The sequence below is a fragment of the Wyeomyia smithii genome, chromosome 3, assembly GCF_029784165.1.
Source record: "Wyeomyia smithii strain HCP4-BCI-WySm-NY-G18 chromosome 3, ASM2978416v1, whole genome shotgun sequence".
NCBI classification, from domain to species: domain Eukaryota; kingdom Metazoa; phylum Arthropoda; class Insecta; order Diptera; family Culicidae; genus Wyeomyia; species Wyeomyia smithii.
In genome coordinates this window covers 132,877,361-133,021,539 of record NC_073696.1, presented here as the reverse complement: position 1 = coordinate 133,021,539, position 144,179 = coordinate 132,877,361, and the positions used below count along the sequence as shown (strand labels likewise).

The following is a 144,179-nucleotide window of genomic DNA, read 5'->3' as shown; positions in this document are numbered from 1 at the left end:
TTTCCCCACAGTGAATACATTTTTCAGCATTAACACTGCAAGAATCTTCCGCATGAGTCTCCCCACACTTGCTACATCGTGCCTTACTGCAGCAGTAGGCGGCTGTGTGGCCTAACTGCTTGCAATTGGTGCAATTCACAACACGGGGTACATACAATCGCACAGGCAGACGAACCCGGTCGATCGAGACGTGGCTAGGGAGTGCAGATCCGGCAAACGTAACGCGAAACGAGTCTGACGGAGTGTAAACTTTTTTACCGCCGACGAGAGACATGGACCGCAATTGCTTACAATCCAAAATCTTCGCCTGTGTTTCGGTATTTTTGAAGCAACCGGTTGCGCTTTTTAGGATACACTCGACAGACAGACTCGAATCGGTTATGACACCGTCGATCTCCACGTCTCGTGCGGGTATGTAAACGCGATACTCGCGTGTGAAGAGCTCAGAGCAAGCGATAGCATTGGCCTGTGCCAGATCACTGACCACGACACGGAGCTTGTTAGGTCGGACCTTGGAAATTTCGGTCACGGCCTTGTACCCCTTCGTCAGGTCTTTAGAAATTTGCAGTATGTTTAATCGCTTTGAACTCACTACTGCCTTTGGACGAAAATAAACAGTATAGCTGCCCTGTTGAGATCCGCCCGGGTAAAGCCTGGGGCGAGGGGGGACTGGAGAATGAACAGAGGAGGGGGTAACAGAAGGGTCAGGGTCAGGGGGGTTCGGGGATGGTGGCACGGGAGGCGAGAAATCTATATTCATCGCGCTAAATGTAGCGCACTAGCGCACTAGCGCCGACAAGAACACGTACCTATTTACTTCTTCCTTCCAGCAGTGGTTGTCCGATCGTTCGAAGCTGCACCCAAAGTAGCCAGCAGCACCAGTACAGCAGCACCCATACAGCCACCAGCAGTGAGCCGGGTGTGAGATCACTCAGCACAGCGACACGACTCGACTGTAAACTGATGGCCTTGAATTAGAAAGATCTATTCACTGTGCACAGATCAAAACTGCAGCTGGTATTTTGCACCAATACAGCCAAAGTTGCGAGCCGGGTACAGAACGTAGTGACACAACTCACAATCTAGTTGGCCTTTAGCGCGAATAATACACTCTTTTGTTTGGCTATTCGTACACACGGACCGGATTGTAATTGAACGACCACTTTGCACGTCCGTTTCTGTCGAGTGTTCGACGCGGAATGAGAATGTTTGTTTTGAACGTCGTTGGTCGTTGAACGCTAATGTTCTGATACACAAAGTTTTAGTTTGGCGCAATATGGATTTTTTTTTGGGAAAAAACGGTCCCGTTTGCAGTGGTGGGCACTATTCCGCTAATTCGCTAATCGCTAATAACCGACGCTAATATTCAGCTAGCGATTTCGCCAATTTTTAAGCTGGTTAGCGGACTGTTAGCGTCGCTAAATTGTAGGCCTTGGGAACGCTAATCGCTAGTTTTGTAGAGAAGCGACATAAAATACGTTTTTCAAAAAGTGTAAGTCGGTGATGGCGTACATAAATTGCTTCGAATGATGAACATACCTTACTGCAAAAGTTACTTTTGGAACATATGTTTCATTCAAACAACGTTCAATGGTCTCAAATGTCTAGAATTCCTTTGTTTACGACACAAGTGCAAGTCAGTCTTTTTACTCTAGAACAGGAGCATTCTGGAGAACAGAGAACCTTGAGGGTGATCTAGATTAAATGTTTGGAACAATAAAAAAAATCTGCATATTGCAATGTGCTAGAAGTTGCGGCAACCTCGGTTCTACTTTTTCGATTCTGATAATATTCGAGTTTTTAAAAACATTCCCAAGAGCTTTTATATAACGCGGATTTTTGAATTAGCACGGTTTTTTTACGCGGATTTTCGAATTAACGCGGTTTTTTTACGAGGTACGTATCCCCCGCGTAAAAAAAACCTGACTGTAATTCAAAATAAGTTATGCTGTAATATTTTAAAATTGTTTATATTTTTATTGTGGATTTTTCCCCAGCTTTCATAGAGATTTAGGCAAAGTTGCATAAGAAACTGGAATCAGCTGATCGCAACTGTCTCGAGGATTGCCTTATGATGTAACAAAAATTGACTTTGCCTTGTTTACAATTTCCGAAGCTACTCAACCGATTCGCTTCATATTTTTTTAGAATGTTTGTTTTGAACGTCGTTGGTCGTTGAACGCTAATGTTCTGATACAATTTTAAAATATTACAGCATAACTTATTTTGAATTAGCACGGTTTTTTTACGCGGATTTTCGAATTAACGCGGTTTTTTTACGAGGTACGTATCCCCCGCGTAAAAAAAACCTGACTGTAATTCAAAATAAGTTATGCTGTAATATTTTAAAATTGTTTATATTTTTATTGTGGATTTTTCCCCAGCTTTCATAGAGATTTAGGCAAAGTTGCATAAGAAACTGGAATCAGCTGATCGCAACTGTCTCGAGGATTGCCTTATGATGTAACAAAAATTGACTTTGCCTTGTTTACAATTTCCGAAGCTACTCAACCGATTCGCTTCATATTTTTTTAGAATGTTTGTTTTGAACGTCGTTGGTCGTTGAACGCTAATGTTCTGATACACAAAGTTTTAGTTTGGCGCAATATGGATTTTTTTTTGGGAAAAAACGGTCCCGTTTGCAGTGGTGGGCACTATTCCGCTAATTCGCTAATCGCTAATAACCGACGCTAATATTCAGTTAGCGATTTCGCCAATTTTTAAGCTGGTTAGCGGACAGTTAGCGTCGCTAAATTGTAGGCCTTGGGAACGCTAATCGCTAGTTTTGTAGAGAAGCGACATAAAATACGTTTTTCAAAAAGTGTAAGTCGGTGATGGCGTACATAAATTGCTTCGAATGATGAACATACCTTACTGCAAAAGTTACTTTTGGAACATATGTTTCATTCAAACAACGTTCAATGGTCTCAAATGTCTAGAATTCTTTTGTTAACGACACAAGTGCAAGTCAGTCTTTTTACTCTAGAACAGGCGCATTCTGGAGAACAGAGAACCTTGAGGGTGATCTAGATTAAATGTTTGGAACAATAAAAAAAATCTGCATATTGCAATGTGTTAGAAGTTGCGGCAACCTCGGTTCTACTTTTTCGATTCTGATAATATTCGAGTTTTTAAAAACATTCCTAAGAGCTTTTATATAACATCCAAGTAGAATCACTTTTGTTGCTTCTTACAAAATCCTTAGGTATGACTGTTTTGTAAATTTTAAGTCTTCAATTGTAAATAACACTCGAAAGTAATCATTTTCGTTTGTTTTTATGAGAATGAATTCATGTAATAATAAGTTAGCGATTAGCGAAAGTTCCGCTAATGTGGGTTTAGCGTTTAGCGATTATCGAGCTAAATTTTCCAGTTAGCGGATTAGCAATTAGCGTCGCTAAATTTTCAGTTAACGGTGCCCACCACTGCCCATTTGCAATAAAGAGATATGGTCGGGTTTGATATTTTTCAAATCCGTAGCTTTCCCGAACCCGAATCTTTTTCCAATTAAATCTGAATTTGCATATTTTCTTTTAGTGGAACCTAAACCAAAACTGATTTTTACAGTTGAATAATATTAGACGTCATGATCTTGTTATTATGTTTATTTGTCGGGTTGCGCATTCAAGAATAATTTATATGTGATGAAATAACACAAAAATGGGATATCGCATGGTGAGCAGTTTACCTAACAAATTGCACGCTGGTAGTATTGTGCTTAGTACTTAGTTAAACATCAGTCATTTTCAATTCATCAATTACGCGATGAAGATAAGATTTTTAAAATGTATCTTGTAGTAAGTTCAATAGGGCGCTGTATGTCTCCATATTTTCTATGTTTGTAAACTTATAAATTATAATCTATAAATTACAAATTTATTTTATTGTGATATTCAGATTCGTAAATATGTAAATAGCAACCGGTTAAAAGCATTCATTTTCATATAAAAGTGGCTGCAGAATTAAATGATATTTCTGAATGTTTTTCGACATTTTTATCGTGCATATAACCAAAACTTTGATATCACAAATTTGGGTTTTGGATGCGTGGAGCTTTGTCAGTTTTGACATTTAACAGGTAATGAAAAGCAGTCGAGACAAAATTATATAAATCATACTTTCATCAATTATATAGGCTTTTTGTGGTTGACGAAATGAACACTTTCAAGAGGTGTGAACTGTTGCGGAATCAATACTTTCTGCAAGGATATGTGCAATAATCCTCACTCACTAGAACACTGGTGAACTGATCCGAAATCTTTCACGACGAAAAGCGGGAAAGGGTACAAGATGGCCCGGTAGAATTCAATTGCACCACCACAATATTTTACGTATTACGCATTTTAAACAAAATTAAAACTCAAATGCACCATTTGATGGCATTTGTTTGGTCCCCGTGGTTCTGTGATTACCGACGTCGGTCGACTAGCTTTCCCATGTCGGGTTCGATTCCCGATCAGGTCAAGGATCTTTTCGAACTGGAAATTTTCTCGACTCAGCACTGGGGCACGGTGTATCGTTGTACCATGGAACGGGGTGAAATTGATCAATTTTTATAACAATTTCCAATTAACTAGCTTCATGTACATTTTTCCCGAAATAGTATAATTTTAAAATAAGTACTGATATGTGCTCCAGTAAACCTTTACGGCTATTGGTGAAATTTCTACCGTCTACTTCATGAAATAAATTCGATAATTCTACAAGGTACTATGAGGTAAATTGGGGTGAAATTGATCACCATTGAAATCCATACATTCTTTTGGCTATGTGCTTTTTTTCGATATGCTAAAGATAAATGATGATTTCTGTACTGAAAAGTATCATTTACAGCTTGTTTGCAAACGAAAATAACGATATTTTAGGTTAAAATTTGTTTATTTTGGTTCATGAGCTGCTTGTTGCTAAATTTGGTCTTATTTGATCGTCGTTAGACCGATTTCAATTCGGTTTGTTGCAAAAGCTCAAAAACTAGCTCTGAAATTAAAATCTTTGTGGTTTCCTGCGAATTCATCAGTATTTCTTCAATGGTATGGAATGATCATTGTTGAAAATTACATTTTTTGAGCTTTTATCAAACTTTACTCACTTCTCCAAATTTAACGTAATTAATCCTCAACTAAGATTACTTCAAGTAAATTCAATACTTTTTTTCATTATTTGGAAACTTGTTTGATCAAATTTGATTGAGTTTTGACTGAGTTAAAAGAATTTTTCGAAAATATGAAAAATTGCATCGGGCATGCAAGGGTTAACTTTGACAGGTATGTGAATCATGCAAAAGTTGCGTTTAAGGACACGTTAACATTGCCTAGTATTGTAAGAGCAATATCTTTTGATTAGTATTTTTTATCACGAATTTTCAGGTGATCAATTTCACCCCACTGATCAATTTCACCCCATTCCACGGTACTTATCCTACAACATGCGAAATGTGCCAAAAACAATATTGATAACGAATTCTCTCAACTAATCTAGTTGGACGAGACCGCTATTAGCCCTCCAGGCCATGCTTATGAAAATGACTGTATATCCATTGAGTGGGACAAAAAATAAATGTTAGCTCCCATGCACTTTTCGTGTTCCTTATGGGTCCCATAACAACTGTGTAACTTTTCAGATCGATCGGTGAAACGCCCGATTTGCGCCCGATTTTTAAAGTTTCCATACGATTTTACATGGGAAAATCTACTTTTTCGATACTTATTCTCTAGAGATGTCAAGTTGGCTCTTGCGAAAATATCAATATATGATATTTGTAGGAAATTTTCCTGGAAAAAATTCTTCTGAAGACCGTAAGGCGCTACGATGCTTGTAGAAACAGCTATTCACCCCAAACTGATTGAATGTCTGACGGGCGGCTCACCATTGAAATTTTCCGGCAACACTGCTACAGCATGCTGCTATTGCAAACTAACTTAAGTTTGAGAAATAATTTCACGTGGAATTTTCAAAGTGTAATTTTTGCTCATAGTATCTTCGGGGAAGCCTCCAAGATAAATTTAAGCGATATAATGATATTCATCACATGGTTGAATTTGCAACAGCAGCATGCTGCAGCAGTATTGCTAGTAAAACTCAATGGTGAGCCGTTTGTCAGATATTCAATCAGTCTTGGGTGAGTATCTTTTTTTCACAAGCAAGGTAGCGCCTTGCGGTCTTCAGAAGAGTGTTTCCCAGGAAAATCTAAACATATAAAAATGCAGCTCTGTCTGTCTGATTCATATAGGCTTGGAAACTACCGAACCGATCGGCGTGAAATTTTGTATATAGGGGTTTAAGGGGTCGGGAAAGGTGACTAAGATAGTTCGAGACCCCTCCCTCTTCTGCAAGGGAGGGGTCCCATACAAATGTAACACAAATTTCTGCACATCTCGAAAACTAACCAAGAAAATGGAACCAAATTTGGCATGTGGATGTTTCTAGGAGTAACAAATATGTCCATATTGATTCGACACCCTTCCCTCTTCTGGAAGGGAGGGGTCCCATACAAATGAAACACAAATTTCTGCACATCTCGAAAACTAACCAAGCAAATGGAACCAAATTTGGCAAGTGGATGTTTTAGGAGTAACAAATATGTCCATGTTGGTTCGACACCCTTCCCTCCTCTGGAAGGAAGGGGTCCCATACAAATGAAACACAAATTTCTGCACATCTCGAGAACTAACCAAGCAAATAGAACCAAATTTGGTAGGTGGATGTTTTTAGGGGTAACAAATATATCCATAATGGTTTGACATCCCTCCCTCTTCTACGAGGGAAGGGTCCCATACAAATAAAACACGAATTTTGCACAGCTCGAGAACCAATCAACCAAATTTGGTATGTGAATGTTTTTAGAGGTAACAAGTATGTCCATAGTGGTTCGATTCCCCTCCCTCTTCTGTGAGGGAGGGGTTCATAACAAATGAAACACAAATTTCTGCACATCTCAAAACTAACCAACTAAATGGAACCAAATTTGGGAGGTGATTGTTTTGAGGGGTAACAAATATATCCATAATGGTTTGACACCCCTTTCTCTTCTATAAGGGAGGGGTCCCATACAAATGAAACTCAAATTACGCACAGCTCTTGAACCAATCAAGCAAATATAACCAAATTAGGCAGGGGAATGTATTTAGGTGTAACAAACATGTCAATAATGTTTCGACACCATTCCTTCCAATGGCATGTCTCCAAATACCATTTAGAATTCCAAGATGGCGACTTCCAGTTTCTGAGAAACAGCGGCAAATGACCGAACATGGGTGTTACCGGAATTGTTATGATGCACTGAAGCCACAAATCGACTTCAGACAACATTTTGAATTGTTGATTGATGGCGACTTCCGGTGTCTGGAAAACAGCCGAAAATGACCAAATAACACCCAATATGAGTGTTTCCTGAACCAGATTGACGCTCAGAGGCCAAAAATTGTCTCCTAATGCCATTTTGAAATCCAGAATGGCGACTTCCGGTTTCTGAAAAACACCGGCATATGACTAAATACCACCCAATATGGGTATTTCCGGGATTGTTATGATGCACTGAAGCCACAAATCGACCGCAAACAACATTTTGAATTGTAAGATGGCGACTTTCGGTGTCTGGGAAACAGCCGAAAATGACCAAATACAACCCAATATGAGTGTTTCTTCAACCAGATTGACGCTCAGAGGCCAGAAATTGTTTACAAATGCCATTTTGAAATCCAAGATGGCGACTTCCGGTTTCTGAAAAACAGCGGCAAATGACTAAATACCACCCAATATGGGTATTTCCGGGATTGTTATGACGCACTGAAGCCACAAATAGACCGCAAACAACATTTTGAATTGTAAGATGGCGACTTCCGGTGTCTGGAAAACAGCCGAAAATGACCAAATAACACCCAATATGGGTGTTTCTTGAACCAGAATAACGCACAGGGGCCAGAAATTGTTTACAAATGCTATTTTGAAATCCGAGATGGCGAGTTCCGGTTTCCGAAAAACAGCGGCAAATGACCAGATACCACCCAGTATGGGTATCAAATCGGCCTATTAACCTCAGACAAGTGTCTGGAAAAAAGCCGAAAATGACCAAATACCACCCAATATGAGTGTTTCATGAACCAGATTGACGCTCAGAGGCCAAAAATTGTTTCCTAATACCATTTTGAAATCCAAGATGGCGACTTCCGGTTTCTGAAAAACAGCGGCAAACGACCAAATACCACCCAATATGGGTATTTCCGGAATTGTTATGATGCACCTAAGCCACAAATCGACCTATCGACCTCAGGCAACATTTTAAATTGTAAGATGGCGATTTCCGGTGTCCGGAAAACAGCCTAAAGTGACCAAATACCACCCAATATAAATTGACTTTAGACAACCGTTTGAATTAAAAAATGGTAACTTCTGGGAAACAGCCGAAAAGAACCGAATACTACTACATATGGATTTGTCCGTAATCGAAATGATGTAGAGAAGCCAAGCATTGACCCTGGACACCATATTGAATTAAAAGATGATCACTTTCAGATTCTGGAAAACAACGAAAATAATTGAAATGCACCCAATATATATCCGGAATAGAGGTCATGTACAAAAGCCAAAAGTCGAGGATGTTGTCATTCCGATGAACCCAATCATTTTTAAACGATTAAATCGAATCGCAAGGAATCAATGAATTTGAAAAGTTTAAAATTATTAAATGAAACACTAAAATAGGCGAGACGAAGTTTGCCGGGTCAGCTAGATTCCTATAAATATCATGTATTGATATATTTTTAGGAGCCAACTGGACATCTCTATAGGAAAAGTTTTGAAAAAGTGGTTTTTCCCATATAAAATCGTATGAAAGCTTTAAAAATCGGGCGTTTCACCGATCGATCTGAAAAGTTACACAGTTGTTATAGGACCCATAAAGAACACGAGCTTTTATTTTTCATCTCCTTATGTCTGTTGGTTCTTCCAAGCTGTCGCCAACGACACCAATCCGAGCGGGATGTTAGGTAATTATGATTCACGAAAGTAAAAGCGAATTTCTTTATTCGCAGAGCCCACTTATCTGGCATCTCTTTCTTGCATCGTAAATCGCAAAATCGCTTCTCTATTCCTGCGTAGATTTCCACTGAGTCCGTGGAATAAAGAAAGCGAGATGGCGCGGAATACGTTTTTTTCTTACGTGGGGAATAATATCAACAATAGAACGATTTGCGAACCAATGACAGCCGCAGCCGATCAGCAGCGCAAGGACATCCTCAAAATGAACAAAACTAAGCTGTCATGTCTGAACGAACAAAATACATGCGCAAGAATGAGCTGTCGTGTACAACACAAGACAGTTTCGTTGCCATGTGTGAGCTTTAGCTGTATGTGAGCTCCAGTGGTGGGCACCACTAACTGAAAATTTAACGACGCTAATCGCTAATCCGCTTACTGGAAAATTTAGCTCGATAATCGCAAAACGCTATACGCTAAATCCATATTAGCGAAGTTTTCGCTAATCGCTTACTTATTAATACGTAAATTGTTATATGGTTATGTTTATTGCTGATAAGAAACGAAAATACTTACTTTTGAGTGCTATTTACAATAAGAGGTTCAAAATTCAAGAAACGCTGTTCGTACTTGAGAATTTTATAAAAACAAGAATGAATTTCATGAAAACAAGAAGAATGAATGAATACTTTAAGTTTTTATAAAAACTCCAATATTATTTAAATTGAAAAAGTAGAACCGAAGTAGTTATAATTTCAAGCGCATTGCAATTTACAGAAGTTTTTATTTAAATCTAGATCACCTTGAGTTTGTTTTTTAGAATGCTCCTATGACTTGTGCGATAAATGAAACCCCATTCCAGGGTTAAAAGACTGACATGCACTTGTATCGTGAAGAGAGGAATTCTAGACATATAAGACAATTGACCGTTGTTTGATTAAAACATATGTTCCAAAAGTAACTTTCGCAGTAAAGTATGTGCATCATTTGGAGCAATTTATGTACGCCATCAGCGACTCACAGTTTTTGAGTTTATTTGTCGCTTCACTTTAACTTTCTGGCAGCCTGGCACGAATTCACGACAACTGTACTATGATAAGTTTGGCGGTTTGAGAGCGAATTTATGAATATGTTTTGGCTCAGGTGCATGGATGCATTTTCATGAATTCTCAAGGTCTTGAATGCATGGAATTTTGCCAGTTTTCAATTTTAATAGATAATTTTTACGTCAAGTTCCTGCTTTACTTGTAACTGTACTTACGGGAGTGTCACTGAGTCGGCCTCTCACTAAGTTAAATTCTTGCATGATGGTTGATTTCTTGCATGATGGTTCTTTATGATGCAGGGCAATTTTTCGCAAAGGATTAGTTCTCTATAACTTTATTAGCCTCCACTGACGATAATAGAGCCGATACCCTATGTGTTTTTAGAAAATTTATTCTGACCAAAGAGCATGTTTTCATCTGCTGTTCAGTAAAACACATACAAAAACTCTTCCAAGTACTAAATGCTTTGAAAAAGAAGGAGCATATTTCATCAATTAGAGAGAAAATCGAACAAATGCATAAGGATGCATTTTACCCTACACTACCATACTTGCTACTTGCAACGACGAAACACTTAGAGTGTAAAACATGAGCAAACGAGGCGTACACGCTACTTTCTCACTAAACTACGCATTTTGTAATATAAGCAATTGCCGCTATTATTGCTAACACGTATAGGTAAGTATACTAGGACAACAACTGAATCGATTAGAATTTAATAATGCTATTTCACAAACTTTGATCTAGTTTTCCGTAGAAAAAAACATTTTTTTGTTTGTTTTTGCTATGCAGGAAAAAATCACAGGAGAGTTGTGTGCAAAGCCACGACCGCAAGGCTGAAGCAGAATACTTATACTCAGTTCTACTTACGGCTGTACATTAACCTACGGCCGGGCGAATCAGTTCGCGCCGCTTTCCGCGTTTAGCCTGGCAGAGACCTAATGCGCACGGCCAACACAATGGAAAGGTGTTTTTACATTGAAAATTAGACACGGCTCTACTGAACTAAGTGTTGGCAAATGCATCTACCGCTAGTACCGCCGCTATCGTACGAAAGCGCGTCGGTCATGTGGGGAATAATATCATCAACGAAAAATGACACGCGTCTAAGCACACCCGAACTGTTTCGCCGTGCCGCTTTCATTTGCTTCCTTATAACATCGGCCTCAGGAAAGTACCGGCTGCACCTATCGCTGAGGCTGTTACCATAATGCTACTGGTACCTAAAGCTAGTAACTCTTCAAATCAAAGGTTTTATTTGTCCTCAAAAGAACAATTGTTCAATTCCATATCGGATATAATGCAATCGCATCTCTGTAATATTACCGACACTGCTGCTACTGCTGCCAACGTTGTGGACGGTTCATCCAGCTCACCTTCCGGCTAATGTATGAAGCTAGTTTTCCCAGAAACACTCTTTTATAGCCGAAGGGTGCTGCGAAATAGGCCACGCCTTTCAGTTCAGTTTTTTTCCATTTCCTAATCTTCTTCAGACGAATTATTCCACAATTCGCATATGATTTTGTATCCAGCGAATAAACAGCGATGGTGCTCTCACACACGCACACACACTCACAACGGTTTTAACCCGTATCTTATTGCGGTTTGTAACATCAGGCGATTTCGTTTGCTCGCTGTTGCGTGTTGCATCATGTTGCAACTTGGCAGCTGGGAGGCGACGAAATTCTGTTCATGCTGATTGATTGAATCGACTACATATTAGCTCTGAATAGTCGAACTAACTGTCTTTGTGAATGCGTTCTAACAGGGCAGTTTGTTATTCAAAGTCGGTTATGCGCGTTTGCGCTGCCCCTACAGGGGTTTACTAGAACAGAATTTGATTGCATCCCGCACAGAATGTCTGCTTATGTTGATGCCAGAAAATTATTAACCTTCAATTATTTGTTTATTTGCCTTGAAAAGGCATTTTGCGGTTCAAAATCGGTTGCTGATTGCAACCTTTGAGCTGTCCTAACAGTGGGGGAATTATGATACACGGACAACATGCACTGTGGAAGCTATTTCACATTCAGTAAATTATACGGGTGCGACAGATTTAAATTGCTAGGATTTAACACAAAATGCTTGCTTGCGTTGTCAAAAATTATTAACTTTCGATGACTTGTTTATTTGCCTTGAAAAAGGCATTTTGATGTTCAAAATTGGATTTCCTGATGGCAATCTTCATGCTGCCCCAACACGGGGGGAAAAATGGAAGTCTGACGACACACGCTGAGAAGAACCGCGCTGGTCCTGAGACGTGGTGACCAACCACAGGACTAGTGGTACTGCTAAGGAAGGACGACTGCTGCTGTCGCTGTCTAGAACTATTATGAGCGCCTTCGGCTGAAACAGGCTCTTATATAGGCCAAATAGCATGTTTTCAATTGCAAGCAGCGTTGCCAGGTCATTTTTTCAAAAATCTGCAAAAGGCAAAATAAAAATCTGGAAAAAATCTGGCAGTCATTTCGTGGGGTGAAAGGTTAATTTTTCGAATAAAAGTCTTGGAGTACGCAAAGTTTGAGGTGACAAAATTGCAAAATTTCGCGCCAAAATTGAAGTGATGACCTTTTTGCGGAACAGAGAAAATAAAATCTGGATAAAATCTGGATCATCCATGAAAAATCTGGATAATTGGACATCAAAGCTGTCTACCTGGATACATGTTCAAAAATCTGGATAATCCAGCTAAATCTGGATACCTGGCAACGCTGATTGCAAGGTATACGATTCTGTCGACCGTGCTTGGGAAGCAATCATAGAACGACCAATCAGAGGTCGAATTTTTCGTTTTGACAAGGCTTGACTATTTTTAATAGTACAATAGTGTGAAAAATAAAATTACAATTATCTTCTTTCGGGAAGAATCTTAGAAGATTTTCCAATCTGTTGCTACAAGAACGAAGGAAATCCATCGAATACTAACCGATTTATTAGCATTTGAAATTGGACATATTTTTCACTTTTTTCGGTTTTAGATTTTCATTTCACATCCCTATGTAGCCGAACTTCCTGAGAGAAGTATTCTACTTCAAAAAAACTTATTGCTTACCTTACTTCCTTCTACACTTATGATGCGATACAGATTTCTTGAGGAATCAAAGAAAAAACTAACAGATATCGCTTTAGAGCTTGCTGTAATCCACGTTCTTTTTGTTTTTGGATCAATGTGAAACACATGAGCATTGCAGGAGAAGATTGGCTGTTCCCTGGAAAATAATAACATTCCTTAGTATAATTATGTAGCTCCTATTACTTTACATTTAGGAAATCTAAGCAATGCAATTTTTTCACTTTATAACGAATTATAGGTCAATATATTTCATTTTCCTTTAAATAAAGCTACTTACCCCATATTAAACGTTTCGTTAGGAAGGTTTAGTTGAACATAAGTCTTAACATACGAGTTTTTTCTAGCAGCTTGCGAATGAAGCAATATTTAACTTAAAAAAGGGCGTTATTGACACACTCTTAGTCGACGATCGATTATGATATACTTTACACATATATTGAAGAGCAACATTCAGATCTTTTCTTCATTGCAGTATAAATTAACATCAATTTACTGGGCTACTTCATTTTCATGAGGTAAATATATGTAACGATATTGAACTATATTAAAAAAAAATTATTATTATTTATCCGGACACAGCGTTTCTAGAGCAGACTGATTTATGTTGGAGACTAGCATACACGCTCGTCAAATTTAACTCTAAACTGAGTGAGATGTCACTCACTTTCGTGAAAAGTGAACCTACTCTAAACAGAGTTTTTATGATATTACTCATTTATGGGTAGAGTCACCATGTGTCAGAAATTGAGTAGGAATTACCCTCTTCTTATAAAACCGCTTGCAATGAAACTGAGTAAAAGCTACTCAGTCTGCTCGTTTTGACTTTTGATCCTTTTGATGAATGAAACTGCTAGAGGATTGTTGCATACAATTATAACAAAATCACAAGTTTTTTTCAAATATTTGTATTTTGCATATACATATATGTAATAAAAAAACAAACCTTATTAAATCATTAGTGTATCTTCTGCCTTAGCAGCTTCATTAAAAACCGCAGCAATACGGTTCACTGTTACCCGGGAACTGTGACTCGAGGTTTTAAAATAGTACACATGCCAAAAAATCCATAACCATTCTTATAACTGGAAGAAATCTAATACACGAATAAAAAACACTTTTTTCAAACAACAATACAGCACGTTTTTCCAAACAACAACTTATTTTTAGCGAAATACCACTCGAGAAAAAAGAGAAAAAATACCACTCAAGAAAAAAGAGTAAAGCAGAAAATTATGACAATCTGAGTAACTGTTCCTCAGTTCGGTAAACGAAAATTACTCAATTTTTGACGTTTTAATAGACAATGTAAAACTGAGTCAAAGTTGCTCAATTTAGAGTAAAATTAAAGGAGCGTGTAGGGCGAAGCTGTATCGATACATATACGACATCTGGAAATCTTCAATAAGTTGGGGGTTGTAGGGTTGTATTGTATCGTTTCATGAATTAACTGTACTAACTGTGCTACTGAGAAAAGTGATGTCCGATATTTCAAGACATTTCTCGCCAAACATTGAAAAGGGCCCAAGTGACATTTGTAAACAAGCCAAGTTTTCTCGTTTTTTGATTATTACAAGTGTAATCTACCCTTACAAATAAGATTTCCGGACTACTCCGTGATTAGGGCGAATCTTACAATGACTACAAAACTCAAAAAAGACAAACAAAGTTTTCACTTACAAATTTAAATTCTAAATAACAGTGGAACAATATATTTGTCATCCAAATACTCTTATAAGAGCAAAATTGTTCTAGCTCTGTACATGGTAAACCTAAAACTTGAATTTCAGTCGCTTAACATTGTATATTCGAGAATTTATAGTTCCGCCTTTTACTATGTAACTTTTTCGATCTGCTCGCAAGTTTCGCCCTTTACTTTGCGCCTTATTTAGATCTGCTCGACATTATCGCCCTTCACTATGCGCCTTATTTTGATTTGCTCGACAGTATCGCCCTTTACTGTGCGCCTAATTTTCATTTGCTCGACAGTATCGCCCTTTACTATACGCCGTGTTTACGTTATTGTATTGGAATACGCCTTTGCTTTCAATGTTTATTTTGTTGACAACTTTGATTCCGCCCATTCAAAGTCAAGTTTCGCCCTTTACTATTGTAAATAACAAAAAGGGCGTATTCCTCATTCTACTTCGTTTTGATATAAAGTAGATTTCGCCCTTAACAAACATCGTACTTTTTAATAGTTAGAAAAGAGATACATTATTTTTTCGAAGTTTCAAGGTAGATAGTAGCTCACTTCATACGTTTTCGTAAAATCTCTATTTGTTTACAGTTTGTTAGATTCGCCCTTATCACGAAATACTCCGGATTTGTTGATTGAAGGAAAAATCATACTATCTTATTTGTACGGGTAGATTAGGCCTGTGTCTATTGAAAGATGTAAAATTGTGGCTTGTTTACATATAGCACATGGGCAATCATGTACGTAGTGGAAATGATGCTCAATTTATAATTGCTTTTATTGTGCATTTAAATAAAAATGATCAAATCGTCGCTGATGATCTGGCAGTCAGCCTCACTTCCGATGTTTATTTTTGTTGTTCTCGCAACACTGCAACCATCTCAGCCGCCACTGCGCTGTCACTACGGCTTACAAAAACAAATACATTGAAATCATTCCCGCAGTTCATGTTGTGTGAACACCGTGAACACGCATTTATTCTATGTGTTTGTAAAGTCGGAAGAAAGTTCGGAAGTCGGAAGTCCGACTTCCGAACTTTAATTTAGTGCTGGCGCCACAATAGTGTACTGGCACTTCACGCACAACATTTAAAGAGCATTTTAATCACAGTTGAAATGTTCTGCTATAATTGAGAACGAAACTGCATCGCCCGAAGGTAAACAAAGTTACCAGTAGCTGTCAAACTTAGATGCGTGACGTCATCGTGCGATGGTCTATAATCCGATGGAACACAGAAAATAATATCGTTTTAGGGTTGACAGTAGTCTGGTAGTTAAATTTACTATATGTACAGTGCCTCCACAATCATGAGTCAGCTACAATTATGGATCACTTTTACGCAAATACGTTTATTCTCACGAAACTGAACAATTTTCATTGTCAGTGGTATTCTTTTATAAATCAATTGTAACCCTATTCATACGATTGAAATGATTTAAAGTTGAAAATGTTACTAAAAACAATAATAGACGTTTCCCGTCGAACCTTACCCCCTATTTTATATTTTTTTTCGAAGTACTTTGCATTCAAAGATTAATAGCGCTAAAATCAATTTTTTTTCATAAGTATTTTATTTACTATTATTTTTTGAAAAGTTGAAAATGCATGAATGTTGAATATATTTTTCACTTTGCATGAATGTTGAGTTTGGAAATTTACGTTCTTGCAGCACTGCAAAATAATATTCACCCCAACCTTTTGGCAACATTGTCATTTTTGACATGTTCTTGTTGCTGGAATTGTTGACAAAACCAAGCAAAGTTTTATTTACTATGAAAGAAACTTCTGCACGCAGATTTAAATAACACATTACCTGACAAAACTCTTTCGGAACTGCACCGAAAAAGTCTCTCTGCAACTTGTAAAATAACGAGACTAAAACTTAACTCTCGATTCGTAAGTGTCCAGCAACCGTTCAGAAAGACTGATTCGTTGCTGCTGCGACTGTATTTCTTTTTTCAGAAAATGTTTCAGAAATAGTGGCAAACTATCCTTGTATTCTTTCAGATTGAAACTAGGACGAATTTAATGAAAACCTCGAGACATTAAATCTACTCCTCCATCAGTAGAATTCCTAATATAATTTGCCCTGCCAATCAAATCGTAACTTTGTCGTTTTCCATCAACTACCATTCTATTTATTACCTTTGAACTGATAACACTAAATCCACCTTCGGCAATCAAATGTGCAAGAAGTTTGGCAAGTTTCCTTATCTATGCTTGCTTCAATGTATGTATGCTCTTCAACCGGTCGACGATCATATTCGCAAAACTTTTGCGAAAACGCACTATAATCTGGATTGTACCCTATTCGGACAAACAGTAAATTATGATCGTGACCATCACTCGCTGATTTTTGATGATCAATCCAAGAATCCTATCTAACACTCATCTGTATCATTTTATCACCCGTACTCATTCGTTGTTCCCGGGCCAGATAATGCAACTGCTACTAAAAAGCTTTTTCGTTGCCTTTTTATGCAGATCCTTCTGTACCAATTCCTCTAAATCATCAAAATCGAGGCGCATGTGTTGTTAAGTTAGTTCTGTTAAGTAACATTGTACTCACTAATGTACCTCTTTACGTCTATAACCACCAAATTGAACAAACGTAAGGGCGGTATAAAACTATTGAATGAAAAAACGAACTTCTGAAATTATGTTCACCGTTAAATGCTTCTGCCTCAGATTTCTCCGGTTGCATAAGCGTTCACAGTTCTTGCTTCGAATCTCTAAAACGAGCCTGATCCTGGAATAGAGGTTTCCCATCAAAATTTTTTATTCGCTCAAACGTCGTCTTTTAATTTTTAAAACCGATCCTCATTTGAATTTTTTTTGGGGGTTGTAACTATTGAAAAAAAAAACCGAAAAAAGCACATTTTACCCCATCCTGCCGAACACACTTTTTTGCGTTTTACCCTTTTTCCTCTGAGATTAGTGGTGAATTTCATTCAATGAGGCAAATAAAAATGGGGAGATAGCGGTAGAAGAATGCTTTTGCTACAAGTATACCATTATAGTGTTTATGAAGACAATAGTAAACTAAACTTAATTAGACGAGATCTCACACTCGAAACACGAACCGTGTTGTTTGATTCACGTTTTATTTCAACCATGACGTTGTTTAGGATTTACAGTTTTATGCTGACTAACTTTTTTTCCACACCTTCATGTATCTCATTGAATAATGTTTACATCGATTTTCTGGCAGCTGTTTTCGATGTAAATAATCTGAACTAGGTAAAATAAACAGATACCTTGAAAAAGCTGTGCGATAAACCTCAATCCCACCCACGGCAGGAAATGCAGCCGCAAGGGTAAAGAAATTCGAAAACATTGTAAGTATTTTACTATTATCCAAAACTCTCAAGTTAATAAAATGTAAATGTTGTGATTTTAGCCAACAAAGTAATCGGACATCTCTGGCGAGTGCAATTCCCACTGTCGGAACCGCTGCAACGGCAACCTTCAACAGCAGCAGCAGTACCTAACAATTTAACTACGTGAGTTAGTAGTTATAGTGTTCTGCTAGTTATATATATTTATATTGTGTTGCTGCAATAAATCAACCAGCTTCGACGATTACATCGCGGTTAAATGCGCAAGGACAAATTGCGCAAGGACTTGCATACTAATCAGTCAAACTTGTATGCAAGTTAAATATTTTCAGCAGAAAAAACGTGTAAAAAATTTGAATATCCTAATTAATTCATAAATCATACTAAAAACTTCAATTATACTTTCGTCCAATGATGTTGCCTGAAGCAGCAGCAACAGGGAAAATACACATCAGAATTTATTTTGTATGACGAAAACACAAAAAAGCTCGCATTTTCTCACAACGGCCGGCCTAGCGGAAAATTGTGAGTATGAGCGAATGTTGGTCTACTAGTACAGCGGTTCTCAACCTGGGGTACGCGTACCCCTGGGGGTACTCGAAAGCCTTCAGGGGGTACGCGAAAGAAAAATCAGTAATGGCGGACAAAGCAATGTTTCTCTAAAATACTTCATTTGTTTTTCAATCTTGCTTTTAAAACATTACTGTAGCAATCAACCAAACCATAGTTTAATTTAAAACCTAAACAAGACTAACGCAACATGATCTATCACTACTGTCTCCCACTCTGCGAAAACATTCCAAGCCAATACAATACAATACAATCGATATGAAAAGAAACCCTGTATGTCAGTATACCAGCGGTTCATGACCATGGAGATAAACCCTTCGGTTGTTGCTCCATCCCGTGAGATTTCAACATCGCTCAACAATTCTTCTGTTGTATTTGATTTGACGATGAAACAAGAAATCCATGGAATTCCCGAACACCTTAAACCAACAGTTGTGCCATCAATATTTTCGGCAAAATTCGGCCACCTCCCAGTACAGAACTCCTTTTTCACGGACGGATCTGTGATGGATGGACAATCCGGATATGGCGTTTTTAACACAGATCATCACATATCCCGCAAACTGGCACAGCCTTGCTCCATATATGTAGCTGAATTAGCTGCCATACACAATTCGCTGCGAATTATCGAGCTCAAGACACCAGGCAATTATTTCATCTTCTCGGACAGCCTCAGTTCTATCGAAGCTCTCCGATCGATTAAACCGGTCAAGCACCCGTCCTATTTCCTTCCGGAAATTAGACGGATATTAGAAGTGCTGGTTGATCGGTCTTTCATTATCTGCTTTGTGTGGGTCCCCTCTCATTGCTCAATCCCAGGCAATGAAGAAGCTGATTTATTAGCGAAAAGGGGTGCCATAGAAGGAGATATATTTGATAGACCGATCATCTATACCGAGTATTTTCACCTGCCTCGACAACTGGCCCTGGCAAACTGGCAGGAAAAATGGGATAAAGACGATCTTGGGCGATGGATGCACTCGATTTCGCCCAAAGTGTCTACAAAAGCTTGGTTCAAAGGGTTAGATTTAACTCGAGATTTCATTCGAGTTATTTCGCGCCTAATGTCCAATCACTATGTTGCAAACGCACACCTTTATCGAATAAACTTAGTCGATAGTAATCTGTGCGAATGTGGAGGGTACGAAGATATAGATCATAAAGTCTTCGTATGCCCTAAGTACCACAGAGCAAGGACCAAGCTTATTGATTCTCTCCGAAAACAGAAAGTGACATTTACAATGCAAGTACGGGATGCGCTTGCTAGCCGCAACCCAGCGCTTGTAATACCTATTTATGACTTTTTAAGAGATATCAAGTATCGAATTTGATTATCTCCTTGCTTCTTCTTCTTATTTTTCCAACACAACCTCCATCAAAAAGTTTCACACTAATTCTGTTCCTTTTTTTTTCTTTTATTGATCTTTTTAGAGACACATGAATCATCGCTTCTTTCTGAGAGACATGATCCACCAAACATAGATATAAGTATTGATTTCTAAAGATATAAGGAGCCATCACACCTTAACGAATAGTATTAAGAATTGATATTTACTCATACAGAGAAGAACTTTATTTATTATTGGTATTGTTAGCCGTAGGTTTAAATGATATGTATTTTTGAATTGTATTTAAAAAAGAGAAAAGATGAGAGGGTTTTTATGCCTGTTTGAGGAGGAGCAGTCGGGATACAGGCTCTACTCAAGCTGGCTTTTCCCTACTCCAATAGATATTCGGCCCCGTTATGCTTTGCGGTTGGGCCTAAATAAATATTAGAGTTAAAAAAAAAAAATCGATATGAAAAATATCGCCAAGGGGTACGCAAACAAAAAAAGGTTGAGAGTCGCTGCGTTAAAACATTTATTTAAGTCTTCGTAATCACCGAAGCTGGCTGATTTATTGCAGCAGAACACTATAACTATTTCCACTATTTCCGAAAGTACCATAACGCAAGGAGCGATTCTTTAAGTCCGCCACCGTTGTTACGGTTGAATCGCTTCCAAAAGCGACCAGCGGAATACATTGCGAAAACACTGATTGCCTCTTATGTTCCAGTTCCCGTTGTTAAATTCTTAGGTACTGCTGCTGCGGTTGAAGGTTGCCGTTGCAGCGGTTCCGAAAGTGGAAATTGCATCGCCAGAGATGTCCCGTTACTTTGTTGGCTGAAATCACAACATCTACATTTTACTAACTTGAGAGTTTTAGATAATCGTAAAATACTTACAATGTTTTCCAATTTCTTTATCCTGCGGCTGCATTTCCTGCCGCGGGTGGGATCGAGGTTTATCACACAGCTTTTTCAAGGTATTTGTTTTTTTCCTAGTTGAGATTATTTACATTGAAAACAGCTGCCAGAAAATCGATGTCAATATTATTCAATGAATATACATGAAGGTGCGGAAAAAAAGTTAGCCAACATAAGACAGTAAATCCTAAACAACGTCATGGTTGAAAAACAACGTGAATCGAACAACACGGTTCTGGTTTCGAGTGTGAGATTTCGCCTAATTAAGTTAGGTTTATTATTGTCTTCATAAACACTATAATTGTACACTTGTAGTAGAGATGGTCGGGTATGGGAAATTTGTTACCCGTATCCGACCCGTACCCGACTTATCGAGAATTTTCAAACCCGTACCCGACCCGAACCCGAAGTCGGGTTTCTTTAAAATACCCGTACCCGACCCGAACCCGAAAATTTTGTTGTCCAACTACCCGTACCCGACCCGTACCCTATAGAAAAATACCCCGAAATTGCCGGTACCCGACTCGTACCCGACCCGTCCTGGATTTTTAAAAATTTTTTTTTTAAATTCCTGGTTACCTCGCACATTTTATGCACTGATTGTTATATGTGGTTTCTCGAGATGATGGCCGGAGTTAGGCTAGAACCGATTGTTCATGTGAACGAATGTTAATGAACCCAGAGTTCCAGGCGACATATTGGTTGAATCTCCTTGAATCCAGCGTAGCACCTGTCACTGAGAACGTCCGCTCGTCTGATGTTAAAAAATTTGACCATATTTATCACGCAGCAAAATATCTATTTATAACTGTGTGCGGAAAATTTGGGTTCCATTTTTCGTGTTAGTTACCTCATATTAAAATTCATCGAGGATTTCAATTATTTACTTTGTATGTCTACGTATGATTCATATAAAATGCTGGAAATTTTTGATTTTGTTTTCGAGAGATCAATGAAAATTCAATAGATTTTTTTTAACGATTCATAATAACTTTATAATGAACCAGATAGAAACAACTAAAAGATCAGGATTTATTAACCTATAGTGGACCCCTTTATTTTACTAATTTGTGTTTGTGATGCAGACTGGCTGGACAAGATGTTTCCATATGGAAGTTTTCTGAAAATCACTCGAGTTTTCACATACAATGAATTAATCTGGCGGGTGGTCCACTATAGGAAAGGGATCCACCATATGTTAGTTTACTAGAACAACACGGAGAATGACGAGGAATGCATGTCTGGTAGAGTTTGAAATAAACGACGAGTTTTATGTGCACATCGTAGCAACCTGGAATCTAAAATTGGGTATAACACAGATATTTCTGTACATGCGGCACTTCCTGATCATAGTGCAAACCAAGACCTGGGAGGAAGAAACGAATACTACACTAAAAATCGGTCGAAACAGATGAAACCGACATTTGTCGTTTTTTGACAGCGATTATCTTCCTGCTGTAACCCGAGCATGACTCGAACTAAGTTTTTAGTAACATCACGAATACTAAATGTGCAAATTTGTCTGTAAAACACAGATTTTTCTAGTCAGTTTCTTCAGATTTGTTTATATAAATTCCCGCAGACTTTTTTTTTGTTCACACATTTCTTTGACACGATTTCGCAGACTTGCGCAGAGTTGCAATAGTTTTACAATTTTATGCCTCACTATTTTGTGAAACGAAAATCAACATTCAACCGTGATGAAGTGTATAGTTCGAAATTGTTGCCAAACGACAGTTTCATTGATACCCGAGTAATAATTACGGAGGAGGTATTCCACATATTACACGCTTTAACCACAACAATGCCTTGAAAAAATCGGCAAACTTTTCAAACTCGTAGCTTACCAAAAGACAGAAATATTACGTTTCAGAAAATATTATTAATTTTATTGTGTGTATGGATGTTATCATGATAAGTATTTTTCGAATAAGCCCACGGTCAAGTAAAATGCAATCATCCTTCCACAGTGATGACGTTGTCGGTGCAACTGCAAAATTGTCGTTGCATAAAACAGAAGTTGGTTAAGTAAATCCAGAAAGCGCAAGTTTAATAATCGAAACACGCTGGCAGGATTATTACTGAAAGTTTATGAAATTTATTATTTTACGTAAAAATAAACCAAAATATTCTGGGTAACCACACTGAAAACAAAACTATGCTTGCGTTGAATATTTTATCAAGTAAGGCGATACCTTCAAGTAATTACAATACCTGCTACTAAAAGGTGCTTTTTTCTCCTGGTTCAAATTTATAACTCATTCTGATTCATTTGACTTTCCCACAGATTTGTATCCGTTTCTCCCTCCCAGACCAAGCGAAAACACCTAAGCTTGAAAAGTTAATAATTAAATTCTCATAATGCACGAAAATCGAACTACCCGTACCCGACCCGAACCCGACCAGTTGAGAATTTTTCAAACCCGTACCCGAACCGAACCCGAAGCCTTGGTTTTTAAATTACCCGTACCCGACCCGAACCCGAAAAATATTTTTTGGCGTTACCCGAAACCCGACCCGAACCCGTCGGGTACGGGTTTCGGGTAAAAATACCCGTACCCGACCATCTCTAACTTGTAGCATAAGCATTCTTCTACCGCTATCTCCCCACCTCTATTTGCCTCATTGAATGAAATTCAACACTAATCGCAGAACAAAAAATAAAAATGTGCTTTTTTCGGTTTTTTTTTCAATAGTTACAACCCCCAAAGAAAAAAAAATTTTAATGATCGGTTTTAAAAATTAAAAGATATCGTTTAAGCGAATTAAAATTTTTGACGGGAAACCTCTAGTGCATTTCTCTTGTTGTCTTGTTTTTGCTTTGACCTGTTTTTGTTTTTTTCTCTTTTCAATTGCCAAATCAAATGTCAAATCATATCAGCTTGCTGTTGTGTGAACACCCGAGGTGATATTCGATATCATCTGGCGATATCAAATGATACTACGCCGCAAGTCTGAACAAGGCATTAATGCCTTGTTTAGACTACGGCAATAATAACCACATTTCCAGCAGTTGGCAACGCGGCCAACAGGCATTTGACGCAACCCTACAAATTTCGCAATTTGCGTTGCATGCGAGAAAAAAGGAAGGAAATATTTTTGCTATTTTCATCCCACACATGTTGACAATTGCATATGAGAGTTCGCGTTGGTGCGAGCCAACTAACTGACATCTCTATCCTAATCCCATTGCTCTTGTTGTCTTGTTTTAGCTTTGACCTGTTTTTGTTTTCTTCTCTTTTCAATTACCAAAGCAAATGTCAAATCATATCAGCTCACTGTAGCGTGAACTAGGGATGGGCGATACTTGTATCGATGCCAACGGTATCGATACATAGAATCGAAGTATCGGGTATTTTGGCATCGATACTCGTTGCTGGCGATGAGTAGCGGTATCGATACTTTGCCAACGATACTTTGAAACGATACCGATACCACCGATGCCTTCTATTGGGAATAGGCGATACCAGTATCAATGCCAACGGTATCGATACTTTGACCGAGAGCATCGAGTATTTTGGCATCGATACTTTCTGTACCGATACCACGATACTCGGTATCGTTTTGTGCAAAAGTATTAGAGTACTCAGGTATCGATACCTCAGACAGTATCGCCCATCCCTAGTGTGATTGCTCGCGGTGATATCCGATACCCTCTGGCGATATCAGGTTGAGTATTTAAGTAATTTAAGCAAAGTGAAGAAATAAATGTTATTGTTTGTTGTTTTCTAACATAACTTGTTTTCATTCTGGGCTGGTTTTTCCACTTTCGCTGATGCATTAAGCAAACCCCAAGTAACAATTATTGTTGCCTAAACATTTACTCGATCATTTTTATTAGGCTACAATAACCGAAATGGAAAATAAAAAACTTCTGTTAAATGGTTGTTCAGTTGAATTTGGGGAATTATCCGACACACAGTTGTTCAGGAACGGCGAAGAGGGTTTTGAGCAACAACAGCAGAATATTGTATTGGACACTTGTTGAACCAGCGTTCTGTATGTGGTCGACCTTCGTTCGAATAAAATATTTATTAAACATTTGTTAAACCTGTCGAGCAAAGGTTGAAATGCTCTTGTTGAATGCGTGTTTAATAATAATGTTTGAAAACGTTTGTTTCGCGTATTAGAATATACTTATGCAGCTCACGCTGAATAGTAGCGTGGAAAAAACGTTTAGTCGATATTTATTGAGCAATTTTAGCACAAACAAAATGTAAAAATAAAGTTCGAAGAAATTAGTTGAACCATATTTATTTGTGGTAATTTTTATTATAATTTTCATTATTAACTTCATTAGTTATTTTACTTGGATATACTACGGGTAAATTTTAATTTATATCGGAAGGCCGTCATACGCCACCGTTTTTGTTTAAACTATCTTTTTTGTTGGGTCCTTGATGAGATTCGAACTTGCGATCCATTGCTTGGCTGCCATCGATGAACGCATGTGAGCTAATATGTAATATGACGTGTGCTGTGTTTAAAGTCAATATGCTTCTGTGGCATCAAAGATAACCTGAACAAGATACCTAACTTCCATATTTTTCATACATTTTGAACACGACCGATTTCCGACGGTTAGTGCTGCCATCTGATGACTTAAATTCTCATAAAATTGTCACTATGAGCAAAACCGATTTATCGTGCATAGTCCGTCATCGATCGTTGAGCTGTTCAAGATTGTATATGAAAAAGGTGTAGCAGTTTGGTCAGCTTGACGCTTAAGATAAAATGCAGATTAATGATATTGTCATTTTTTGCGCTTAATGCTATTGCCATATTTTTGCACTTCAAAGTACGAAAAGAAAAGTGTGAAATTGACTGTCAATTGAGGAGTTATATTTATTTTCAGGTCCCATTCTACCAGAACTTAAAGTTTGATATGTTGCAAGCCAGGTTTCAGAACCATTGTGCATATAGTCAGGTTCACCGGGGCACCCGATTTTTGCTTTATTAACATCGGCAAGAGTGAAAAACTTGGCTGTAGAGCGTGCTCATAGCGGTTATCAGAAAATTTCTGATGGTACGCTTAATTCTAAATGATGCGCCGATAATTCTTGATTCTTCCGGAAAGCTTCATGTTTGAGAACTAAGCATTCGTACCCATTATCATCATTTTTCGTATGGGAGTACCGTACAGTCGTCCACATGAATACTGAAAAAATTGTTTCACCTTTCAGCAGTCATGTCTTGGCATTGTAGTCATTTGATTTTGACGTTAAGTATACATCATATTAACAGTGTATAAATTAGTTCGACTTTTGCTTACGCGCAGCGACAATCATGTCCGATGAATTCTGCAAGAGTCAGGTATCTTGTTCTAGTCATCTTTGGTGGCATGCAAGAAGCTTTTATACCAGTACACGCTGCTTTATTTTAACTCTAATTTGATTATGATCTACTCAGTTTGGTATTCTTATGCAAAATGTCAAAAAGTGAGTTATCGGGTACTGGATAATTGAGTAACATTTACCCAAATTTTCATAATTACCATGTTTACTCAGTTTTGAGTTACTATCCATGATGTTTACTCACCCCTGAGTATATGTATATGTCAAAAGTTTTCAATAGCGATATTATCTGTTTCCGAAGAACAATTGGTGTCGCTTTTTATTCGTTTGCTAGCAGTAAGTATTTGATCTTTCATCAAATCAATAATTTCCTAATCAATTACATTACAAACAACATGTAACAATATTCTATAACAATTTCAGCCCAACATCATTATTGCAGAGGATTTGAAAACAAAAAAAAACATCTCTTCAAAATGAACAACCGCACGTTGTGTGTCCTGCGATGCCGTTTTAAGTCGGGCTTTTATTCGTGATAATGAACGGAAATCGATGTACAGTGCCCAATACATGCTGTGGTGACGAACCCCCCGTTGCAGCAGCGCTGTCCAAACGCAACGCTTCTACTGACCATCGCTGACCACTTCAGCTCGCTGACCGACAGAACGGATCAAGAACTGTCATAAAACCGAGATAAAAGAAAAAACGAGGAGAGCAAAAACGTGCAAAGAAAGCGGACTCGTGCAGTGCCTCATCATAATAATCATATTCATTTAAATTAATACTTATTAAATATTATTCCATACCGTAATTGATTTACCTACATTAAACTTACCGCTAAACTTATCCTACGAGAGTAAAAGTAAGTGGAATTTACCTAAAATTAATCTAAAACTAAGCAAACAATCTATCTTAACCTAACTTAGCCTAAAATCATCCAGGATCAATTAGAGAATCCGACGACTCACCGCGTTAACCCGTATATAGTCGGTTTACCAAAATTGTAAGTGAATTAAAATTAGGAATGATTAACGTGCAAATAAAATTATTTAATTTTAGCTTAAAGCTAATCGCAGACAACATTTCGCGTTTGCTGTCGAGATTTGGAGAAATCCGTCAAACCCCACAACTTCACCCGTACATTCTTTAAGAATTTTGTACCATGTTGTGTCGGAGTAACGATATGGTGAAAGACCGTCGAGTAAGTCCACTCAACTGCCAGTCCTGCGATGCCCCGGATGGCGCGGAGGCTGAGATGATAGAATGCAGTGTCTGCAAGCGCTGGGAACACCTCGAATGTGCAGGTGTCGACGATAAGGATGAACTCCAAGATAACCAATACATTTGTAAAACGTGTATCAGTAAGCAAGGAACAAGTTCCAAATCACGTCCACTTTCCGCTGTTAACATACAGCCTGCTCGTGTTACAAGGGCGAGTTCGAAGAAAAGTAAGCAACAAGCAACGTCGGTTGCTAGTGTCTCGTCGAGCGTGCGAGCGACTATGATGGAAGCCCAGTTGAAGATTGCAGAAGAGCAACTTCGTCATCAGGAGCAAGAGCTGCTTGAGCAGGCAGAGATGAAAAAGAAGGAACTAGAAGAATCTGAACGTCAATTCGAAGAGAAAAAGAAGCTGGCAATAGAAGAAAAAATCCTACGCGAACGCAAGTTGAAGGAGGAGAAGGAACTTAAAGTGATGCAGTCTCAACTGAGGAGAGAGTCGATGCAAAAGCGGCAGGAAATTATTCGGCAAGCAGCAGAAGGTAGTAAAAGTCGATCGATTCCGGATTCCAGTCAAATTGTGTCTGATTGGCTCGACCATCAAACTGGTGCGGAACATTTAGATGGGAGTGAACATTCTTTGAAAAGTAACCACTCACCTCGGCAGCAGTCAGAATTTTCTGGTGAATTTGGTAATAGGGCCAAATCAACTCCACAAATCCACACGAAACCTAATCGGGATAATCAACATGCATCCAGACATGAACCCGGCGGTAGACAGGCGACGGATTCGGTTCCTGCTATGCTTACACAGCAACACCTCGCTGCGCGCCAAGTACTGGGCAAAGAGTTACCAATATTCAGTGGAAATCCTGAAGACTGGCCCATCTTTATCAGCAGCTTCCAGCAGTCTACAATCGCCTGCGGGTACACGGATGCAGAAAACCTCATCCGCCTTCAGAAGTGTTTACGTGGCCGAGCTTTGGATACGGTTAAGAGCCGATTGCTTTCACCGTCAGGGGTGTCACATGTCATAAAGACTCTGCGCACGCTCTACGGGCGACCCGAACTTTTGATCCATTCACTAATCGACAAGATTCATCACGTGTCGGCGCCTAGGCATGACCGACTAGATACCTTGATTGATTTTGGCATTTCGGTGCAGAACCTTGTGGACCACCTCGTCGCAGCCGATCAGAGTGATCATCTTTCAAATCCGGTCTTGATGCGAGAATTAGTGGAAAAGTTACCGGGCTCGATACGACTGGACTGGGTCACCTACAAAAGCCACTTTCGGACAGTAAACCTGGAAACGTTCGGTAATTTCATGTCGGGACTAGTAGACGCAGCAAGTGAAGTTACTTTCGACCTACCAGGTTTCGCTAGCATTCCTAGGTTGGACAAGCGGAAGCAAAAAGATACAGGGTCCATTCATACCCACACTCCTGATTCATCAAACCCTTCAACTTCGGGCGGATCACATGTAAGCTCAAGCAAACCAGCCAAGCCTTGCGCATCCTGTGGGCGAGACGGGCACCGGGTAGCAGATTGTCGGCAGTTCAAGTCGGCCAACTTGGATGAGCGCTGGAAGCTCGTGCAACAGAAAAACCTGTGCAGAACGTGCCTCAACAGCCACGGCAAATGGCCCTGTAGGTCATGGCAAGGTTGCGGAATAGAAGGGTGTCGGCAAAAACACCACACACTACTTCACTCTTTCCCTGCTTCTGCTGATGTCAACATATCAGCAAGCCATGTAACATTTTGTGAGCTCTCGTGGCCGCTCTTCCGCATCTTACCGGTCACTCTCTTTGGAAATGGGAAATCACTAACTGTGTTTGCTTTTATCGATGAGGGTTCATCGTACACACTGATAGAGGATTCCGTCGCGGACAAACTTGGTGTTTCGGGTCCGACGAAAGCACTCACTCTTCAATGGACAGGAAATGTCAAGCGAATCGAAACAAAGTCGCGCGTCATTGAGGCTGAAATCTCGGGAAAAAATAATTCTTCCAGGTACAAACTGGTCCATGCCCGGACAGTTAGTAGCTTGGTACTGCCATCTCAGACTCTAAACTACCGTGAACTCTCTCAACGATTTCCTCACTTGCGCGGCCTCCCAGTAAATGATTACGAACTTGTTCAACCAAAGCTTCTGATCGGGCTTGACAATCTCAGGCTATGTGTTCCACTTAAGCTTCGCGAAGGGGGTAAAGATGATCCTATTGGGGCCAAGTGCCGCTTAGGATGGAGTATCTACGGGTGTATTCCAGGTCAATCAGCCCCCCAAGTTTTCGTCAACTTCCACGTGGCGGCGGCGCCCAGTCATGATCAGGAAATAAACGAGCAAATGCGCGATTATTTCACACTTGAGAGTGCAGGAGTGACCGTTTCAAATGAAAAGCTAGAGTCTGAAGAAGACAAACGCGCGAATAGAATCCTACGTGAGACGACACGACGAACGATGGATGGTTCCCGCTTCGAAACGGGATTGCTCTGGAAGGCGGACGACCCGGCTTTCCCCGACAGCTATCCAATGGCTGTTCGGCGGCTGGAAGCTTTGGAACGAAAACTCCAAAAAGACCCACTGCTGGCTAGACGTGTGCGGGACCAGATAGCTGACTATCAGCGCAAAGGCTATGCGCACAAAGCTTCCCTCGCCGAATTGACTTCCGTTGACGCTAGTCGCGTCTGGTACCTTCCACTAGGTGTCGTGACCAGTCTAAAAAAGCCGGACAAGGTTAGGCTAATTTGGGACGCGGCGGCTAAAGTAGGAGAAACCTCCTTCAACTCCAAGCTCCTTAAAGGACCGGATCTACTGACTCCGCTGCCGGAAGTCCTCTGTCAATTTCGACAATTTCCCGTCGCCATTTGCGGAGATTTGATGGAGATGTTTCACCAGATAAGAATACCGTTTCCTGACTGCCAGTCTCAACGGTTTATATTCCGTGATAAGCCCACCGATTATCCGCAAGTCTACGTCATGGACGTGGCCACTTTTGGGTCGACCTGTTCTCCAACCTCGGCCCAATACGTGAAAAATCGAAACGCCCAAGAATTTTCCACGGAATTCCCTCGAGCTGCTGCGGCAATTGTCGATAAGCATTACGTGGACGACTATTTGGATAGCTTCAGAACAATCGACGAAGCGATAGAGGTGGTGAATGAGGTAAAGATGCTGCACACTAAAGGCGGTTTCACTTTGCGGCACTTCCTGTCCAACAAAGTGGAGGTTCTGCGAGGAATTGGTGAAGTTGCCGAAGGAGGTAGCAAACACTTGTCGTTAGAAAGAGGAGGAATATTTGAGTCGGTACTGGGGATGAAGTGGCTGCCCAGAGAGGACGTATTCACTTATTCTTTCGCGCTGAGAGATGATCTTCGATCGGTACTGGAACAAGGACACATTCCATCGAAGCACGAGGTCGTCAAAGTGGTTATGACGCTCTTCGATCCACTAGGGCTGATCTCGTTCTTTCTCGTTCACGGCAAAATCCTTATTCAGGACATCTGGGCCAGAGGTACAGAATGGGACGAGACTATATCCGAAGATTTATACGAACGGTGGCAGCAGTGGACGAGTCTTTTTCCAAAACTGGATAAACTGCGCATTCCTAGATGCTACTTTCGATCTGCAATCCCAAAAAACACTAACTGTTTGCAGATGCACATTTTCTGTGACTCCAGTGAAGCAGCATACGCTTGCGCAACATACTTGCGCTTGGAGACAAGCAGTGCGGTAGAAGTGGCACTCATCGGCTCGAAAACGAAGGTTGCCCCACTTAAGACCCTCTCCATCCCGCGACTCGAATTGAAAGCCGCGGTTCTGGGGATTCGAATGTTGGAAACTCTTCAAAGCTACCACTCCCAGCTGCCGATTTCTCAAAGAATCCTATGGAGTGATTCAAGTACCGTGTTATCCTGGATTCGGTCCGATCACCGACGGTACAATAAGTTCGTTGCCTGTCGAATAGGGGAAATCCTAACAGCCACCGATCCGACGGAGTGGAGGTGGGTCCCCACTAAACTAAACGTCGCCGACCAAGCAACCAAGTGGAATAGTGGGCCACAACTTTCAACGGATAATCCGTGGTTCCGGGGACCAAGTTTCCTCTTCGATTCTGAAGAAATGTGGCCAGTCCAACGCCCGATTACGCCGACAAAAGTAGAACTCCGCTCAGAAAGCAACTTGATGTGTCACTTCACAACACGTGTGAACGTTCCGATTAAGATTTCCCGTTTCAACTCGTGGACGAAGCTACAACGAACGGTCGCATTCGTATTCCGCTACGTGGACAACTACTGCCGGAGCAAGAAACAGAAACCATTGCAGCGAGGAGCCCTCACCCAAGATGAACTGAAACGTGCCGAAGAGCTTCTGTGGAAGATCGCTCAGAAAGAAGCCTATCCAGAAGAACTGTCTATCCTTGTTGAGTCGCAGGGACCACCGGAAAAACGCCACCGCAGCGTTCACAAATCCAGCCCGATCTACAAAACATGGCCCTTTCTAGACGACCGTGGGATCCTGAGAATGCGCGGCAGAATCGGTGCTGCCCCTTACATACCAACCGAAGCTAAGTTTCCTGCAATCCTTCCAAAAGCTCATCCAATAACGTTTCTCATCGTAGATTGGTTCCATCGCCGCTTCCGCCACGCCAACCGCGAGACTGTCGTCAACGAAATTCGCCAGAAATTCGAGGTCCCTAAACTTAGATCGTTGGTTGAAAAAGTCATGAAAAGCTGCATTTGGTGCCGGGTAGTTAAAGCTGCTCCAAGGCCTCCTGTCATGGCCCCGTTACCCAAGATGCGTCTAACCCCTTTTCTGCGTGCCTTCACATATGTTGGACTAGATTATTTTGGACCAGTTTACGCCAAAGTCGGTAGGAGCCTCGCCAAGCGTTGGGTCGCCCTATTCACCTGCCTCACGATTAGGGCAGTTCATATGGAAGTGGTACACTCCCTTAGCACGGAATCGTGCATAATGGCCGTGCGCCGCTTTGTGTCTCGCCGTGGACCTCCGAGAGAATTTTACACGGACAACGGCACATGTTTCCAAGGCGCAAGTCGGGAGCTCAAAGAGGAAATCGATCGGAGAAATCATGCCTTAGCCGGGACATTCACAAGTGCAGAAACAAGTTGGAAATTCATCCCACCGGCTGCGCCCCATATGGGGGGCGCATGGGAGAGGCTTGTCCGATCGGTCAAAGTTGCAACTGGGGCAGTTTTGGAATCAGCTCGCAAACCAGATGACGAAACACTGGAAACTGTCATTCTTGAAGCAGAGGCTATGATCAATTGCAGGCCACTCACATTCATACCGCTTGAGTCGGCCGATCAAGAGGCACTAACGCCAAATCATTTTTTGCTGGGCAGTTCCTCCGGGGTCAAATTACTTCCTATGACCCCAGTGGATAATCGATCCACGCTCAGAAGCAACTGGAAACTGGCTCAGTGCATCTGTGATGAGTTCTGGCGACGATGGGTGAAGGAATACTTACCAGTCATCACCCGTAGGTGTAAGTGGTTCGAGGAGTCCGAGAATCTGGCAGTTGGTGATCTAGTGTTTGTGGTTGGTGGGTCGGCGAGGAACCAATGGCTACGAGGGCGGATCGAGAAAGTGTTCCCGGGGAAGGACGGAAGAGTTCGTCAAGCGTTGGTGAGGACTTCAACGGGGGTTATTCGACGACCAGCTGTAAAGTTAGCTGTTTTGGACGTCACCGATGGTGGCAAACCTAGTCTAGTAGATTCCGGATATCCAGAAGGTAACCAAGGTTTGCGGGCGGGGGTATGTGGTGACGAACCCCCCGTTGCAGCAGCGCTGTCCAAACGCAACGCTTCTACTGACCATCGCTGACCACTTCAGCTCGCTGACCGACAGAACGGATCAAGAACTGTCATAAAACCGAGATAAAAGAAAAAAACGAGGAGAGCAAAAACGTGCAAAGAAAGCGGACTCGTGCAGTGCCTCATCATAATAATCATATTCATTTAAATTAATACTTATTAAATATTATTCCATACCGTAATTGATTTACCTACATTAAACTTACCGCTAAACTTATCCTACGAGAGTAAAAGTAAGTGGAATTTACCTAAAATTAATCTAAAACTAAGCAAACAATCTATCTTAACCTAACTTAGCCTAAAATCATCCAGGATCAATTAGAGAATCCGACGACTCACCGCGTTAACCCGTATATAGTCGGTTTACCAAAATTGTAAGTGAATTAAAATTAGGAATGATTAACGTGCAAATAAAATTATTTAATTTTAGCTTAAAGCTAATCGCAGACAACATTTCGCGTTTGCTGTCGAGATTTGGAGAAATCCGTCAAACCCCACAACTTCACCCGTACACATGCAATCGATACACTTTAAATCCTTCGCAGTGTTTGGTGACGGAAGATGACGGATTTTCTGGTGTGCGTACTGTACAAAAACATGAGCCACAGTTCACGGGCAACTGTGAACCGGTTGGTTGCCGCATTATATAAAGACACGTGAATGATTTAAAACTTTTATAATGTTTCGATGAAAAATAAATCTATGATTTTGATTGTTCTGAATTTATTTTATTTATTGAGTCAGATTTACAAAAACCAGAAATCATCAAATTTCCAAATTTAGGCAAACTGGGTAACTTGTACTCATTTTCGTTAATTCCTGGTTTGCATAAACAGAGTAGATTCTAATCAGTTTTTGACGTATGACGCCCTTACTCAGAAGTGAGTAACCGTAAAAGTACTCAAATTAGGGTACCTCCACTTTTTTCAAAAATGGGTCATATCTAACTCACTTTAGAGTAACAAATAATGAGCGTGCTTGTGACAGATATTTTGATATTTATCGTTTATCTGTCACCTTGACATCAATTCGACCGCCAAGGAGTTTTAGTCTGGGTAAGATAGCAATACTCAGAGGGAGAGATATGCGAAGAGAATGTTGAGAGCCAAACGAACATGTCAAAATCCGAGCCAAACGAACAAGAAAGGTAACAGATTGAGAGGTATTGCAATCAGGTACAACAAATAATATCTTTATTTTCACTCGTTTTATGTGTTCTATTACTAAACAATGAATTGAGAATGCTCAAAAATTGCTTTATCATAGTGATTTTTAACTTTAACAACAAAATAATGATCAATTATGGTACAAGTATATGAAATTAAACCTAAATAAAAAATTTAACAACTTCACGGTTTTTGTGATGCACTTTATTATACCCCAGGACTTCCACCGTCAAAATTAGATCGCGTTTTGTATGGAATTCGGAATATTTTTGAAAATTTCTCGTTTTATATTGTTTTGTATTTGTTTTTTTTTTTTTTCTATTGAGAGTGAGAGAAGTGCAAAAAGGTTACCGGCAAAATGATGAAAAACTGCATATTTTACCTAAACCCCAGCATGTTTATGTATTCCTCACAAATAAAACATGTTTCAGCATCATTTCTATAACTTTTCAGGAAAGTATGTTTTATAAGTTTAGTTTAAAATGCATATTCATTTTAAATTTCATACAAAATTGGAAAAAGTTCATAACGCTCACTAATACTAATGCATCGACGTGAATAACATACCTTGTAGAACTGTCATTAATACCTGGGTCGGAGTCTGTCAGAGTGTTATGAATGTGGCAGATAAACGATATTTATCAAAATATATCTACCAATATCGGATAGAATTACTGAAATATTTTTCTTAAAAATAAAATTCTCTAGCCCCTAGGTTTTAGCATAGATCGAGGGGTGCCCACAAATGAAACTTAGTAATATTGAATACAGTCCCTATATTTACAGTCTGGCGGAGTAGGTTCGGGAACCAATTTAAGGTGGAAGTGTGTTGAAGCCATAAATGGCCGACTTTGAGCCACCACTTGGTCGACGTCGAATTTTCAAACGCTTACCACTCGGTAATAGCTAATGTTATATGGTGACGAAAACATAAGATAGTATTTTCATAGATAACGCATTAACTATTTCCGAGTTTTGTTTGTTTGTTTGAGTTTTGTTGTTTGTTTTTGTTTTTTGAAAGTTCGTAGTTGACCACGTGGTGGCTTCTACACACTACCACCTTAAACGTATATAACGGGAACTAGTCGTATACCCAAGTAACAATTATTGTTGCCTAAACATTTACTCGATCACTTTTATTAGGCTACAGTTGAACAATAACCGAAATGGAAAATAAAAAACTTCTGTTAAATGGTTGTTCAGTTGAATTTGGAGTAGCAATGAGCGATATTGTATCGGTATCGGAAGTATCGATACTTTTGAGACGATATTTAGATTTTTTGGATCGATACACAAGCGTCCGATACTCGACCGTATCGATACTGAAAACCGCGATATTTGTATCGATATTCTTTTATGCACACGGACCAGCTAGGTGACATGTTACAAGGGCTAACATCCCAATGTGTACACGAGATCACCACTTCTTTTGATACGCTATGTTATGCTGTCTAGTGATGGGAAATATCGCCCAAAACGTACATCGATAACAATCGATAATTCCGGGGGTTTTATCGATATTATCGATAAGTATCGATAATTTGACAGCTAACGTTTGCGGTAAAAAATTTTTTTTTCAGATGATGAAAAAAAAAACTATTTCAGATGGTGATGAAAAAAAAAACTATGACAGATAATTGAGTTGGATGAATTTCCCATGCAAGGTTATCATGTTAACTTCCTCGCAAAAAATATTACGTCCTTGCGTGCGGCCTTCCGGCAGTTAACCGTAGCATTTGCCATGGCGGACAAAAACATGCGTGTAGCCATGTTTTTAAGCTCTTTCTTCGTTTTTTTTTTTATTAATTCCTCCTCCGTTTTCACGACAAAATTGTTGGAATAGATCTTGCGCTTCAAGTTTGCCCAGAAATTCTCGATGGGAAGCAGGTGGGGGACATTGGGCGGATTCACCGACTTCGGTACCACATCGATATTCAGCCGCTCCATCTCCTCCTACGATCGCTTCGAGTAGTTGACCGACGTCAAATCTGGCCAGAACACCGTGTCTTCGCACTTATAGTATTTCTTGATGAACGACGCAACGTCTGTCAGGCACTTCGTACTATAAATTTCCCCGTTCACGGCCAGCCCGGAGCGAAAGAAGAGTAACTTTGACAACCCTTTCTCGCTGATTGTCAGCCACAGCCGCACCTTCTTGGGGAACTTGGTCTGTGAAATAAACTTTACCTCGGTGCTCACTTCCTTCGTGGGGGAGGTAAAATACGAAGAACCCTGCTAGTCGTTGCCATCCAGGGTGAGACAGGTCTAGTCGTCCATCACCACTGCCACGTCGCGATTCGCCGGGAAAATCGACTTGACCATCTTATTCAACCGCTGTCGCTGCGTCATTGCCTGCAGCTCCGAGACCAGTGGTCGGGACTGCAGCTTCTTGTATGCATGTCCATGTTCTCCAGATACTTTTTCACTGTTTTAGAGCATGCACCAACCTCTCGGCCAAGTGCACGCAGCGATTTAGCCACTTTTCCCTCGGTCTTCCTCTTCAGCATCCTTTTGGTTATCAGCAAGCTTCTTGTCACTCAGGGTCGTTGGCCGACCAGAACCGGGTTTTCTTTCGATGCTCTGATCATTGTCCAATAGTGTCAAAATGTTTTAGATGCCAGAACCGGCATACCCGGCGTCCACAAAGTGCCGCACGATGTCTGTTTTTGACGCCATTTTGAAACCCATGAAATCGGGAATTTTTTGTCCATTCTTTTACCGCAAACGTCATTGCGGTTATAGTAACGGCCCAAACAGAATGGATACGTTTGCGTTGCGTTGGCGTCAATTTGACAGTAAATGTATGGGCTAACTGTCAAATTGCCGCAAACGCAGCCGCAACGTATCCATTGTGTTAAGGCCTTGAACGACAAATCTTACGATACTGCGAATGATAATTCAAACTACCGGACGAGTTAAACAGTTTGTTTTAGAAAGTCTTTGAGTTTTACACCGGGAGTACTTTCTACGGAGTAGTTTCAAGCCGAAGTTCATTTTGAAGGTTGTGTAATAAGGGAAATAATTGAAGCAGGCAAAATTCTGTCAATTTTTAAATGGCCAAAACTTCATGAAAAATGAATCAATTCAGACAAAACAGGTTTCATTTTACTGGAAAACTGTCTTAGATTCTTAGTATAACTTGAGAACTGGACATGACCAAGGGTCACTGGAAATGTTTCAGATTTCCGGAGTGTGTGCCAAAGTGTACATTTTTGTAACGCGTAGAACTTTTTCTGACATTCTGTTTCACATAGGTTTATATGTTGTCAATAAATCAGAATTTATTTCAGTTTCATTAGTAGCCAAAGATTGAAAATTCGCCAAAATCTGGTCAGCCTACTTCAAAAATATAAAAAAATGAATTTAAGATCCTACTCTGAAAAAAATATAATTTTAAAAACAAAAAATGATTTTAGAAAATATCGGTGATCTCAGATTTTTTTAAATGAAGTATTTTAGATAGACAATTTAGTTGCCAAAAACGTTCTATGCGTTGCAAAAATGTACACTTTGACACACACTCTTGAAATCCGAAACATTTTCGGTGTAGGATGGTCACACCAAGTTCCCAAGTAATACTAATATAATACTGTTTGCCAGTGGAATGAAACTGGTTATCAAAATTGATTCATTTTTCGTAAAGTTCTGGCCATTTAAAATTCGAGAGAATTTTTTTTATCTCAATTATTTTTTCCACCCCCTGTATAAATCAGGATACTTTTTTTGGCGCAACAATTTCGTTGATTTGGATTTTAGTTGAACTAAAAATTGTTTGTTGGCTAACAGATACTTTAAACTTAAACAGTTCCAAGTTATACTAAACAATTACCAGAGAATTACCAATAGACTGCCGCTATGCATGTCCATCATATTATAAGAGTTGGCAAGCCAAAGAAAATGCATTTTATTACAATTTCGTGTCATTGCTTTTTATGAGATGGTGCGAAAATTTGGATATTTTTTTAAAGTTCTCCAGTACTGAGTTGTCGAATTCATCTGTTCATAGGAAACTAAAACCTATAAATACCTTTTTAGTTACCATTATTTCTCAGAAACTCAGTGACATCCGGGAGGGAACCTTTACACCACCCCCAACAATGCTAAATCTTGTCGAATAGCAACAAATACCCAGCAGCAAAAGCAACTCCTGGGGAAGGGTAGGTGAGGTCTCCTTCATTTGGGTCTCCTCCAGTAATCAGCCGCACTGACTTGTGCTCACCCTTATAATATCGATAATTATCGTTAACGTCAAAAAATTAACGATAATATCGATGTCAAGCACTTATCGATATTATCGATAAGTATCGATAAGTTTCCCATCACTAATGCTGTCTGTCAGCGTCAGTGGAGCCCACACATCGTAGAACCGCTGCGATGTTGGCTGCGATAAAGCAAAGCAAATCGGATGGAGATGCCAGCTAGTTGATACGAGCTGGAACCACTGAAAAGCTGCCACTGTCAGTATAAGTATCGCACAAGTCTAGTTGCACTAGCAAAACTTAAGCCTGTATTACACTCTTTGACCAAGCGTCAAATATTTGGCACTTTTTGACAGATAAAAATTTGGTCGAAGATAATTATTTGTCACTCTCCAATTTTAATATGAGGCAAACACGGGCAAACAACAACCATGAAACACGGGCAACCAACAAAGAGTGTACTACAGGCTTTAGATGGAGAAATAGATAGAGAGAATGTTGTGAGCCAAACGAACTGTCAAAATCTGAGCCAAACGCAGCATAGGGCCAAATTCGAAATTTGTTTTACTTAGGCCACACATTTAAAGCCAAAAAGGAGTGCTCAATAATAACGTGTTCTCAAATACTTTCAAAAATAGGCATAGCTCTACGTTGCATTATTAAGGCACAAAACTTATATTGTTTCTCTGACAATTGATTAAAATATTGTTTGTTTACATCTATACTCAGCTTCATTTGTTTTTATTTCAATTAATTCTACTTTCTGCGTTAAAATGCATCCACAAACCCCTCAAACGAAATTCAACGTTATCAGAAATGATGTTTGGCTTTGATTTAGTTGGGCTATAACCCAACGAGCGGGAGCCCAACTAAAACGTAGCCCAACTAAACATAGCCCAACGAGCGAAATTTGACTGTATTTTAAAAACAAATATAAGTTTTCTGGTTACACTGTTCAGATCGAATATTTGCAAGCGGAAACTAACTCATGCTTTCCGTCGACACAAGTTAGAGTACAAGTGAAAAAAAAAATTGCAATATTTATTAGTTAGAAAAATTCAGCGGTAGACTTCACTATCTTATTTTCGCTGACATATCTAACTTTTCTATGTCATCAACTTTCTCATCAATTAATATGGAAGTGTGTCAATAATTTATACAAATAAGACGGGAGCTTCACAGCCCATTGGGCCAGTGAATACAAATCTTGAAGATATAAGTTGTTTAATTCATTTGTTTGCCAAAGCTCAGAATTTCTGCATTACCTGTATGTATTTGTTTGTGAAGTCATTTGATTCATGCCGCTCTAGAGAATGCGGATAGATACCAGAAAAACAACAAAAAGTCGGCACATCAAACTTTCATTGCCGGAAACCACCAAAATTTTGCTGATTTTTGGTGTGCTGTGCTTCCAGCAATCTGTTCAGCAAAATGAAATTTGCTAATTATTCAGTAATGCTCAATTGCATAAAAGTGACAGGTCGTTTGCTGCATGTTCGGTAAACAAAATACAACTTGCTGGTTGTCAGCTATGACAATTTGCTGTTCATTCAGCAAAGCATAAATCAATTTGCTGGTTAACCAGTTAATTCAAGGGAACCATGTTTCCGTCAGGCACCAGATTCCATCCGCCCATCGGATCATAGGCAAATTACTATTGAACTAGAGATGTATGATTATCATTTCAACTTTTAAGTTCATCTAGCCCAACAAGGACTTAGCTATGGTCCCATATTCGCTATCAGGAGCTTAGCGATTATCCCGTACCAGCTGCACAGCGATTTGGCGCGTTTTACTAATGACAGCTTGACGTAATTTTTTGACATATCAATTCTTTTGCTGGATTCCAGCAACCATTCATTTACTGTTTTCTGTTCAGCAAATAGTTTTGCTGTATTTTCGCGAATCACTGAATCGAATACTGGTTTTCAGTAAATGCAGGGTGGCCACTCAATATCAACTTTCAATTTCCCGGCTTTTTCCCGGTTTTCCCGATGATATTTAGTGAAATTTCCCGGTGTTTTATTTTTAAAACATATGAGAAAAAAATCAATTTTCACATGCTTATTTGTGCCTTGCAAAAATAGTGTTACATAACTATGAAAAACATTCCTCCTTCATCGTGTTTAGCTGTTTGTCGACTTTAGCAAGTACCTTCATGGTGATCTGCTGCACAATTTTCGCCCTCTTTATCTCCAAATCGTTGACAATCTTTGCCTTCTCGCGCTTTTTTGCTCCTTCTGCATCTTTCTCTGTCAACCTTCTCTCGAGCTTGCAGTGCTTCTGTATCAGGATGCCAATGAAATGCGTGGGATAAATTCAAAGGTTGGGGCATAGAGTTTTTGTCTTCTAGAAAAATGTCCTCAGGCAAAACTTCAAGCGGACTTTGGGAAGAAGAGCCTCAGAGTGACCAATGAAAAAAATGCACATGAAACTGTCTAGATGCATTATGCAAAATGCATGAATCGTTGAGATCTGTTATTTCAAAACAATTTTTTTTTCGAAAAACTTCGATCCTGGGACTTTAAAATTTTCGAGCTGGGGTCAATGTAATGTATAAGAAATTTTCTCATGGTCCGTAAAATAAATTCAACTGACACTCTGAATAAACAATTTGAAAAAAAAAAAAATTAGCTACTGTTTGTTTTTGATATAGAAAAAATCTGAGAAATCTTTAACAAATAGCCTTCAAGGTGGCGTCTTTCCCCAACAAAATCAAGTAGTCAAAAGGTCCAACACAATGTAAAAATTTTTTTTGCTGCTTGTGGTTAAAATCATACCAAAAATCGGGAAGTACAAACCGGGTAGCTCCGTTCCGGTCCGGTTCGAAATAAAATCGAGACTCGAAGTTTCCGGTCCTATTTGACTTTTGACCGGATTTTCCCCGATGCGATGTCGAACACTATTCACAAGAAGTTTCAATACGCCTCCCGCGACGCTGATAACTTTTTGACTTCTTTAAAATCTGACAATATATGTTACGGAACAGTAAATTTATCCACCTGATCAAGCCTGATTTTATTTGACGCAGATCTTGCTGCGAAGCCGCTGTCGACTTTAACTGAAACCAACAACCAGCTTTCCCCTATCCGGCAGAATCATGCCAGTTAGGTAAACATAAAAAAACAGGGTCTCATGTTGACATTTCCTCAGAAACTGTTGAACAAATAAAGCGGCAGACATGAAGGAGGATGATTTTCCCGGCGTGAAGCCTAATTTCCCGGTTTTCCCGTATTTTTTTCCCGGTGATTTAAAATTCCCGGCTTTTTCCCGCTTTTCCCGTTTTTCCGGTAAAGTGGCCACCCTGAGTAAATGTATTTATCAAAAATTCAAAAAATGATCTCAGCTATAGTATCGATACTTCTGGTATCGATACTTTTTGACCGATGTTTTGAGTATCTCGATACTTTTGGTTCTTCGGGTATCGATACTGAAGTATCGATACTCTCCGTCGTATCGCCCAATGCTAATTTGGAGAAGTTTCCGACACACAGTTGTTTAGGAACGGCGAAGAGGGTTTTGAGCAACAACAGCAGAATATTGTATTTAACACTTGTTAAACCAGCGTTGAGTAGATGCACCAGAAAACATTTATTAGCCTACTGTTCTGTATGTGTTCGACCTGTATTCGAATAAAATATTTATTAAACATTTGTTAAACCTTTGCTCGACTGTTGAAATGCTCTTGTTGAATGCGTGTTTAATAATAATGTTTGAAAACGTTTGTTTCGTGTATTAGAATATACTTATGCAGCTCACGCTGAATAGTAGCGTGGAAAAAACGTTTAGTCGATATTTATTCAGCTAATTTAGCACAAACAAAATGTAAAAATAAAATTCGAAGATATTAGTTGAACCATATTTATTTGTTGTAATATTTTTTATTATAATTCTCATTATTAACTTCATTTGTTTTTTTACTTGGAAATACAACGGGTAAATTTTAATTTATATCGGAAGGCAACATTCGTCACACGCCACCCTTTTTTTAAACCATCTTTTCTGTTGGGTCCCTGATGAGATTCGAACTTGCGATTCATTGCTTGGCTGCCATCGATAAATGCATGTGAGCTAATCTTTAATTTGACGTATGCTGTGTTAAAAGTGAATATACTTCTAAACGTTCTAATGTTAAACAGGCATTGTATAACTGCTGGAATATAAGCTTCTTGCACGCACCTCATAACCGTTGTTTGCAAGCAGCAACTGCAGCGTGCAAGAAGCTTATATTCCAGTAGTTATATGATGGCTGTTCAACATTTATTAGACCAAAACGTTTAGAAGCATATTCACTTTACACACTGCACACGTCATATTAAAGATTAGCTCACATGCATACATCGATGTCAGCCAAGCAATGGATCGCAAGTTCGAATCTCAACAGAAGCCCAGCAAAAGATAGTTTTTGTTGCCTTTTAATACAAATTAAAAAATCACCCATATCATTTCCGCAAGTAAAAAACAAAAATAAAGCTAATAAAAATAATTTCAACAAAAAAATCGAGCTCCATTTTTGCATTTTTTTGTGCTAAAAGAGCTGAATTGATGTCGATTAAACCTTTTTTTACGCAACTATTCAGCGTGAGCTGCATAAGTATGTTATAATGCGCGAAACAAAGGTTAGTAAACACTATTATTAAACAAGGCTAAACAAGCATTTAACAATTTACCAAGCATTTCAACAGTCGAACAACGGCTTAGCAAATGTTTCATTGTTGTTTTATTCGACCTAATAAATTTTTACGGTGCATCTATTCAACGCTGGTTTAACAAGTGTTGAATGAAATATTCTGATGTTGTTGTTTAAAACCCTCTTCGCCGTTTCTAGACAACTCACAGTGGAGCACTTAGAACACCAAACCTGATCAAAATTATTTTAAGGTATTTTTGGCCCTGAAACGATACGTGGATCGCAAATATAATATAATAAATAGTTTTGACTAAAATTTCATGAAATAACCCACCTTTGAGTGACTTGTTACTTTTCTGATGATGTAGTTCGGATTCAATGGTAGTTTTTTTCTACCATAAATGACTGAGCCTTTATGAATAAAACATAACTATTTTTTTAGATCAGTGAGGTTCGGGGTTGACACTGTTTCGTTTATCAATCAATCTGAGCCCTCAGAAGAGTCTGAATAGTCACTAGTATTATTATCATTGTCCGTGTACTGGAACGTGTAGTTTCACTCGCAACATTTGCATTGCTTCGGACGAAAAAACTTGAGCGTTATTCTTGGATTTTGGCCTAGAGCTCGTAATCAAAGGATCCGAATTCAATAGCAACCTGTTGAGAATGTTTCAGAACACCCATCCGTTACATGGCAGAGCTATGTTTGTTCTTGATACTAAGGCAACAACACTGCCGGAAGCTGAAAAGTTGAAATTTTTCGATGATTTTCACAATGATGTAACTTATGAGTTCGGATTGATTCGGATGATCTAAAACCACCAGTTTGACCAGAAACATGCAGGCTTTGATTTGCAATTGACTGTTTACGTTAAAACTCATTGATACTTAACTTACTCCATATAATATGACATACAAAAAATCTCATTTACAGAATTTTTGTGTTTATTGGAATGTTCCCTGGCAATATTGAGACTATTTATAAAACTTTCAAGTTTACAGATTGATTGAACTAACCTTCTTTGACAATCTCCATAGTTGGTTTTATGATAAATCACTACGTTGCACTTGACTGTTTTGAAAACAAGTGAACGGTACGGAAGCATCGAATGCAACAACAGAAAGCTAAAATTTTATCGATCTCAACCAGCTGTAACAAAGGTCAACAATACTTCTGGATGCTCATGAGCTGTCAAAAAATTCAGTGGGCATCACCTTACAAAATGAGACTATGCAAAGCGAGTGAGTGGGTATTGAAAATTGTCGAATTCCGCGTTATGTAATATTTGAATGGTTCCTTATTAGTGCTGCTGGTAATCATTTGCAAACGTTTGAACAACTTCTGTTAAGCTAGAGTTCCACTGTTGTATAAGTACATGAACAAAGAATGCTGCAACGTTTGTTCAAAAAATAGTTCAACGTGTTGTTTATTCAGCATCGATTGCTTCAACCAAAGATAACCTGAACAAGATACCTAACTTCCATATTTTTCATACATTTTGAACACGACCGATTTCCGACGGTAAGTGCTGCCATCTGATGACTTAAATTCTCATAAAATTGTCACTACACATTGTCACAGTCATGTCTTGGCGTTGTAGTCATTTGATTTTGACGTTAAGTATACATCATATTAACAGTGTATAAATTAGTTCGACTTTTGCTCACGCGCAGCGACAATCATGTCCGATGAATTCTGCAAGAGTCAGGTATCTTGTTCTAGTCATCTTTGCTTCAACGCTGCTTTTGTTCCACATTTGCTCTCATAACATCTTCCAAATTGTTTCTTGGGAGAGTCTTCATTGACTGGTTCACGTTAGTTTAAATTGGTAGTGATGGGCGACACTGACGAAAGTATCGATACTTTGGGATCGCGATACTTCAATGAATTTCGATACCAGGTATCGAAGTATCGGCTAAAGGAGCATCGATTATCGATGTTTCAATAGTATCGGTATCAGACTTGCGATTCTTTTTTTGCAAAAATCATTATTTAGAAAGTATCGATATCGGCACTCATCTCTCGCGGTGAGTTTCGATGCCAAAATACTCGATACCGCTACTACTAGTATCGATACCGTTGGTATCGATGCTAGTATCGCCCATCTCTATTAATTGGTTCCCGAATCCACTCGGCCAGACTAGTGAAATATATACAGTGACTAAAATATTGAATATTGTCAATATAACAATATAGCAACCCTGTTGTGCCCTTAAGGTTTGACTGCAAATGCATTAGGAGTAGAGCTAAAGTTAATTAAATAACTTTAAAAACCGTTTATATTCAAAAGTTAAGCCACAGTGTAAAACCGCAGACCGACGTCCAAGCTGAGTTCCAATCTTGTGTGAAGATTTCAGTATTAGCAATTCATAGCGCTACCAATGACGCCAGCCTCGTACATCAGCGAAAAAAAAATTTAATAAGGTCGCCATGCGGCGCTAGTGTACAAGTGATTTATAACGTAATCCTTGTGGAAAATTTACACGAAATTTTCGATCAATGTTGTTCTTGCATGGACACAAAAACATCATATTGCCTGTGCAGAAAAGATTAGTGGGGTAAACAGGCGCTTCAAAATCTTGTATTCAGAAACTGCTCAAATCGTAAAATATTTATTCTCGCCCAAGTAACAATTTGGAAGCCTTTATAGAAGCAAATGTGGAATAAAAGCAGTGTAGGAGCAGCCGGCGCTGAATAAACAACTCGTTGAATTATTTGTTGTACAAACGTTGCAGCATTTTTTGTTGACGCATTTATAGGCTGACCAGATTTTCTCAGGATAAAAACGGGACAATTGGGTTCAAAAAATGGCACACATGATAAAATTGATTTTTGAAAATGTTTACCAACCAAAGCATACAAACAATAATTCATTGCTTTGATAAACTTGCCCGATTCTAAAGAGTGTGATTTTTTGCAATGAGTCCCTAAAATTCGTCACATGATGATCGAGATTTTGACCAACAAATCAACTTTCAATCGCGACTTTTTCATCAATTCACGGAAGAAGATGTCCTTCAAGTGGTGCGGTACTGTCAGGAAAGCACAAAACGTACTCGATAATATTAGAAAATCCTGACTGCTTGGAAACTTATTTTCCATTTGGGGAAATTTCAATGCAAAGCTCTATTTAAGATTTTTCAAGAAGTATTCGAAAACGGTACGAAATGGCAAAAAGACGGGACGGTTAAAAACAGTCGAAAAAACGGTACTGTCCCGTTCAAAACGGTACGTCTGGTCAGCCTACGCATTTATCCAATGGTGGAACTCTAGCTTAACAGAAATTGTTCAAAAGTTCGCAAGTGATTACCAGTAACACTAATAAACAAGTGCTGCGTTGAAGCGCTTTAAAGGTTAGTGGCGTTCTCGTCTAATAAAAGCTATTGGATTGGAATGTTTCAAACGGCAACCAAGCAACTATTATTCTGCACGAGTTGTTTAAATGCTGCATACATGCGTTTGAAGTATTTCAATGAGCAATTTATTAGCTCTTATAGACGTGAACGCAAGATCACCGGTTTTATGAAGCATCATTCTGAACGCGTTTGTATGATTGTTTTATTGCAATATAAACCTTTTTTTAAACCACTAACAGATTCAGCAACTATGTACTTTCAAATCATTTACAGCATTTCACAATTATTGGATCCCTTTTATTAGGATACAGTTGAACAAAAACCGAAATGGAAAATAAAAAACTTCTGGTTGTTCAGTTAAATTTGGAGAAATTATCCGACACACAGTTGCTTAGAAATGGCGAAGAGAGTTTTGTACAACAACAGCAGAATATTTCATTCAACACTTGTTAAACGACCTGTCGAATAAAATAGTTTTTAAACATCTGTTAAATCGTTGCTCGACAGTTGAAATGCCCTTGTTAAATGATTTTTTATTAACAATAATGTTCGCAAGAATTTGTTTCGCGCGAATCTGTAATACGACGATTGGTGCGTTTAAAGTTAATATGCTTCTAAACATTCTGATCTAATAAATGTTGAACAGGCATCGTATACCTACACGCTCATTATTTGTTACTCTAAAGTGAGTTAGATATGACCCATTTTTGAAAAAAGTGGAGGTACCCTAATTTGAGTACTTTTACGGTTACTCACTTCTGAGTAAGGACGTCATACGTCAAAAACTGATTAGAATCTACTCTGTTTATGCAAACCAAGATTTAACGAAAATGAGTACAAGTTACCCAGTTTGCCTAAATTTGGAAATTTGATGATTTCTGGTTATTGTAAATCTGACTCAATAAATAAAATAAATTCAGAACAATCAAAATCATAGATTTATTTTTCATCGAAACATTATAAAAGTTTTGAATCATCCACGTGTCTTCATATAATGCGGCAACCAACCGGTTCACAGTTGCCCGTGAACTGTGGCTCTTGTTTTTGTACAGTACGCACACCAGAAAATCCGTCATCATCCGTCACCAAACACTGCGAAGGATTCAAATTGTATCGATTGCATGTATTGGGCACTGTACATCGATACAAATGTTTCCGTTCATTATCACGAATAAAAGCCCGACTTAAAACGGCATCGCAGGACACACAACATGCGGTTGTTCATTTTGAAGAGATGTTTTTTATGTTTTCAAATCCTCTGCAATAATAATGTTGGGCTGAAATTGTTATGGAATATTGTTACATGTTGTTTGTAATGTAATTGATTAGGAAATTATTGATTTGATGAAAGATCAAATACTTACTGCTAGCAAACGAATAAAAAGCGACACCAATTGTTTTTCGGAAACAGATAATATCGCTGTTAAAAACTGTAATAATAATATCGCTGTTTGACATATACATATACTCAGGGGTGAGTAAACATCATGGATAATAACTCAAAACTGAGTAAACATGGTAATTATGAAAATTTGGGTAAATGTTACTCAATTATCCAGTACCCGATAACTCACTTTTTGACATTTTGCATAAGAATACCAAACTGAGTAGATCCTAATCAAATTAGAGTTAAAATAAAGCAGCGTGATGATAATCTCACAATCCAAAATGGTCCAGCAATCAAATTTAGGGGAAAATCTGGGTCTAGAGCTCTACACGCTCATTATTTGTTACTCTAAAGTGAGTTAGATATAACCCTTTTTTGAAAAAAGTGGAGGTACCCTAATTTGAGTACTTTTACGGTTACTCACTTCTGAGTAAGGGCGTCATACGTCAAAAACTGATTAGAATCTACTCTGTTTATGCAAACCAGGAATTAACGAAAATGAGTACAAGTTACCCAGTTTGCCTAAATTTGGAAATTTGATGATTTCTGGTTTTTGTAAATCTGACTCAATAAATAAAATTAATTCAGAACAATCAAAATCATAGATTTATTTTTCATCGAAACATTATGAAAGTTTTAAATCATTCACGTGTCTTTATATAATGCGGCAACCAACCGGTTCACAGTTGCCCGTGAACTGTGGCTCATGTTTTTGTACAGTACGCACACCAGAAAATCCGTCATCATCCGTCACCAAACACTGCGAAGGATTTAAATTGTATCGATTGCATGTATTGGGCACTGTACATCGATACAAATGTTTCCGTTCATTATCACGAATAAAAGCCCGACTTAATACGGCATCGCAGGACACACAACATGCGGTTGTTCATTTTGAAGAGATTTTTTTTGTGTTTTCAAATCGTCTGCAATAATGATGTTGGGCTGAAATTTTAATGGAATATTGTTACATGTTGTTTGTCATGTAATTGATTAGGAAATTATTGATTTGATGAAAGATCAAATACTTACTGCTAGCAAACGAATAAAAAGCGACAACAATTGTTCTTCGGAAACAGATAATATCGCTGTTGAAAACTTTTGACATATACATATACTCAGGGGTGAGTAAACATCATGGATAATAACTCAAAACTGAGTAAACATGGTAATTATGAAAATTTGGGTAAATGTTACTCAATTATCCAGTACCCGAAAACTCACTTTTTGACATTTTGCATAAGAATACCAAACTGAGTAGATACTAATCAAATTAGAGTTAAAATAAAGCAGCGTGTATAGCAATATTTTAGAGAAAAAAAATTATCAAAAATTAGGGTGACCAAAATTTTCGATGCAATCAAGTATCTAACTTTTTTATTTTTGTAGAAAGAAGAAAAACTTGTTCTACAATGTTATAGCTACATTAATTTTAAGTATCTTTGTAAAAAAAGTTTTTCTCTATCTTTGAAAACTACCGATTTATATTAAAAACAAAAACACATTTTGCACTTTAGCTTTTTTTATTTCAAATTTCACCTTAAAACTGTCTTTTAGAGCTTCTTAAGGGAAACAATTTGCAATGCCGATATCGTAAATATCTCAATTCTACTCAAAGTTGTTAATGTTTTTCATAAAAATAGCGTTTTTCATTTGTTTGTCATTCTTTTTTTTTTTGGCAAACATAAAAAATATCTCTTGGTCTCATTTTGAAGGGCGTGCTTGACTCTATGAATAGAGGAACTTTAAAAAATATGTTATTTTTTTAAATTTGAGTAATTTCAATTTTAAAACATGACAAAAATTTCAATAATTTCATCCATTATGCATATAAAAGCACTCAGATTAATTTTTTTGGTATTTTTTCTTATAACTAGAAGTAATAACAGCGTGTCAAATAAACCAAACCTAAACCTAGAAGTAATTACCTATAATTTGATCCAAAAAGATCGAAAATCGATCAACTTGTTCAAAAGTTATGATTTTTTCTCAAATTAAATACATCGAAAACAGTCGTTTTTTATGGTCACCCTATTTCGAAGTTGGTCACGCAAAGTGTGCCCAAAATCGCAGGAATGGATCTATGTTGAAAATAATCAGACCGATGTCATGGCAACAGTTTCCTGAAGCCGCCGCCGATGATGATGGCGCTACTGTTGGAAATATGGTCATAAGCTCCGTTCATTGTGCCGCATGTGTTACTGTACAGATTTTTTGCGTGCTTCTAACTATATTGAATGTAGGGCTATCCGGAACATGTTGAAACATGTTTGAACGTGACAATTTATGTCCTGCACAAAATCCATGAAACGTTTAACACAAAAAAATCGTTTTTCGCTTTCTGCAGTTCTTTACACCACTTGCAGCAACAGTTGATCTGGCATGGACGGTGCTTAATCGGCTGTTTCGCAAGCACTGACAGCCTTTTGACGTATAATCGAGCCAGAGAGCCAGAGAAAAACGGCTTCAAGCGAAATGTATGGGGATGACGTTCATGACAGGGATGTGAAAATAATCAAACCCGTATTTTTTCGTTGGGTTGTTAGGGGGACTAGCTCCAAAATTTTCTCACATTTGCTGCCTTCCCAAGAAGGAGTACGGGAAACATATGCTATCGAGAAGCTTGAAGGAAAGAAGTATGCGGACTAACGAAACGAAGACACGCCAAGCCATCTGGAATAAATGAAGGATATACAGTTTTTCATAAGAACAATGAACATGGCAAGCTTGAACCAAAATTTAAGTTGGATATGTTCATTAGTACGACTTGAACTGCCTTGACGAATGGTCGCATTTTACCAACAGCTCGAGGCTCAGTCTTAGACTACCGAGAGATATTGGAAATTTTTCGCTTTCAACATGTAAAAAACTCGCTTTGACGCGGCTACAAGAAAACGTGAGGCTTCTCCTCCGAGTGATTCAGAACGCAATAGGTATGAAATTCTTGCTTCTATAGGTGATCAAGAATTTGAAGCTTTTCATTCTGAGCAAAATGCCGGTATGAAGAAAGTTAAATAGTTGCAAATTTTAAAGCTTTTCGTTTAGAACTTTCATCATTTCTTTCTGATGTGAAAGTAATTTTCATATTGGCCGCCAAGGCGAAATTCGTATTTTACATCTATTACAGTTTTTGACTGAGAAGATGTACAAATTTTATACTTATGATGCCAAAAACGAGAAACCGTTAAAGGCTGTTTTAAAAGGTCTTTAAAATGATCAGACTGTTGATGAAATTTAAGATTGTTTGACAATTAATAATACTTGAATACACCAGGAAAATTAGTTGGTGTCGACGGAGTACAGGATACGCAACGAAGCACCCGCAAGGAATTTCGGATAGGGGAGAAAGCAATCACACGCGAGAACTTACAGAAAATACGGAGTGTATTTAACGAGTTATAGAACACGTCACGACGCGTTAGCAAGTTTTAGGATTATGATGCTTTCTCTATTTCGGCGCGCACACCAGCAAAACAAGGTGTGCATACATAGTAGGTATGAATGACAGGGTTGTGAAAAAGTGGACAAGGTGTATTTATGAAGAGGTGAACAATGTACCTTTCGACAGTTAGTACATTTTGATCGTACCAAAGTAAGCAATTTAAAATTTTTAAAAAGCTCGTGTTTTATTCAATGTGCGAATAAAATGAGAAAACTCCAAGAGGCATGGAAGTATCCATAATCCCAAGCAATGCCGGAATTGTCAAGCCTATGACCATGAAACTCGCACTCTGAGCGGTTGGTTTGTCTTTACAATAAATATCCTGTTTTGACGTGGAGTGAGTGTTTTATTGACGCGGCACAAATAAACCCATTAGGTAAGATGTTTCACCTACCACTTTAGTAACGAAGAATTTTTACTTCTTTAAAATAGAGAGAGATAACATGCTGCTGCTGTAGCCTTACTAGGTACAAGGACCTCGAATCCTAGAAATGACTGGTTTGACGGCGAATGCAAACGATTAAACGAGGGGAAGAATGCAGCACGGGCGAGAATGCTGCAACACTCTTTCGTTAAGTGTATAGTGAACTGCTTTTCGATTTTCTCAATCTAGTTTACATTTCGTAGTGATTAAGCTATTCTTTTGTGATATTCACCTGCGTATAGTGAAGTGTACCTGTTAAATTACCCGAACGTTGTGAAATATCGTTGAATCACTAGTTTGCTGCCGCCAACGATCAATTTTATTGTGTGGATTCTTCAGCCAAGTTGTACAGGCTACCATTTTTTGTTTTGATAGTAAAACACATCCTTCGTCGAATTTGGCCGCTTTTGGCGCCACGAACTGAATCAAAACAGAATGGAGAAGAAACTGTGTGGAGAATGTAAACAAGCTGTCAATGATATCGAACCAATCCGATGTGGCTTCTGTTAAAACTGTTATCACATAAACCAACAATGCTGCGGTTTTAAGAGTAGAGTGTGCAAGGATCTTTTCGCACTTGGCAAAATCATGTTCATTTGCCCGGAATGCAGAGAATTGCTGAACGGTCGTTTTATTCGCTCATATATAGAAGATATGCAACTACCACAGTTAGAGCAACCCGCACAAACTTCACATCTCACTGAACTGCCGGCTTAGGCTCAAAAACTCTGCGAGGTTGGTGACGGTTTAAGCAAAAAAATCGACAATTTCTATCGAATATCGATGAACGGGGCAATTCTCGCTGAAACCAGGCCACTAGTGACACGAGGTCTTTGAAAAATGATTTTTTTATTTTAGTTCGATTAAACGCAGTGAAAAATTAATAACTGCACATAAATTTGTTCCATTTGGTGGACCCCTTGTTTGCCAAGGGGTGAACAAATTTTTAGAAAAGTGAAAATCGAATATTTTTATCGAGATATATTTCAAATATTTGTCCCAAAACCCTCTACAAACAGCATTTCATTATACAAAAGACATCTAGGGCTTTCATGTGAAGTAATCAAAAGTTTGACCGCCATCTTGGATTAGTCGCCATTTTGAATTTTATCATTAAAACGCGTTTTTGAACAGGTTGGCAACCACCGATTTTAATTCTGAGACAACTATTGGAAAACTGAGAAAAAATCCTACAAGATACATTTGAAAAATCAGGTGTGTCGCGAAAGAAACATGGCCGTCGAGCCAATTTACTATACCGAGTTTTAATATTTCCAACGCGCACCGCGCGATCGATATAGCAGCAAGCGCTGCTTGCCACGCAGCGCACACTGAACGCAGATCGTTTAGTATGCGCGAAGTACATGTTTTGAATAGGTCTTTATAAACATTTTATTTGGATAGGGTAGAACTGCCATAGATGGACTACTTTCTTAAGTGGACAAGATACAAGTGAAATAATGAAAACACGAAGAAAATACTCAATTGTTACCAATACATTAATCAACGTCTTAAGCTTTGCATTTGAGGTTTTTGACTTTACTCTCAGAACTATTGGAATATTATTTAGCAAACAAATTATATTGCTCTTGAGGTGAAATATAGTGATAATTCTGCGTTACTTTGATAGTTTTGACATTTTCCATCCGATGTTGAAGTTTAGTTTGAGCCGCTTCGTAATCCGCTTGCTCGACGTAAGTGAATGCCATTGTTTTGCTTTGGTTTTCCACAGCCCATTCGTAGAACGATACCGCATCTGTAATCAGCCTGTCTCTGTTGGGAGATAAGCTATATTTACAGGCAGCTCGCTGGATGGTTCCACCAACTCCGTCACTTGGGCATTTCCCGTGCGAGCTTGCGTAAAAATTCCACTCCGCGTCCATTTGGAAATCATCTTTCATAAACGTAATGTTTGTAACATTATACTTATTCTTGTATTGACTTTCAGCGCCGTTAGAGAAAATATGCGTTTTTGATACGTGTGGCAGATTTCTCTTCATGTAACTAAACAATTCATTGAAGCAACAGTGAACAAACACATAGTTGTGGTCGAGAACAGGTGTTATTATGATTAAACTTTTATGCTCTAACCTCCCATTTAACAAGTAGTAAACTACAAATGGGTGAATGGTCACCATTTGTCTGGCGAAGTATCTTGTCCACTAAAGAAAGTAGTCCATCTATGGCAGTTCAACCCTATCCAAATAAGTTGTTTATAAAGACCTATTCAAAACATGTACTTCGTGCATACTAAACTATGTACGTTCAGTGTGCGCTGCGTGGCAAGCAGCGCTTGCTGCTATATCGATCGCGCGGCGCGCGTAGGAAATGTTAAAACTCGGTATAGGAAATTGGCTCGACGGCCACGTTTCTTTCGCGACACACCTGATTTTTTAAATGTATCTTGTAGGATTTTTTCTCAGCTTTCCAATGGTAGTCTCAGAATTAAAATCGGTGGTTGCCAACCTGTTCCAAAACGCGTTTTAATGATAAAATTCAAAATGGCGGCGAATCCAAGATGGCGGTCAAACATTTGATTACTTCACATGTAAGTCCTAGATCTTTTCCGTATAATGAAATGCTGTTTGTAGAGGGTTTTGGGACAAATATTTGAAATATAGCTCGATAAAAATATGCGATTTTCACTTTTCTAAAAATTTGTTCACCCCTTGGCGAACAAGGGGTCCACCAAATGGAACAAATTTATGTGCAGTTATTAATTTTTCACTGCGTTCAATCGAACTAAAATCAATTTGCAAAGACCTCGTGTCGCTAGTGGCCTGGTTTCAGCGAGAATTGCCCAATGGGAGTTCTGCTCTTGGCACCCCATCTACCTCGTTTGCCACTCCAGTATGACCCAACAAAAATATAAAGCGTCGCCGAACAGAGCGGGTTGCCATCCCGGTTCAACCTGATCGTGGTGAAAACAATATCGATTCAAGCGATCTTTCAGTGCCATCCATCACTTCAATTGCAGTACAGAAACGCGTTTGGCTATATCTGTCGGGTTTGAATGCGCAACTTACCGATAATGATATTCAAAACCTAAATTAATCCACCTAGCGGTCAGACCCAGCCTTTCTCATTCAAACTTTTATTTGTAAAAATAGATTTTCATGAACGCTTCAATCCAATAAATGTATATTCACTCTTTAGGTTCTAAAATATTGATGTTGTAATCTATACATATAAAAATGTAGTCCGGTCTGTCTGTCTGTCTGATACATATAGGCTCGAAAACTACCGAACCGATCGACGTGAAAATTTGTATGTATGGGTTTTTGGTCCCACGAAAGGTTCCTATGATAGTTTGAGACCCCTCCCTCTTTCGGAAAGGAAGGGTCCAATACAAATGAAACATAAATTTCTGCAGAACTCAAGAACAAACCAAGCAAAAGAAACCGAATTCGGCATGTGGATGTTTTAAAGGGTAGCAAATATGTTCATAATGGTTCGACGCCCCTCCCTCTTCTGGAAGCACATATTTCTGCACAATTTTCTGCACAATTTTCTGCACATCTCGCGAACTAATCAACTAAATGAACCATATTTGGCAGGCGAATGTTTTCAGTGGTAACAAATATGTTCCATAATCAACCTCAGGCAACATTTTGGACTGTAAGATGGCAACTTCCGGTTTCTGGAAAACAGTCAAAAATGGCCGATTTCCACCCAATATAAAAATATCCGGATAAAGAATGATACACAGGAGCTAAAATCGACCACAGATACCATTTTGAATTCTAAGATGGCGACTTCCGGTTTCTGAAAAACAGCGGCAAACGACCAAATACCACCCAATATGGGTATTTCCGGAATCGTAATGATGCACTGGAGCCACAAATCGACTTCAGACACCATTATGAATTGTAGGAAGGCAACTTGTGGCCAAAAATTGCTGATTTCCGTCTAACATGAGTATTTTTTTTTGTTATAATCTTGTTTATTAGTCTGAGTTTTTAATGCAAAATTTGTCAATTGTCTAAATCTAGGTAAAAATTCAATTCGGCTAAGTCTATTCTAGCGGCATTACATGCATTAACAAAACAAATATATTTTATAAAAATTTTTAGGATTTCTATTCTCCGCCTTTCGTTTATTCCTGGTAAAGCAGGCCTTACTAAATCATCGAAATCGAACCGTCTCCATCCTCCCATGATTTCTGTAGTCCTCCGCCGAAGAACCGTCCAAGCTGGACCGACTCGTGCACATGTGCAGAATTTGTGATGGAGTCCTTCAGCTGTGTTGTCGTCACAGTATATGCAATTTTCATTTTCCACACGTTGCATTGTGAAAAGCAGTTTGCGATGCTCTATCTTTTCATTCACTAGTAAGTAGAGTTGTGATCGCTGCGCCGAGTTTAGCTTTCTTGTTGAAATATTCCGCCACGTGCGGGGCCAGTTGTTTGCTGAATGATTGCGTTCCACTCTTGGTACCTCAGTCTGTTGGATGAAGTACTGATGGATTTGATCGGTGGATGGGTCCTGTTGGATTTGATGGGGAAGTTGGGACAAGTTTGAAAGGATTATTTTGAGATCAGGGAAATCAATCGAGATTGCAGGGCGAGGATTTGCATGAAAAAGAAGGGATCTATAAAAAGGGAGGGAGTCGATCTCTTGTAAGTGACGGTTTAATGCGAGCGACTTACATTTTAGCGCCGGTAATTGCAGTTTCAGTCCACCGTTTTCTTTGCTACGCGCCAGTTGCGTCATGGGTACGCGTGCGACCATGCCTCTCCATAAAAACATACCCATTGTTGATGTTAGTTTTGCAATGTGCACACATAAGGGAGGCAATACGGATGTAAGGTACCATATCCTGGAGGTACCGAATGTGTTGAGTATTATGACCTTCTGGTGCAGCGTCAGCATACGCAGCGACTGCAACCACATTAGTTGCTTGAACTTCCTTACTGCAGTGTCCCAGTTCAACGTCGTCATCAGCCGTATAGAATTTGCAAATACCACACCCAGAATTTTGACTGTGTCGACTGTTTGCAGCCAGTGGGTGTCAATTTGGTTTCCTTCATAAAATCCCACATTAATGGCATCCGTCTTGGAAAGATTCAATTTTGCACCAGCAGCATTCGCAAAGCGAGTAAACAACCCATTCATCTCGTCGATCTGATTGATCGATGTGACGATCACACTTATGTCGTCTGCATAGGCCACTAGTAAATCATCTCCACACACACGTTCCAGTCTGCACACTAGTGGATGTAGGTAGAGGACGAAGAGGTGCATGGACAACGGGTCTCCCTGTCGTACCGAGCGCTGGATTTCGAACGAACGAGAGAGATGTCCGTTGATCAGCAGCCGAGAGGTGGATCGGCTAGCGATGAGCGAGAGTAAAGCGATGAGATCCCGATTGAAACCCAGCGAGCGCATGGTCTCGAAAAGGAATGAGTGTCGGACCCGATCAAATGCGTGATCGAAATCAAAACTGATTAGTTTCCCAGCGCGACGGCGATGTCGCAGGCTCGCAATACGATCCTTCAGAGCGAGAGTGGCTTGAAATATGTTACGCTCTGAGTTCGAGCATTTCTGCCCGTCACTCAAGATCCGATGTTCTTCCATCACTCGCTCCAGCCTAGTTTTAATTATTCTGTTTTTTATCGAGTTCAACGGGCTTGAGCCCTAGGCAGTTTCACGTACTTTTTGACTCTCTATTCAGAGTGCTTTTCAACTTTCCCTCACGGTACTTGTTCGCTATCGGTCTCGTGGTGATATTTAGCTTTAGAAGGATCATCATCATCATCATCACTCACGTACGTGCGTGCGTGCGTGCGTGCGGGTGTGTGCTCACAAATGTGCGGCCCACCCCCGGTCGATTGCGCGGCGTCCGGCTTCGCGGAAACGCGCGCGCTCTCTCTGGATCTAGAATGATACACAGCAGCTGAAATCGACCACAGACCTCATTTTGGATTCTAGGTTGGCGACTTCCGGTTCCTGGGAAACAGTCGAAAATGATCGAATGACACCCAATATGGGTGTTTCTTCAACCAGAATGACGCTCAGAGGCCAGAAATGATCCTCAATACCATTTTGAAATCCAAGATGGCGACTTCCGGTTTGTGAAAAACAGCCTAAAATAACCAAATACTTTCCAATATGAGTATCTCTGAAACCAGAATGATGCAATGAGCTAACAATTGACCTCAGGCACCATTTTAAATTGCTAAATGGCAACTTCTAGGAAACAGTCGAAAATGACCGGATAATACTCAATATGGATATTTCCGTAATCGAGATGATGCATGGAAACCATACATTGACCCTTGACACCATTTTGAATTTTAAGACGACCACTTTTAGTTTCTGGAAAACAACCAAAATAACTAAATACCTCCCAATATGAGTATTTCCGGTGTCATATTGATGCCAGAAAATCTGCTGAAAATGACCGAATACCACCCAATATGGATATATTCAGAATTAAGGTGATGAACAGAAGCCAAAGGTCGAGGATGTTGTCATTTCGATAAAACCAATCATTTCAAACGATTTGTTATTTGAATTTGATCATATCCTATGGCCGATTCATCGTGCATTTGCAGACTTTAAACACATCGCAAGAAATCAATGAATTTGGAACGTTCAAATAGTACGATACCACATTTAATTTATGTTGAGGCCACATATATCGATCAAAGCAGGTTTTTGAGTTTCTTTTCTTTCCATAACTTTTGAGCCACATATCAAATTGTTATGAAGTTTGTTATTCGTAAGTTTGAGAGCTTGCAGTTATTAATTTTTCACTGCGTTCAATCGAACTAAAATCAATTTGCAAAGACCTCGTGTCACTAGTGGCCTGGTTTTTGCGAGAATTGCCCAATGGGAGTTCTGCTCTTGGCACCCCATCTACCTCGTTTGCCACTCCAGTATGACCCAACAAAAATATAAAGCGTCGCCGAACAGAGCGGGTTGCCATCCCGGTTCAACCTGATCGTGGTGAAAACAATATCGATTCAAGCGATCTTTCAGTGCCATCCATCACTTCAATTGCAGTACAGAAACGCGTTTGGCTATATCTGTCGGGTTTGAATGCGCAACTTACCGATAATGATATTCAAAACCTAAATTAATCCACCTAGCGGTCAGACCCAGCCTTTCTCATTCAAACTTTTATTTGTAAAAATAGATTTTCATGAACGCTTCAATCCAATAAATGTATATTCACTCTTTAGGTTCTAAAATATTGATGTTGTAATCTATACATATAAAAATGTAGTCCGGTCTGTCTGTCTGTCTGATACATATAGGCTCGAAAACTACCGAACCGATCGACGTGAAAATTTGTATGTATGGGTTTTTGGTCCCACGAAAGGTTCCTATGATAGTTTGAGACCCCTCCCTCTTTCGGAAAGGAAGGGTCCAATACAAATGAAACATAAATTTCTGCAGAACTCAAGAACAAACCAAGCAAAAGAAACCGAATTCGGCATGTGGATGTTTTAAAGGGTAGCAAATATGTTCATAATGGTTCGACGCCCCTCCCTCTTCTGGAAGCACATATTTCTGCACAATTTTCTGCACATCTCGCGAACTAATCAACTAAATGGAACCATATTTGGCAGGCGAATGTTTTCAGTGGTAACAAATATGTTCCATAATCAACCTCAGGCAACATTTTGGACTGTAAGATGGCAACTTCCGGTTTCTGGAAAACAGTCAAAAATGGCCGATTTCCACCCAATATAAAAATATCCGGATAAAGAATGATACACAGGAGCTAAAATCGACCACAGATACCATTTTGAATTCTAAGATGGCGACTTCCAGTTTCTGAAAAACAGCGGCAAACGACCAAATACCACCCAATATGGGTATTTCCGGAATCGTAATGATGCACTGGAGCCACAAATCGACTTCAGACACCATTATGAATTGTAGGAAGGCAACTTGTGGCCAAAAATTGCTGATTTCCGTCTAACATGAGTATTTTTTTTTGTTATAATCTTGTTTATTAGTCTGAGTTTTTAATGCAAAATTTGTCAATTGTCTAAATCTAGGTAAAAATTCAATTCGGCTAAGTCTATTCTAGCGGCATTACATGCATTAACAAAACAAATATATTTTATAAAAATTTTTAGGATTTCTATTCTCCGCCTTTCGTTTATTCCTGGTAAAGCAGGCCTTACTAAATCATCGAAATCGAACCGTCTCCATCCTCCCATGATTTCTGTAGTCCTCCGCCGAAGAACCGTCCAAGCTGGACCGACTCGTGCACATGTGCAGAATTTGTGATGGAGTCCTTCAGCTGTGTTGTCGTCACAGTATATGCAATTTTCATTTTCCACACGTTGCATTGTGAAAAGCAGTTTGCGATGCTCTATCTTTTCATTCACTAGTAAGTAGAGTTGTGATCGCTGCGCCGAGTTTAGCTTTCTTGTTGAAATATTCCGCCACGTGCGGGGCCAGTTGTTTGCTGAATGATTGCGTTCCACTCTTGGTACCTCAGTCTGTTGGATGAAGTACTGATGGATTTGATCGGTGGATGGGTCCTGTTGGATTTGATGGGGAAGTTGGGACAAGTTTGAAAGGATTATTTTGAGATCAGGGAAATCAATCGAGATTGCAGGGCGAGGATTTGCATGAAAAAGAAGGGATCTATAAAAAGGGAGGGAGTCGATCTCTTGTAAGTGACGGTTTAATGCGAGCGACTTACATTTTAGCGCCGGTAATTGCAGTTTCAGTCCACCGTTTTCTTTGCTACGCGCCAGTTGCGTCATGGGTACGCGTGCGACCATGCCTCTCCATAAAAACATACCCATTGTTGATGTTAGTTTTGCAATGTGCACACATAAGGGAGGCAATACGGATGTAAGGTACCATATCCTGGAGGTACCGAATGTGTTGAGTATTATGACCTTCTGGTGCAGCGTCAGCATACGCAGCGACTGCAACCACATTAGTTGCTTGAACTTCCTTACTGCAGTGTCCCAGTTCAACGTCGTCATCAGCCGTATAGAATTTGCAAATACCACACCCAGAATTTTGACTGTGTCGACTGTTTGCAGCCAGTGGGTGTCAATTTGGTTTCCTTCATAAAATCCCACATTAATGGCATCCGTCTTGGAAAGATTCAATTTTGCACCAGCAGCATTCGCAAAGCGAGTAAACAACCCATTCATCTCGTCGATCTGATTGATCGATGTGACGATCACACTTATGTCGTCTGCATAGGCCACTAGTAAATCATCTCCACACACACGTTCCAGTCTGCACACTAGTGGATGTAGGTAGAGGACGAAGAGGTGCATGGACAACGGGTCTCCCTGTCGTACCGAGCGCTGGATTTCGAACGAACGAGAGAGATGTCCGTTGATCAGCAGCCGAGAGGTGGATCGGCTAGCGATGAGCGAGAGTAAAGCGATGAGATCCCGATTGAAACCCAGCGAGCGCATGGTCTCGAAAAGGAATGAGTGTCGGACCCGATCAAATGCGTGATCGAAATCAAAACTGATTAGTTTCCCAGCGCGACGGCGATGTCGCAGGCTCGCAATACGATCCTTCAGAGCGAGAGTGGCTTGAAATATGCTACGCTCTGAGTTCGAGCATTTCTGCCCGTCACTCAAGATCCGATGTTCTTCCATCACTCGCTCCAGCCTAGTTTTAATTATTCTGTTTTTTATCGAGTTCAACGGGCTTGAGCCCTAGGCAGTTTCACGTACTTTTTGACTCTCTATTCAGAGTGCTTTTCAACTTTCCCTCACGGTACTTGTTCGCTATCGGTCTCGTGGTGATATTTAGCTTTAGAAGGATCATCATCATCATCATCACTCACGTACGTGCGTGCGTGCGTGCGTGCGGGTGTGTGCTCACAAATGTGCGGCCCACCCCCGGTCGATTGCGCGGCGTCCGGCTTCGCGGAAACGCGCGCGCTCTCTCTGGATCTAGAATGATACACATCAGCTGAAATCGACCACAGACCTCATTTTGGATTCTAGGTTGGCGACTTCCGGTTCCTGGGAAACAGTCGAAAATGATCGAATGACACCCAATATGGGTGTTTCTTCAACCAGAATGACGCTCAGAGGCCAGAAATGATCCTCAATACCATTTTGAAATCCAAGATGGCGACTTCCGGTTTGTGAAAAACAGCCTAAAATAACCAAATACTTTCCAATATGAGTATCTCTGAAACCAGAATGATGCAATGAGCTAACAATTGACCTCAGGCACCATTTTAAATTGCTTAATGGCAACTTCTAGGAAACAGTCGAAAATGACCGGATAATACTCAATATGGATATTTCCGTAATCGAGATGATGCATGGAAACCATACATTGACCCTTGACACCATTTTGAATTTTAAGACGACCACTTTTAGTTTCTGGAAAACAACCAAAATAACTAAATACCTCCCAATATGAGTATTTCCGGTGTCATATTGATGCCAGAAAATCTGCTGAAAATGACCGAATACCACCCAATATGGATATATTCAGAATTAAGGTGATGAACAGAAGCCAAAGGTCGAGGATGTTGTCATTTCGATAAAACCAATCATTTCAAACGATTTGTTATTTGAATTTGATCATATCCTATGGCCGATTCATCGTGCATTTGCAGACTTTAAACACATCGCAAGAAATCAATGAATTTGGAACGTTCAAATAGTACGATACCACATTTAATTTATGTTGAGGCCACATATATCGATCAAAGCAGGTTTTTGAGTTTCTTTTCTTTCCATAACTTTTGAGCCACATATCAAATTGTTATGAAGTTTGTTATTCGTAAGTTTGAGAGATGACTCGTTCGTATGACACTAGTTATGTTCAAATAAGTCATGTAATCTTTGAGATAATAGACTTTCTTTGTTTTATAAACAATTTAATACATAACGGTTGCTTAAGTTCGATTATAATCAAATAAAATGGGAACGTAAAGGGGAACCAAACTTTGAAACCACGTGTTCAATCATAATTCATCAGTTAACCCTTAACTAGCCCGCCCATTTGATAATAATATTGATCAAATCGGTTGTGTAGTTTCTGAGATAATGAGTTTCGTGATTTTCACATTTTGGTACTTTACAGTCGAGGTTACAGTCCGATCACAGTAAAATTCAATAGGGTATTACGAGGCAGCTAGACTTATTAGTTGACACTAATTTTGTTGAAATCGGGTCAGCCATCTCTGAGAAAAGTGAGTGAGTTCAAGTAGTCTTCGGAATATTTTCCTTTTCATAGCTGGATTTCACATTTTTAAACATAACAGGCAAAGTAATAGTCTGATTGCAAAACAAATCAATAGGGTCTTATGGGGCAACTAGACCTTCCATTTGACACTAAATTTATGAAAATCGGTTCAGCCATCTCTGAGAAACATGAGTGAGATTAAGTAGTCTTCAAAACACGTTTCTTGTCATAACTTTTGAACCACAAGTTCAATCTTCATGAAATTCAAAAGTTAAGGGTATTTCAGGTAGCCCGTTCATTTCAAATCAATTTTGTTCAAATCGGTTGTGTAGTTTTTGAGATAATGATGTTTCATGATTTTTACATTTTGATATATAACCTCTAAACTAAAAATCCGATTACAATGAAATTGAATAGGGTCTTATGGGACAACGAGACCTTTCGTTTGCAAATAATTTCATGAAAATAGGTCCAGCTATTTCTGAGAAAAGTGAGTGAGAATAAAAATCTGCACATACACACACACACACACACACACACATACACACACACACACATACAGAAAATGCTCAGCTCGTCGAGCTGAGTCGAGTGATATATGCCATTCGGCCCTTTGGAGCACTTTTATACTTTCGGTTTTGCAAGTGATTGCTATACCTTTCTAGGAGAAAGGCAAAAATCATCTCACGCTGCTTGAATACAACCGAACCTGCTGCTGTTGTTCGGCTCGTTCGGAAAGGAACGGATACATCCAACTACTCGTATGTGTCCTATAAAATCGGCCTGGATCCGGACTTGAAGAACGTCGCTTTGCATTCTGCCTCGTGGTCTACTAGATTGCTTTTTCGTGAGTTTGTCGACATACCAAAAAACTAATATGCGATGCCGACTACACTGCTAGCAACGAACATGAGCCTGTTGGTAACGAATTTTTGCGATTTACTGTGGACGGTGGGAATCTTCGGGTTTCCACCAAAGGCGAGTATTCTGATGATTTTTCCCGGCAACATGTACTGAGTAGTTGTGTTTTTCAGCACACTGCTCAACATACGAATGCTGTTTGGTTGTTCTACCAAAACGTTCGAGGTCTACGCACAAAAATCGACGAGTTTTACCTTGTGACTACCGACTGCAATTTCGACGTGATCGTGTTGACTGAAACTGGACTGGACAGCCGCATCAACTCACAGCAACGGTTTGGCGACACGTTTAATATTTTCCGGTGCGATAGAAGCTCTATTAACAGTGACAAACGTTCTTTTGGTGGAGTTTTGGTCGCCGTCAATAAACGATACCCGAGCGCTCTGGTAAATACTTTACATGGCAACCATCTGGAACAGATATGCGTTGTGCTTTGTGCAGTGTACATCCCGCCAGACAAAAGCAACGATCCAGCCATAATTGACGCACATATTGCCTCGGTCAGCGAGCTGTGCAATAAAAGATCAGCTGGTGATAACGTTCTAATCTGTGGTGATTCAAATCAGCCTCACATCGTTTGGACACAGGAGAGTGAAACGCACACCAATTCTTCTCAATTGTCTGCTGCAAATGCTGCGCTGATTGATGGCATGAACTTTTTAAATTGGCGCCAAGTGAACCAGCAATTAAACCATCTCGACCGCATGCACGATCTTATTTTTTGTTCTTCCGAGCAAACTTGTGTTGTCGATGTTTGTGTTGCCTCACTTGTTCCCGTTGACCTACATCATCCTCCGCTAGTTATATCGTTGCCAATTGTATTCAAAATGACGCCACCGGAATCGTCAGCGGACAGCACTAGAGCTTTGAATTACCGCAAAATTGACTTTACGGCTCTTACAGAGTACTTACAAAGTTTCGACTGGGAGAATCTTTACGGAGTAATTGATGTTGGCGATCTAGCTAACTCGTTTAGTAAAACATTATGTCAGTGGCTGAGGCAAAATTTACCGACAGTTAATAAGCCCGCTTCCCCTCCATGGGCTACATCGCGGCTACGTGCACTGAAGCGTATACGTAATGCTTGGCAGCGTAAATACCGAAACATTAAACAAATGAGACAAAAAGTAATTTTAAACGAGCAAGTACAGATTTTCGTCGATTGAACGCCAGCTTATACAAAAGCTATGTGATGCGGGTACAAACTGATCTCCGTCGAAAGCCTAAACAGTTTTGGATCTTCGTAAATTCGAAGCGAAAGTGTTCGTTAATTCCTTCTAATGTTTACCTCGATGAAACTGAAGCAGCAGCATGTTCCCTGGATTCATGTGAGTTGTTTGCTAAATTATTCGCTTCTGTTTTTGTCGACAGCACTGCTTCCGAATCGGATGCAGAGATTGCTTCGGCAAATTTACCGCTAAACTTAGTTGATCTAAGTACTTTTGAAATTACTGCGGATATGATACTGGGAGCTGCGAAAAGACTGGAGCCCGATGGAATCCCAGCAGTAGTCCCGCTGTGCAACCGTTTTAGCTGAACCCTTATCTCGCATTTTTAACCGATCATTTGAGCAAGGAAAATTTTTGCAGATTTGGAAGCAGTCGTACATGTTTCCTGTATTTGAAAGTGGGGATCGGCGTAACATTAGGAATTATCGGGGCATTACCAGTCTTTCTGCCTCGTCTGAATTGTTTGAAATTGTGGTTACCTCGAGAATCTTATCTTTTACGAAAAACTACATTGCTAGCGACCAACACGGGTTCATGCCAGGACGTTCTGTTACCACAAATCTTTTGGACTTCACAACGACTTGCATATCGCATATGGAGCAGAAGGCCCAGATCGACGTCATATACACTGATTTAAAGGCAGCTTTGACCGAATTGATTATCGCATACTTTTACGAAGGCTTTTGAGACTTGGTGCATCGCAACAGTTTGTTGGTTGGCTAAGATCCTACTTATGTGGTCGGACACTACGCGTGATGTTGAGCTCCTGCTTATCCTCCACGTTCTCCAATACATCTGGAATACCACAAGGTAGTAATATGGGGCCGCTCCTTTTCTTACTTTATTTCAACGATGTGACATTGCTATTAAGTGCTGGATGTAAGCTGGTGTATGCTGATGATCTGAAGCTGTATTTAGCTGTGCGGACCATTGATGATTGTCGTGAGTTTTAAAGGTTGCTGGATATTTTTATAAGTTGGTGCCGCAGAAACTGGCTCATAGCCAGTATTGCGAAATGCCAGATCATGACATTCCATCGCATTGCGAATCCTGTCCTGTTTGACTATAAGATTATAAGATTGAGTGATTTTAATGATCCATACTGTTTAAAGGCTTTATACTGTTCACTCGTGAGACCATTGAGAAATTTTCCCTGGCGTGATCCCGCTAACCTACCACCGTATTCCGAGCTATATTGGCCATGACACGCTTGAACGACGCAGGAAAATCCAGCAAGCCGGATTTGTGGCCAAGTTATTGAATGGCGAAATTGACTCACCGAGGACCCTATCTTTGCTGAATTTTCGCGCTCTGCAACGCCCACTAAGGTCCGCTGGATTGCTACAACCCAGAGTGCATCGCACAATGTTCGGTTACAATGAACCTGTCACTGCATTTGTTCGAGCATTCACTTCAGTTGAAGAGATCTTCGAATTCGGTGAACCGTCGACCAAATTCCTCCGGAAGGTGACTATGTCTAATATTTTTTAATTGACCATATAGAATAAAATTGGGACCTATGTTTTATATGCTGACTCGGGGCAATACAATGTAATATTTGTTGAATTTAATGTTAGTTCGTAATGTTTGTAGTTTTATTATTGACAAATTGTAAATGTGTAAAATTGTAAATATATTCTTAACAAAAGATGATGGGGTTTTTATGCCTTCATGAGGATGGCCTCAAAAGGCTTTTCCCCATCCACTAACTTTCATGGAAACCAATATGGTCAGATGAAAATAGATAATAAATAAATAAATAAATAAATAAACACCGTACGAGAGCGGACGTGGAACGATACCGACAGGCATGGAACAGCCAAAACTCGGTTCTCCGAAGGAAGAAGTGCCGGCTAGAGGACCGAGATCGCGTAGCGATGGAAGAGCTATACCAAGCTAACGACACTCGGAAGTTCTACGAGAAGCTGAACAGCCCCCGCAAAGGCTTCGTGCCGCAAGCCGATATGTGCAGGAGCTTGGACGGCAACCGCCTTACAGACGAGTGTGAGGTGATCGAAAGGTGGAAGCAGCACTTCGACGAGCATCTTAACGGCGATGCAGTAGAGCGCGAGGACGGTATGGCAACTGACCTTGGTGCACGAGCAGAAGACATCTGGATTCCAGCCCCCGATCTCCTGAAGGTGGAGGAGGAGATTGGCCGACTGAAAAACAATAAAGCTGCTGGAGTGGACCAACTTCTCAGCGAGCTATTGAAATACGGGGGAGGAGCACTGGCTAGAGCCGTGCACTGAGTCATTGTCAAGGTTTGGGAGGAAGAACGAGAACCGGAGGAGTGGATGGAGGGTATTGTGTGCCCCAGCTATAAAAAGGGCGATAAGCTGGAGTGCTGCAACTATTGGGCAATCACTCTGCTGAACGCCGCCTACAAGGTACTCTCCCAAATACTCTGCCGTCGACTATCACCATTTGCGAAGCAGTTCGTGGGGCACTACCAGGCGGGATTCATGGGTGTACGAGCCACCACGATTCAGATATTCGCGGTTCGGCAGGTTATGCAGAAATGCCGCGAATATAACGTGCCCACACATCATTTGTTCATCGATTTCAAATCGGCGTACGACACAATCGATCGGGACCAGCTATGGCAAATTATGCACGACTACGGATTCCGTACAAACTGACGCGGTTGGTCAAAGCGACGATGGATGGAGTGATGTGTGTAGTTCGAGTATCGGGGGCACTCTCGAGCCCCTTCGAAACCCGAAGAGGTTTAAGGCAAGGTGATGATCTCTCGTGCCTACTGTTTAACATTGCCCTGGAAGGTGGCATTAGAGAGCGGGGATTAACACGAAAGGCACGATATTCCAAAAGTCAGTTCAATTGTTTGGTTTCACCGATGATATCGACATTGTGGCTCGGACCTTTGTGAAGATAAAGGCTGAAGCCAAACGGATTGGACTGGTCATCAATGCATCGAAGACGAAGTACATGAAAGGAAGGGGTTCACGAGAAGACAGTGCTAACCTTCCACCTCGAGTTCAAGTTGGTGGTGATGAAATCGAGGTGGTCGACGAGTTCGTGTATCTGGGCTCACTGGTAACTGCCGACAACGATACCAGCAGAGAAATTCAACGGCGCATTATGGCAGGAAATCGTGCATACTTTGGTATCCGGAGGACGCTCCGATCGAGAATTCGTCGCCGCACCAAGTTCACCATCTATAAGACGCTGATCAGACCGGTAGTCCTCTACGGGCATGAGACATGGACTATGCTTGTGGAGGACCAACGCGCCCTTGCGGTCTTTGAGCGGAAAGTGTTGCGTACCATCTTCGGTGGACTGCAACGGAGTGTAGAGAAGGCGAGTGAACCACGAATTGCAGGAACTGCTTGGGGAGCCATCTATCGTGCACACTGCTACGATAGGCAGGTTTCGGTGGGCTGGGCATGTTGTAAGGATATCGGACGACAGCCCGGTAAAGATGGTTCTTGAAACCAATCCGTCAGGGACGAGACGGAGAGGTGCACAGCGGGCAAGTTGGATCGATCAGGTGGAAGACGACCGAGTGGAATGGAGACGACTCTTACGTACAGCAAAGGCCACAACACGGCTTGGGACTGTTTGGTAAGGTATGGTAACATGCTGCAACAGACAAACAGACGTACCACGAAATTTATTTTCGTGGATCAAAACAGCGGTCAATTCAAATGAGTTTCAGTTTTGCGGAATATTCCCGTCGCAGCGGTGGTGGTGCTGAAGTGCTTTTTTTCTTTGAACTCAGTTGACAGTTGTCGCGCGTCATGCTGCCAAAACAGCAGGAAGGGTGAAAATTTATCTTTTGCGGAACATGTCCAATAGGTGTCGCACAAGTTAGCAGGAACAGGAAATTTTGTATGTAGTGGTACGTCTGTTTGTTTGTGATGCTGCCGTCCCCCTGATCTGTCACCCAGACATCATCTGTTCGACTGACAGCTGGCGTTGCAGTAAAAAGGGTGATGAGCAGCGATGCCAGATTGGAAAACATGTCCTCAAATCGAAGACATTTGCCCCACTATGAAGACATCCTTGGTTGTGAAGACAAATGGAAGACATTGAAATATATGTGAAGACATTACAAAACACGTGATTATTAGAGGTGGGTAATCCGCTCGCGAACTGATCCAAAGAGACGGTTCTTCAGGGTGAGTGAGCTATCTACCGCTCTTTTTTGGAAAGTTAAAAGCTCTCTCCAGTGGCGTAGCGTGACCGGGTGACACCCGGGGCGAAAAATTTGGGTGTCACCCCTTTCCCCCTGGGTGTCACCCCCACCAGGTTGCAGTGAAATCACTTTGTTATCAAATTGTGAGAGTTAGCACATTCATTTAGAAATGCACCAAATCTACCCTTTTTTTAAAATTGGTTAAGATTAGGAACAAATTTATACAATTTTTGAGGGTTAAATCGTGACCCCCACCTACCTAATTGATATTTAATCTTACGGATATTACCCTGTTGAAGGTTTGAAAGTGACACGTATGAAAATTTTTCTCATGGGTGTCACCCCCCAGAGGGTGACACCCTGGGCGGACCACCCCACCGCCCCCACTACGCTAGGCCAATGGCTTTCTCATAGCTCTCGCAAACGCTTTGTAATCAACATACTATATTGATCGAAATTTAAAAAGCAACTGGATCGAAAAGCACGAGTGAGCGTGCTACGCTGTCGTCATGTAGAATAATCACGATGCTCCCTCAGACCGTTATTATTAAAAAATACTATCAAAACGGTAAACGCCAGTTTGTTTGTTAGGATGTTCTTTATCTCTGGGTAAACTTAATACAAATCGTTGGTAGCATATCTGAGTTATATCCATTCTATGAAACTTTTGGTTCATGAAACGACTCTTCAAACATAATTAAATTTTTGAAAGCTACTAACCCATAAATAAAAGCAAAAATCTATCTAATATCTGCTAGTCACACCCATATAAATGCATTTTAAATTTTTTGTAAGGCTTTTATTATATAAATAATAATAATAAAAACAAATATTTATTTGGAATGTACAATCACGATGTTTACTGAATTGAATTATATAATTGATCGATGTTTTTTGTAACAGTTAACTAATTCTCAAAAATTTTCAGTACTTGAAGAACATTGTTGCTAAAACATCCAGGAAAGATTCGATTTAGTACGCCAATGTGAAGTTTCACTTAGCGGAAAATTTCCAATGCTGTGATTCAAGCGCAGAGTTGCATCTCTCTGCTGTAATGCCTTTCTCTTTGACGTAACGAGAATCCAAGCAAACATTAATTTTACTATGTTGTATCAGCCCACCTTCTCTTTTGTGCCATTGTTGGTTTTCTGATTCGTCACAGTACTTCAGTATTACAACGTTAAAACGTGATCGTACTGAAAAGTTTAGTAACGTTATACACAAGTCGAGATGTTTTATTTGTCCTTTTTTAGTCATGATCCAATCCTGGTTACCTCCGCTATCATGGCAGTGATAGAGGCCAACTATACTATCAACTAGATGACCAAGTGTGTCTATGCAGTATGGCCCTTGTCGTAGACTGCCTTTGCTCTGTTGTTCAGGTATAGTCAGTTGAGGATAAACATTATCTAGGTACCATTTGAAAGGTTTACAGTGCAGGCGTTCCTTAAGTTCCAGTCGCTCGTCAATGTTACCAAAAGGTATATTTTTCGCCAATGGCACAGCCGCATAGTAGTACTGTTTAAAGTCATCCATCCATACTTCCGCAGCACGGCGAGTGTTTTTTGCGAAAATGTTTCCACTTCCACCACCCGGGAATGTATATGGATGGCGCTTCCGGAATACGTGACCTACTCTGCTGCATGGTATTATTTCCAAACTACCACCACACTGCCACACACGAAAGCTGATTTCTAAGTTTTCGCCGCCCCAGATATCCATTTGTGTGTCATATTTCCCTAATGTTTCAAAATATTTTTTATCTATCACAAACAAGCCGCCGGCAATCATAGGCGTTCTAATTGGAATTGTAGGATCTTTTTGACGATCGTGTCTTTCTGCATTGCTTAAATATTCCCATTTAAACACCAAATTCCAGTCAAAACCACCACGTAAATCTGCTGAAGCACCAATGTATTGAAACGTGTCCATACTAATAACATCGATCACAGGACATACTACACGAGTAGTATCTTCCTTTACTCTGATTAATAAAGGCTCTAACCACCCGACATTGCATTCGCAATGACTGTCTAAAAAGGTTAATACCGTTGCTTCGGCTGCATCCGCACCTCGAACACGTGACCTTACCAAACCTTCCCGTTTATCGTTTCTGATCACCTTGACTTTGTGAATCTTAGCTAATTCCTGACCGTCCTCTGCAAAATCCGAGTGATCATCCACTAGAATAATCTCATGTATCAAATGTTCAGGTGATCTGTTCAACACGCTAACTATGGTGCGTAGAAGTGTGCTGCGAGCTTCATTGTGAAACGTTATGATTACACTTGTGGGTGGAAGATGAGTTGTCCATTTTTTTCGACACATTGGATTTCGAGTATCAGGAAGCTCACGATTGCTTTTTAAATTGTCACTTGCTTGCTGATTGAATCGATTTCGCAGGTAAGGGTCTTCGCCCTGCTGTAAACTACCTTTCTGTATGTATCCTATCTCGTCAAAATAATCCCATGTGTGTCGCGGCGAAGACAAATGCATCAAAGAATTATGTACTACATGCTGTTTAGGTGATGTGGATGGATTGTACTGGATCTGTTGCCAATTGTGAACTAGTTGTTGTGGGGTTGCTACAACCATTTGTTTATCGCGCAACCGCAGTGCACGGTTTCGGTTTTTGTAGCTTCCTTCAAAATAATATACGGCAACCAAAATCCACGATACGACTAATATCAAAAATATTTTCAAATTTCTCCGCATGTTACAGGCAACAATTGAATCGTTGCATAAACACAGCTGCTAATGATTTTTCAATAATATTGCTCCTTTGACTAGATTTATAAGCACTGCAATATAGTAATGTTATGTTTCTGTTATCTATTCGAAGTAACGTGGAATCAACTTGTACTATATACTTTATGAACATCTGCCCCCATGGTTGATTTTTGGCAGCCAAAATTGCTGAAAGAAAAGAAAAAGACATATATGAAAAAAAAAAGAAAATACTTTTTTATGTTCTTTGGATTTTGTTAACAATTCGGTTAAGCTTCTCTTGGTTAAATGGATTTATTTGAAATTGAACATGAACATAAACATAAGCTTCGCCGTCCGCACACAGTTACACCTCTGGGATTGACCAGAGCTAGTGAGGTTCCAAAGAGAGCATGAGTGACATGAATAGTTCATTGGAATTTTACACCATCTTCAATGTGCAACAATTCATCAACTCTTACTTTATAAATATCAATAACGGCGTTGGACACGTCCTTAAGGCCTAGTTACACACACGGCGTAATGACGCCTTCTCCATACAAAATAGACGGCGTGATGGAATATTCGATGAATAAATTTCAGCTAATTCGCAAGTACTAAATATTCCTTTTATGAGAGATAGCAACTTGTGAGAGAGAAAACTAGTAGGTACAATTCACCTAATTGATTATAAGTTCTAATAATTAATAATTCTAATAAAATCTAGAAGTTCGCTATAGAATATTCCAGTTAACCAACTACCGTAAAGCCGTAAACCGAACTCGAAAAGCATAGCAGTTTGGTCATAGAACGTCGATTTGAAAGTAGTAGTTCCACTGTTTCACATAAACAAGCATTAGTCTCTCTCATTTATGCTAGAATAGGTAGAATAAAATCAAATTAGGGGCCGTTCCTAAACCACGTGGTCATATTTTCATCACTTTGTGTACCCCTCGTACCCACCCTCTTTCAACTTTAACCACGTGGTCTTTTCATTTGTCAAGTACCAAAAATTCGCTTAAATTTTCTACATTTTTATTGTTAAATTTTCAGTACATTTTATATTTCTAAAATGCAAAAGCATCATTCTTGACTTGGTGGTAACAATAAGTTATAAGGCAGGAAAAAAGACCACGTGGCCATTTCGGTAAATAAGTCCTAGAACGTCGATTTGAAAGTAGTAGTTCCACTGTTTCACATAAACAAGCATTAGTCTCTCTCATTTATGCTAGAATAGGTAGAATAAAATCAAATTAGGGGCCGTTCCTAAACCACGTGGTCATATTTTCATCACTTTGTGTACCCCTCGTACCCACCCTCTTTCAACTTTAACCACGTGGTCTTTTCATTTGTCAAGTACCAAAAATTCGCTTAAATTTTCTACATTTTTATTGTTGAATTTTCAGTACATTCTATATTTCTAAAATGCAAAAGCATCATTCTTGTTTTGGTGGTAACAATAAGTTATAAGGCAGGAAAAAAGACCACGTGGCCATTTCGGTAAATAAGTCATAGAACGTCGATTTGAAAGTAGTAGTTCCACTGTTTCACATAAACAAGCATTAGTCTCTCTCATTTATGCTAGAATAGGTAGAATAAAATCAAATTAGGGGCCGTTCCTAAACCACGTGGTCATATTTTCATCACTTTGTGTACCCCTCGTACCCACCCTCTTTCAACTTTAACCACGTGGTCTTTTCATTTGTCAAGAACCAAAAATTCGCTTAAACTTTCTACATTTTTATTGTTAAATTTTCAGTACATTCTATATTTCTAAAATGCAAAAGCATCATTCTTGACTTGGTGGTAACAATAAGTTATAAGGCAGGAAAAAAGACCACGTGGCCATTTCGGTAAATAAGTCATAGAACGTCGATTTGAAAGTAGTAGTTCCACTGTTTCACATAAACAAGCATTAGTCTCTCTCATTTATGCTAGAATAGGTAGAATAAAATCAAATTAGGGGCCGTTCCTAAACCACGTGGTCATATTTTCATCACTTTTTGTACCCCTCGTACCCACCCTCTTTCAACTTTAATCACGTGGTCTTTTCATTTGTCAAGTACCAAAAATTCGCTTAAAATTTCTACATTTTTATTGTTAAATTTTCAGTACATTCTATATTTCTAAAATGCAAAAGCATCATTCTTGACTTGGCGGTAACAATAAGTTATAAGGCAGGATAAAAGACCACGTGGCCATTTCGGTAACCCCTCCCCCCGGGCGTGGTCTTTTGACAAACACCCCCCGTCCCCATCTTCATGACGACGTGGTTTAGGAACGGCCCCTCAGTAGTGCATACATAGGTATTTGATTTGAGGGAATTCGAGAAATTGCTAGGAAGGAAAATACAATAAAAAACTTTTTTTTGTTTATTCGTTTGAATCTAGTTCTTACCTTCACTATTAAAGTGCATTATTCTACTCAAAATATCATTAATTACAATTGTATCCAAGAAAAAAAAAACAATTTTTATCATTTCGCCAAATCCACGGTGAAATTTGTTTGACCGTAATGAAATCGAAAAAGCACATAAACGTTTCCCGATCAGTCAAAAATATCAGGATTATAACAAATCTTGATATTTTGTTACTTTTTGTATCAACTTGTGCTTTAAACTTGGTCTCGTTAATAGTTAAAATATTAAAATTCTATCAAAATTTTTTACTGATTATAACGAATTATAGTGAGTTTTGTAAGGTTTTTGGCAGAAAAAGATCAGAATTAGTTAGAATGTAACAAATTTTGTTATAAACATGCTTAAAAACACACTTTTAAACATTCAAGTGTATGATAACAGAATTCGATATAATTCTGTACTTTTTACCATTCTGGCATATCAAGATTGTTACAGCCCGGTCAACATTGAATGTAACACAATGTTGCTGTTCTGTAACACAAAAGTAACATTGTTACGTTACAAAGTTATCTAATTACAACATAACTGTTACTAAAAGAATGGTAACATTGTTATGTAACAGTATTTAACGTACATGCAATGTAACAAAATTGCTTTACTTGTAATGTAATGAAATATCCTTTTGGTAATGTAGTTGTTACGTTGCGATTGTTAGTAATTATGCACATTTCAAGGTTATCAAAATGTAACGTAACATTTATCTAAATTAATAGTAACATTGTAATGTTGTTCCATTTCAAGCGCATCAATATTGTATTTGATATTAAAAGTATAGTAAACACAGTCATTTATCTAAATTAATAGTAACATTATAATGTTGTTCCATTTCAAGCGCATCAATATTGTAATTAATATTAAAAGTATAGTAAACACAGTCAGGTTTCTTTACGCGGGGATACGTTCCAAATTCATATGGAACCGCGTAAAAAAATACTAAATTGTGTTAAAAAAATAACGTAGGAAACCGTCCCAAAACGTGCGAACTTTGATTGAATATGGTCATTCTAAAGACCAAAATGTAATGTTACAAATTTTCAGTATTTAAACCAAAAATTGTGATTTATCTTTGAAATCTTTGTCCGAAAACGGAAAACGTCAATGGAACGAAGTCGATATCTTATACCATTTTTGAGTGTTTGAAGAAAGCAACCGCGTAAAAAACCTGACTGTACAATAAAAACATTCGGAGCTGCCGAATACCGCTGGTTACCGTACCTACACACCTTTTATTTGGTGGTTGTAGACGTAAAGAGACACAATGATGAGTAAAGTGATGCTTGTCAGAGAGGAACGTTATCCAAGTGAAAAGAATGTAGCAGTTTTATTTTGTTGAAACCGCGGGACATTTCAAAAGCGTGCAGGACACTTTTGATGAACGTAGGACATTTCGCGGGACGTATTTCTAAGCGGGACAATTTGTTCAAACGGCGGGACTGTTCCGCGAAACGAGGGACGTCTGGTCACTTTAAATTATGAGCAATTTTTCTCATAGTCTGAGATTTCGGAATGTGAACGTATTAACGACAAACCGGAAGAGGTTTGACTTCCGCTGAGACGCTACAGGTTACCGCAATGTGTATCCATTTTAAACATCTTCTCAAGGGGCGGAGAGAGGCTTCTCAGTAATACGGCGATTGAAAACGGAGCTCAGTAAGGTCAGCACGCAGGATCAATTCTCATGTCTAGCTCTCCTCAATATTGTTTGCTTGTATAATTTTTCTGTTAAATAATTTATTAGAAAAAATAAAAAAAATGCTGAAAAGCTTCTCTCCGCACCTTGGGAAGAAGTTTGGAATGGACATACCGTTCTGATTCAAATATCGAACACTTCAGAATAAAAATCGAATTATTATAGTTAGTGTAATTAAAAGTATGATTATCATATACCATTTTGTTCCTTTACTGTTCTTTACCCAATTATGTGTAACCATAGGCGCCAACTTTGGGGGGGGGGGTACTTTTTGCCCCTCCAATATTTTTTCCGAGGGGCAACGTATCATTTTGCCCTCTCAGTAATTCTAGAATGTTGGCGTCTCTTTTTACGTTTTCCTTATTTGTTATTTTGTTTTCGTTTCCCTTATTTGTTATTTTGAGGCTTTACAACCCTCACGTCATTTTGCAAATTGTGGTCTATGATAGTTACTATCAAAACTGCCATTCCAATCACTGAACGTCAAGACGTATCGCACGCAATTTTTTTTTTAAATTAGATAAATCGGATTTTTTCGAAACTCTCGCCTTCCTCAATAATTCTTTAAAGTCGGCGCCCATGTGTGTAGCTTTTTACTGTAGGACCACTTCCAGGCGTTGAAAAATGTGACGGTCAGTATTGAGACGGTTTGCCTTTCTATTTCTTAGTGATTAGTGTTCAGAATTTGAATCAAAGCCGTTTTCTGAACTCTCGTTATTTTCATATACAAAACATGCTTAAATCTATATAAATAACATTTTACTGCAAGAAAAATAAAATAACCAACAAGATTAACATCGATGAGAAAATTCATTTGGCGTTGATTGTTTAGTGCAAGCAGTTACATCATAGCTTAGGGGCCTAGGGGGGGTTGCAATGTTCTTACGTTAAAACGTTACGTTACGTTGAAAAAGTGGAAAAATATGCTTACATAATTATTGAACGGCCCCTTCTTTGTTCAAAATTTGATGCAGTACGGTATATTGAATACAAGCATTCTGTGGAAAATTCTGAGAAGGCTTTACTGAAAGAGGTTTGCGTTGAGGCTGTAGTTAAGATTTTCAACTCATTAGTTCGGAAAGTCAATCTCGCTTGAAGTGATCGTTTTAGTTGTATTTGTTTTTTTTTTTTGTTACGATACTATACTACACAAAATTAAAAAAAATAAGCGTTAATCGCTTTGGATATTTTTTCCAATAAAAAATTAAGAAGAATACAGCCCCCTAAGATTTTTCTTATTTGAGCCTATGTGAAAATTATATGACTGTAGAGTATCTCTCCTACAAAAAAAGTGCAATATCAGCAAAAGAAAAACTTTACTAATAGTTAATAATATTTTTCCTCACTGATAACTATAAGTAGTTATTCATGGTATTCCCATCCCGAGCATAGGGCATTCTTCATTTCGCTTGCGCCCATTACCAACGTGGCTTTAGTCGCTGCTGTAGCAATGGGCAAGATCGATTCGATATTTGCAAAATCGATCTTTTCGGGTCGATTCATCGATTTTTTGAATTGATTTTTATGCGCACGATTTTCTACTGAATCGATCCTTTGGATGGTAAGATCGTTTTTTTTTTCGCCTGAAAAATAAATGTGTGCAAAGCGGATTGAAGACAATAGTGATTGCATTTATTGTTGCTAACGTAATCTGCGGCCGAATTCCGAGAACTCTTTTCTTTGAAGAGAAGAAAATTTCTTCATTTCTTTTTTTTTCTCTCCGAAGAAGTGTGTCCTCGGAATTCGGTCGCTGATCTGAAAAATGTGTCAATTTTTTACCGGGATGACCATAGTTGGAGAATGGGCTAAAATTCAATAGACATGAAACCGAGAAAAACGCATTTCAAATGTTTTTGTTGGCTCAAACAATTGTCTACGTCCATGACAACTTTTTTCATGAGTATGTCACCACCCCCACAAGGTTCCAGCATATCCAGCTTTCCACGAGCGGTCATGGCGGATAGTGCACGCAGACCATTTTGACGTTTTCTGTAGGTTAGGGAAGCTGGATAACCTTGTCGTCAAGTTGAAAAAGAACAATCCGCAGCCAAATTAAGTCCCTCCAGTATTTTTAACGCAGTAACCATTTTTTTGCCTTTGTAAACGCGACATCAATAGACAAACCCGTATGAAATTTGGTTAATACGCATGCGTTGTGAAATATATCAAGGATTAGGGGTGGGCGAAACGGTTCTTTTGCAAGAGCGGCTCTGAACCGACTCGTGGTTCACAATGATCACAATGATTCACGAGCGTTGACAGTTCGTGTTGTCTCGGTAAACTTCGGGTTCGCGCGTACCAAACAGTTCTGGTGCGCCCAAAAAACCGTGGTTCTTTTGCGTGAGCCGTTCGTTCTTTCGCTCTTTCCTAAGAACCAGTTAATATTAACGGCTCGTGAGCCGTTCGCCCATCCCTAGCGAGGATGAAAAGAACGACGAGACAAGTTTGCACCTCGAACTGAATAGCATGCCTTAGAATGTAAATATTCTCAACACGGAAACAGTTACAATTTTCAATCATAGGATCGTTAACATTGTTTTTGCTGTCAAAAAACAAATTTAAGTCGCAGCAATTATTCTTCGTAAAACAGCAATATTCGATGCAACAATCTAACGTTCGCTTACCTGACGCCCCTAATTACCAGACCACAAGACCGTCTCGAAGGTTGACGTATTTAGAAGTAGTGTTTAAAGTTTCGCCCTCACAAACAGTTAGCAAAATTTCGATTTTTTGGATAACACCCGACCTCGACGTTTTATACATTTCTAATAACCCGTTCACATGATGTAGTATCGCTCATCTTGATTTCAAATCCCATACTCCAAATTTTCCGTGAAAACTAGATGTTTGTTTGTTACAAGATACGCGATGTCACGTGATATCTGCTATAGTGTGAACAAGGCATAAGACATTTGGCACAAAAAAAACTATTACAAACTGTGCTTTTCTTCATAAGTCGAGAAAGTGGAATTTAGACCAAATACTCCTGAATTCCGATTGAGCTGAAATTTTGCATTGCATTGGATATTTAATTTACCATTTTAGATATTAGCCAATATTATTTCATATTTGCTACCTCTGCAAGTGCACTTTTTGAAAATTGGCTTCCGTAGGGACGTTGTTTACTATCGTTGTGGGTGTTTACTATCAGGCACCAATTTTTTGATTTAGGTAGAAAAGACATATGCGCGGGGTATTCGTTAACTCAAATATTGCAAAAGTTGAATTGAATGGTCGTGTATATAGCGTGCTGTATTCTGTTCTGCATAGTGTCGCGCTCGCCATTTTTGTTTATTTGCGTTTGGCTGCGGATGTTCCGATTTTTTTATGAATTGGGTTGTTCAGCTATATCAGTTTTTTATACCATCTGAAAGATATAAATTTTTTAAGTAGAACGTGATTTAAAAAAAAAAATTATCATTGTCCTTCGCTTTTTAAATCACGATTTAAAACTGCTTGAAATCTGCTCGAAACCGCTACAATGGCAGTTCGCCCATCTACCAACTGTCATTGTAGCGATTTAGAGCGAATTTTTATATGTCATTGAAAAACCGAAAGAAAATGATATAAAGTTTTAAAAAATCACGTTTTGCTTAGAAAATTACACTCTTCTGGATGATATATAAAAATCGGAAATCCGTGAATAGCTGAACAACCCAATTATACAGGTTTGGATTGCTCTTAGTGCATCCAAAAAAAATAGACCATTTCACGAACTGACAGGTGTCACGGATCCTGCTGATGTTGATAATGCTTTCACGTGCATTATATTTCGTTCATGAATCAAGTTCACAAACGTCTCGTGAAATGGTCTATGGGATGAGCGACAGCGAAAATTCTTAGTAGAAAAAAACCGCCAAAAGAGTACACGCGGTAAAAAAAAGATGGCAATAAACTAAAAATGCCGTATCGTTAGTAGATGTTGTATACGAAAACTCGTTGAAAATGATTGATAAACCAGAAAACGCAAACAAAACAAAATCTCCATAATAGTAGCCAAAAAATGTCGCAAAAAGCTTATACCGAACAAAAATCGATTTTTTGTTGGATCGATTTTTCAGGCACGATTTTCTTATAAATCGCTGTTATTGACTTTGATTAATCGATTTGGGAAAATCGATTATTTTTCAAAGATTGCCCATTGCTAGTAGCAATGGGCAAGATCGATTCGATATTTGCAAAATCGATCTTTTCGGGTCGATTCATCGATTTTTTGAATTGATTTTTATGCGCACGATTTTCTACTGAATCGATCCTTTGGATGGTAAGATCGTTTTTTTTTTCGCCTGAAAAATAAATGTGTGCAAAGCGGATTGAAGACAATAGTGATTGCATTTATTGTTGCTAACGTAATCTGCGGCCGAATTCCGAGAACTCTTTTCTTTGAAGAGAAGAAAATTTCTTCATTTCTTTTTTTTTCTCTCCGAAGAAGTGTGTCCTCGGAATTCGGTCGCTGATCTGAAAAATGTGTCAATTTTTTACCGGGATGACCATAGTTGGAGAATGGGCTAAAATTCAATAGACATGAAACCGAGAAAAACGCATTTCAAATGTTTTTGTTGGCTCAAACAATTGTCTACGTCCATGACAACTTTTTTCATGAGTATGTCACCACCCCCACAAGGTTCCAGCATATCCAGCTTTCCACGAGCGGTCATGGCGGATAGTGCACGCAGACCATTTTGACGTTTTCTGTAGGTTAGGGAAGCTGGATAACCTTGTCGTCAAGTTGAAAAAGAACAATCCGCAGCCAAATTAAGTCCCTCCAGTATTTTTAACGCAGTAACCATTTTTTTGCCTTTGTAAACGCGACATCAATAGACAAACCCGTATGAAATTTGGTTAATACGCATGCGTTGTGAAATATATCAAGGATTAGGGGTGGGCGAAACGGTTCTTTTGCAAGAGCGGCTCTGAACCGACTCGTGGTTCACAATGATCACAATGATTCACGAGCGTTGACAGTTCGTGTTGTCTCGGTAAACTTCGGGTTCGCGCGTACCAAACAGTTCTGGTGCGCCCAAAAAACCGTGGTTCTTTTGCGTGAGCCGTTCGTTCTTTCGCTCTTTCCTAAGAACCAGTTAATATTAACGGCTCGTGAGCCGTTCGCCCATCCCTAGCGAGGATGAAAAGAACGACGAGACAAGTTTGCACCTCGAACTGAATAGCATGCCTTAGAATGTAAATATTCTCAACACGGAAACAGTTACAATTTTCAATCATAGGATCGTTAACATTGTTTTTGCTGTCAAAAAACAAATTTAAGTCGCAGCAATTATTCTTCGTAAAACAGCAATATTCGATGCAACAATCTAACGTTCGCTTACCTGACGCCCCTAATTACCAGACCACAAGACCGTCTCGAAGGTTGACGTATTTAGAAGTAGTGTTTAAAGTTTCGCCCTCACAAACAGTTAGCAAAATTTCGATTTTTTGGATAACACCCGACCTCGACGTTTTATACATTTCTAATAACCCGTTCACATGATGTAGTATCGCTCATCTTGATTTCAAATCCCATACTCCAAATTTTCCGTGAAAACTAGATGTTTGTTTGTTACAAGATACGCGATGTCACGTGATATCTGCTATAGTGTGAACAAGGCATAAGACATTTGGCACAAAAAAAACTATTACAAACTGTGCTTTTCTTCATAAGTCGAGAAAGTGGAATTTAGACCAAATACTCCTGAATTCCGATTGAGCTGAAATTTTGCATTGCATTGGATATTTAATTTACTATTTTAGATATTAGCCAATATTATTTCATATTTGCTACCTCTGCAAGTGCACTTTTTGAAAATTGGCTTCCGTAGGGACGTTGTTTACTATCGTTGTGGGTGTTTACTATCAGGCACCAATTTTTTGATTTAGGTAGAAAAGACATATGCGCGGGGTATTCGTTAACTCAAATATTGCAAAAGTTGAATTGAATGGTCGTGTATATAGCGTGCTGTATTCTGTTCTGCATAGTGTCGCGCTCGCCATTTTTGTTTATTTGCGTTTGGCTGCGGATGTTCCGATTTTTTTATGAATTGGGTTGTTCAGCTATATCAGTTTTTTATACCATCTGAAAGATATAAATTTTTTAAGTAGAACGTGATTTAAAAAAAAAAATTATCATTGTCCTTCGCTTTTTAAATCACGATTTAAAACTGCTTGAAATCTGCTCGAAACCGCTACAATGGCAGTTCGCCCATCTACCAACTGTCATTGTAGCGATTTAGAGCGAATTTTTATATGTCATTGAAAAACCGAAAGAAAATGATATAAAGTTTTAAAAAATCACGTTTTGCTTAGAAAATTACACTCTTCTGGATGATATATAAAAATCGGAAATCCGTGAATAGCTGAACAACCCAATTATACAGGTTTGGATTGCTCTTAGTGCATCCAAAAAAAATAGACCATTTCACGAACTGACAGGTGTCACGGATCCTGCTGATGTTGATAATGCTTTCACGTGCATTATATTTCGTTCATGAATCAAGTTCACAAACGTCTCGTGAAATGGTCTATGGGATGAGCGACAGCGAAAATTCTTAGTAGAAAAAAACCGCCAAAAGAGTACACGCGGTAAAAAAAAGATGGCAATAAACTAAAAATGCCGTATCGTTAGTAGATGTTGTATACGAAAACTCGTTGAAAATGATTGATAAACCAGAAAACGCAAACAAAACAAAATCTCCATAATAGTAGCCAAAAAATGTCGCAAAAAGCTTATACCGAACAAAAATCGATTTTTTGTTGGATCGATTTTTCAGGCACGATTTTCTTATAAATCGCTGTTATTGACTTTGATTAATCGATTTGGGAAAATCGATTATTTTTCAAAGATTGCCCATTGCTAGCTGCTGGTGATGCGACATGCAAATAGTCGCAAGATAGTTCTGTTGGTGCACCTCGAGTGCCAACTTTTACTAACCGGGACTTCACCCTGAACGAATCAAACTGAGCAGCTAAGTGAAATCGTGTGTAATTCTCTTAGATTTTTTAGATCTATCCCTCTCGCAATGGATGTTCATTGCCAGTCGGTAGTCAGCAGTGAAACAAGGCTGCAGGAACAATTAAAATATAGGGTAGGGAACATATTCCAAGCAGCTTTAGGAACCGCTAGTGTATTGAGACGAAATACTCGAAATGAGTTGGGTGAAATTCAAACAGAAGTATATTAATCTGTTCTCTATCATTTTCTCTGTCAGAACTTGTTTTCAGAATGTAAAACTAAGTTCGCAAATTTTAACAATAATCAGTTAAAGTTACCAATCGAAAGAACAGTATTCCAATCACCCCGAACCTATTTTAAGCAGTTTCAATCTGTTTTGCAGGCGTTTTTTTCAGCACCCGAAGTGGCTCCTGAATGGCTGCAATATAGGTCGATTTGTTCCGAATGGAGATTGTTCACAGATTTCTTTGTGATTAACGGTATTTCTTATATTAGTAAGACTGCTGGACAATCGATGATTTCGTTTCCATCATTGAAATTGTCGATATTGATCAAAATTCAGAAGTTTAAGGTCTGTTTTCTTTGACTGATTAAAATAGGCGCTACTGCTTAAGCCGTTTCTTACCCTACAAGGGAATAAGTAGTGTAGTGTAAAGAATATTCACGGCCTTTTTACACGATTTATTTTTACTTTTACGTGGATTTTGGAATTTACGCGGTTTTCAGAATTCACGCGGATTTTACAGAGAAGTGGTTTTTCATTTTCAAATCGCTCATTTTGACTTACTTAGTTCCTGATTTGGCTGACATGTTTATATTTTTCCTTGATATTCAGCTCGATCTGCAGGGTAAATAGCTCTTTCGATTTTTTTTCGAAAGTATTCAGCAGAAACGATTAAAAACATAGCAAATAAAGATTTTTGCCTTTCTCCTAGAAAGGTATAGCAATCACTGGGAAAACCAAAGGTATAAAAGTGATCCCAATGGCCGAATGTCATATACCACTCGACCTCTTTCGACGAACTGAGCATTTTCTGTATGTATGTATGTATGTGTGTATGTGTGTGTGTGTGTATGTGCAACTTTTTTTTCTCACTCACTTTTCTCAGAGATGGCTGGACCGATTTTCATAAAATTTATTGCAAATGAAAGGTCTAGTTGCGCCATAGGTTGCTATTGAATTTCATTGTAATCGGATTTTTAGTTTAGAGGTTATGTATCAAAATTTAAAAATCATGAAACATTAATATCTCAGTAACCACATAACCGATTTCAATAAAACTGGTTTTAAATGATCGGGCTGTCTTCAGAACCCTTAACTTTTAAATTTCGTTATGATTGAACGTATGGTTCAAAAGTTATGTAAAGAAAAGTTATCCTGAGGTTGTTTAAACTCACTCATTTTTCTCAGAGATGGCTGAACCGATTTTTACAAAATTAGCGTCAAATGAAAGGTCTAGTTGCCCTATAGGTTGCTATTGAATTTCATTGCAATCGGATTGTAACTTTGTCCGTTGTTCATAAAAATGTGAAATCACATAATGAAAGTAAACATTTTGACTTTCGCCTAACGATCACTGGCTAATTAAAAGGTAGAAAAGTGATCCAAATGGCCGAATGGCATATACTACTTAACTTAGTTCGACGAATTGAGCATTTTCTGCATGTATGCATGTATAGGTGTATATGTTTGTGTGTGCGTGTGTATGTGCACCTTTTATTCGCACTCACTTTTCTCAGAAATGGTCTGACCGATTCTTTCTACCTTGGTGTCAAATGAAGGGTCCGTTTAGGTTACTATTGAATTTCATTGTAATTAAGCTTTTAGTTTTGGCGCTGCGTCAGAATGTAAAAATCGCTCTTATATCTCAGAAGCTATGAACATAAAAATCTCGAAACATAAATATCTCAGAAACTACACAACCGATTTAAACAAAATTGGTTTCAAATGAACGGGCTACCTGAAAAACTTCTAACTTTTGAATTTTATGAAGATTGAACTTGTGGTTCAGAAGTTATGGAAAGAAACGTGTTCTGGAGACTATTTCATCTCACTCATGTTTCTCAGAGATGGCTGGACCGATTTTTATAAAATCAGTGTCATATGGAAGGTCTTGTTGCCCCATAAGACTCTAATGATTTTTTTTGCAAACGGATTATTACTTTGCCTGTTGTGTTTAAAAATGTGAAAATCCAGCAATGAAAAGAAACATATTCCGAAGACTACTTGGACTCACTCACTTTTCTCAGAGATGGTTGACATAGAATTACATAGAATTAGTATCAAATGGAAGGTCTAGCCTCATAACATCCTATTGAATTTTGCTGTAATCGGACTGTAACTTCGTCTGTAATGTATCGAAATGTGAAAATCACGAAACTTCATTTTCTTAGAAACTACACAACCGATTTAAAAAATATTGATATCAGATTAACGGGCTAGTGATGAATTATGATTGTACGCGTGGTTTTAAAGTTTGGCTGCCCTATACGTTCCCTTTTCATTTGATTGTAATCAAACTTGAGTAACCGTTATGTTTTAATTTGTAAAACAACGAAAGTCTATTATCTCACGACTTTTCTGAACATAACTAGTGTCCTACAAACGAGTCATCGCTCAAACTTACAAATAACAAACTTCATAACAATTTGATATGCTGTTCAAAAGTTTTGGAAAGAAAAGAAATTCAAAGACTATTCAACACTATACCTGCTTTGATCAATATAAATGGTCTCAACATGATTTAAACGTGGTATCGTACTAACTGAACGTTTCGGTATCGCTCGTGATTAAATTGTTCGAAATTAGGAGTCATTTCTTTTATTTCGCTATTTCTTAAACACTAACATGACGTCAAATTACATATTTTATACTCTAATTACAACATCAATATTTTAGAACCCAAAGAGTGAATATACCTCTTTATTGGATTTAAGCATTCATGTAAATCTATTTTTACAAATATTAATGTTTGAATGAGAAAGGCTGGATCTGACCGCTAGGTGGATTAATTTAGGTTTTTAAGTATATTTCGGACATTTCGCGGTTTATATATATAAATATTAATATATATATATATATATATATATATATATATATATATATATATATATATATATATATATATATATATATATATATATATGTATATATATATATATATATATATATATATATATATATATATATATATATATATATATATATATATATATATATATATATATATATATATATATATATATATATATATATATATATATATATATATATATATATATATATATATATATATATATATATATATATATATATATATATATATATTATATACACGCAAAACTTTTCCTTGTTACTTTAGAAGCAATAGCGCAAAATTGCCTTAAAGGTAACAAACCTATTACTTAAAAGGCAATAAAATTCTTCCCCGGTCAAGTAACAACACATACTGTCATATATTTAGCACGTGTTACGGGAGTTCGACTATCTAATAATGGTCGTTTCAACCACATGCACGATTTTTTCTGTCTAAAACTGCTCCCTTTCCATCGCAAGAAAAAAAAATCACACACCGTCGCATATGTTGCACATATTACAAGTTTCTTCAATCTCCAATTCATCCGGTGAGCGTGTATTAGTTCGCGCGTTGTATGCATACGGAGTAAAGAAAGAATATGACAAGAGCTGCCAAGCAGCATTTTCCCCGTCATAGAGTATGCAAACGTTGATGATTTCAAAGACTTCAAATGCGTCTCCAAATGACATCACGATCTGTAAACTGCGTTAGAGAAAAACAAAAACATTCGCTTTCTTGCAAGCTATCCAAAAAACATACTCATTGGTTCATGGAAACTCATTTGCACCTGTTTGAAAATACAAAATTCGTGCCCATCCAGAACAATATTCGCAACTTCGGCAACTCTGGTCAGACAGTATTACATATTTCCATTTCATGTAAACACTGGGGACGAAACGAAAGTGTTTCTAATTAGACATTTGAGGTTGACGGGTGAGATTCTCATTATGTGTGGATGAAGAGGACAAAAATTATTCTGATCGTTGCATCAATACAAATGCAGCGAGTGAAGTTTTGCTAACACATGCATTGTGGTGCTTGGCTGTATGTTCTCCTGCAGAAACACATACAAGCGTGTGGCCGTCATATTTTTTGTTACTTTTAGTTGTTACTAATTGTGTATAATGCGCAGTCATAAGACACAATAAGTAATAAAAAATTGCCCCAAAGTAATAAAATGTTCCCCGTTTGCGTTGGGTGTATATATATATATATATATATATATATATATATATATATATATATATATATATATATATATATATATATATATATATATAATATATATATATATATATATATATATATATTATATATATATATATATATATATATATTAGGGTGGGGAAAAATAATTTATTTTCCAGAAACAAGTTTTTTTGGTTCGTTTTGGGGCCCCACACAACCCTAAACTTTCCGGGAGTCGATTGTTTTTGTCTCCGCTTGGCGCATTGCATTTCAAATTTGTATGAAAATTTATATGGGAAAACCCACTTTTTAGCATTTACCTTTCTAGAAAGCTCAATAATGCCCTAATAATGCACTACATGATGTTAAAGTATAGTATTTTAGATGCCGAACAACTTTGCAGAAGACACTGAAGAGCTAGGATGTCCCTAAAAAGAGCTATAGCTGTTCAAAGTTGAGTATGTCGATTTAAATGCAGAAAATCTTGTTTTCTGCCAACATTACCAATGCACCGGTGTCAGTAGGATTCCCATCAGAAGTAACCTGTCGTAACGAGTTTATACACTCAACTGGATCAAGCAAACAAATTTAGGTCAATATTCTAGGCGTAGGTAAAGTCTACAACGTGTTTCAGAGGTTACTTCAGATGGAAATCTGACTGACGCCGGTACACTGGCAGTGTTGGCAGAAAAAATGATTTGCAACATTTCGACATACTCAACTTTGAACAGCTCTAGTATTTTTTTGGGACACCCTAGCTCTTTAGTGTCTTCGGCTAAGTTGTTGGGCATCAAAAAGCCTACCATCTGAAGTCATGAAACCTATGGTTTGGGCCATTTTGAGCTTATTAGAATAGAAAATGCAAAAAAGTTCGTTTTTCCATACAAATCTCCATATAAGGGAAAGTAGGTAAAGACGGACACTGCGGGTATGATGGACACTTTTAATATTTCACAAACTAGAATGTATCATGATAGTTGAGTGATGCGAATACCTTCTTTATAGTGTGTTAATGCTTTTGAGTTGCATTATCGGTTTTCAGCAAGCAAACTGCCAAATTTGTAAGTAAAACAAAGAATATTTTCATGAACGCGCAATTTGATGTAATTTTTATTCCACGGAAAATAGTGAAAAACTCGTGAAACTTACGTGTTTTCATTTCTTCGCAATAGTAAAGTGATTAATTAGTCTTTCCTCGGTTTTCTAGTGAAAATCCAGCAGAATTTCGATGTTCCGATGAAGAGCTACGATCGTTTGAAAAATTTACAACCAGGTCGGGCAAGACGGACACACTAAGGTAGGGAAAGATGGACACACGGATTTTCCAAGAATTTTCACATGTAGCATCTGTTGTGTACTACAGATGTTCACAAAGTACACCCGCGAGAGAAACCAGCAGATATTAATCACTTAGCAGTTAGAACAGGCCATATAGGCGGAGAATTTTCGCCTTCATCGAAACCCATCCTCTCAAACTGTTCACGTGATGTATAGATGGACTCTAATAACGTAGAGTAATGAATGGCCATCACTTAACACATAAATCAAAAGAATACTTAACGTACTACATCTTTTTTGTGAGTGTCCACATTTACCTTCGTAGTGTCCAACTTACCCACCCCAAGTGTCCGTCTTTCCCAACCATGTCAAAAAACAGCAATTTGTAGTCTTATATTTGAAGACCCAAAACACATAAAACTTGAAGGAAGTTCACTTATACCAAAAATGATTATGAAAACAAATGACCTTAAGTTTCAATTTGTATGACTACTGCGATATAAATAGCAATACCTAAGTAATTATTTAGATTAAACCTTAGGGTGTCCGTCTTTACCTACTTTCCCCTAAATTTGAAATGCAATGCGTCAAGCGAAGACAAAACCAATCGACTTCCGATAAATTCCGAATAGAACAAAAAAAACCTGGTTCTAGCCTTCTGGTATCAAGTTTCGTTTTTTCCATATAACGATTCCCCATATATATATATATATATATATATATATATATATATATATATATATATATATATATATATATATATATATATATATATATATATATATATATATATATATATATATATATATATATATATATATATACATATATATATATATATATATATATATATATATATATATATATATATATATATATATATATATATATATATATATATATATATATATATATATATATATATATATATATATATATATATATATATATATATATATATATATAGACCTGTGCGCCGACCATATCATCGGCAGCGGCGGCGTAGAAAACATTTTACCTGGCAGCGAACGGCGCGCCGGCGTGACGCCGTTGGCTTATATCGGCGGCGGCGTGACACTGATTACCACTTATAATTGCGCATAATGTGTGCTTTGAACTCTCATTTTCGGTTTTTTGTTAATTCAACGATAATAAAAAAAAAATATTGCGTCAGGGTTGACATGATGTCAAAACTAGAAATAAAAATGGTAAGAAATCAAGTAATTAAACAATTGAGCAACCAGAAAATAATAAACCAAGCAGACAAAGTAAAACTAGGAAAGTAAAAATAATAAACCAAGCAGAGAAAGTAAAAACAATCCAAAAAAAAAATTCAAGGAACACTATTTCCAAAGACGTTTAGTTTTGAAAAAAAAAGATAGATAGTTTGTCGATGAGTTCATTTTGATTAACCGTAGACCGACTTTGGGAAAATTCGATTGATCTTACGTTAGAGGGTCGTTTTCAACTTTCATATATTTTGTTAGGTTGACCATGAAACAACTGAAAAAATAGGATACTCTTTTCATTCAAATAGAGTTCTTCGTTAAACAACTCCACAGATTCTTCATGACCATCTGGAAAATTTCTGTTTGCTCGAAATAGCGTTGAAAAAAGCAACAAAATCACATGAACTATCTGATGTCATTACTATGAAAATCCATTCTGACCGGAAAATCCGCAAATATCACCATAGTAATGGAAAATAGCTGAAAGTGTTTTTTTCGATGCCTTAACGTCCAAGCAACAAAGTAAGGAAAATTCAGCAAAAACATAGTCGATTTTCAGTGAATTCTCGCATATTGATCTAAAAAAAAACTTAGTATTCTACAGAAAACTAAAATCTTTACCAAAAAATAGATGAAAAACCACTAATCATTTTTTCTTAATTTTTTTTAATATTCCCGGATTGCTCAAACGTTTACAAAAAAATTAAAAATAAAAATAAACATATAAACTTATGTTATAATAACTGAAACAATATTCTCGAAGCAAACTGGCCCCGTGCAAATTATTGATAATGACTTCGAAATTTTTTTTAGCTTTCGATAAAAAAGACTAAAGTCTGAATATTTAATGTCAAATATTGTATAAAATTTCCACAAATTAAAATAATTTACACTTAGGGAACAACCCGTTAAGCATACAGACGGAAGGCATACGGACGCAAGGCATAAAACGCTAGTCATAATGGATGGTAGGCATACGGGCACGAGGTATATGGACGCGAGGCCGAATGGACGCGAGGCCGAATGGACGCGAGGCCGAATGGACGCGAGGCCGAATGGACGCGAAGCCGAAGGGACGCGAGGCCGAATAGACGCAAGGCCGAATGGACGCAAGGCCGAATAGACACAAGGCCGATGGGAAGTGAAGCGGAATACGGTATTATCGTCATCATCACAGCCCTCTTTAAATAACATGTATTTCGCTTCAGGATGTCGTTTAGAAAGCAATACACTCGCGGCCTTCGGCTGACTCGCTGTTCGAGCAAATGATGTCCTTACTCGCTACCGCTCGTTCGGACTTAACTAAGGGAAAGGAACTGTGTTTGAGTAGACCTAGCAAATTTGTAGATCAGTCGTTTGTGTGCAAGAGGCCGCCGCTTCCGACGGCGGGTCGGCGGCCGCCACGGACTGTGGAAACCACGGCAGCTTAGTGCCGCCACGTTTCCTTGCCCGCGATTATGCGTCTGCGCCGCATGATTTGAAAAAATATTATGCCCAACCTAAACTCTTTAGGAATATATTTACGCTTAAACTACATACGTAGAGAAAAAAATATCTCAGTTAAATATAGAATTCATTGAATGACGCTTTTTGTCAATCATCAAGGGTGCAACATATTTTTCAATAGACTCTGCTGCGGAATGTATGTTGCAAATCCGGAACACATAGTCATGATAATTGGAACTCATGCGATCATACAATATCGTATTCAGCCTCGAGTCCATTCGGCCTTGCGTCCATTCGGCCTCCCGTCCATTCGGCATCACGTCCATTCGGCATCACGTCCATTCGGCCTCGCGTCCGTTATGCCATATGGCAGTATGTCGCGTATCCATTATGCATCACATCCATTAAGCCTCGCGTCTGTATGCCTAGCATACTATGCCTAACATCCATATGCCTAGCGTTCATATGTCTCGTGTCCCGTACCCTTCTTAAATACGTAAATACAGGGGAGGTACTTAGCAAAGTGTTACACTGCGTGAGGCCACCATGCAAAATTGCGTATGGTCGGCGCACAGGTCTAATATATATATATATATATATATATATATATATATATATATATATATATATATATATATATATATATATATATATATATATATATATATATATATATATATATATATATATATATATATATATATATATATATATATATATATATATATATATATATATATATATATATATATATATATATATATATATATATATATATATATATATATATATATATATATATATATATATATATATATATATATATATATATATATATATATATATATATATATATATATATATATACATATATATATATATATATATATATATATATATATATATATATACTAGTTGAACATTCCCGGCGATGCTCGGGATCAAAGGTTTCAAAGATAGATTTTTTTTTTATTTCATTGCTACATTAGCTCAACTCACTTAAAAAATAAAATTTAAATCTTATACTTCATCATCACTTTAAGTAGGGTGTCGAACGTCTTCGTCAGTGGTTTTCTTCGGACCTTTTTTGCATAAGATTGCGCCAGTTAAACTACCGAAGAAAACCACTGACGAAGACGTTCGATACCCTACTTCAATATTCTGAGAACGTGCAGAACGGAAATACCCATATTGGATTGTTTTTTGTGATTTTGGGCTGATTAACAGAAACTGGAAGTCACCATTTTGGATTTCAAAATGACGTATGGAGTTCCATTTTCGAAAGTATTGAAATTGTTGGCCAAATATCACTTTAGAAGTCATAAATTTGCATGTTTCATGTAGTTTTGTTAATAATATATCAAATTTAGTAATCAGATACTTGTTATTTTTCTTCAAATGTCTTTTCTGAAGGTTAACAAACATTTAAATGAAAAAAAAAAAATTGTGTCATCGCTATAAAATGACGTATGGAGGTCCACTTTCGGAAGTATTGAAATTGTTGGCCATATATCACTTAAGGTTATTTTCCTGAAACCGGAAGTCGCCATTTTTTAATCCACAAAACTTTGTAGAAAATAAGAAAAATAAAAGATTTTTAATGCTTAAGCTGCCTCTTAATCGATATTCAAACAAATGAATCGTAACCTTTCCTGCAGCTAAATGTGAGTTCTAGTTTGGATTATCGCAAAAAAAGTAAAACAGTAAGATTAAGAGCTGAATGAATTTCTGCTTAAAAGCTCTCCAATAAAAATCAAATTCAAATTCAAAAGTACAAAAGTAAATCGAATGCCGTAAAATGTAACTATTCACAAAACTACGAAAACATCAGAAATATAAAATGTTCATGCTCGAGACATGGGTTATTCTGCAAAAAAAAATTGTAGATAAAAGAACAACGAACATTTTATTGCAAAAAAAAACAAATCATTGAATTTTGATTCAGAGGCGAATTGCGCATAAAAAGTCAAAGTTTCGCATGGAATCGTATAAAAACGTATAAATTAAAAAAAATATTTTCGGTGATTTTCTGTATTCTGTATGCTGTATGTGGTCCTCGTGGCTCTGTGGTTAGCGATGTCGATTGGCTCCCACACGGTTGTGATATCGGGTTCGATCCCCGATCAGGTCGAGAATCTTTTCGAACTGCAATTTTTCTCGACTCAGCTCTGGGGCACGGTGTATCGTTGTTCTTATCCTACAACATGCAAAATGTGCTAAAACAATATCGATAACGAATTTTCTCAACTAATCTGGTTGATCGAGAGCGCTATTAGAAGGCTTCAATATTGTTGTGCTGTATACAGAAAATCATCTTCAAACATACATTTTATATTTTAACATAAACAAACATTTTAATGAATAAAGAATCACATGTCATCTCTTTAAATTTTGATTTAGAGGCAAATCCAGCATAAAAAGTCATAATTTTGCATGTTTCACGCAGTTTTGTGAATAATATCTCAAGTTTTAGTAATCATATACATTTTATTTATCCTCAAATGTCTTTCCTGAGCGTTAACAAGCATTTTAGTGAAAAAAAATCATATGTCAACGCTTTGAATTTTGATTTAGAGGCTAATTTAGCACAGAAAGCCATTACTTTGCGTGTTTTGGGTAGTTTCGTGCATAATATCTCAAGTTTTAGTAATCAGATACTTGTTACTTTACTTCAAATGTCTTTCCTGAACGTTAACAAACATTTTAATGAAAAAAGAATCACATGTCATCGCTTTGAAATTAGATTTAGAGGCAAATTCAGCATAAAAAGTCATAATTTTGCAAGTTTTAGGTAGTTTTGTGAATAAAATCTCAAGTTTTAGTAAACAGACTTACTTTCCTTCAAATGTCTTTCCTAAACGTTTACAAATATTTTAATGTAAAAAGAATCACATATCATCGCTTTAAATTTTGATTTAGAGGCAAATTCAGCATAAAAAGTCATAAAGTTGCATGTTTCACGTAGTTTTGTGAATAATATCTCAAGTTTTAGTAATCATATACTATTTATTTTTCCTCAAATGTCTTTCCTGGACATTAACAAACGTTTTAATGAAAAAAGAATCACATGTCATGGCTTTGAATTTTGTTTAAGAGGCAAATTCAGCATAAAAAGTCATAATTTTGCAAGTTTTACGTAGTTTTGTGAATAAAGTCTCAAGTTTTAGTAAACAGATACTTGTTACTTTCCTTCAAATGTCTTTCCTAAACGTTTACAAACATTTTAATGTAAAAAAATCACATGTCATCGCTTGAAATTTTGATTTAGAGGCAAATTCAGCATATTTTTGCTTGTTTTACGTAGTTTTGTGAATAAAATCTCAAGTTTTAGTAATCAGATACCAATTATTTTTTTTCACATGTCTTTCCTGAACATTAACAAACATTTTAGTGTAAAAAATCATATGTGAACGCTTTGAATTTTGATTTAGGGGCAAATTTAGCACAGAAAGTCATAATTTTGCGTGTTTTACGTAGTTTCGTGAATAATATCTCAAGTTTTAGTAAATAAATACCTATTATTTTTTCTCAAATATCTTTCCTAAACATCAACGAACATTTCAATGAAAAAAGAATCACTTGTCATCGCTTTGAATTTTGATTTGGAGACGAATTAAGTATAAAAAGTCATAATTTGCATGTTTTACGTAGTTTTGTGAATAATATCTCAAGTTTTAGTAATCAGATACTAATTATTTTTCCTCGAATGTCTTCCCTGAACATCAACAAACATTTTAGTGAAAAAAGAATCATATGTCATCGCTTTGAATTTTGATTTAGAGGCAAATTTAGCACAGAAAGTCATAATTTTGCATGTTCTACGTAGTTTTGTGAATAATATCTCAAGTTTTAGTAATTAGATAACTATTTTTTATAACTTATGTCTTTCCTGAACATCAGCGAACATTTTCATGTTAAAAAACCTACATGTCACCGCTTATTATTTTTGATTTAGAACGATTCAAAATGATGATGATTATTGTACACCACAGAGACTAAGGGAATAATATCAATAAGATCAAGCGTTACGGAATTCCATTTTTATATAGTATACTAGTTGAACGCTCCCGGCGATGCACGGGATCAAAGGTTTCGAAGCCAAGATTTTTTTTTTGCTTCATTGTTGCATTAGCTCAACCCACTTAAAAAATATTTCACATCTTATATGTCCATCATCACTTTTAGTACTTCAATATTCCGAGAACGCACAGAACGGAAGTTTCCTTATTTGATTGCATTTTGTGATTTAAGGCTGATTTACAGAAACTGGAAGTCGCCATTTTGGATTTCAAAAAGACATAAGGAGTTCTACTTTTGGAAGTATTGAAATTGTTGGCCAAATAGCTCTTGAGTTATTTTGCTGAAATCGGAAGTCGCCGTTTTTTATTTCTATTTTTATTGGCACTCACTTGTAACCTTATTCACACGATTGAAATGATTTCATTTTGAAAATGTCACCGAAAAAAATAATTCTGCTTCGTGCATTAAGTAAAGTGACCCATAATTGTAGAAATGCTACATTTTGCGGTGTTTTTATTACTTTTGCATGATAATACATCAAGACTTAATGAAATGATCAAGCTTTTACAACATTATCAAGCTTTTACAACAATGAAATAACTTTTTAGATAACTTTTTTTGATCAGAAGCTGTTTTGCTTGCGAAGCGAATAGACGCATATTATTTCAGTCCGTATCGATTCGCACGTCTTTTGCTCAACAATACATTTCGGTCACGGTTTTGTTTTCGGGTCAGTCAGTGCCGTGGTGATAATAGGCTGCGCACAGCAGCAGGAATTATATCCCGCACCACCGGGTGCTGGCTACATCGCTAGCAGAAAAGTGATCCAGCCTTGGTGACAATAGCCGACAGTATAGCGGCAGAAGAACTATCCCCCGCATCGCCGCATCCATCCCCGCTTGCAGCACGTGAAGCCACCTCTGCGACAATAGCTGACAGTCCAGCAGTAGAAGCACTCCCCCGCGCACCGCCGGATTCTGGCTACCCCGCTTGCGGCACGGAAAAGCGTACGGCAGTACGTTGGTCAGGATTATCTTGTTAAGTATTGTGTTTCATTTCTTAACCCTTTAACTACCACTGACTTTTTTTGATTTTGAACGATTATATTTGAACAAATTGTTTTTTCATTTAGTAAACTTTTTTTTGATTCCCCTCCATATACGGTTTTTTTACCGCGAGTTAGCGGTAGAGCGAAACGCTCCCGCAAAAAATGGACAACATGCAGGTGGAATCATTCTTGGATGTAGAAACGATTGGGGAAGAAATCGAAATCTCCCCCACCACCTCCCCTCATGTCCCCTCTACCACCCCTGTACCCTCCCCTGTACCTAGCCCAGTACCGGAAGCTCCGGAGGTACGGGTAAAAGCTTACCCAGATGCCGCTATAGGTCCATTTTTTGTCTTTTTCCGGCCCATAAAGAAGCCGTTAAACATTATACAAATTGGCAAGGACCTGGCAAAAAAGTTTTCGGCCGTAACCTAAATAACCAAGGTGAGACCGAATAAACTGCGAGTTGTCGTGGGATGCTTGAAGCAAGCAAACGCGATTGCTAGCTGCGAGCTCTTTACGCGAGAGTATCGCGTGTACATCCCTGCCAAGGACGTGGAGATCGACGGTGTGATTACCGAAGGGAATCTCACAGTCGATGACATTTTTCGTTATGGGGCTGGCTGTTTCAAGAACCCCTTAATGAAAAATGTAAAAATACTGGATGTCAAGCAACTGCATTCAGTATCCATCGTAGAAGGGAAGAATAAATTCTCCCCTTCGGATCCTTCCGGATAACCTTCGCTGGATCTGCTCTGCCGAACTACGTCCTTTTGGACAGGGTTCGTCTGCCTGTACGCCTGTTCGTACCGCGGGTCATGCATTGCCAAAACTGCAAGCAGTTAGGTCATACAGCCACCTACTGCTGCAACAAGGCACGCTGCAGCAAGTGCGGAGGAAATCATGCTGAGACCGCTTGCAGTGAGGATACTGAAAAGTGTCTTTACTGCGAGGGAACTCGGCATGACCTTTCGGCATGTCCCGCGTACAAACAGCGCGAGGAGAAAATAAAGCGTTCCCTCAGAGAACGATCAAAGCGCTCTTTTGCAGAAATGCTAAAGAGAGCTGAGCCACCTTCGACAGGAAACATCTTTTCCTTTTTGCCAACCGATGAGGGTACATCTGACGATCCCGTCGAAGGGTGTTCTTATGCCATGCCAGAAGGATCTAGGAAGAGGAGAATAGTAAACTCTCCTAATCTTTCTCGCAAAGGTCGTAAGATAACCCCTAGCGGAACGACCAATAAGCCTACGCAACAAGGAAGCGGTGAAGAAAAACCGAAGCAAGTACCTCCCGGTTTTAATTTCAAATCTAACCAGGAGTACCCACCGCTTCCTGGGGCACCAAAAACCCCTCGTGCACCCATTTCTCGATCAGAGGATAAAAAAGAAACAGGGTTTATAAATTTCTCTGATATTGTGGACTGGATATTCAAAACATTCAACATAACAGATCCCCTTAAAAACATTCTTCTTGCCCTTCTCCCAACAGTGAAAACACCTTTGAAACAACTGGCAGCAACTTGGCCCCTCATTTCAGCTATCATATCTTTCGATGACTAATACGGCGAACGAGGTTAGGAATTTTATCACTGTATTACAGTGGAATTGCAGAAGTATCATCCCCAAACTCGATTTGTTTTCTCATTTGATAAACACTTATAATTGTGACGCTTTTGCGCTTTGTGAAACTTTTCTAAATTCAAATAATCAACCCAATTTCCACGATTTTAACATAATCCGTCAAGACCGAGACTCACATGGTGGAGGGGTACTTTTAGGGATCAGAAAGTGCTACTCCTTTTTTAGAATCAACCTCCCTCGGATCTCGAATATTGAAGTCGTTGCCATTCAAACAAATATGAATGGAAAAGACCTTTGCATTGCTTCGATTTATATTCCTCCATCCGTGCGGATTGAACAGAGGCAACTTCCTGACATAGCAGAATTGCTTCCCGCACCTTTTTTGATTTTGGGAGATTTTAACTCCCACTGTTTGCAATGGGGATCGCAATACGACGACGCCCGATCTTCTTTAATGTGTAACTTGATCGACGACTTCAATATGACACTTTTGAATACTGGGGAAGCGACACGTGTACCTAATCCTCCAGCACGTGAAAGCGTGCTTGACCTATCCCTTTGCTCGACATCACTAGCGTTAGATTGCCAGTGGAAAGTAATCAATGATCCTCACGGTAGTGATCATCTTCCAATCGTTATTTCAATTGCTAATGGTTCAACTCCCGCGAATCCAATCAATATGTCATACGACCTCACACGTAACATTGATTGGAAGCGTTATGAGACTATCATAGCGGAAAATCTCGAATCTCACGAGGAACTTCCTCCGGAGGAAGAATACGCGTTCCTTTCTGGCTTGATCATCGACGCCGCGACTCAAGCTCAGACCAAACCGATACCCGGGATAACAATTAGACGGCGTCCTCCTACCAAGTGGTGGGACAAAGAGTGCTCTGAACTGTACGCGCGAAGGTCCTCGGCATATAAGGACTACCGAAAGTATGGCTCGGTTAAGCTGCTTCGAAGGTACGAGGTACTGGACAGGCAGATGAAGAGCTTAATGAAAGCGAAAAAACGCGGATACTGGCGGCGGTTTGTAAACGCGTTATCGAGGGAAACAGCGATGAGCACTCTTTGGGATACCGCCAGGCGCATGCGGAATCGTAACGTTTCGAATGAGAGCGAGGAGTATTCAGACCGCTGGATACTCGATTTTGCCAAAAAGGTCTGTCCGGACTCTGTACCGGAACAGAAGATTCTTCGCGACGCGTTTTCAGTAACTACGGAAGAGCCCCCATTTTCGATGTTGGAATTTTCAATGGCTCTCCTTCCGTGCAACAATAAAGCTCCAGGGTTGGATAGAATTAAATTCAACTTGTTGAAGAATCTACCCGATTCTGCAAAAAGACGCTTGTTGAACTTGTTCAACAAGTTTCTTGAGCTAAACATTGTTCCGCACGACTGGAGGGAGATAAAAGTCATTGCTATTCAAAAACCCGGAAAACCTGCCTCTGATCACAATTCTTATAGGCCGATTGCTATGCTCTCCTGCATCCGGAAATTAATGGAGAAAATGATCCTCTTACGGTTAGACAAATGGGTCGAAACAAATGGTTTACTTTCAGATACTCAATTTGGCTTCCGCCGGGGCAAAGGAACGAACGATTGCCTAGCGTTGCTTTCTACTGAAATTCAACTCGCCTTTGCTCGAAAAGAGCAAATGGCTTCTGCATTCTTGGACATTAAGGGGGCATTTGACTCTGTCTCTGTAGGAGTTTTAACCGAGAAACTTCATTCGCAGGGACTTTCACCAAATTTGAATAATTTTTTGCTCAATTTGTTGTCAGAAAAGCATATGTATTTCTCACATGGTGATTCGACAACTTCCCGAATTAGTTACATGGGTTTTCCCCAGGGCTCATGTTTAAGCCCTCTCTTATATAATTTTTACGTTAATGACATCGATGAATGTCTTGCCAATTCATGCACGCTACGACAACTTGCAGACGATAGCGTTGTATCCATTACTGGTAGCGAGGCTAGCGATCTGCAAGGACCATTGCAAGATACCTTAGACAATTTGTCTGAATGGGCTCTCAAGCTGGGTATCGAATTCTCTCCGGAGAAAACTGAGCTGGTCGTTTTTTCTAGGAAGCATAACCCAGCTCAGCTGCAGCTCCTACTAACGGGTAAAACGATCACTCAGGTTTTAGTCGCTAAATATCTCGGGGTCTGGTTCGACTCTAAATGCACCTGGGCTTGTCATATTAGGTATCTGACACAAAAATGCCAACAGAGGATTAATTTTCTTCGTACGATTACTGGAACTAGGTGGAGTGCTCACCCAAGAGACCTGCTAAGGTTATACCAAACAACGATACTGTCAGTTCTTGAATACGGTTGTTTCTGCTTTCGCTCTGCTGCGAAAACACACATTATAAAACTAGAAAGAATACAATATCGTTGTTTGCGTATTGCCTTAGGTTGCATGCAGTCGACCCATACGATGAGTCTTGAAGTGCTAGCGGGTATTCTTCCGTTGAAACATCGTTTTTGGAATCTCTCTTACCGGTTACTTATTCGATGTACGATCATGAACCCATTAGTAATTGAAAATTTCGAGAGGTTGGTCGACCTTCAATCTCAATCCAGATTAATGACTTTATATTTTGACTATATGGCTCAAAATATTAATCCTTCTTCATACGATTCCTCCAATGTCACACTTTTAAATACTTCTAATAATGCTATATTCTTCGACACCACCATGAAACAAGACATTTCTGGTATCCCGGATCAATTACGACCGCAAGAGATCCCTAAGATTTTTTCCGATAAGTTCAAACATGTTAGTTGTGATAAAAGGTTTTTCACTGACGGATCTAATCTAGATGAGTCCACTGGCTTCGGTGTTTTCCACGAAAATTTTACCGCCTCCTACAAACTCGATGCTCCTGCTTCCGTGTACACCGCAGAACTTGCTGCTATTCAGTACTCCCTTGGGATCATCGAAACCCTACCCATAGACCACTACTTCATCTTCACAGACAGTCTCAGTGCCATTGTGGCTCTGCGATCGATGAAGACTGTGAAGCACACCCCGTATTTCCTGGGGAAAATACGTCGGTTTTTAAGTGCTTTAACAGATAAAAATTACCGGGTTACCTTAGCGTGGGTACCTTCTCATTGTTCCATTCCGGGCAATGAAAAGGCTGACTCTTTAGCTAAGGTGGGTGCTATTGATGGCGATATTTATAGTAGACCAATTGCTTATGATGAATTTTATAGTATTTTGCGTCAGAGAACACTCAATAGTTGGCAATTATCATGGGATACAGATGAACTGGGACGGTGGCTACATTCCATTTCTCCTAAGGTATCGACGAAAGCATGGTTCAAGGGGTTGGATGTAGGTCGGGACTTCATTCGAGTGATGTCAAGACTTATGTCCAATCACTACACGTTAAACATGCATCTCTTTCGTATAGGACTTGTGGACAGTAATCACTGCGTTTGTGGCAATGGCTACCACGACATCGAGCACGTTGTTTGGTCGTGTGCCGAATACTCTGATGTTAGGTCCAAGCTAATAGATTCCCTTCGGGCCCGAGGAAGACAAGCAAATGTACCCGTTAGAGACATTTTGGGAAGTGGTGATCTCCAGTATATGTCAGAGCTATACTGTTTTTTGAAAAATGCGGATATTAAACTCTAAAATAAACGTTTTTTTGTATCTTATCAGATTACTCATCCTTCTTTCACTGAATGACTGGTGTACCTTGTGCTGGAGACACAAAAACTCGAAACCTGATTGGATACAGTGCTGTACCTGTTTCGAGATCACGATAATTCGGTGCAATGTGAAATGCAGTGTAATACATGTGCGAAAATTTATTCACTAGTAATTAGAAATTAGTTTATATTTATCTTAGAATAGTTATAGTTAATAATTACTTAATAATACAAACAAACTCAAGCTCCCAACCCAACAACCCCCAACCAGAAATCGGTAAAACCATACTAACCCCAGTAAATCGGGTGTAGCGATGACTCCCTCTAACAAGTTTGTTTTTACCCTGTAAAAATAAAATGTATTGTAAACACTGCTCCGTCAAGCTAACGCAAATGAGCTAGAAAATAAACAACTTTAAAACTAAACTAATAACTTTTTTTGATGATTTTATAGACTAAATGATCTTGAATGCCGAAAGCGACCCATAATTGTGTCTTTTGCTATGCAAATGATATTTTTCTTCCTAACCGATTTACACACATCAGCTGCAAAAAAACTAATTGTCGATCGAAAGTATACATCAGAACACAGAAATAGATAGTAAAGCATTCGTGGTTGATAATTTTTCCGATTTTATATTCATTTTTGAACTTTCAGGCAACACGTTGACTGATCCATAATTGTAGAGGGACTGTATAATACGTATAAATTTAAAAAAAAGTATTTTGATGCGTTTTTCTGTATTCTGTATTCCCCGTGGCTCTGTGGTTAGCGATGTCGATTGGCTCTCACACGGTTGTGATATCGGGTTCAATCCCCGATCAGGTCGAAAAGATTTTCGTCGGCTCAGCACTGGGACACGGTGGATCGTTGTACTTATCCAACAACATGCAAAATGTGCTAAAAACAATATAGATAACGAATTCTCCCAACTAATCTGGTTGATCAAGAACGCTATTAGAAGGCTAGCGTGCGGTATTGTTGTGCTGTATACATAAATCATCTTCAAACATACGTAGTTTTGTGAATTATATCTCAACTTTTAGCATTGAGATACCTTCTATTTTTCCTCAAAACGAACGAACATTTTAATGAAACAGTAATCACATGTCATCGCATTGAATTTTGATTTAGAGGCAAATTCAGCTAAAAACTCATGATTTTGCATGTTTTACGTAGTTTTGTGAATAATATTTCAAGTTTTAGTAATCAGATACTTTTTACTTTTCCTCAAATGTCTTTCCTGAACGTTAACAAACATTTTAATGGAAAAATAACCACATGTCATCGCTTTGAATTTTGATTAAGAGGCAAATTCAGCATAAAAAGTCATAATTTTGCATGTTTTACGTAGTTTTGTGAATAACATCTCAAGTTTTAGTAATCAGATACTTTTTATTTTTCCTCAAATGTCTTTCCTGAACGTTAGCAAACATTTTAATGGAAAAATAACCACATGTCATCGCTTTGAATTTTGATTTAGAGGCAAATTCAGCATAAAAAGTCATAATTTTGCATGTTTTACGTAGTTTTGTGAATAATATCTTAAATTTTAGTAATCATATACTTTTTATTTTTCCTCAAATGTCTTTCCAGAACGTTAACAAACATTTCAATGGAAAAATAATCACATGTCATCGCTTTGAATTTTGATTTAGAGGCAAATTCAGCATAAAAAGTCATAATTTTGCATGTTTTACGTAGTTTTGTGAATACTATCTCAAGTTTTAATAATCAGATTCTTTTTATTTTTCCTCAAATGTCTATCCTGAACGTTAACAAACTTTTTAATTAAAAAATAATCACATGTCATCGCTTTGAATTTTGACTTAGAGGCAAACTCAGCATAAAAAGTCATAATTTTGCATGTTTTACGTAGTTTTGTGAATAACATCTCAAGTTTTAGTAATCAGATACTTTTGATTTTTCCTCAAATGTCTTTCCTGAACGTTAGCAAACATTTTAATGGAAAAATAACCACATGTCATCGCTTTGAATTTTGATTTAGAGGCAAATTCAGCATAAAAAGTCATAATTTTGCATGTTTTACGTAGTTTTGTGAATAACATCTCAAGTTTTTGTAATCATATATTTTTCATTTTCCCTCAAATGTTTTTTCTGAACATCAACAAGCATTTTAATGTAAAAAAAACATGTCACCGCTTATTATTTTTGATTTAGAACGATTCAAAATGATGATGAATACTGTACACCTCAGATACTGAGGGAATAATATCAATAAGATCAAGCGTTACGGAATTCCATTTTTATATAGTAGATATATATATATATATATATATATATATATATATATATATATATATATATATATATATATATATATATATATATATATATATATATATATATATATATATATATATATATATATATATATATATATATATATATATATATATATATATATATATATATATATATATATATATATATATATATATATATATATATATGGGGAATCGTTATATGGAAAAAACGAAACTTGATAGCAGAAGGCTAGAACCAGGTTTTCTTGTTCTATTCGGGGCCCCAAACAATCCTAAATTTATCGGAAGTCGATTGGTTTTGTCTTCGCTTGACGCATTGCATTTCAAATTTAGGGGAAAGTAGGTAAAGACGGACACCCTAAGGTTTAATCTAAATAATTACTTAGGTATTGCTATTTATATCGCAGTAGTCATACAAATTGAAACTTAAGGTCATTTGTTTTCATAATCATTTTTGGTATTAGTGAACTTCCTTCAAGTTTTATGTGTTTTGGGTCTTCAAAAATAAGACTACAAATTGCTGTTTTTTGACATGGTTGGGAAAGACGGACACTTGGGGTGGGTAAGATGGACACTACGAAGGTAAATGTGGACACTCACAAAAGAGATGTAGTACGTTAAGTATTCTTTTGATTTAATTCTGTTTGCTGTTTGCACTCCGGCTCATCGAGCCCTACCATTCTTGCCCGGAAATATCTTTATGACCCTTCCTCTAACCCACCTGTTGCGTACAATTTCATCTAGCACGATTACCAAGTCACCCGTCGCAATTGGTTTTGTGTCAGTTTGCCGCACTCCATTAAAGCTAACACGTCATAGTTAAGAGTGTATGTGTGAATCGTGTATCGACACACTTCGAGTCCAGAATACCTTTCTATTAACGTACTTTGGTAGGGTAGATGTAGTATTTCTGTTGCTACTCGAATCGAATTATCAGCACGATTTTCAGGGTCGAACGTAGGAGAACGACTGCCTGTTTGAAGTGAATTTGGCAAATCTCTTGGGTTGAAGATGTTCTTTGGAACCGACGGTTACAACGGCTAGAGTCCCAGAGTCGATTTTTCAAAAAAAAAAAAAAAATAGATGACATTAGATCTTACCGTTTCCAGCGGGTGGTCGTGATTTCGAATCTTATAGCGAATTTCTTAATTCCACAAACTGCCGAGAAATAATAAAACGTCATCGCCATTTAAGACGCATGTAAGGAAGAGATGCCAGACAATTGTTTACAAACCTAGCACGTGCGGTGGTGGGTTGAAGCTGACAAATTTTTTCAGTGCGCTTCGGGCAGCACGGCAGGTCAAAACTGGGTCAAAATCGAGCGAATAAAGAAGGGTTTTGACAGCAGTTAGTGCGCTTCCAGGTCAAAACGAGGTGAGCTGGTGGAATGAAGAAATTTGCTATTAGAAGAATCGGGCCATTTGATTGTCAAAGGACTTCAACATGGGTTTATTCTCAGGCTTCGGGTGTCGAAACAAATTATGTTCGTATCATATTTTCCATTTGCAAAACGTTTGCTTTTCTTGAAGCTTCGGACCCAATATTTCATAATTGCTTTTAATTGTTTTGTTGTTAAAGCAGGCTTCTAATGGAAACGGTTGGAGTGACGAGTAGTAAAATCCTATTTCGTATGCCACGGGTTACGAATAGTTGTGTGTTACACAGCTCAATATTGACTTGCTCGGTTCAATGCATTTTTTTTATTTATAACATAAACGTTTTTAACATAATGTTCTACAGTGACACGCTAACTTTGAACCCGATCAAACGATTATAACAAACGGGTAACACAAATATAGGGTAGGGAACATATTTTAAGCAGCTTTAAGAGTCTCCTGTGTATTGAGTCGAAAGGGTGAAAAACAAACATGAACGTATCAATTAGTTCGCAACCTTTTTCTCTGCCAGCACCTATTTTCAGATTGTGATCTAGCAAACTTCAACATTAATCAATCAAAGTTTCCAATCGAAGGACACTATTCCAATAACCCCGAACGTATTTTAAGCAGTTTGCATCTGTTTTGCAGGGAATTTTCTTCAGCATCCGAAGTGGAGCCTGGATGGCGGCTATTTTGGTTGATTTTTATATTGATGTTTATTCAAAGATTTTTCTGTGTGGAACGGTACATTCGTAAGACAGCTGTTAATTGAAAGTGTCAATAATGATCAAAATTCAGGTGTTTGATGGCCGTTTTCTTTGACTGAGGCGCCACTGCTTAAGCTGTTCCTTACCCTATCTGAACTTGATAGAAATAACAAAGCCTCCCGGCCAACATTGTAACGTAACATTATATAGAAAGTTACGTAACACTGTTACGATGTTATGTTAGTTTTACGTTAGCTGGAAGTGAGTGGAAGGTTTCTATTTCCCACTTTTTTACATAACATTGTAACATTACAATGTTACATTGTGGTAACATAACTGTAACATTGTAGTTATACTGAAGAAATGTAACGTTATGTAACATTATTATTTTTGTTACGTAACAATACTTGTAGTGATGTTATGTAACGACGACATAAATGTAGCTGCTATGTAAATTAGTAGATTATTTCCTGCTTTTAATGTAACATTGTTATATATATATATATATATATATATATATATATATATATATATATATATATATATATATATATATATATATATATATATATATATATATATATATATATATATATATATATATATATATATATATTAGTCCTGTGCACCGCCACGCCGCGCCGCCGCCGCCGATGATTTGGACTCGGCGCGCCGCACTTTTTAGCATTTACCTTTCTAGAAAGCTCAATAATGCCCTAATAATGCACTACATTATGTTAAAGTATAGTAATTTAGATGCCGAACAACTTTGCAGAAGACACTGAAGAGCTAGGATGTCCCTAAAAAGAGCTATAGCTGTTCAAAGTTGAGTATGTCGATTTAAATGCAGAAAATCTTGTTTTCTGCCAACATTACCAATGCACCGGTGTCAGTAGGATTCCCATCAGAAGTAACCTGTCGTAACGAGTTTATACACTCAACTGGATCAAGCAAACAAATTTAGGTCAATATTCTAGGCGTAGGTAAAGTCTACAACGTGTTTCAGAGGTTGCTTCAGATGGAAATCTGACTGACGCCGGTACACTGGCAGTGTTGGCAGAAAAAATGATTTGCAACATTTCGACATACTCAACTTTGAACAGCTCTAGTATTTTTTTGGGACACCCTAGCTCTTTAATGTCTTCGGCTAAGTTGTTGGGCATCAAAAAGCCTACCATCTGAAGTCATGAAACCTATGGTTTGGGCCATTTTGAGCTTATTAGAATAGAAAATGCAAAAAAGTTCGTTTTTCCATACAAATCTCCATATAGGGGAAAGTAGGTAAAGACGGACACTGCGGGTATGATGGACACTTCTAATATTTCACAAACTAGAATGTATCATGATAGTTGAGTGATGCGAATACCTTCTTTATAGTGTGTTAATGCTTTTGAGTTGCATTATCGGTTTTCAGCAAGCAAACTGCCAAATTTGTAAGTAAAACAAAGAATATTTTCGTGAACGCGCAATTTGATGTAATTTTTATTCCACGGAAAATAGTGAAAAACTCGTGAAACTTACGTGTTTTCATTTCTTCGCAATAGTAAAGTGATTAATTAGTCTTTCCTCGGTTTTCTAGTGAAAATCCAGCAGAATTTCGATGTTCCGATGAAGAGCTACGATCGTTTGAAAAATTTACAACCAGGTCGGGCAAGACGGACACACTAAGGTAGGGAAAGATGGACACACGGATTTTCCAAGAATTTTCACATATAGCATCTGTTGTGTACTACAGATGTTCACAAAGTACACCCGCGAGAGAAACCAGCAGATATTAATCACTTAGCAGTTAGAACAGGCCATATAGGCGGAGAATTTTCGCCTTCATCGAAACCCATCCTCTCAAACTGTTCACGTGATGTATAGATGGACTCTAATAACGTAGAGTAATGAATGGCCATCACTTAACACATAAATCAAAAGAATACTTAACGTACTACATCTTTTTTGTGAGTGTCCACATTTACCTTCGTAGTGTCCATCTTACCCACCCCAAGTGTCCGTCTTTCCCAACCATGTCAAAAAACAGCAATTTGTAGTCTTATTTTTGAAGACCCAAAACACATAAAACTTGAAGGAAGTTCACTAATACCAAAAATGATTATGAAAACAAATGACCTTAAGTTTCAATTTGTATGACTATTGCGATATAAATAGCAATACCTAAGTAATTATTTAGATTATTTTCGACTCAATACACAGGAGACTCTTAAAGCTGCTTAAAACATGTTCCCTACCCTATATTTGTGTTAGCCGTTTGTTATAATCGTTTGATCGGGTTCAAAGTTAGCGTGTCACTGTACAACATTAACATATATAAATAAAAAAAAATGCATTGAACCGAGCAAGTCAATATTGAGCTGTGTAACACACAACTGTTCGTAACCCGTGGCATACGAAATAGGATTTTACTACTCGTCACTCCAACCGTTTCCATTAGAAGCCTGCTTTAACAACAAAACAATTAAAAGCAATTATGAAATATTGGGTCCGAAGCTTCAAGAAAAGCAAACGTTTTGCAAATGGAAAATATGATACGAACATAATTTGTTTCGACACCCGAAGCCTGAGAATAAACCCATGTTGAAGTCCTTTGACAATCAAATGGCCCGATTCTTCTAATAGCAAATTTCTTCATTCCACCAGCTCACCTCGTTTTGACCTGGAAGCGCACTAACTGCTGTCAAAACCCTTCTTTATTCGCTCGATTTTGACCCAGTTTTGACCTGCCGTGCTGCCCGAAGCGCACTGAAAAAAATTTGTCAGCTTCAACCCACCACCGCACGTGCTAAGTTTGTAAACAATTGTCTGGCATCTCTTCCTTACATGCGTCTTAAATGGCGATGACGTTTTATTATTCCTCGGCAGTTTGTGGAATAAAGAAATTCGCTATAAGATTCGAAATCACGACCACCCGCTGGAAACGGTAAGATCTAATGTCATCTATTTTTTTTTTTTTTGAAAAATCGACTCTGGGACTCTAGCCGTTGTAACCGTCGGTTCCAAAGAACATCTTCAACCCAAGAGATTTGCCAAATTCACTTCAAACAGGCAGTCGTTCTCCTACGTTCGACCCTGAAAATCATGCTGATAATTCGATTCGAGTAGCAACAGAAATACTACATCTACCCTACCAAAGTACGTTAATAGAAAGGTATTCTGGACTCGAAGTGTGTCGATACACGATTCACACATACACTCTTAACTATGACGTGTTAGCTTTAATGGAGTGCGGCAAACTGACACAAAACCAATTGCGACGGGTGACTTGGTAATCGTGCTAGATGAAATTGTACGCAACAGGTGGGTTAGAGGAAGGGTCATAAAGATATTTCCGGGCAAGAATGGTAGGGCTCGATGAGCCGGAGTGCAAACAGCAAACAGAATTTGCAGAGTTGCTCGGCTGGATTTTATTCAGTTTTGTTTCCAAATGGTCCTACATGTTATTCTTCTATTAGGAATCCATCTACGTAGTAACAAATCAAAGTCATTCTTGCAGTGATTTATTAACTCATGCTGACTTTGATTCTGATCATCTTCCCATAACATTTTCTATTTCCCATGAAACTATTTTGAATCCCACTAGATCTGTCCCAGTCATCCACAAATCGTATATCCATGTGTGAAAATTATCGCAAATATATCTTAACGAAGTCGAAATCGTATACCACGCTTATTATCATGCGCAGAAACTCAGTTTCAATTGTATATAATGGTGGAGTCTAACCGATTTACGATTGTAAGCTTAGAATTGTTAGATAGTGTGAAACAAATCACTTTCAATCGGAAATTATCGTATATAAATACGTATATCAATAAATTGCATACCATTATTCCTATGTACGTATATCGCCTCCAAAATAGTACACATATGCTGTTCTTGTGCATCAAATGCGAGTTTGTAAGATATATATGAGTGCGGATATTGGAATCGAAACATTATTATACGTATGAAAATGTTGACAGGGGTGTTAAATTATCACAAGACTAATTGGGATAGATATCGTTCTATGATCGAAGAAAATTTGAATGATGACATTATTTTACAAAATAGTGCTGACATTGACAGAGCATTAGAAAATTTTAGCAGCTTAATACTCAATGCCCGGAATTTATCAGTTCCTAAGGCTCGAGGGAAATTTAATGCACCAATTATTGACAGTGAACTTCAACTTCTTATCTCCTGATCCTGCTTTGAAAATTATTTTTCAAGAATTACAAAAGGAAATTCAACAGATTCACTCTCTTGCGAAATGAGAATTTCATGAGAGAAGTTGAACAACTAAAACCTTATTCAGAACCTTTCTGGAAGCTTTCGAAGGTTCTTAAGAAACCTTCGAAGCCCATTCCAGTCCTTAAAGATGGTGATTGCATTTTTCTAACGAATGAACAAAAATCTCAAAAACTTGCTCAGCAGTTTGAGAGTGTTCATAACTCCAATTTGAACGTAGTAAGTCCTATTGAAAATGAATAAACCAGAAGTATGATCAGATCACCACCCAAGAATTTCTTTCTGAAGAGGTATTGGAAACAAACTTGAATGAGGTGCGAACTATTCTCAAGAATTCAAAAACATGGAAGCACCAGGAGATGATGGGATTTTCTATATCCTCATCAAAAGACTTCCCGAAAACTCTTTAAATTTCTTGGTAAAAAATTTTAACAGATGCTTTGCACTAGCACATTTTCCTACGAAATGGAAAAATGCAAAAGTCACTCCAATTTCAAAACCCGAAAAGAATCCAACTGAGGCATCAAGTTTTCGACCAATTAGTTTACTTTCCTCTATTAGCAAACTTTTTGAAAGAATAATTCTTAATAGAATGATAACACATATAAATGAGAACTCAATTTTTGCAAATGAGCAGTTTGGTTTTCGCCATGGGCATTCCACTACTCATCAGTTACTTAGAGTAACAAATATGATTCGAACTAATAAATCTGAAGGCTTTACCTCACAAAAATGATACAAAGTTATTCAACTGACCGCACTCTCCAGGTTAACTATCTAAATGGTAAATCTAATAGATTGCCTGTTAGAGCTGGTGTGCCTCAGGGGAGTATCTTGGGCCCAATCTTATATAACATCTTTACTTCTGATCTTCCTGATTTACCCCATTAAAAAAAAAGAATTTGCGGAGGGCTGTTGTAAAGCTTGCCCTATTGAATGTGAAAAGAAGTGGTTTATCTGAGGTCCAGCCAGTGCTCTGATCAATCCTTTTTTCTACCGAACACAAAAATATCAGTCATTCAATTTCATCTTATCCGTTTTGTGCGAGACTTCGTACACCGTTCGTCTCTCCGAGCTGTCGCGTTCAATTTCGTTTTCCGATTGCAAAATAAAACGAACGGGCATTACGATCATCTCTTTTCCTCTCTAGTGTAGAATCCTCGCAATCCTGTTCGCACTACTTTATGACGATTTTTTTCGCATTTTCCTTTTGTTCAATATCCATTGATTTTTAGTGGCAATGAACGACCGGAGAAAAATTCATTTGACCGGCAGTCGCTGTATGCTTCTGATGCGTATGTTCTGTTACAGCGTTTTGGTGGCTGGAGGCGCTTGTTTTTGTTGTTGTTATTGTTGTTAATGTTTAGCGATTATGGAAAAGTAAGGTGTTGAAGCTGTTTGATTAATTCTTCATACATCTCTCAAAGCATCCATGGAAATCAAAGCATCGCGTTTGGACATGAGTAGTGTAGTTACATCTGCCAACGCGGCTAGCACTTTATGTTGCGCAGCTCGCGTCGCGGCGGTGCACAGTGGGGCGGCTCCATACAAATGCTGGCCAAGCGAAAAATTATCTTCAAATCATGGAAAATACATGGTTTTTATATAATTTTGGGACGCTGAGTACGAATTTGATATTATTTTTGCATGAAAATGCGTATTTTTGACGCCAGGGAAAATTTCATGTTTTTTATATATATTATATGAGGAAAATTTTACGTCGGCTACAATCTTTTGGAAAATAAAATGCATGATGCTTGAAAGACTTTCATATGCCATAAAAAACATTAAATATTAATCAGTTATCAAGAAAAAGAAAAAAAAAATGAAAAATATGCTTCGTGTTGAAAATTACTTAAGACTTGTTTTTTTTTTCAAAGTGACTATTGATTCTTTTTATCGCATTCGCATTTTTTTCCATTCACTTTCACCTTCATCTTTATTTTTGTGTTCATTTTCAATACAGTTTTAATATCTTCAAGAAGGGTTTTCAAAATGCAGTTTCTAACGTCAAAATAACTATTCACTATTTGCTCTGTAGAAATTAGCAGGTGATGTATTATGTCATGGTTTATGTTTACACGATTGTTTTTACATGTGACTGGTATGATATAAACTTAAAACATGATTTTGGTAGTCAGTGCTGGTGATCCAAAACATAAACAATGACTAGTTTTTGATACTTCGTAAATTATCGAAATATAGATCAGTTAAACTTGTAAATATGCAAATAGTGTGATTAATTATACTGAAACTTGTTCGAAAACGTTGTTATTATCAGACTAATATGAGCCATTTGTTATTATGTAGACGGTTTGCAGTGTACAATTCAAATTTACATTTTTGAAATCCGACATGTGCCGAACACTCGTTGTTTCTCTTCGAAAGAAAGGTACTCTGCGCAACTCTGCGCAAGATCGGACTGGATGCATTTTTAAGCATTTTTTCCAACCTATCTTTTAAAACTAGTGCCAATAGTGCCAAACCCTGCCGTTCAAACTTTAAACGCTGTTTAAAAAAAAATACGTAATTTTTTGATTCCGTCAATTTATACATATATACATTATCCAATGATGAGGATTATACATTATCCAATGATTAGGATTTATTCTCCACTATTTTATAGACAACTTTTACTTAGACGTCATCAAGATTCAAGTTACTCTTGGGGCTCAAGCAAATTTCGCAACATTGCATTTTTTTTTTTCAAGAAAAACGCTAAAGTACGCTGACTCAGTACACTTTGAAAAATCATAGAAAATTCAAATTTTGTCGTAATGCTCTAAAAATTTGGATCCTGTCACTTCAATAGTATACAACTATAGGAAGAATATAATTGAAAAGAAATTCACATTTTCAATTTTGGGTCGATGGCCAGCGATTCCCCACTGTGCGGTGGTGTACTTTGTCCGAAGCTAATTTAGATTTTCGCATCGCTAAGTACAGGTCACACTCGATTATATATAGTCTCTGATTTTTTTCCACTATATATAATCGAATTTTATATATAATCTAATCAGAGAAAAAATGTATTTTATTCATTTTACATGAATGTTTTATTATTTTCGAATAAATAGGAAGAATTTTATTTTTGACTCATCCCCCTAAAAGTCAGCAAACACAGTTCTTATGAAAATTATACATATATCTTGTAGTTATTCTTGTAGTTATTCCTGGTGTCAAATGGAAAGAAAAAGTTAGATCAGTATATATTGATTTGTCAACTCGTTCGTTTTTAATTTCTCAAATTTTTGAAAATTTTCAAATTATTCGTTTGTTCCTAAATTCTTTTAATTTCTTATTTTTTATTTTTGAAATTTTTTTTATTAAGGTAATTTTATTTAGGGTTTTTCAATTTCTTTTAATTTTTAAATTCCAAAAACCAAAAAACCAAAATTTTTCATTGTTTTTAATTATTTTTTATTTTTTTTCCCTTTCTATCAAGCGTAACGTATTTTCTGGATGTTCTCTTACGAAATGTTCGCTCTAGATCACATTTGAAATTTAAAAAAAATTTTTTTGCTACTATATATACTGCCGTTCTTATGCACGCTGGGACAACTATGCTTGGAACGGCAGTATAATCGAGTTTGAAATTATATATAATAGAATCATATACATATAATCGAGTCAATATAAAATCGAGTCTCTATATAATCGAATCCGACCTTTATATCATCGGCCTAACAGATAGATACTTTTGAATTCGATAGTTATCAGGAGGCTAATTTTTCAAGTCAATTTGTATGCGGGAAATTCTTTTTCGTTATACATTAATAGTGTTCTCCATACATTGTTGATGATCCTATTCATGCATCAAACATCAATTTTGAAGTCCGCCTGCTTCGCCTTCGCCTTAATCCGCTCCTGGGTACCAGAAACAACTAACAACTCACAACTAAAATTGAGCTAGTTTCAACAATTCAATTTAGGTGGCCTCTAATGTTTCTGCTGATTTGCAATCTACCTTTAATTTTTTGCATCTAAAAAAACACAGTTTGTAAGACGGTTATCAACCAATACATCACAAAACTATCAACTCAATTGTAGAACGTGATTTGTCAGGGCATAAGGATTGTCTTTTTCCACTATTTATGCATAACGAATCAGAAAAAAAAATTGACTGAAAAATTAGCCTACTGATAACGATGGATATAAAAAGAATAGAGTATATATCGGCTTATCTGTTGGGCCAATGATATAAGCGAAGCAAGAATCTGAATAAGCTTCGGAAAAATATAAATTACAGCCGCGCTCAACGCAACATATGGTATAATGCTAGCCGCGTAGGCAGAAGTAAAAACACTACTTGTGCCTGTCGGCGCTTTGCAACGCATAACAACGACGGACTTCAGCATTTCGCATGAAGAAATATTCAAACTATATCTCCACCTCATTTGTCCTCGAGCAATTATCGCTAAACATCAACAACAACAACAACGAACTTCTCCACCAAAAAATAACGTGCATCTGTAAGCAGTGCCCCAATCCCATCCGATGCAGCGAAAAAGCATTCATCGACCGTTTTTTGACCGTTCAGACAGCCAGTCAAGAACCAGTCGAGAACGAGAGAAACGAAAATAAAACACGCCACATGCTGCCGATCATACTCTAGTTTGCTCCGTTCAACATAAATTCAAATGATCGAGCGAGAGAGTTTTAAAATCGACTTCTCCGAAACTGCGGTCGCTATCGTTAGAAAAAAAATCGTCACACGAGAGAAAGAGAAAAACTTTTTTTCGTTCGCCCGATCGTTTCTGCCGTTCAATTCAAACGAAAAAAGCATGTGCATTCATCGCAGTCACAATCAAATTTCGATCCCTTCTCAAGCACTGGGTCCAGCCACCAGCTGAACATTTACAGGGTGGCAACATAGACTTATTTATTATTTTTTATTTAACTATAGTGACTTTAACCGTTAGTCATTCGTCACTTGGGCAACATAGAAGTGATAAACGTATTCGAATGCCCCTCGCTGTATCTTCTGTCACAGCATAACAAACATCTATGCATGTTTTGAAAGAGTGACGTGTTTACTGTTTATTTGGAATAAATACAGTCAGTTTTCAGTTCCGATCTCAAGGAATTGTATTGGATTCAAATAGAGAACAAATGAGGGTCTTGCACCTGCAAGGATTGACTAACATCAAGATCAGAAGGAAGCTGTCATATCTGAATTAAAACAGATTATTCGTCTACAGGACCATCAAGCGTTTCAAGGATACAGGCTCAGTTATTCCCAAGAAGAAACCTGGTAAAAAAGCGGAGTGCTCGGATTCCAGCGGTCATCAAAGCAGTGAAGGAACGTTCCGGCGAAATCCAGCGCGTTCGGCAAGAAAAATAGCGTGTGAAATCAACATGAGCCACACTTACATGCAAAATGTTATCAAAAAGGACCTTGAAAATTCAGCTTTTATTAAGTAGAAACTACACGGATTGACTCGTAAAAATATTGCCGGCAGGGTTGCTAGATTTCGGTTGCTGTTGAAGACGCTGCAGGTCACAACATTATTTTTTCGGACAAAAAGTTGTTTACTCTGGATCAGTGCTGCAAATTTTCGACACTACAAAGGAAAGTGACAAAAACCGCATTTTCACTGTCTCAAGTTGAAACGACTTTCAGCGTCAGCGGCGTCAATTTTCAATGAAAGTCAGGCCATTGAAAGAAATGAGATGTCTGATTTAATATCGAAATTATTTGATTTGGGCCAATTCATTGCATGAAGTCGATGAACTATATAAGCATCTACATTCTCAACCGCATAAACACCGCTAAATCAACACAGCGTGTGCGAAATCACAGAAATGCTGTTATCACTGTCAAGTGTCAACTGGTTGGAGCTGAAAGTCTCTTTCATTCAAGCTCGTTCGTTGAAGGTTGAAATTCAAAGATTTCAATTTCAACTGGAAATCCTTTCATGACAGTGACGGTTTGCAGCACTGCTCTAGAGACAACTTTGAACAAGCAAAATGACCGTGTTCATGGAGCATGTCTTCGTGATATACCAGCCGATGAAAGAGGAGTTGAGCGATATCAAAATGCGTCAGCTGTGATAGTTTGGGGAAGTATATCGACCAAGGGGAAATTTTGATTGCTGTTTTTTGATAGGGGCGTGAAATAAACAAGGAGTACTTCTTGCAACACGTTATCAAAAACCATTTGCATCCTTGCGCTAAAATGCTTTTTGGGAAAGACAGTATTTGCTTTGAACAGGATTCAGCACCAGCGTATAAGGCATTGATCGTTCAGAAATGGTGTAAGCTGAATTGGGTTGTTTAGCTTTATCAGTTTTATATATCATCTGAAAGAGCTACATTTTCTAAGCTAAACGTGATTTTCAAAAAAAAAAAAAAAATTATCGTTGTCCTTCGGTTTTTAAATCACGAATTAAAACTGCTCGGAACCTGCTCAAAATTGCTACAATGACAGTTCGCCCATGTACCAACTTTCATTCAAGCGATTTAAAGCGATTTATACTCTTCATTCAAAAATCGAAGGACGATATAAAATTTCAAAAAAAAAACACGTTTTGCTCAGAAAATTACACTTTTCAGCCGGTATATAAAAATCAGAAATCCGTGAATTGCTAAACAACCTAATTTTCCCGGTTTCATCAGTTAATCTGAATGGCCTGCATCGTCACCGGATTTGAATCCGCTAGATTTCAGTATCTGGGGATACATGCTAGAAAAGTTGGACGACGTTAAGCATTTAAGTTTGGACACATTTATAAAACGTTTGACTCAGATTTGGGACAAAATATTGAACGCAGTTGAGCGTGCGGTTTGCAATGACTTCGAAAAGCGTTTACGGACCATTATCAAGCACAAAGGTGAAAGATTTGAACTCAATTAATTTTACTACTTATAGATGTTATTGAAATCGATTCCGAAAAGAAGTAAAAACTGTTTTGAGTTTTATGACATAAATGAAGTGTATCACTTTCACGTTGCCACCCTGTATAATATTATATGAACATTTATGAAATTATCTACTCATTTGAGTCCATTACAAAAACAACTAAATTGTGAGCCACAGTTTATTACTTGTTAGTTGTGCGTATACTTATAACATATTATGAAAAATGTGATTGTATACGATCAGTATAATGTTTCTTTTTTCAATTTTTAAACCTTATGGTCAAAATAACATTCGATAGTTAAGTGTTTGTAAGACGCTTTTATATGAGATCAATTCAATAGCGCATTATGGGACAAATAAACTTTACATTTCACACAACAGTTGTAAAAATTGGTCGAGCTATTTCTGCGAGAAGTGAGTGAAATTGGGAAACTATACATACATACATACATTGAGAAATTGCTCGAGTGGTAGCGGTCCGTTGAAACCCAATTAGAATTTCGGATTTCACATTGATTCTATATGTTTCTAGGGGACAGGCAAAAAATCTAAAGATAGCATAATATTTCATTAAATTAAAGTTGTTGAGACACCACATTCGAGGCCGCTGAACAAATTCATCATATTACTAATAAAAGAAAACGAAATGCCGAATTTCATTCCTACTTATAACCATAGTCATGCTGATTTTTGGCGTTACTTCTTGGTACCCTTCGAATAGTACGCATACAATTCAGATGCACATCACGGTTAATGGTATGATACGTATATACATGCCTTTCACTATTCGAATCGGACTAGAAGGTACGCAAAGTGCATATCTAAATATACATTAGTTTACCTCGATTACTCTCTTGATTGGTGAATATACTGTTTCAGTTGTGTTACTGTCTACGTTTCATAGGATCCACTTTTTACATCCAATAATCGCATTTCTTTTCTACGACGGTTTTAAGAGTTATCGAGTAGGTAACTCGGTTCAAGTTTTTACTCGAAATATGGATGGCTAGATGAGGAAACCGTGATATAAAAATTTTACAATCACATTCACTATACATTGCATAATTGAGCAGGTATATTAGCGGGGCTTGACGGGTTTGGCAAACATAAACACAGTGTTTTTGTCACTATTGTCACGTTTCAGCGAATATTTTGTTATGTTTTGTAATAGAACAAACAACAACTCACTTCTAAACAGATAGCGGTCTGCCGGCCGTGATATCTCGTTTTTTTTTCTACAAAGCTCACTTCAAAAAAGTAAATGTGCGTGCAGTACGGTGCAAGATTAGCAACTGACTTTGAAATCATTGCCTCCCATCTCGTACCTTTCCATTCATTGTTTTATGTGGTTGCACGCTGGTACAGTACGATTGTTGCTGCTGCGGATGGTAATGCTGTGGCATGAGTAATAATTGGAGTGAGAAAAAATCGAAATTAAAATGAAGTACATACACTCACACGCTGACTCTTTCAGACTGGAAGTGAATTCTGATGATTTTGAATGAATGGTTTTTTTTTTGAATTGCTTACGGTAAAATAGCAAGTGCGGTACTAGCCTGCAGTATTTATCGACCGATGAAATGCCTGCAACTGCTTTCGCTAGCGAAACGGCACGCGAGATAGTATGCACCAGAGCATTCAACGTTCAGGCTTTGCCGTTATGAGATGATGTGTAAACAATTTTGTTGGTTGTAAATATGTAGATGAATGAAATTAGAAGAAAGCATCACCATAATGGTTTTATTATTGCAAGTATTCTATTGTATACATGATAGTGTTTGAATTTCATCTTCAAAAACTACTTTATTATTTTACGAACTAATTTCATTTTGTGTCTTATGACATTTTAGGCTTAGTAAAGCCGGCAACGTATGCAGTGCTACGAGGATGCGGAAAATGAACGAAAACAGAAGGTTTGACCACAGACAGACGTCCAAGCAAGAACAACATTGATCAAAATTTCCGTGTAAATTTTCAAAGTAAATTGCGTTATAAATCACTTGTACACAAGCGCCGCCTGGTGACCTTATCGCTACAATACATTTTTTTTCGCTGGTGTACGAGGCTGGCGGTATTGATAGCGCTATCTGGTTACGGATTGCTACTACAAAAAACTTTACACAAGTTTGGAACTCAGCTTGGACGTCTGTCTGCGGTTTGACTTAGACTTAGAAAAAAAATTTCTCCCGTCTGGATGAGAAATGAGGATTTATAGGTGAAACTTCACACATCCTCGTTAAACTACATACTTAGCCCGCTTTACTTAACTTTATCATTAATAATTGATACTCCTCTTATACGACATTTGATAATAAGTTTAGGCAATGCTTATAGGATACTTATGGAAATACCAAGTATTTATCAAATAAAAAAACTTTTTCGTGTTAAATTTGGAGTACTTATTCCATATTCAAAAAATAAGTTCAACATTAAAACTAATCTTTTTATTAAAAAAAAAAAAAAATTAATACATGTAGAGCTGTATAACGAAAAATGTGAACTTAAGTTGAAATTGGCCTCTGCCCTATATTATTTTATCAATGAATTTCAAAATGATTTGCTATACATAAGGCTGGTCTAACAAGTCGGTGGCCATATGTTCGAATCTTGGCTCCGGTGAGACTGTTGGTGTTAATAGGATCGCAGCTCCTCTATTGTTCTGTGAACTAGAAGTGGGTTGCAAACTTCTTTTTTAAATTGAAAATTTTGTAAATGTTTATAAAGCAGTTTTCATGTAAAATGACATCAAATGCTAGAATATCTCACAGTGGAAGTGAATGTGATCTTAGAAGCAGTGATAGACTAAAAAAATGATCAATGATCAAAGTAAATTATTTGTTATAAGTGCAAAAGTAGGTAGTAATAAGGTAGTTATTTTTTTATTGTATACATTATTTGAGGGAAAACGGAAAACGCGATACATCAACCTAAACTTGCATACAAGAAGGATAACATTCTTCTGTGTGGTAGGTAATACAAGCTGCAAAAAAACAATAAATTCAAAATAAAATTAGGTCAAAGATAAACTCATTTAAACAATAGAGAACAACACACTATCATTTGGATACCGGCCGGCCAGACGATAACACGTCTTTTGACCACCTACCACAAGATGTGGCAATATTTGTATGCACAAGATTGTATACTGTCCCTTTTCCGAAGTTCATGATGGAAAATTAGTCAACATATTTGCTAACATTGGCTGTTCTTAAGTGTTGAAAAATGTACACATTGTTCTACGATCATTAACTAGTTTGCTTTGATAGGTTATGGAATGTTTTGCATGTAAGCATTTTAATACAAGTTATTGACATTATCGTATAGAATGTACCTTTCTAGCCTGCGTTGTAGATAATTCGGAATACAGAAGCTCCGAAATGAACAAATTCAACGAAATGCTATAAGTTCGACCGTGTTGTTTTCTTTACACTTATTTACTTTCGCTTTTATAATAAAAAACAATGTTTAGTATTGCAACTTTCCAAGTGACCGTCCACTGTTTTATGCAGCGATTTCAAAACATTGCCTTAGTTTACACTGCTGTTTAGTAAAATTTTTTTTCAGCGCTTATTTCGCGCGTGCGCATCAGAAAATCGATAGCAGATGCCCTGGTTGAAAATCTTTCCCAGGGTATAGAGCAAGGAAAAAACCTAAATTAATCCACCTAGCGGTCAGACTCAGCCTTTCTCATTCAAACTTATTATTTGTAAAAATAGATTTACATGAATGCTTAAATCCAATAAATGTTTATCCACTCTTTGGGTTCTAAAATATTGGTGTTGTAATTAAAGTATAAAATATGAAATTTGACGTAATGTTAGTACTTAAGAAATAGCGAAATAAAAGCAATGACTCTTAATTTCGAACAATTTAATCACGATCGATGCCGGGAACGTTCAGATAGTACGATACCACATTTAAATCATGTTGAGGCCATATATAATGATCGAAGCAGGTAAAGTGTTGAATAGTCTTTGAATTTCTTTTCTTTCTAAAACTTTTAAACAGCATATCAAATTGTTATGAAGTTTGTTATTTGTAAGTTTGAGAGATGACTCATTTGTATGACACTAGTTATGTTCAAATAAGTCGTGTAATACTTGAGATAATAGACTTTCGTTGTTTTACAAATTAAAACATAACGCTTGCTTAAGTTTGATTACAATCAAATGAAAAGGTAACGTATGGGGCAGCCAAACTTTAAAACCACGTGTTCAATCATAATTCATCAGTTAACCCTTAACTAGCCCGTTCATCTGATATCAATATTGTTCAAATCGGTTGTGTAGTTTCTAAGATAATGAAGTTTCGTGATTTTCACATTTCGATACATTACAGACGAAGTTACAGTCCGATTACTGCAAAATTCAATAGGGTGTTATGAGGTAGGTAGACCTTTTATTTGATACTTATTCTGTGGAAATCGGGTCAACCGTCTCTGAGAAATATGAGTGAGTCCAAGTAAGTTGTCTTGGAATATGTTTCTTTTCATAGCTGGATTTCACATTTTTAAACATAACAGGCAAAGTAATAATCCGTTTGTAAAAAAAATCAATAGGGTCTTATGGGGCAATAAGACCTTTCATATGACACTAATTTTATAGAAATCGGGCCAGCCATCTCTGAGAAACATGAGTGAGCTTAAATAGTCTCCAGAACACGTTTCTTTCCATAACTTCTGAACCACAAGTTCAATCTTCATAAAATTCAAAAGTTAAGGGTTTTTAAGGTAGCCCGTTCATTTGAAACTAATTTTAATCAAATCAGATGTGTGGTTTCTGAGATATTGATGTTTCGTGATTTTTACAAGAAGAGATGATGAGATGATTTTTCATAGAAACCAGAGGAGCTCTTTCTCATGAATTGTGTGACACTAAGGCAGTGAGCCTGTCCACCTACCGTCAGATGCGACTACTTCTCTTTCAGTATCAGTTAAATCCGTGAGATGATTTGTCATGGAAACCAGAGGAACTCTTTCTCAAGGATTGTATGACACTGAAACAGTGAGCCTGCCCACCATCAGGAACAGTCGGATGCGACTACTTCTACTCCAGTACCAGTACTCTTCGTTGAATGATTTGTCATGGTATTCAGAGGAACTCTTTTCAACGAATTGTATGAGGCATTGAAGGAGTGAGCCTGGCCATCCTGCCCTACACTCCATCCGAAATCTGTCAAAATTAGAATCGACTATAATCTCCTGATTTTCCACACTAGAGATCTTACATGCTTCTTATCGAAGTGGCAGGTGTTGCGTCAGATAAAAACCTTTTTGTTCGTCATCGCCGTACATGTTGAGTAGAAATGTCTTACAGAACCAAGAACCGAACCGATTAAACCTATCAACCTTACTTTTTACTTTATCCTTTTCGTCACAATCATATTTTGGACGGATAAACAATTCTTGCTATCATCTCACTCGGGTCACTCAAACATTCATCTCATTCAGTCAAACACTCATTCCTACTTCGCAATCGCAACTCTTAAAATTAATACATATTGATCATTTATGCTAGAGGCCCCTAAAACTTTTAATTTTGCATCTAATTTTGATGCACATTGTGAATTATTTTACTCTATACGCGCTTCCAAAGACTCTCTCGACTTGCTAGAGAAAAACGAGTAAGAAGTACGCAGAATTATATAATTCACGAATAAGAGTGTTATGTCGACATGGCTGCGTACGTGCGCGAAGACTACCGATGTAGCCTGACACAACACAACCCTGTCGATGACGACTTATGCTTATGCGGTTTGGAACTGTCAAAATCATCTCAACATAATAACGTGCAGGATCACACCAACTAGCAGAAGCAGAAACACTTGGTAAGTATAATTGTTTAACTATTTTTTTTTTTCTCTTTTGTAGGATCTAGGATCGATTCCACAGGAGTTCGAATTGGATGGAGCAACGATGGCACGAGAAGGCAGCAATTGATATGGTGGTTATAAACATTGAAAGCAGAAATTAAATACAGTGATGTTTGCTTGGTTGTGTTTTTTTTTTGTACAGTTGTGGTAACGCGTGATTTAATCGGGCTTCAGATGAGCGGCAGGCCAAATACCGATACTTTTTCCGGCTAAATCTTGCAGTTCGTAGGAGGAAGAACCGATTTTAGCTTTGACTCGGCAAGGCACGAACTGTGGCCCATATTTGGCATTGTAGTGGTTCGCTGCGCTAGAGAGCTTCATGTTTCTGCGATAAACTAGCTGCCCCTCCACGAACGGTTTTGCAAAGCGACGACTACGCAAGTTGTACCTGTGTTGTGAAGATTCGTGTGCTTTCTCCAAGTTCTTACGGACGACTTCGAAAATGCGGGCAAACATTTGTTTACGTCGGTCTTGCAGCTGTTCGGGAGTGACGTTTTTGTTATCGCGCTCGATTTTATGATCCGTTCCGACCTCGTATAACTCCTGGCCGTGGGTTACGAAAAATGGTGTAAAGCCTGTCGAAGAATGGACATTGGTGTTTAGAGCCATCTCGATTTCGGCAGTTCGCGTATCCCACAGTCGCTGCTCTTCTTTAACGTACGTGCGGATAGCGGCATTAATTGTTCGGTTCACTCTTTCTACAGGATTAGCCTGAGAGTGATACCGCGAATTTAGCCAGTGTGTTATTTTGAAGCGGTCTAGTAGCTCTTTAAAGCCCTTCGAAGTGAAGCTGCTACCGTTGTCTGTGATAATGATCTCTGGAACTGAATTCCGGAGGAACCATTGGTCTCTCAGAATAGTGCACATTGGCGAACTGTTTACATTTCTGGTGGGGTGGATCATCACCCACTTTGAGAAGTAATCACACACCACTAACATGTACTGATTACCACGACGGCTACGGGGAAGACACGCTTTTTGACGTAGGTTTTAATTTCCGTTGCCATTCTAGGCCAATAATACCGCATTCTGATTCTCGCAAGTGTTTTGTCGTAACCGGGATGGAATATTTCATCGTGGCACTGTTTCAGAATTTCTATTTTTTCTGAGTGAAGCGGTATTTGCTTCCACTCGAAGCGTGAATCGGGTATGCCGTTGGGATCATTTACAAATTTAAATAGTCTGCCGTTTTCCACTTTAAAATCCACAAAATTATCCGGTTGCTCAGTAACTTTGTGGAGCATTTCCGAGTACCACGTTGAGTCTGCAACAGCCGCAATGCTTCTCGAGAGGGCATCGGGTACTACGTTCTCTTTTCCCTTGCGGTGTCGTACGGTCATGTCAAACTGTTGCAGATTCAACGCCCATCGACTGCACCTCGAACCCACTTTCCACTTTGTGCTTAAAATGTGCGTCAAAGCTGAAGAGTCCGTTATCAGGGTGAAGTGGTAACCCTCAACGTACCCTCTGAAAGCGTCAATTGGAAGGACTGCAGCCAATGCCTCTTTTTCAGCAGCGTGATAGTTTTTCTGCGGGGTGGTCAATTTATGGGAAAAGTACGATATAACACACTCAGCACCTTCATGCTCCTGCGTGAGTACCCCCGCAACAGCTACATCACTGGCGTCCGTCTGAATAGTGAATTCCCTTCTAAAATCGGGACTACCTAGAACGGGCGACGATATTAATCGCTCTTTAATTGCACAAAAGGCTACTTCCGCATTATCATTCCACTGAATGGTTTTCGTTTTGCTTTGCAACAGGTCAGTTAATGCAGCAGTCACCCCACTAAAGTCCGGAATGAATCGGCGATAATAATTCGCCATTCCAAGGAATCTTCTGAGCTTCGTTATTGTATTTGGCCGTTCGTATTCAACGATTGGGCGAATCTTGTCGGGATTGACACGCAGACCGTTAGTACTCAGAAGATATCCGAGGAATTGAATTTCTGATACACCGAATTTAGACTTTTCGAGGTTTATGCTTAGATTGGCCTCTTTTAAGCGACGCGCGATTTCTTTAAGAAGTTGCAGATGTTGCTCGAACGTTTCTGTCACCACGACGATATCGTCTAGGTAGACAAAAACGTACGGCTCTAGTATACCGTGGTCAAGCACTTTATCCATGAGTCTTGCCAGGGTGGCGGGACTGTTAATCAAACCAAAAGGCATCCGTGTGTACTGGAATAACCCTTTTCCTTGCACACTAAAAGCTGTGAACTTTCGCGAATTTTTTTCCAGGGGCACTTGAAGAAAAGCTTCCGAAAGGTCGATGGTGGATAAGTATCGCGCCTTTGGAAGCTGTCCCAAGATACGACCTGGATGAGGCAACGGATACGCGTTTCGCACCGTCCTCTCGTTAATCTTGGGCGCATCCAGACACAACCGAACCTTGTTTGGTTTGATTACTGGCACACAACTCAACGACCAGTCTGACGAGCTTCCTTCCAGTATTCCCAAGCCTAGCAGTCGGTTGAGCTCAATCGCAACAAGTTCCTGCGTCTTAGGGGACATTACATAGGGAAACTGTCTTACTGGGGGTTTACTTTTCCACTCTTCGCTTATAACTATCCTATGTTCAGCACCGTTAGCCAACGTTAATTCTCCCCCACGGGCAGGCAAAAATAATTTTTTACATCGTCGATGGCCGCGCTCTCTTCTTCGGTCAAACTTGTATCAGAAGTAGGCTGGGCACTATCGGCTAATGTGGCAACAAACTCTTCCCTAGCATCCCGTATTGTAGGCTGAATTCTGAATTTCCTCCAAAAATTCATTCCACAAATACAATTTATGGAAAGGTTTTTAACAACTAAAGTAGGAACTATTTTTACTGATCCTTGAAAAACGAATGGAAGTTGAGCTTCGCCTAAAACATTAAGCTCATCTCCGCTGGCGGACCGCAAAATCACGTCTCTACGAAGACGTTGCATTTTTTATTCTTAAGCTTCAAAAAAAACGGTTTCGTTGATAAGTGTGTAATTGCTACCACTATCAAGAAGCGCATGCAGCGAATATCCGTAGATATGGACATCGACATACGGTCGGTTATCATTCGCTACTGGGTATGTAATGTGTAAAACTTCTTTGGCACGTTCGTACAAATCATCGTGCGCGGCTGTCCAGTACGCGGGTGGACTTTTCGCTTCGGAAAAAACATCTCCTACGCATCGGTGTTCTGCGAACCGCGATTTTGGGTCGCACGAGAACCGTTTTTTAAACAATATGGACAATACTTGGTTGGAAAACCGCGAAGACCGCAAAAGCTACAGAAAATACCCCGTGGCTGCCGACACATAGCCATATGATGTCCGGCTCGGCCACAATTGTAGCACGTATGAATGGATGGTGGCACGTGTGAGTTGACCACGTCTTCCAAGCTTAACTGCGGACGGTTCTGGTATCCAGAAGGTCCTGCTACTGGCTCAGGTTGGGCCGAATTAGTCGGTACTTTCTGGTTCTGTTGTGAGATGGCGGTCGGCTGAACATGTCTAGAATAAGATTGGTTATGGCGAGAGTTATCTTGTGTGTTAGCAGAGGTGGTAATGAGGCTTTTGTTGGGATGCGAAACAGTGCTGACTGGGGCAGCAGTTTTCTGAGAGGATGGTTGGGTTTTAGCTTTCTTTTTCGACTTCGTACTGGTTTCATCGACTGTATGGACAGTTTTTCGTTGCCGAAAACTCTGTTGTAAGCTGATGAGTTTATCGAGTCTAGTTTCTGTCCCGCAGACACCAGCGTGACTAAATCTAGTATCGGAATAAACGTCAGGGCCCGTTTGTAATCCTGTCGTATATTCTGCAACAGAATTTGTAATTTTTCATACTCAGGAATTTGTACGTTCATTGTACGGAATAATTTTTCTATTTCAAAATAGAAATCATGGAACGATTCATTCCTTTGTTGATGTCGTTGGTAAATTTGTTTCTTTATCCAAGCATCAAGCTCTGGATGCATAAAGGTACGTTTCAACTCGAAAACCAGGTGTTGCCAATTAAGCAATCTGCCAGTTGCCCACTGGGTCATGTACCACTTAAGGGCTGATCCAGTGAACAAATGAATCGCAGATTCAAAAAGTTTGTTTTCCGAAACACGTTCAGCTTGAGCTAAAGCCTGAACAAGTTCCAGGAATTCATTCAATTTCCATCCCTGATCATCGCCCCCATATTTCGTTATATTCCACTTGGACACAGGTAGAGTGTGCCGATTTGGGATAGGTAAAGCAGGTTGGTGAGGAATAGGTAGGTTTGAAATTGGATATGATGGTTGGGCAAAATTTGAAATGTTGCGCTGAGTTGACTGTTGGTTGTTGTTCGGAAAATGGGATGTAGTGAAAGGATTAGGATTCTTAAAAGGACTAAGGTTAGGATTAGGAGTTTGAAAATGATGGTTGGGGCTCTGATTTTGAAAATGGGTATTATTCGGAATGGAGTGATGATCCGGGATAGCACTGGAATAAAACGGAAGGTTATTATAGTTGGAACAATCCTGGAAAGCTTGACCAGTTGGAATATCGTCTCTAACGGTTTGCGTGCCAGCATCATGCTTGGATTTCACTTTTAACAGCTCAGTCTCTAATTCGAAAATTCTAGCTTGTAAAGAGTGCATCCAGTCCAAGTCTTCCTGACTCAATGTAGTTACTCGAGTAACTAATCTGCCGTTTGCAACACCGTCAGAACTATTTTCGTCCCCAGGGGGTTCTATTGGTGGAACAGGTCGTGGTACAGTTGAGTTAATATCAGGGGGAGCAGGGGTTTCCTCATCAGTCGGTGAAACAGACCTAAACAAAGCCTCAATACCCTCAGAAAACTCGACAAGAGCGTTTTGCACCTGACCGTGCAAATTTGGTGATCCCCGTGAGTCAGTCGAAGCCGTTATCATGCGAATACTGAGGCACAACATTCTTGAGTCATTCGACTTTCCGTGCATCTTCACTCACGTCCAACTCGAACTCATTTTTCAACTCGGAAAACTTAAGCATGCATTGTTGCAGCTCATGATTTGGATCTCCCCCGAAAGTTCGCAAAGATATATCACCATTCCCTTCTTCTTCCGCTTTTAGCTGATTTCTCAACCATTTGCGTTTGTGCGATCTGTCGAGACCTGTTGAGAGATTAACTGCACGAGAAACCAATTCGTGATCTAATTCCTCATCAGTCAAATATTCCACTCTTATTCCATAGTACCATCCGAACAACAGCTCACTAGCTTGATCAAATGTGAGACGCGCTACAGCCATCTCAATTTTTTTTTCATTCACTACTAAATTATAAACGGAATTATAAATTTTTCACCCACAATTTAAATAATAAAACCCAAATGCACTTATCACACAACCGAAAATGAAGCAATATAAACAAGGCTGATTGATTGCTACTGCCAAATGCAAGCGATAAAAACGATCAAACGGTGTATGACATTTCTACTCGAACAGGCACGGAACTGACGGAACTTCCCTAGTATGATTTCTCATCACTCGCAACGATTCGTTTTTTCACACATAATGATCTTTTTTCCGTAAAATCTTTAAAGTATTGAATCGATCTAATGACAATGAATGAACAATTGTGAAATGAATTTTCCCCAGGAGACCATCTAAAAAGGGATTTACTTCTGGTCTAGAAAGTAAATCACTTTTTATCAAATTTTGCGTTGGGCGCCAATTGTTAGATTTTGAGTAACTTCTACTACAATTTCTCGTACGTTTTCGCGACTCGAATACTTGCCCGCTCTGGGTCGTCACTTTTGGTCTCCTGGTGGATAATTCACTGGGCGGACTTTCAACCCACCTATGGTCACTGAGTGAAAATTTAACGAATATTTCAAGCAGAAACAAGCAAAGAACTTAGAAAAAACAGTTAAATTTCGTTACTAGACCAGACATGTTTATTTTAAACTGTTTGTATTAAACACTATTGTTAGTAAGTGGGGTAAATTTTACTTGCGCATATTGATGCAAAATCGCTGCTTCAGCACACCGCGTGCTGTTGGCTGCTGGGCTGGTTGGTCGAAGGGATGCGAGGGGGCTCCGGAACGATGATCGATGCTCGTTGTTGAAGTTGTCTCCGTGATGTAACGGACGCAGCGGCGTCCCGCTTCAGGTACAGGAAATCTCGGATTTTCAGCCAGTCTTGGCCTGATGACGAACGGCCGATGATTGCTGGATTTACTGGCGAATATTGGCCTAATGACGAGCAGCCAATTCACCGGAGGAGTTGCGGGCACGATGAATTTCTTCCCACCGGTTGGTTGCACAGGCTTGATGTCCCAAAATGGCGTAAAAGTACCGCCAACGAACGAAATGGCGTTTTCCAGCACACACGACACTAATTTTGTCGAATAACTTGCCTTGGTTGGCCACACACAACTTACACCTCCGGGTGAAATATTATCAAGAGACCGAGAGTCTGTTGTCCGCCCCCTTTTATCCATTAACAGTCCGCTTTCCATCGCAGACCCTCCCTGCCTCGCATCGCACCGCCCTGTCCTTCTCGCCGTATCAGAGTTTAAGGGTTTACAATTTTTTTTATCGTTCTTGTTTGGGTTGGTGTCAGGGTTGAATATAGAATTTTATTCTAATTTTAGAACACATGCATTTTGTTTTGTATACTAACGCTTGTTTCGTTTTACCAATACATATTTTATTTTAAATTTAGTTACATGAAAATTTATTTAATAAATTTTTTACATCATATTTTTTTTTTAATAACGAGAAACGCAAATTTAAATATATATAATATTGAAGAGAAAAAATGACGTTTGACCAAATGAATCGAATATTTACAAACCTCAACTCTAATGACACCACCCGTGGCTATTAAGCAAAAATTAAACATCACTCAAACATAAAAGTATGGAGCGTTGACAAATAATTTTAGCTTAAACATTTACTGACAACAATTTTTACACTTAAACTATTAAAAATATAAATACAAGTAAAGATCAAGCTGGCTCAGCGACCAATGGATTTTATTGTGACCGTCAAAGAGTTTGGTCACAACTGTGAAGCACTCTCTCAAAAGAGGAAGCAATTCTTTGATAAACACTTAATACAACCATTAGATATCTGAATGACTTCTCCCAATAAGGCAGTGAACTTTATTCGTTCAATAATACCTTATTGGGACGATGCCTATATTCAGCAAGTGGAAACCATTCAACCTAATAGTGGTACGACACCCTGATAAGGCTTACATCAAATAGGGGCCCGCCACAAAAGATCAAATCTCTGGTCGCAGTGGAAAATGTACCCAACAGGAAAAAAAAGTCTATGTAATTCGAGTGTACCAAACCAAGGAGGACGTTTCAAAGTCATTTTCAGAATTTTATTCTGAATCCTTTGAAGCGTTTTCTTCCTTGTCAAACAACAACTTGACCAGATCGGTACAGCATAAAGCATTGTTGTTCTAAAAATTTGTTTGTGAATCAAAAGTATATTCTTAAAACAAACTTTGGAATTCCTATTGATGAGAGGATATAAACATCTCGTATATTTGATGCACTTTGCTTGTATACTCTCAATGTGCTCTTTGAAAATAAGTTTTTTATCGTAAATTAGTCCCAAGTGCTTAACCTTGTCAGACCAACTTAAAATAACCCCATTCATCTTGACAACGTGATTATTGTTTAGTTTGAGGCAAAAAACCATAGTCTTATGGGGAAAAATTATCTTTTGAGTTTTAGAAGCATTGGGAGAGATTTTCCACTTTTGCGAGTAGAAAGGAGAAATATCTAAACTTTTCTGCAATCGACTGCATATGACACGAAGACTTTCCCTTTTACAGAAATGCTTGTGTCATCGCAGAACAGTGACTTTGTGCATCCTGGAGCCAAATCAGCAAGGTCGGAAGTAAAAATGTTGTACAGGACTGGACCCAAGACTGAACCTTGAGACACATGGACATCATGAAAATCAAGTTTTTTCAAGTGCATTTAATGAGCATTGAATTATGACCATTCTGCAACAGTATATTGCTTGAAAATGCTGTTTCTGGCACATGTTCTGCTAACTTTTTTCTTAAGAACAATAGCTAGCAGAACAATATTTATACATCATTTTTGCTTATTCGGCAGCCGAAGAGGAAAGTTCATTTTCTTGTGCGCTCCGCAGTTCGCTTAAATTAATTTACCGTTTTTTCTAGCGCTCGCTGGTGAAGAACAGTGTGTGGTAGTGGTGAAGTGCTTGCTTTTGGCGCGTGTGCTGGAAGGTGCGGCGCTTGTTTCTTGGTTTGCTTCTTCTCCCAGAAGAACAGGGCGATTCGATCGAAGCTCCGGCGAGGTAAAGGAGGCGGTAACGCCGTTTCTCAGACGGTGCAACATCGCAACTGTGCTGGAAGGTGTCGTGCTAGTTTTTGGCGCGTACGCTGACAGAGGAAAAAATCGGCGGCGCCGTTTTGCAGTCGATGCAACTCGAACCGCTAGTGCTGATTACAACTACATACAAAGATAAGTGACACTTTTTATTTATTCTCTCTCCCACTTGTGTATATACATAACTGATCCATCTTTCATTCTTTTTATACATACATATATTCATTTTTTTTTTACCTTGTTAGCATTAGTATATTACATATTCTTATATTTGATACATTGCGCAGCCGTTGAATGGCGGTTGGGGGTCTGGCTACCCCACCGGACCTTTCATCCTCCTCAGAGGCTGAAGAGTCCGGCATGGACTTTGCCGAGATTCCCATAAATGACAACAACGCTTTCTTTGACGTAGTAAAGAAGCGTAAAAGGCCCCGTAAAACTGCCCCAATTGTCCCATCCACTGATGATGTGCCAATACGGGTCAAAAAGTACCAGGTGAACCAACCCGGTCTTCGTTGGGTCGTGTTTTTCCGACCCAAAAATAAACCTCTCAGAGTTATGCAGATATGCAAAACTCTGAAGAAAGATTACACCAGCTTGACTGAGATTTTTAAAGTCAAAACGGACAAGCTGAAGGCAACTTTTTCCGATCCTCGACAAGCAAATGCTGTCGTCCAGGATCCAAATTTCAACATCGAGTACCGCGTTTATATACCGGCACGCGTTGTTGAAATAGAAGGGGTTATTACCGAGGCTGACCTCACTGAAGAAGATGTCATGAAAGGTGTTGGATGTTTTAAAAATCCATCCCTTCCTGAAATAAAGATCCTTGAATGCAGGAGAATGTATTCCAAGGATAATACGGGCAAATATTCCCCAAATGACTCGTTTAGAGTCACTTTTGAGGGAAAAGTACTCCCGGATTTTGTCGAGCTCCACAAGCTTCGACTACCCGTAAGACTTTTTTTTTCGAAAGTCATGACGTGTACGAACTGTTTGCAGTTGGGGCACACGAAAACCCACTGCAATAAGAAATCTAAGTGCTCCAAGTGTGGTGAAATCTCCGAGATTAATCACACTTGTAGCGAACGGGACGTAAAATGCTGTCTATGTGGAGGTGAACCACATAAAACAGAAGCGTGCCCAACATATAAATCACGCTCAGAAGCGTTGAAAAAAGCGACCAAGCAACGCTGTAAGCAGTCATTTGCACAGATGCTAAAGACTGCCTTACAGCAACAGGAAAATCCATACTCCAGCTTGGAAAATGACGAATCCAATGATGATGAAGAGACATATCAACCGCTTCCGTCAAGCGGAGCAGTGCGAAAACGGCCCAACGCGTCCTCTCCTAAACTTCCTAGAAAGGAGCAGAAAAAGACGCTTACAGACACTCCAAGAGGAACCCTTCCTAAGCAAAACAACGCAAAATCGTCACCTCCAGGATTCAAACTTAATGCTGAGGCTAACAATTTCGATAAAGAGTTTTCCAAATTACCAGGAAAACAATCTGCTTCCGCCAAAACACAGTCATCGGAATCTGAAATACCGGCCACTGATGGACGTATCTCATTCAAAATGATCGTTGAATGGATATTTACTACTTTTGGTCTATCTGATTCCCTCAAGAGTATGATTTCGGCTTGGCTTCCAACAATTTGCATGTTGGGTAAGCAACTAAGCACCAAATGGCCCCTCCTCGCGTTCGTATCCTTCGATGTCTAATTCAGACAGCCGAAGTGACGAATCGACAACAAGGATCATACAATGGAACTGTAGAAGTTTGATCCCCAAATTAGATAAATTTAAACTCCTACTTCACGATATCTGAAACATGGTTGTCAACTGATACGACACTAGCCGTTCAAGACTTCAATATAATCCGTTTAGACCGAGGAAACTCTTATGGCGGAGTGCTCCTTGGTATCAAAAAATGCTACCCATTCTTCCGTATTCCTCTCCCAGCAATTGATGCAATAGAAATTGTTGCTTGCCATATAACAATTGCTGGGGAGGGCCTCACTGTCGCATCAGTCTACATTCCGCCTAGAGCGGTTATTAACCGGTTGCAGCTGTCGCAAATAACGGAACTTCTTCCAACTCCACGCCTCATCCTGGGAGATTTCAATTCTCACGGTACGGCGTGGGGCGCATCCAGGGATGATAGCCGCGCTGTTCTTATTGAAAGCTTTCTCGATGACTTCGATATGACCTTATTGAACATACCTGGGTTAGCTACGAGAATTGCAAGGCCTCCAATACGAGAGAGCACATTAGACTTGTCGATGTGTTCCTCCTCAATGGCTTTGGACTGCAAATGGGAGATTATTCATGATCCTCACGGTAGCGACCATTTGCCAATCAGTATTTCGATTATGAGCAGGCTCCATTCTGCTACCACAGTCGAAGTAGAGTATGATCTTACCCGGAATATTGATTGGGAAAAATTCTCGTACACAATATCCCAGGGTCTCGAAACAACGGATGAGCTTTCTCCATCCGACGAATACAACTTCCTTGCAACATTAGTGCTAGATAGCGCGTTGCAATCTCAGAAGAGACCTGCCATTGAGAACAAGTTGAAAATTCGTCCTAACAAGCAATGGTGGGACAAAGAATGCACCGAGATGAAAAAAGTTCTAAAAGCATCATACATAGCATTCAGGGATGGTGGTTCAATTGAGCTTTATGATCAGTTTAGGGAGCTGGAAATAAAACAGTCTAAGCTGCACAAACTGAAAAAAAGATCATACTGGCAAAGTTTCATAAGCACGTTACCCAGAGATGCTTCTATGAGCTATCTCTGGAATACGGCTCGAAAAATGCGCAATAGGTCCGACAGTAATGAGGCAAATGAATACTCTGAACGTTGGATCTATGATTTCGCAAAAAAGGTATGCCCAGACGCTGTCCCATCACAGCAAAAATTCAGCGATACAACGGCTTTTGAAGAACCAGAATTTACCATGTTGGAGTTTTCAATTGCCCTCGCGTCTTGCAAGAACAAGGCTCCAGGACCGGACAGGATCAAATTTAATTTGATGAAAAACCTGCCGGACTCGGCCAAGATACGATTTCTTAAACTGTTTAATAAGCTTATCAGAAACAATATGATCCCGAAAGCTTGGAGACAGGTTAAGATTATCGCAATCAAAAAGCCAGATAAACCTGCCGCAGATCACCGCTCGTATAGGCCGATTGCGATGCTCTCATGCATACGCAAATTGCTTGAAAAAATGATCCTTCGTAGACTTGACAACTGGGCAGAGTCAACTAACCAACTTTCAGAGACCCAGTTCGGCTTTCGTAGGGGCAAGGGCCCTAACGATTGCCTGGCATTGCTAGCCACAGAAGCGGAAATGGCTCTTGGTAGCAAACAACAAATGACCTCGGTTTTCCTGGATATCACAGGCGCATTTGATTCAGTTTCAATCGAAATTCTCTCCGAGAAACTGCATCAAAGAGGATTCTCCCCTATATTGACAAATTTTTTGATCAACCTGCTGTCTGAAAAGCATTTACTTTTCAACCACGGTTCTTCAACAATAACACGAACAAGCTACATGGGTCTCCCCCAAGGCTCTTGTCTGAGTCCGCTGTTGTACAACTTCTACATCAGTGACATCGACACATGCTTGACGGACGGCTGCACGATGCGCCAGTTAGCTGACGACTGTGTAGTTTCAGTCACGGCGTCTCTAGCCGCAGACATGAAGAACAGACTGCAAAACACGCTAGACAATCTGACCGTTTGGGCCAGTTGTCTTGGAATCGAGTTCTCGCTTGACAAAACGGAGATGGTAGTCTTTTCAAAAAAGCGACCACCACCTCGTTTTGAGCTAGGTCTGTCCGGAAGACCCATCACTCAGTCACCTAGCTTCAAATATCTCGGAGTATGGTATGACTCTAAGTGCACATGGGAAAAACATGTCAATTACCTGAAGCAAAGATGCCAACCAAGGATCAATTTCCTTCGAATGGTAACAGGAACATCATGGGGAGCCCATCCAGAGGATTTGATACGACTCTATCAAACCACGATTCTGCCCGTAATAGAATACGGCAGCATATGCTTCAGAGGTGTCGCAGCTTCACACATGCTGAAACTCGAGAGGATACAATACCGTTGTTTGCGTATCGCTCTAGGCTGCATGCAGTCGACACATACCATGTCCCTAGAGGTCATAGCTGGAATACTACCACTCAAAGAGAGACAGAATTCGTTTTTCACGGACGGATCTGTGATGGATGGACAATCCGGATATGGCGTTTTCAACACAGATCATCGCATATCTCGCAAACTGGCACAGCCCTGCTCCATATACGTAGCTGAATTAGCTGCCATACACAATTCGCTGCGAATTATCGAGCTCAAGACACCAGACAATTACTTCATCTTCTCGGACAGCCTCAGCTCTATCGAAGCTCTCCGATCGATTAAACCGGTCAAGCACACGTCCTATTTCCTTCCGGAAATTAGACGGATATTAGAAGTGCTGGTTGATCGGTCTTTCATTATCTGCTTTGTGTGGGTCCCCTCTCATTGCTCAATCCCAGGCAATGAAGAAGCTGATTTATTAGCAAAAAGGGGTGCCATAGAAGGAGAGATATTTGATAGACCGATCACCTATACCGAGTATTTTCATCTGCCCCGACAACTGGCTCTGGAAAACTGGCAGGAAAAGTGGGATAAAGACGACCTTGGGCGATGGATGCACTCGATCTCGCCCAAAGTGTCTACAAAAGCTTGGTTCAAAGGGTTAGATTTAACTCGTGATTTCATTCGAGTTATTTCACGCCTAATGTCCAATCACTATGTTGCAAACGCACACCTCTATCGAATAAACTTAGTCGATAGTAATCTGTGCGAATGTGGAGGGTACGAAGATATTGACCACATAGTCTTCGTATGCCCTAAGTACCACAGAGCAAGGGCCAAGCTTATAGATTCTCTCCGGAAACAGAAAGTGACGTTTACAATGCAAGTACGGGATGTGCTTGCTAGCCGCAACCCCGCGCTTGTAATACCCATTTACGACTTTTTAAGATATATCAAGTATCGAATTTGATTATCTCTATGCTTTCTCTCCTAATTTCTCCCAACACAACAATCTTAAAAAGTTTCACACTAATTCTGTTTTTTTTTCTTCTTTCTTTCGTTCATCTTTTTTATAGAAACATGAATCATCGCTTCTTTTTGAGAGACATGATCCGCCGAACTTAGATATAAGTTTTGATTTCAAAGAGATAAGGAGCCATCACCCTCAACGAATAGTAGTAAGGATTAGTATTTAGTTATAAAGAGAAAAACTTTGATGTTAATGTTAGTCGTAGGCTTAAATGACATGTATTTTTAAATTGTATTTTTGAAAGAGAAAAGATGAGAGGGTTTATATGCCTGTTTGAGGAGGAGCAGTCGGGATACAGGCTCTACTCAAGCTGGCTTTTCCCTACTCCAAAAGATATTCGGCCCCGTTATGCTTCGCGGTTGGGCCTAAATAAATATTAGAGTTTAAAAAAAAAAATATATATTTATACATAAATAAACGTGTTAAAGCAATGGGGTACGTTTTTCGTCATATTTACTCAGATTCTATCAGATTAGATTGCGTAATAAAGCGCTTCTGTTAATTTGCGAACGATTTAGATCTGTAGCTTTTGGCGCTTACGTCAAAATCCTAGCCCACGGCAGTATAGGTTTCTTCCTCGGCAATTCTTTATTTCCCGTTTGTATGTATACGTTTTCCTGAAATTCATCCACGCCCCAGTTTAGTCCTATCCCCTTCCGCCTACATCCAACCAAACGACAAGAACACGTCAGGACCCCGGATCCGGAAACAGCAATCAGACCCGCACGATACTCTCAAGGCCCGAGGGAGACAACCCAATATGCCAGTCCGTAATATATTGGCCCAGAAGCGGAATAAATTTAATATGCTGCTTACCTATGGCAATGGAGCACCATCAAACAACAAACCAGTGCTTTAATGGAAATCATTCTCGCTTTAAGTTAGATTTAGTTTCAGCTCGTAGTCGGCAGCGAGAATAAAAAATTTGCTTTCAGTTATTAAGACACTTCAGAAAGTAAGCTACCAGATATAATTGGCGCCGTTAAACATTAAAATGTATTTGTGCCTTGGCAAATAAATTATAGATGAAGAAAAAAAAGGCTTCTAAAACGATGTATTCCCATCCGATCGATCAATATCCCTTCGGATGACTTGAGCAAATCGTAGCCAATACGAGTCAAACACGAAGGTAATCATATTACGTTTTAATAACTATTCATCGCCCACAAGCCACTCGTAACAGTTCAGTTCACCATAGGCGTTGTATCTATTGGCCCTGCCACAAGTAAAAGAGATTTTTAAGGCTGTTCGCACCTACGCGATTTCTCCTATGCAATTGTCAATTTATGTGTGAAAACAAAAGCAAAAATATTTCCCTCCTTCACTATCGCAAGTAAAAACCATACCAATATCAACAGAGTCGTCAGGGCCAATTGCTGAGTGAATACACTGTTGCCATGTGTTGTTGTGCTTTGACAATAATGAATTAATACGAATGCAACGAAGTGATATTCAGCAGCCCTGCTTGTGATAATTAAAAACAGAGCTTCTAGGGTTTAGAATTGATTCTTGTGATATAAAGTTATTGGAAGATGGTCAGAATCAAAGTCAGCATGTGTAATCAACATGACTTTGATCTTTTAGCACCAAATCAATTGTTGATGGATTTCTTACAGAAGAAAAACATGTAGGACTATTCGGAGACAAAATAGAATAGTATCCTGAGGAACAATCATTGAATAAAATTTTGCCATTGGAATTACTTTGAGAATTATTCCATGATCGATGTTTAGCGTTAAAATCGCCGATTATAAAAACTTTTGAACGATTTCCGGTGAGTTTTTGTAAATCACCTTCAAAATAATTTTTGTGCTCGCGTGTGCATTGGAATGGTAAATATGCTGCGGCAATAAATAAAATCCCAAGTTCAGTTTGAGCTTAAATTCCCAAAGTTTCAATAACTTTCGTCTCAAAATGAGGAAGAGCACGATGTTTGACTCGGCGATGAATAACAATTGCAACTCAACCGCCGGAACGCTGAATTCTATCATATCTATGAACCACGTGATTGGGATCATATTTTAATTTAATGTGTAGGTTTCAAAAATGTTTCAGTAATAATTGCAATGTGCACATTATTTACTGTTAAAAAATAAAAAAGCTCATTCTCATTGGCTTCCAATGATCGAACATTCCAATTTAAAATTTTGATTGATCTATTTAAAATCATTGTTAAATTTCAAATTCGATACGATATTGAGAGTAAAATTTGTTCTAATTTGAACTGCTACATGGACTGCATTGCATGGATTTTGCCAGCAACATGGCGTTCATAAGATCGAGCATAGTCTACTACAGAAAAGAAACTTTACCTGCCGTAATAGGCCCCAGGCAGTTAACATTAGAAAAAATATTTTCAGTAGCAATATTAGCTGGGGTAATAAATGTATTTTTATTTTCTACCGTGTTTTGCTTACCTCCCATATTAACGGTCATTTTCGAATTACCAACATTAGGCAATATAATGTTCGAACTACCAGTGACCTGTGCATACGTTTAACATCGTTTGGAGGAGTAGAAAAATTGGGCGGTACTGGTACGCTTGGAGAATTTTGTTTTGATTGGTAAATTGAATTTTGTTTACCTCGCCTTGCCTTAACAATTGCTTAACGGGCTGAGCATTGATAAAAATTTGACATATGGTTGCCGTTATAATTCGCACAGGTTTCTTTCACAGGACATGTGTTTTTTTGTGAGAAAAGTCTCCACAAATGAGGCATTTTTGGTCCATGTTACAGAATTTTGAACCATGGCCATAACGTTGGCAAATACGAAATTCATCTCCGCCAAACTTTCGATATAATTCCCATTTCACTCGCACATTATAGATAGCATGTGTTTTGTCAAAAAATTTCAAATTGTTAACCTCAGTGCGGTTAAAATGAATAAAATAACTAACAAGGGAAATTCCAGCTCTCTGACTGTTTTCGCCTCGTGATTTTTGTTGCATTAGAATTACTTGGGTAGGGGCTATGCCAAGTAATTCTGTTAAAGTAAGTTTGATCTCATCAACGGTTTGATCTCATCAACGGTTTGATCGTTGCTGAGACTTTTCAATACGACCTTGAACGGCTTGGCGGTCTTAGTGTCATACGTAAAAAATTTACAAAATTTACAATTTACTGAATAAGACGATTACAATCCTTTATAGAGGCGGCTAATAAGCGGCATGTGCCTCTACGACCAATTTGATAGGTAACTTTAACGTCAGAAACAAACGTTGAAACTTCCTTTTTGGAAATATTAAATTCAGAAAAAATAGTTACCACAATAGGTGGAACTTTCTCCTTTTTAAACGAATTTACATTTTGTATAGTTTCATTAGTAACAACTTCCATTTCACCAGCTTCTTGCTCAGGCAAAATATCAAAGAGATTTTCACTGCAGACACTCGAATTGTCCGAGTGAGAATGCTCTCTCTTTCTCCTCGTAGTGATGCGCGGTTTCTTTTTTCGCCCTGTCATTTCAGGATACGAAATAAGTTAAAACAAATGTTAAATTCAATAGTAGGTAGTCTTGATAAAGACTGATTTGAAATAAGTTTCAAGTATTCTTTGAAAGACGCACTGACAAAACACAAACTTTGAAGCTATGCTATAGGCAGTCAAAGACCAGTCTACAAGCAACCGAAAACACGTCTTATCTGTAGTACAGTTCAAGACGCACTAATAATGCAAGCAGCAATGATCACCATTGCAAAGTGGGCAACATGCTTGATGAGCTGAACAAGATGGTCTAATGTGATGGATGCAAAAATCTATTAAGTCTAGCAGGAAATATTGAGATTTTAGTTGATTTTTGGAAAAAAAACCTTCTAGTGCCGTTTTACCCCATTTGGCACACTTGGCTTATACGAAAAATTAAAGCTTTTGAGTTTCTCTACAAAGAGCTATATTCAGATATTTTTTCTAGCGATGTTGAGAAGAGTAGGGTGACCCTGAAAATTGACAATTTTTCAAAAGAAAAATGCATTTTTACGTCATGTTACCCCTTTGCCATATATTGTGACCATGCGTTTTGAAGTACTCTTAGTGTAGAAATCCATCAAACTCCATTAACTCTAGCAGGAGTTATTGCACTTTTTAGTTTTTGGACGGTTTTGGACATAACATCTTCCTACCTTGAATAAACAAACAAACGCTGAAAATTTCAGCTAAATCAAAGAACATCAAAACAACATCCCTCAGTAAGGCGGTTGCGCCTCTCGCGAACTAGCTCTTAAAAGCTAATGTTATGACAGAAAGGGAGTCTCCGGAAAAAAACATGCAGGAGAAGGCCCTACAATTGGAAAGAGAAAGGAAAAATAAGGCAATTGCTGACAGGTTATCGTTGGAGGCAGAACTCATCAAAAGGAAATAGGAACTGCTCCAGTTATAACTGGACCAAGATTGCGAAAGTTCAAGTGTGGGTAGTTGGCGTAGTGCGGTACTAAATACCGGCAAAGTTCAAGATTGGTTGTTAACAGTAGGACGGCAGTGACCCTGGGCGCCAAAACTGATATTAGTCAATCCATTGGGCCCACGTCATAAGCTGTAGAACCCGCGGCACTAGCACCGACTTTCAATAGCTCAACTAATCTGTTCGGCAATCATCTGGTTTCTCCTTCAGTGGCATCGATCGTAGCCCAATCGACTCCACATACCAACGAGGTTAATAAAGAAGTTACACAACACCAGTCGGTTGTGACAATTCCCACCGCGATCAGGAATACAGTTGTAGGTTATTGAAACTCAACCACAGATTATAGGGCAAATTATATGTTCAATAATGCTGAGTTACGCTATAATAAACAACCGATTTAGTCCGCTCAGCCACATTATACTCGTACTGGTTCGGTTCCTCCGATGGGTTGTGTCGTACTGTTAAGGCGAGGTGATATCATAAAAGTTAAACAATAAGAACAGTACAAACGAATTTAATAGCGTATTATAAAATATGTGTGTTCAGTCTCTCGTCGGATACTCGAATGACAACTTATCACTCTCAGTTGGCACGAGTGCGTACATCCGCTTAACAGACTTACTGTCAACGGCGAGCCCAAGTGGTGAATCCCCATAGGGTGGTCAGTTGCCCCAACAGGTTGGATAGAACTGTAATTCCGTTACGGTTTCAAGCACTCCGTTGGTTGGAGTCTATTTTATTCCTGTAGGTGCACTTGGCACCAGCGGTACACACATATATGTATAAAAAAATAATAATAATGAGAGTAGTAGTAGTAGTTGTGGGGGAAGTGGGAAGGGTTAGTAATGCTACTTTATATCTATAAGTGCAATGGATGGACGTTAGTCACGCGGTTTTGTTAGTAATGTTAGGGTTAGTATAAACCTCGATTAAGCCCTACACACCCCGCCAGTATTTAGTTTTGTTAGGTCATACGAACTAAAATTGGCGGAATGATAAGTCAAGAGTAAAAAAATAAAAACGAATGCTATTTTGTTGATCCTAGTAAATCCGTACTTTAATGTTATTATTGTATTGTTATTTAGGTATATTATTATTTTCCCAATCAAGCTTTGTGTTTGGAAATACGCTTGACAAATCACCGTCTTGTTACTAAAACATAAATTCGATATATATTATCATTAGATCACAAATCGATCGATTTTTGAACCTTCCCCACTTTCATGAAATTATATCACAGTTCAAAATAGTCGTGCAAAAATTCCAGATGTTCTACTTTGCAACGTTTTTTTTACTTACATGAGTCCCGCAATAGGACTATTTCACAGAACAGATATGCAACTAAAGAACTAAAAACCAGACCAAATCTCTTTATTGTAAGTATCGACATCCAGCGGTGGAGAGGACGCATTTTACACTCAAAATTTCATTAAACTTATACCATTCGTACGCGCTCGTGGTGATTATTTATTATTAATATTTTGGTCTTTGTTGGATTGTGGATTGTGCGACCTAACGCCGCACTGTAGTCCAGAAATGAAAAAAGTCATTTTCTCGCAAACGTTACATTTTAGAGCAATACTGTTTGCGGGAAAGTTTTAGAGTAATAATCACAGGAGGGTTGTGTGCAAAGCCACGACCGCAAGGTTGAAGTAGAATACTTTTACAAGAAAGATAACCCGGTTGCTTGCGTATCAGTCTTTTTTTCTAGTAAATGAACGAACGTTAATTTTTCGAACGTTGTGTAATGATATAACTGGAAAAATAGGTGTGACTTAATTATTTCCAGTTATACCATTCTACAACGTTCGAAAAATTTTATTTCGTATGTCATAATACTAATGTACGAAAAATACATCTCATTCATTCTTGCCCCACCTTTATCTTCAGTTCCTACAGATTTTTTCAGTTTCGTAACACGGATATACAAAAACGATCTCTTGTGGACATTCTGTCGAGCCGGACCGATAGAGCTCTCATTGAGGCAACAAAATAACATGTATTGTGTCGTGTTGCGCGGCTTGGAAGAAGAAAATGTTCCCGTCCCCGTGTCGCATGGATGCAGATTGTTGCGTGTTTGCTATTGCCAATGGTAGACATGAGTATGAAGGTCGAAATTCTGCTGTCACAAACTGCTCCCTTTCCACCTCAAGTAAAAAAAAAATCACACACCGTCGCATATGTTGCACATGTTACAAGTTTCTTCAATCTCCAATTCATCCGGTGTGCGTGTATTTGTTCGCTCGTTGTATGCATACGGAGTAGAGGAAGAATATGACAAGAGCTGCCAAGCAGCATTTTCCCCATCATAGAGTATGCAAACGTTGATGATTTCAAAGACTTGATATGCGTCTATAAATGATATCACGATCTGTAAACTGCGTTAGAGAAAAACAAAAACATTCGCTTTCTTGCAAGCTATCCTAAACACATACTCATTGGTTCATGGAAACTCATTTGCACCTGTTTGAAAATACAAAACTCGTGCCCATTCAGAACAATATTCGCAACTTCGGCAACTCTGTTCAGACAGTATAACATATTGTTATTTCAAGTAAACACTGGGGGACGAAACGAAAGTGTTTCTAATTAGACATTTGAGATTGACGGGTGAGATTCTCATTATGTGTGAATGAAGGGGACAAAAATGAATCTGATCGTTGCATCAATACAAATGCAGCGAATGAAGTCTTGCTAACACATGCATGGCGGTGCTTGGCTGTATGTTCTCCTGCAGAAACACATACAAGCGTGTGCCCGTCATAATTTTTGTTACTTTTCGGTTATTACTATTTGTGAATAATGCGCAGTCATAAGACACAATAAGTAATAAAAACTTGCCCTAAAGTAATAAAATGTTCCCCGTTTGCGTTGGGTGTAGTATCCACTGTACTGCTACTGCTGCTGCTAAGGGATGATCGCTGTTGTCGCTGTCTAGAACTATCATGAGCGGCTTCGGCTGAAACAGGCTCTATATAAGGCCAAATAGCATATTTTAAATTGCAAACTATATGATTCTGTCGACCGTGCTTTTTTTTCTTTTTTTCCGTGTTGGGTATTTTCGTCACTGCGACCAATTTTTTGATATTTTGTGACATATTCCCCCTTTTAAATTTTGTTTAGTCAGGATAACCTATCACTATTGGAAGTGGTCGTTATAGTCTGGCCAATAGCATTAGTCCAGTCCGGTATTATACTTCGTATGAACCGCACAACCGTACTGGGATTTGTCCTCCAGATTTCAGAGGGTTTCAGAAGACCTCTCTCGAAGAACTTATATCTTTTGATAAAAATTGCCGGACATCGGCATAACAGATGTTCCGAGTCTTCTTTTTCCATGCCACATACTCGAC

General features: G+C 38.6%; 2 protein-coding genes and 3 long non-coding RNA genes across 9 annotated transcripts in view; 1 reads left to right on the top strand and 4 right to left on the bottom strand.

The window, feature by feature from the left end:
• The window catches only part of LOC129729727 (homer protein homolog 2), a 62,840-nt gene extending 18,413 nt beyond the window's left edge, over positions 1-44,427 (bottom strand). Inside the window, exons 1-2 of one of the 2 annotated variants that reach the window (XM_055688515.1) lie at positions 44,304-44,427; positions 13,072-13,228 (exon numbers count right to left, since the gene is read on the bottom strand). In XM_055688515.1, the coding sequence (XP_055544490.1) occupies positions 13,072-13,228; positions 44,304-44,392 (246 nt within the window). In that variant the 5' untranslated portion in view covers positions 44,393-44,427. Of the gene's footprint in view, positions 1-13,071; positions 13,229-13,369; positions 13,721-44,303 lie in introns of those variants that run through there. The other variant, XM_055688517.1, reaches the window with a different exon arrangement.
• On the top strand, positions 17,984-20,533 carry LOC129729729 (uncharacterized). Its single transcript, XR_008728733.1, has 3 exons — positions 17,984-18,126; positions 18,189-18,291; positions 20,128-20,533. It is a non-coding gene; the product is annotated as an uncharacterized LOC129729729 (long non-coding RNA).
• Positions 20,539-22,547, bottom strand: LOC129729728 (uncharacterized). The gene is made up of 2 exons (XR_008728732.1): positions 20,921-22,547; positions 20,539-20,858 (listed from the first exon to the last, which is right to left on the bottom strand). It is a non-coding gene; the product is annotated as an uncharacterized LOC129729728 (long non-coding RNA).
• Positions 44,428-48,613: 4,186 nt separating the features above from the next.
• Positions 48,614-49,322, bottom strand: LOC129731278 (uncharacterized). Its single transcript, XR_008728990.1, has 2 exons — positions 49,063-49,322; positions 48,614-48,975 (listed from the first exon to the last, which is right to left on the bottom strand). It is a non-coding gene; the product is annotated as an uncharacterized LOC129731278 (long non-coding RNA).
• Positions 49,323-70,184: 20,862 nt separating this feature from the next.
• LOC129730624 (polypeptide N-acetylgalactosaminyltransferase 2-like) lies at positions 70,185-120,713 on the bottom strand. Of its 4 annotated transcripts, XM_055690100.1 has the most exons (4): positions 118,581-118,705; positions 118,311-118,516; positions 72,223-72,268; positions 70,185-72,153 (listed from the first exon to the last, which is right to left on the bottom strand). In XM_055690100.1, exon 4 carries the CDS (start codon positions 72,065-72,067, stop codon positions 70,346-70,348), a length of 1,722 nt encoding a protein of 573 aa, XP_055546075.1. In that variant the 5' UTR covers positions 72,068-72,153; positions 72,223-72,268; positions 118,311-118,516; positions 118,581-118,705; the 3' UTR covers positions 70,185-70,345. The 4 variants fall into 4 exon arrangements, with proteins under 4 accessions (XP_055546075.1, XP_055546072.1, XP_055546073.1 ...); XM_055690097.1 differs by lacking the exons at positions 118,311-118,516; positions 118,581-118,705 and adding an exon at positions 120,454-120,713; XM_055690098.1 differs by having other exon boundaries at positions 70,185-72,268.
• Positions 120,714-144,179: the final 23,466 nt, after the last annotated feature.

What these genes read in the sequence shown, in the direction of transcription:
- LOC129730624 (XM_055690097.1), bottom strand. Translation starts at nt 72,067, where the DNA reads ATGCGGAGAAATTTGAAAATATTTTTGATATTAGTCGTATCGTGGATT.